Source organism: Leptonotus elevatus, chromosome 7, assembly GCF_054856555.1.
Source record: "Leptonotus elevatus isolate MCC_2025b chromosome 7, RoL_Lele_1.0, whole genome shotgun sequence".
NCBI lineage: Eukaryota > Metazoa > Chordata > Actinopteri > Syngnathiformes > Syngnathidae > Leptonotus > Leptonotus elevatus.
Genome location: NC_141245.1, coordinates 20,366,831 through 20,486,125, shown reverse-complemented (window position 1 = coordinate 20,486,125; position 119,295 = coordinate 20,366,831). Strand labels below are relative to the sequence as shown.

The following is a 119,295-nucleotide window of genomic DNA, read 5'->3' as shown; positions in this document are numbered from 1 at the left end:
CTTTTTTATGGATTTATTTAGATTTCCACTTTACTTTATAAAATATGATGCTGACAATGGGAACTCCCAAAACTTTATTTTTTTTTTAAATAATTTTGGGAGGTTAAAATTAAGAAATTATGTTGAAATTTAAAAAGAACTTTGCACTAGAAAAATTCAGGGAGTTATTTACTTATTTACTAATTTTTAAACAAAGCTGCTATTCTTTATATTTACAATTAAAAGAAAAACCTTCAGTGTTGAAAATTAAAAAGAAGTGTCAAACATGCTTAAAATGGCAACGTAATTTTTTTTAATTTCAATTTTAAATACCATAGCACTCTATAGTTTTCTACAGTAAATATTTTTTTCAGAAAATACCTGAAATATTTCAATTTTTTTTTGTTTTAATGTCGAACAAAAACAAATGGTACCGAAGGTTCCCAAGGTAGTACTGAAAATTTAAATAAATAGCTCCCTGAGATTAAAATTGTTTTAGATTTACCTTATATTGGCCGTCAGATTTTAAAAAGACAGATACCGATATTTGTCAAAATGCCCGATATCCGATCATCGTCCAGACCGATTATCGGTCTATCCCTAAAAATCCTGCAAGGCAGAGAATGTTCTCAGTTAACCAGCACACAACTGCAGTTTTGTGCTGCTGAGACCCACAGAGAGAAAAATGCTTCCTCTGTCTTCAAACGTTGCTCGACAATAAGTAGCATTTTGGCTAATGGTGAACAATTCTTCAAGAAAGAAAAGTTGTTTTTGCCATTCCCAAGTCGAGCAAACAAGAACATCAGTGTGAATACTTTCCAAAGAGAAACAACGAAAGCCGAATTTTTCATGTGCACTTAATGGAGTGTGTGTCGAGTGTTGGGGATGCGGCAGGTGCTTCTTTTCACAGATCACACAGACTTGAGCGCCACAACCCGCCGCCGTCATGTCACAGGGTTCGGCTCCACCCACAGCCCTTGTACATGATGGACGGAAGGACGGACGGACGCGCGTCACGTAGCAACCTTCTTCAGATGACTCAGCAGCGCCAACCAGTTAAGGTCAGTTTACGTAAAGTATGATTCACCAGAGCAACGAGTTTATCGGCCAGGCAACAAATGGTGCGAGTTCCTTCGGAGGGGAAGAAATTGCGCAACCTTCAATGTGGGCGCAGCGTTAAAGAATGTAAGTGAATAATTGCACATTGCATCACAAGGTACTGGCAAGAGGACGGAATTCATTTTGGAGAATGGATCGTCTGCTTAAGCGGCTTCATAACTTGCCCGACAGTAAAAGCGGACTTTACCGAGTGTAAGTGTTCAAAAGGGATTGGAGACGTGCTGGAAAAATATGTCATTTAATATTATATATTTATTTTATATTTTATATTTCTTTTATTGTCATTCATTATTGAGCAAAAGTTGTCCCGCCCGCCTCAGCATTTTTGAAAGAATTGAAGTCAGGATTTGAACCGGGCACATTCAGAACATGAATCGTGTTGTTCTTCAGCCATTCCTTGGTTGCATACGCTTTGGATTATTGTCGTGTACAGTTCCATATGAAAGGAGGGAGATACCTGAATAACGAAATCAGGGATTGCGGTTATTGTCAATCATACCCGGCCCGTAGATTTTGGACATGCCCGTTAAAATGAATGTCCACTGTATTTATTGGGAGTTTAACTTCCTTGGGTTGGTTCCTGAATCTTTGCCTGACAATGACGCATACCTTTTTTGAATAACAGCAGCACAAGGGATCTCATTTTTTGAGGAAATGGGACTGTTTTGTCAAATCTGAATATGGAAAACTATTTGATAATTTTGATAATGACGCTTTGTAATTCTCTGTACATACTGTATCTGTGACCTGCCCCCTTTTTTTTCCCCTCCCCTTCTCTCTCTCCCCTCTTATGTTTGTACTTATTAGTATTTTTAAGTATTTAAAAGAAAAAAGAATGGAGCCCCGTGGAACATAAAAGAAATGGGATTTAGCGTTAAAGGGCATCATGCATAAATCATGTTTTGCCACAATTTCAATCATTTTTGCTTCAGTACTGTATTCATCAGTTAATTTTTTTTACAAGTTTAAAAAAATGCTAAATATTGACAACAATGAAATGCTCTGGTTTTAATTCATATTGTTGTGTTATAAAAGCAAAAAAAAAAAATAATGGATTGGAAAATAATCGGTTATTGGAATTTTTTTACTGCCAAAAATTGGAATCAGCATCAGCCTAAATTTTTTTAATAAAAAACAGTTGGGTCCTATTTATAATTTTTTTTAATTATTTGTCCGTATGAACTTATTTTTACTATTACAAAAATGATTTCAGAATAGAAAGTACAGATGTATCCCACATTTCAGTGCCACCTTGTCGTCGTCGTCGTCGTCGTCGTCGTCCCCACCCCCCGGCGTTTTTTTGCCCCCTAGCGACCATGGCTGTAGACTGTTACCACCGGTGCCGTTGCTACAGTAACAATCTAATGCCACGGTCGCCATGGAGACAGAGTAGAGACGTGAGTTGCTGCCATTGGTCGCTCCGGCAGCTGACGTGGCGCCGGTGGTGTCGACAAAAAAAAAAAAAGACTTGACAGGCGTCATCCTCCCCGCTGAGCTCTCGCCAGGCGTCAGTAGCCATGACTGTAGACTGTTACTGTACTGGGGACGACTTTTAGCAGTAAGCAGTCTAGAGCCAAGGTGTTGATGCACTGACCACACTTTTGACTGCAGGCTGAGAAAGAGAGGGAGAGAGAGAGAGAGAGAGAGAGAGAGAGAGAGGGCAATGATGAGAACTTGACTGGCAGCTCACTTGGCTGGTAAGCAACGAGCTGGCAGCCAGCCGGACGACAACAACAACAACAACAACAACAACAACAACAACACAGCATTCGGCTGAGTTTTATTTTTTTTCATGTCCTATCTATTTGGATGCCAATAATCCATGAGTCACACACATAATAAGGACGTCCGGGAGCGGCGCGGCTTATGCAAGCCCAACTGACGTCAGCCAGCGCTCTCGTCTGATGTGTTTTTGTCCTCCTCTTTTTTCTTTTTCTTGTGTGTGGAGGGAGCAACAGCTGGGGCCGCCATTTAGTTGGCAAGCCTTGTTCTTTGTGGTTCTCATCATGGGTAAACTGATAGAAAATAACAAAGGCGGGGTCACTGCCCAATGACACTGAAAAAGGTTTCCGTTTTGAGTCGTTCAGGACTCAAATTGATATTTTGACGGATGAATACATAGATGTGGGGATGTTAAGACTAAATGGAAGGATGTCAGGGCAAATTCACTGGTCTGTGTTTGTATATAAAATGACCCCATTCGATGCTCACTGCTCACCATGCATACCACCACTCTCAATTCCATCAGTTTTTATGAGCCTCTACTTTGCCAAAGTCTGATTACGTTTTCAATTTTCTGCCCAAAACGCTCAACAAATGATAAAACTCACTTATTTATCCCGGTGTCATCGTTTCAAAAGTTTGCAAGGAACTTATTACAATCCTTGTATTCACTATGCGCTTAAATTGTACACTTTGTTGTCCATGTATTTGCTGAGTTACAGCAAAGAATGAGCAGTGTGAAGGATTAAAGGATTATAATTTTTAAAACATGGAAGATGGATGAATGTATTTTTGACAGTTGATACTGTAAATGAGTGAGAAGATGGACGACTACATTTGAAAAATGATGGCGGCCTGAGAGTCATCTTGTCAAACGATGCTCGTTCAGCACCATGGACAGCGCCGCTCGGTCATCCTCGTGTCTTCCCCCTTCTCGTAGTCCACGGCCGGATTGGGCTCCGTGCCCCCCCGCCTTCATTGTCATTCTGCTCAGCGCACTCTTCCCCAGGAGTTACCTCGGGGATTTTGCATCACACACACCCCCTCCACACCCACCCCCCTCCCCTTTCTGCTCCCGCCGCAGGGTGCCGGGCAGCGCGGACGTCAGCCGTGCGGCGGCCGCTGGTGCGCTGTCTCTTTAAGGCCCGCTGCCGCCGCCTGATTGGCTGTCGCGTGCGTGTGCGCAGGAGTGACGCAAACTTGACTTCATCGCTAAAGCGTCACGATGTCACCCCCCCCCCCCCCTCCAAAGATGAAAAAAGAAAAAGGGGGTGAGAGGGAATACAGAAGAGAGGGAGAGTCGAGGAATAATATTTATATAAATATGATTTTATTATAGGTTTGAGGGAGCAATGAGTTCAATCGTGCTGCCTTATTAACATGCAACACACACACACACAGCTGTGACGACCCATGTGCGCCAAAGTGACTCACACTGCAGTAACTTCCAGCCTCCTTCCGCTACCGTAAAGCTTCTACATGATGCGCATGCCAAAAATAAAATAGAAGAGACGGGAGAAAAGTGTATATAGAAAATAACAATATATATACATTTATATTTTTATTTTAACTTTTGGGCCACTTTTCACCAGCCACTTTGCTCCCCATTTAAAATTAAAATGATTTTTGAATCCGGAGTAACAAGAAGTCTTACCTTTTTGCGTCCACGTGTGATGGAACTGAGCAACCATATAATGTCCTTGCTTCCAAAAAAATAATAACATAAATGTCAGAGAACCTTCCTTCCATTGGCTGCATGCGTGTGCCATCCGCTGAAATGGAGCGCCCGGTTGTCTCGTGGCTGAGCTCTTATAGACATGCTGTAGTACTAGCGACCGGAGAGGGGAGGGGTTGCGGGGGGGGGGGGGCGTTCATTCATCAGAAGCATCACCTCCGCGAACGACCTACGTCGGCTCCTACGTCACCGAGGAAACTGGCAAAGGGACGAGGGAGGGGGTGAATGGGGGCTTTTGGAGAAAGGGCGGGCTATTTTCGCCCCAGGGGCCACAATGCACACGCACCCAAAGTTAAAACTCAAAACTATTTTTATCCAATCGCCTCACTGCTTTACAGCACTGCTGCACCTGCTTGTGAGAGACAACATACAGTAAGTAGATGTTACGTTTATGTATTGTATGTATTTTATTTTCTGAACAGCCATGTATTTTTAGTGTTGGTATGTTTTGTATGTGTTTTGTAATTTGCTCATTTACAATATGTTTGTATCGACACAATGTGTTTATGTATGCTTACTGTACATGTAATCTGTACATTTATATATCAGAGGTGGCAAAACCAGGTCCACAAAGTAAAATCCCTGCCACAGTTTGGCTTTAGCCCCTCGTGCTAGCTAGCTAACTAACTCCTTAGCTAACTGACTGGGTGCTTGTTTACCTGCTAGGGAGCTAGCTAGCTAGCACGAGCAGCTAAAGCCAAACTGCGGCAGGGTTTTTACTTTATGGATTTGCCATCTGTTATTTATATATTTATTGTCTGCATTGTAAGAGGTACAGTATGTATTTTGTATACCATTATTATACATTATTTATATATATAGATATATATGCCCTCCATAATGATTGGCACCCCTGGTTAAGATATTCAATAAATAAATACAAAATCGATAGTTGGTTTATCTTTTTTAATTGAGAAGAAAATTTAATTTATTAGAAGCTAAAGAACACATCGTCGTAACAGGTATATATATATATATATATATGTACAAACATACAAGTTTGCATTTTAATATGAAGTATTTTATTTGTAGTTGTGTCTAGCTGTCAGTAAACATATTATTATTATTATTGAATTAGCACACATTTTCATTTTCTAACATGGCTGTGGGCACTTCTTGCAATGACTTTCCGAAAACATGGAACAAAACACGACACTTTTGCATTCATTTGTGTTGTGAGTTTCACATTTGGGGCGGGTTCAAATCTCACATTCTTTATATAATCATTAAGTTATGATACACGAGTCAGTAAAATTCCCTTAAAAAAAAAAAGAAGAAGAAGAATTTGTGATTGAGGTCTGAGTCATACATTGAAATGTGCGTGAGCAGATTTCATATGTTTATGATGGCATCGGCAGATGCTTTGGCGTGTCAGGACAGGAAATAATAACAGCTAATAATAAGCAGGGATGACACCCACATTTTTATGCGCCACTTTAGTGGAAGCCAAGCAGGAAATAATAACATTGACATCCAAATCACATCACCAACAAAAACGGGAGACCAGAATTAAACCTTTTAAAAATAGATTCAAATTGGTTATGAGGTTTGTGACGTTTCGGCATGTCGTCACAAGATTGTCCGCTGGGGGACATGAATAATAAACGCCCACCTGAACACTCTCCAAAACAAAAACAATCTTTCGACTGTATTTTTCTACTTTACCTTCCATATTTGCTTCCGAAACACTCAATCGTCATTATTGCCTCACACACACTCTTTTGATTTCCTTTTCTGGCCATGCTTTCATGCAGCATCCCCACAATCCGTTCCACGGCAGACAGATCACAACTTTCAGTACATAAAACACTATCCATCAAGTATACATTTTTTTTTTTTAAATACAAAGTAAATAAGATAATGATGTTGAATTTTGATTGATGATTTGTTTTGAGTGTCGGAGAAGTACAAAGAAAACTCCAATTGAACATTTTGGTAGATAATAATATACAGTATGTCTAAAATCAAGCAAAAAAATTTACACTATGCAAAACAATCACTGCCTAAGTACACTTCAGTATTTAAAAAAAAAAAGAACTTTTTAGCACAATATATTTGTGTTAAATATTTAAGAACTTCTTTTTTTTAATGTTCCTATATTTCAGTGCAGTAAGTTCAAACTACATTAAGCTTGACCTATGTATAGAAATACACGAGGCATAAATACATATATACACACATATGTACACACATTTACACTTTAAAAAAAAAAGAACTTTTGTTGCACAAATTTAAAATCATGCTTCACCAAATCATTCTCAATTTTTTCATAATTACAATTATTTCACATTCATAGCGTATAATAGTTCATTTTACAATTGTTTAAATTAACAAGATCATTAACTACACAATGACAAAATACAATACATGCAATATGATAACATTTTAATTAACCACATTTTACGGTGAAACTGTCTAACAAATATTACAGGGCTTTTCAAAATGTGATCGGTCCGATTATTAAATAACTATACTGTACACATTTGCCCTCAAAATTAAATAACTATAAATCACAACGTCAAATGTCGCTAATCATTGACCATATAATTGACATTCAGTCACACAAAAAAATAATTTCTTACCTGTCAAATCACGTGTCCTCCACAGAGGTGGTGTTCTTTCGACGGCCGTTCCCGCGCCGGTGAACATTCAAGCAAGTGGCAGGATGTTAAAAGGATTGATGAGGCGCCCGCGTCACTGATGATTCACCTGGAGCGCCAGCAAGGCGAGCGACAAGGTAAGACAGACACTCAGTGTGGAGGAGTTGGACTCAACAAGGGCGGTCAAACGCTGACGCCGCGTCACAGGTCATCACATGATGCGATTGACAAGAAGCCTGGATGGGCAGATGTCCTTTCTGATGGTCACAACTTTAGGGACACTAAAATGATAAAACAATAAATAAAAAATTGAAAAGACCTGCAAGTAGGTTTCATATTTTTTAAATATGGTTTGTGCTTAAATACAGTGGGAAAACGTACTTAAATGATGACTATTGGATGGCTTGGCTCAGCGGTAGAGTGGTGGTCTCCCAAACGGGAGATTGTGGGTTCGATCCTCAGATCTTGTGATCGTACCCAAGTGTCCTTGAGCAAGCCACTGTGGCTCCTTTTTTTTTCTTTTTTTTTCTGAAGAAATAAAAATGAGGCTGATATGTTACAAAACCAGCGTCCGATTAATCGGTCTGCCCTACTTCTGATACAGTTCCGCGTTGCTCTTTTTAATCATAGCGTATTCCATGTGAGTGGCATGACTTTGATAGGATTTGATCAATATTTCATGAGCGCCTCTGGCCGCTCACCTGAGGGATTGCAAAGCCACAATGCTGTCAAACATTTCTATAAGCTTCAACTACTCATTGAATTGTTTGGCACGACTCCTCAATCCAAGCCTCCCTTTCACAAAAAAAAAGTGATGAGCGGGTTACACAAGCTAATGAGGCCAGAATGAGTAATTCGAACCCGTGTGAGGAATCAAAGACAGCGCTGGTCAGTTTTCGCAAACACACACACGCACGCACGCGCCGCATTCCACCATGCCTCTCCTCACGGGGCTTCATGAATAAATGATGTCATACGTCACTTTTCACCCTCAGGCGTTATTTCTCAACATCACACACACGCACACGCACACACGCATGTATCCTTGACTTCTAGCGCTTCAGATATATTCCCTCTTCTGGATTTGTGTTTTATTTGCATTATCGCTCACGCTGCTCCCACATTTTCAGAGGGAGTCAGCATTGGCACACTTTGCTCCACTCTTCAGTATTCCGCTTCATCGCTCGTCCTTCTTCACGCCTCGTGTCGCTCCGCGTCACCGTCGTACAAACGACACAGAGAAGATATATATATATATATATATATATATATATATATATATATATATATATATATATATATATATATATATAATAAAAGCGGGGGGGAAATGTTCAACTAATAGAAATGTGGCTGCATCTTATAGTCATTGATACATTAATTTCATAATAATTCATAAGATTGAGTTAAAATAAAAAAAGTAAAAAATGAGTGATATTGATTTGTGTTGAGGTCATTTTTCTGCCACTAGATGGCATATTTGCATTTGTAAGACGTTGGTGACAGCTCAGTGCATTTTTCTTTTCATATTAAGAGCTATCTAATCTTTAACATGAAGCAACTTGTGGATTACTGCACATTTTTTTAATTTGAAAAAACCGGACCCTCGTCTCCACAAATATATGCATTATTATGAAATTTATTACTGCTAAATTTTGACGTGGATGTGTCTGCTGTGTTGCGACTGGAAATATTCCTGTACAGGCTTTCTAAGTAAGGGATGGTCATTAATCGTGCGTAAAAAAAAGAAAATTGTGCCGTTAAAAGAACTTTAAATGAAGTCAAAATTAACACACTACACCAATAATACATCTTGTATAAATAGAGCAGTCAAGTGATTACATTTTTCAACTAATTAATCGCATAATTTCCTGTAATTAATCGCGATTAATTGCATTCTTCTACTTTTCTACAAAGCTTGAATCAGCCATTTACTTGAGTAAAATGTTGGAATTAATGTAAAATGACCAGATCGATCAGTTTTAATAGCGTCCTTTGATTTTTGAATAGAATTCTTCTCCTGTAAAATACAACTATTGAGCAAAACGCTCAAAATGGACTTCTGGCTTGCAGGGTTCATTTGTGAGGCCCCGAACAGGGAATGAGACGAAACCCTAATAAGTGCGCAAATTACTTGAAATTTCTCCAACAAGTGTCAAGCAAGTGAAGCGATCTGACATAATTAACATGAGCGGTCTAAGAGGTCAGAGGGTGCCTTGACATGAATGTAGATGCCTGAACATTAAAAAAAAAGAAAAGAAAAGAAAAATAGACGCTTAAAACAAAAACACTGAACCACTGATTCAGGATGAATCATCCATACATTCATGTCAGAATTCAAGAGAAGATTTAAAATTGACGTGCAACAACCAGTATGTAAGAGTTCAACAAGATCACTGTCGGCCATTTTGGAGCCAACCAGCTACCGTTGAATCCGCTTTGTATGAGAGTGTTCTCTTCATGTTAGCCCCCCCCCCCCCCCCCATGTGAAGCGGCACCGGCATGGAGACGGCGTGTTCGTCACAAGTTGGCCGGAGGTAGAATATTGAAGTGCACTCCTGTCTGACTCATGAGGAGGAAAATAAATCACAACAATTTGGACAATGTCGTCACTCTCATCACCAGCCAAACGAAATGGCGACTTAACTCGTAGCGTTGGCGTGCGCGCGTGCGTTAGACGTATGCAAAGTGAGAGCAGAGGCTGTGTGGCAATGCAGCAGGTGTTGAAATAAGTGACTTGTCAGGGAAGAGGAAGTGTGTGTTTGGCGAGGTGCGAGTGAGCCGGTGAATGCCGATGATGTGTTTTCTCCTCGGCGCATCACGACGTGATGCCTCGTCTTCAAAGCGACATACAGATCTGTAAAACCCGCACGGATTGCGCAATCAACATCCACTCATCTACAGTAACAATTAAGCCCCCCCCCCCCCCAAATGTTCAGCAGTGTAAAGACTATTATAGACAAATCATGCCAGTGATTTGCTATGATGACCCCTTGCACTCAACTCTTTGGGGTTTTTTTTTTGATCCAGTTTTAATTTAATTTAATTTTTTTTAAGTTAAATAAATAACCCAAAAAGCTGAGTCAAATGAATAACACACAAAACAAAAACAAAAAAACTGGGTTGTTTTGTACAAAATAACCTTAAGTTATTTATTTAAACCAGAAAGTTGAGTAAAGTTGGGTTAAATAAATAACACAAAGTTGGGTCGGTCTGTTTTTGACCCTATATTGGGTTATTTACGTTTTTTGTGTGCTTCTTCCACTCAGATAATATTGGTAATAAAATGGCTATTAACCAATTTCTTGGTAGCTTTAATCCATTAATTAGTATAGGTAATATTTACGACATATTGGATCAAAATCTTGACCCAACGTGCTGGGTCAAATCTTCAACCCAATGCACTGGGTGTAAATAATCCAGGATTGGCTTGTTCCTTTTTGGATCCTGTGCTGAATATAGCTTTTTCAACCAATTTGGGTTACTTTCATTCCTAGAGTGTGTATAAGTACAAATTGGGTTAAATAAATAACACCCCCCCCCCCAAATTTTTTTTTAAATTTAAGCCAGAAATTTGGGTAAAATAAATAGCCCGTTTTTTTTGTTTGGTTGTTTTTTCTTAGGGGAAAGTTACTTATTCCTTTTAGATAATTTTGGTAATCAATCAATCAATCACATTTATTTCATTCATTTTTAAAAGAAAAAAGACAATAAAAAGCAACATTTAAATTCAAAGTAAAGCAAAAGAATAATAATAATAAAATATGTAAAGTATTAGTTTTAACTACAGTTATCCTGCTAACCCATTGGTAGCTTTAACCCATCAATATGGGTTATTCTTAGACCTTATTGGATGAAAACGTTGACCCTGATGTCCAACATAAGCAAATCCTTTCATTGTGGATGTCTCACTTTTCAAGCAACGTTTGAGTTCCATCTTAATAATAATAATTCCACTTTGACTTTAGATGTTTCTGTGTATAATTTCTCCTCTACTGTGAAAGCATGCCTTGAATATGGATGAGACCCCCCCCCCCCCCCCCAACCGGTTCCAAGCGAAAGCTGCGGGAATAAAGCCCAATTGGAGCGTACTGCCATTAAAAATGTATCAGATGTAGCGTAGCCACAAATGTAACACATCTGCTTACTGTATGCAAGCGGACAGGTGGAGGGAGGGTTGGAAGGTGTAGCCACCCACCCCCTCACCCCCTCCATCCATCCATCTATCCCTGAGCTGTCCACACACAATGCACATGACTCACCCAGATGAGTCACACCCCCCCCCCCCTCACCCCCGCGCGCACACATCTTTGTATCATCTCCCCTGGATAACCTTGACAGCGGTAAGGAAGAGTGTGCGCGTGCGTGTGCTGAAAGGCGTCGCTGAGGATTTGCTCGATGCCAACTACATCTTATCTTCTATTTTTTTTTCACACCGGGATGGAATTTGGCCAAAAGGGATTAGAATTGGCTTCAAATGTCTTATCGACAGTCTAGCACTGAGATCTGAAGCATAACAGAACATTTAATTGAATGTACACTGCACGGATAACTTAGGTGGTTCGTTTACTGTTGTATTTTTTTCTGAAACATAAAAATGCATATACTGTATATTTTTCACAAATTTGTGAGGATTCAAAACAGAAACGGCATCAATAGGAAAAAAGGTACCCCACCACTGGGCTTCAGAATATCGAACGGGCACATATTTTGATAAAAAATATTGAGACAAACACACAGTATTGCAATTATTTTCATATATTTATACTTTCGTAAATTGTTTTTTTGTCAAATCAGTAGTGAAACAAAAACGTTACATTTATTTATTTATTTAAAAATATAATAAAGAAAACTACTGCAATTATAATGTAAACAAATACCGGTATAGAAAATGACAAGTTAAAATGTGCATGAATGATTTCATTTACAAAATAAACACATTTGAGTCATTTACTTGGCACGTTTTGCCTTAAAATAGTTCAGGGTCACACATGTTTGTGAAGACTGCAAGTCAAAGTGCTTTGGAAATTCAAGTCGATTTAGGAAAAATATTTAAAAAAATAATAAATTCTTGACTAAATTATTTCATTTTAGTTAAAGTATATATATATATATATATATAAAAATAAATAAATACAAATAAAAGATTGTTTTATTGCAATACAAATTCATTTATTGCTTGTGTTTAAAAATAATCTCAATCTCAACACCTGAATGAGATACTTTTTCAAAATTGTTCAGCCCTAAACTCAGTTAGCCGTGCTTGTATGAAAGTGCAGGTAAAAGAGATTAACAGCATCGTGATGTTGTGCTGTATTGTGAACTCTTCAATTTCCATCATTTAACTTTAAAAAAAAAAATTGAACAGACTGAATTCATCTTTTAAGACCCAAATTGGATTTACTGTAACGGTTACAATATTGTGACATCTTTATTAACATAGTCATGTTTTTAACTAATTTTTGCCGCCCTCAAAATTAGTAGCTACTTTTGAAAATTCATATTTTCGTAAGAAAACCAAGAATTGGGTTATATCGACCTTTGTGAGGAATAAGTAGTTCGGAAAATGGATGGATGTACATAATTGTGCATTGATCATTACAGAGACAGACATTTTTGTTGTTGTTTTTTAATTACCAATGGTTTTGATTTGCCATGAAAGCTGAACATGCTCAATTTTTTGTGAGTCTGTGATTATAGCTGTAAAATGTAATAATCTACTGTCCCGATACTTCTGTCCACTTGATTGCTTGAAAATGTTTTGTGCACAAAACTTCTTCTGACTTCTGCACACTTGTAGTGTGACATGTCCACCAGCAGATGTCAGTGTCGCTTTGGCCAACTTTGGCCTGAGCACGTCGTGCTTGCACGAGCTGCAGTCACACTAATAATTCGCAGGAAGTGCAACAAAAATGAGGGTGTAGACCCCTTTTGCCCAAAAAAATGTGGGTGTTGAACTATTTTTCTGGAAAAAGTGTGGATGTTGAGCGCTTTTTGATGAATCATTTTGCCAGGAAAACTGTGGGTGTTGAGCCCTTGTTTTAGAAAAATAAATAAAAGTGTGGGTGGTCGGACATGGGTGTTCAGCCCTTATTGTGGAAAAGTGTGGGTGTTAAGTTCTTTTTGTGGAAAAAGTGTGGGCACTGTACTCCTTTGCCATGAAAAATGTGGGTGTTAAACCCTTTTACTCAGAAAATGTGTGGGTGTTGCACCCTTTTAGTGGGTAAAGTTTGGGTTTTGGGCACTTTTTGTGGGAAAAGTGTAGGTATTTAACCCTTTTGCCAGGACAAAAGTGGATGTTCAACCCTTTCACTAAGAAAATGTGTTGCACCTTTTTAGTGGGTAAAGTTTGGGTTTTGAGCACTTTTTTTTGGGAAAGTGTGGGTGTTGAACCCTTTTGCCAAGACAAATGTGGATGTTCAACCCTTTTACTAAGAAAGTGTGTGGGTGTTGCACCCTTTTAGTGGGCAAAGTGTGGCTGTTGAGCCTGTTTAGTGAGAAATGTGTGTGTATTGAAACTTTTTACTGGGTGAAGCATGGATATTAAACCCTTTTGCTGGGTAACATGCGGGCATTGAGCGCTTTTTGCAGGTAAAGTGTGGTATTGTACCATTTCCTGAGTAAAGTGAGGGTGTTAAGCCCTTTTTTGTGGGGAAAAAGTGTGTGTATTGAAATTTTATACTGGTTAAAGTGTGGGTATTGGACCCTTTTGCTGGGTAAAGTGCGGATGCTGAGAACTTTTGAGAAAATGTGTGGGTGTTGCACCCTTTTAGTGGGTAAAGTTCAGGTACTGGGCACTTTTTGTGGGAGAAGTGTGGGTAATGGACCCTTTTGCCAAAAATATGTGGGTGTTAAGCCCTTTTAGTAAGAAAAGCATGTGTATTGAAACTTTTTACTGGGTAAAGCGTAGGTATTCAACTGTTTTTTGGGGTAAACTGTGGGTGTTGGGCGGAAAAGTGTGGGTGTTAAGCTTTTCTCGTGTGAACATTGTGCGTCTTGAGCCCCACTGATGGGAAAAGTGTGGGTGTTTCAACACCCTCTTCGCGGCCAAATTGTAATTCCACTTTTCTTTCACAGCCGCTGGCAAGTATTTCTAGTTCACTCGGGCCGATGTTCCACAAGTGCAGTGTGACGTATTCATGCAGAATGGAAAAAAAAAAAGAATGAAAAGGAAGGGCCAGCATGACTGATGTATATTTGATCGTGCTTAACATTGCAGGTGACTGTATGGTGCGAACGTCGGCACTTAACATTCCTGCAGTGAGCGAGCGCGGGTCACAACGTGGGGCGCGTCCGGAGTGATTTAGTGGCGGCACGTCACCCGGGGCGCCGCACACGCTGCCTGTGTAATCCAGCTTTGGTCAGCCTCTCCCACAATGTGCCAACACACACTCAAAAGCCGCCCAGTGGCGTCCTTTTCAATTTGGGGGCGGCCTGCTCCACAAGGAGACACGCACGGGGGGGTTCGGGGTATTTGCGGGTTGTGCTTTTTGGACCGGGGTCATTCTGCTCCAAGCCGGTGGCACTCGCCTTGCACGCAGCCTGTCATTAGGACAGTTTAGTGGGATTTCCAACGAAAGGTGATTGGTTTTGTCGAAAACTGCCGTATTTTTATGGCGGGGAAAAAGGCTTTGTTATGAAAATAATTTTGCCCGACCTAACCGCAAAACCATAATTGCTTAGAAAATATGGCAAAATACAGTGCGCTTGTGGTCAAATATTGCACTTTTGTGGCAAAATATAGCGTTCTAAACGCAGCGTGGGTGCCGTGTTTGTGGAGCGCTCTGCAGGAGTTATATAGTGAAGCTCATGTCGTCCGTTTGCAGCACGCTTGCCTAGTGGTTAGCCTCACAGTCAAAGGTTCCAGGTTCGGATCTCAGGGCCTCCTTTGTGCAGTTTGTGACGCAGATTTTTTGATAGCATTCAATGATATTCAACAAAAACTTGGCCGTGCTGAAAAACAGTTCTTCCTGTTTCATTCTTCTCCTTTCAAATAGACACCATCTCAAACTAAATACCATGGCCGCCATCTAGTGGTTGATAGTGGAATTGCACCCGATATTTACAACTAATTGTACAAAGCAGCATTGAGCCGGTGCCTCATTTTGTTTGCAACGGCTAATTGGCTAGGGATAGACCTTGGGCATTTTGACGAATATCGTATCGGCCTTTTTTTCTTTTTTTTTAATCAGGCAGCCGATAAAAGGTCAAATATAAAACCAATTTAATCTCAGGGAACTATTCATTTAAATTGTCCCGGGGAACCTTCTGAACCATTTTTTTCTTTGATATTAAAACAAAGAAATGTGATTTCAGGTATTTGGCAAAAAAAATATTTACTATAGAAAACTATCGAGAGCTATGGTATTTACTTGTTTACGTTTCCATTTAACTTTTTAAGACATACTGATAACCTTGGGAGCTCCCTGAACATTTTAATTTAAAAGGATGTCTATCGTCTAAGACAAAAAAAAAACATATACATTTTGAAAAGTCTGAAAATTTGTTCAATAAACATGCTTTAAGACATTACAACAAAGTAAAGATTTAGTATTTTAAAAATGTTTTATGCCAATATCCCCCCCCTTTTTTTTTTTTTTTTTTACTGAAAGTGAATATCAGCTCCAAATATCGGTTATCGGCCTCCTTGACTACTAATATTTGGCATCAGTATCGGCCCTGAAAAAAAAACATATCGGTCTATCTCTACAATTCGCTACTCAATTTGATTTGTCAACAATTGGTGCACAACCCTAAAATGTATCAATTTACCCGTGTCCTTAAAAAAATGCTCTGGAAGTGGAAATTGTCATTTTTTTATACTTTGTATTAAATATAGAACATGCACAGTGGACTCTTAAAAGCAGAAGTTTCATATAACAATTAGATGTTATGCCACCATGAAAACAAGATAATAGTGTACAATTATGTACAAAAAAGAAGAACTGAATCAGATGCCACCCATGAGTCATCCTCAAAAAGGAATGCGAGTTTACTGTTGTGTGCTCGAGTACGTATTAGTATGCAACACTGCCAAATTTGGGCGTTCCCTTTTATTATTTATTTATCATTTAATGCAATTCTATTTAGTAAGCAAAGATTTAATACAATGAAAGAAAATTTGCTCAATTTACTATACTACATATATTTTTATTAATATTTTTATATTAATATATATATATATATATATATATATATATATAGAGAGAGAGAATTTATATTAATATTATTATAATTTTATCATTTACTATTAAACCATTAACCACCCAAAAACTGTCCAGTGTATCTGAAACCATTTAGACTTAAGCGCAAATGTAGAGTATTTGCCGTGACGCACGGCGCGCGCTCTCTGTGGTCGGCCGCCATGTCGAGAGTCACGTCGGCCGTCGCCGAGCTTGTGGGAATGTGGCGAGTTTGGCCATAAAACACTTGACCTTGGCACCGGCCCACTTCCCTCGCAGACGGGGAAGTGGCGAGCGAAGGGGAAGCCACACGGGCCCGGCATATCGGGCGCTTCTCTACAAGTGACACTTTTTCTTGACTTTTTTGTCGTTTCACACTGGTTTGACCCGGGGTCACGACCTTTTGGCTGCTGCCTGTTGTGGTGTGGCGTCTTTTGACTAGTTTCACTTCATCTTACTCAAACGTCAATTTAGAAGGAAATTTGTCTTGTGGCATTCTGCTCATTCTGCATTATTTGTATTTTGGGGAAGTTAATACAGTTAGAGGTATATACTCCCCCCCCCACACCCCCACCCCCTCCAAGTTAGGATATTAAAATGACCACAAAAAATGTTGATGAGCACAACTTTATCCACACCGCTTCTGCGTAATCATGCTAACAAACGATGCTATGTTTATGAAAAAAAAAAAAAGATGCGGTGACAGGGCGCAAAATGGCGGCTGAGCTAAATGTAAATAAAGGTTACGCAGTTGACCTTTTGTTCTAGAAGTGACTTTTTAGTGCTTTGCGGCGCTGTTGCAGTGCGCAAGTAACTTTGCCCTGTGGGTGCACTCTGTGGGCCCCCCACGCACTCACACACACACACGCACTCACACACACTCACATTTAGAGGGCTAATTAAAAGCAAACGCAAATGAGCAGCCAGTGGATGATTTATGCCTCATGACATTCCATGGAGCAGTGGGCCACAAGTGTAACTTATCACTGACAGCGCTTCATTTTGGAGGAAGTGAAGATGCTAAATCGAGAGTTCACAAACATCAGCGTTACATTGAACGCGCTAACGCCACACAACATCTGTGTGTGTGTGTGTGTGCGTGTTAGGTCTTTTTATGTAATTTAATAAGTTGTCAAGAAGTTATTTATTAATTCATGTATTTATTGTTGCTGCTTGGTAACATTGTTTCCTAAATTTGAACAAACTTTTTTTTCTTTTCTTTTTAGATGGCAAACAAATCTACCTTTGAGATGTTAAAACCATCTGATTCTTTGGTTGAATTGTATTTTATTTAAATTGTTAATATGTATATTTTCCACCAGCTATTCTGTATGTAGAGATAGACTAAAATATGAGAGAGAGAAAACTGCAGTAAGCATTAAACTAAATTACCTTTTTAACTTTTTTTTTTTTTAATTGTTTGTTTGTTTGTTTTGCAACTACTTGAAATCACCTAAATTGTGGGCCCTAAATCTATCATCTATGAAAGTTTTATTTTTTTGGAATGGAATTACAGAAATGTTTTGAGGATATTCACATTTTTTGACGAGCACCTGTATATCAGCCACAAGAGACTTGCCGATATTGGTATCTGTCGCAAGTACTGATACCTTGAAATAAGGCCTGGTATTGGCTTAATATGATACTTGGTATCGGTACTCACTATTTATTTTTTTTATTACTTGTAGTTGACATTTTTCTTTTTCTTTAAAAAAAATAAAATAATTTGAACCTATTTATTATTATTATTATTATTTTCCAGGAAATACTGTAAGAATAATTTCCTAATAATTAGAAAGACATGATATGACATCATTCATTTGGAATTTTTGTGCCATAAAAAGAGGAACCCACAGATGTCCATGTAACTTAAAAAAACAAACAAATAAAAAATGATACTCTTTGCTGATTGGCTTGGGAGAAATAACAATATTATCTTTGACTTATAAAATAATACAAAGATGCCCAGCAAGAGGAGTCCTACTTTTTTTGTGTGCCTTATTATCATTTGATTTTATTGCTCTTGCATGCTCGGTCATGACTTCCATTGAATTTTGTGCGCCAACAAAACGTGCACTTCTGCTTGAAGTCACTCATTCGACAAACACGTCAGCCAAGATGCGTTTCTGTGTTGTTATATTTTTCCTATGCTGACTTTTACATGCTCGCGATTGTTCCAGAGAGGCTGATTGGACGTGGTTATGATGTGCTGTCAGGTTGTGGTTCCAGATCAAACAACACCAGCAGATGTTGTCGGCCTTGACCGAGGCTTGGCTGACCACCGCCGTCTCTCGTTGCCTTTCAAACGGACCTTATCTTCCTCGGCACGTCGGACGCCCGGGAGGCCCGGGGAGCGAGCGCATGGCTGGATAACACCTGTACGCTGGCGCACAGCTGCGCACGGGAAGGCGAAGGTAAGCTGTGGAATCATCTGGAAGATTCTCCACAAGATGGATTCAAGCTGCGCCTTTGCGCATGTTTGGATATTGCTTCCATGTGGCGTTAAGGCCGGCCTAGCAATTTGCTGCGTGTACGAGCAAGGTTTAGCTACAAGGTGGAGACGGCTGAGGTTTTCCATTGTCAAATCAATTTCGTGCACTTGCGGATAACAATTACAAATATGTCTCGAGGGCCTTTTAAACTCACGGACGATAGGCAGAGTCTCAGATCACGTGCGTGACACGAAAGGAACAGCAGGCAATGCAGTAATCAATCATTATCTATTATCATAAACCAGGGATGAGCAAGTCATTGAATTTAAATTGACATTGCAATGTAGTAGTAGGAACATTTTCATTTAAGTTTATTATTATTATTATTTATTAAGTTTAATTTTTATTTAAGTTTCATTTAAGTCAGTTGGTAAGCTTTTATATATATATATATATATATATATATATATATATATATATATATATATATATATATATATATTATTCATTTAATTAAGTGAATTTAAATTGTTGGGGGGAAATGTTAATTTAAGTTTATTTATTATTATTATTATTATTGCTATTATTATTAATTATTAAGTTTATTTTTTATTTAAGTTTCATTGAAGTCAGTTGGTAGTCTTTTATTTCTTTTAGGTATTTATTTATTATTATTTATTTATTTAGTAAGTTGACAAATCTTATAAAAGTAGTTTTTTTAAATGTCTTTGATATTACTTTATGGTTCAATTGCCTTTATTTTACCATAGACCTAACCTATAAGACCAAAACATTTATGTACTGTAAAATAAATCTGATATTGTTTGTTGTAATATACATTCATTTATTACTTGTTTGCAACAAAACACACACACAAGGGAAAAGGGCCTTAAAAAATGATCACAAATCAAAATCACAATATTAAGGCTGATAACAATTAGATTATTTTTCAAAATAATTCAGTTTTATGATAAACTGAGTATTTATTCGTCTTTTGCAAGCCAATTTGGACAATTTATGCTGCCTTTGGGTCATTCCTAGACATTTGGTGTAGTATGAATTTTTTTATTTATAAATTTAGCATAATTGTAAAAAAAATGTTTTGTTAATCTTTATTTGAAAAAATATATATATATATATATATTTTTTATCCATCCATTTGTGCATTACCCGGCAATAAAATAATGTGGCCATAGTGGGTCCGAAAATGTGAGTCAAATCTTTATGAAGCCTTACTCTAAAAATAAGCAACTATCGTTTATTAAATTTGTGCATCTCACTCTTGGGCCATTATGGGTAATCACTTTTGCTTATCATGACTCACTACAGTAGCGGCGTAACTGCAATGGCTATCAGTAGGTAGAGGGAGGTCGCAGCAGTGCCAAGGCAGCTGTTGCTATGGTAACTGCCTCTCGTCATTAACACACTCACCGCACACGTACACACACACGACGAGCGTGGCTCTTACGCAGACAAGGCCACTTCTAAGTACAACACCAGACAACTCTTCTCATTATTGTCAACACACAGTAGTCGTAGCGCATTCAAGTGTGCGTCACTGTGCTGTTTGTGCATTACGAATGTTCCGAGGGGTCTCATGTACCTTTTCTCCGACTCTTGTGAGATCTTCTTTGAGTCTATTTATCATAACGTTTTTTTACAATTATTTTCAAAACCTTTATATAACATAGCAACACAACGTAGATGTTTAGAGGTCGTCCTAAGCCCGTATTCCACTGAGGGATGAACGTTTGTGACGCTAGCGAATGTTGATTTCACGTCGGGGTTTATTCAAGGTCGCAGAGTTTCCTAAGCATTCTCCAAACCGTCTTACTAGCTCGCTGATGTACTGTGAAATCAACATTCATTAGCGCCGCAAATGTTCGCCCCTCAGTGGGATACAGGTTTTATGAATTAGCCTAACAATTGGCTTGTTGAAATTGTGTTGAAAGCAAACTATTCTGAAACTGAAGGAGATTAGCTCGCTACTTAGCACATTTACAAGCTTGCGACTGGTTGGCAGTTAGCATACTAGCATACTAGCTAGAAACAAGTACGTGAAGAAGGATTAAACTAGTTGGCTAATCAACTAATCAAAAATGTGATTACAACTAAGTGCTAAAAGCAAACTACTGATGCTGAAGCAGATTAGCTCGCTACTTAGCATAGACACTAGCCTGCTAACCATTGCTGACAATAGTGAAACATTTATAACTAGCGCAGCGGTTCATTATTCTCCCATGCTTAGGACAAGTTGCCAATTAACAAGCTAAAATTATTGCGTGAACTTTGTGTGCAAACAACAAATAATTTGGTCATAAATGTAGGCAGGTATAAGATCATTTCATAGTTAGTAATGGAATACGAATTAGCCCACTAGCTCATTAGCCTCTCTAGCTTGTATTGTAAGTGCCATGTACAATGTCTTGGGCATTAGGGAAAGGCAAAGAGGTTAGCTTGCTACAGTTTGTTGTCAAGTATCGTCCTAGGTTAGGTATAGTGGGTCACAAGTTAGCATAGTAACGAACTATCTTGCTATGGTTTGTTAAGCAGTTCCAAATAAGATAGCTAGCATGGAAAATAGCTTGCTACATTTTGATTACACATAAAAAGTTTGGCTTTACTTTGACCTTGCAAAGTAGCTTGTTAATTAGTCACTTTTCCAGGTTTTGCTGACGAGCAACAGAAATTATTATTATCACATTTCCGCTATTCATTGTATGTATTAACTAGCTTATTTGATTTGGTCAAAGTCCAAAGTAGTGTACATTGTCCTACTGTTTAAGTTTATATTTCAACTTTGACAAAGGACCAAAGTAAAAAGTTCAGCTGTCACCAAAGTCATAAAATGTCCTCGTTGAATGTTTACCAAACGTCACTGATCAATCCAACCATTTTTTCTACCGAAAGCCACAAATGTGAACCTCATGGCGCGGGGAAGGAAAATCCCCAATTGCCAAAGTGATTAGGGTGTCACCTCAGGGTGATAAATGTCTAACCAAAAAAATCTGTCTTATCAATTCTGATTTCTTGACCTTTTTTTAATCTGGGTGAAGTCACATTGTTAGCGAGTCTGTTAGCATTGTTAGCTCATTACATGTCTGGGTTTTTTTTAACAACAATGACTAGTTCAAATATAAATGATGTAGAATACATCTGGAAAATATTCATGGCGCTTCACTTTATAGTGTTATTTTAAAATGGAATATATTCTTTTATTATTTTATTTTCAAACTTCTACCTACAACATCCTCTAAGGACAACGACCCTTAGCACACTGTGATATCAAAAGAGTGGCTTGAGGACAGCTTTGAGAATGTCCTCGAGTGGCTCAGCCAGAGTCCAAACTCGAATCTGATTGAACATCACGAGAGAGGTCGGATAATGGCCGTGACCCCATCCAACCTGATGGAGCTTACTTAGTGTGTAAGTGGCGTTTGTCATACTCGGAATTGTATAGGGGTAAGTAAGCTGGATAATTAGAAAAACTTTTTTTTTAATACTAAATAATTTTCACTACCATTGACGGCTATAGACGTCAAAAATTCATTTGAACTATTTCTATTAGTTTAACATTTTTTTCCACTTTTGTTAACAAGAATATGAAAACCCAGAAAAAAATTATTGTACATTTAGATCAGATATAAAATTTGTGATTAATCACAAGTTAACTATTGAAGTCATGCGATTCATTACAATTAATCTTTTTTTTGGGGGGGGGGGGGTTCCTTTTCTTTACTTTTTTATTTTTGAAAAAAGATTATTTAAAAAAATTAAATAAAAGATAATTAAAAATTAGGTCGTCAGGCGATTACAATTTTTAATTGTAATTAATCGCATGACTTCAATAGTCATGATTTATCACACATTTTATATCTGGTCTAAATTTACAATAATTGTTTTCCATAGGTTTTCATACTCTTGTTAACAAAAGTGGAAAAAAATTTAAACTAATAGAAATAGTTCAAATGAATTTTTGACGTCTATAGCCGTCAATGCCAGTGAAATAGTTAATTAATTGTTTTTAAATTATTAAACAATGCCAAATGAACAATAATTGGTTAATAAACTTTTCCTTTTTCTTTTTTTGTCATAGGCAAAACCATTCGAGATTTGTCTTCTGCAAGATAAATGACCTCACCACTCGCCAAAGTGGCAGACCCCGTCCACTGTATACACACCTACAAGTGAGTGTGTATAATCTACGGAAACACTCTCAACGCTGTGTTGACACTGCAGGTGATTTGTGTGTCTGCACGGGCTACCGTATAAACTCGTCTTAATTCTCCCCGCTGCTGTTAATGCCCGTCGGCGTATTAAAGTCGCTGACTAATGGCCGCTGTTCTGGTGCCCGATGACGTCTTAAAACGAGCCCTGCTTGGCCTGCTTTGTCTCAACTGGCATGTGAAGTTACGAGAGTACGAATGCCATGTTTGCATATCAGTTAATGATGTCTGGGCTGACCAAAATGGCAATCAAATGAGAAAATATAGGATGAAAAGAAATTGATTTCATCCAGCATTTTTTTTTCGTATGTGAATTTTAGTTGCATTATTTAGTATATCATTTTTACATATCCATTCATCTTTTCAACATACTTACTACATCCTATAAAGTATATTTTCTTACATTTTCACCTGTCCCAATACTTTTGTCATGCTCAGTAGATGTAGACTTTTTTTTTTTTTTTTTTTGCTTTGAAATTGTTACCCCAAAAAATATATGTATTATAAAATGATTTATTGGCATACCAGTACTGGAAAATAATATGCTTTCAACATTGTGAAAATAGTGAGGTCAACAAAGTCCATATTTTATTTTTAGAATATAAAACCGGTAATAATTTAAATTATTTCCTTTCCTAAATGTCACGCAATTGTAAAAATAGATTAAAGATTTCTCCTTGGGAAACATCATAACACTCTAAACAGGTCCAATCTCCTCTTTATTATAAAGATGTTAACACCTGTTATTTAAAAAATTTAATTTAAAAAAAAATCATAAAACAGGTCGTAATTCATTGTTTTACATTCTAAATGTTCACGCAAATGTAAAACGAAATTACAGGTCCAAGCTCAATTTTGGTGCATTCTACATTGTTGTGCAAATGTAAAAAGACATTACCCCTGTTATTAGTAAATAAAAAAGAATAAAACTGGTCATAATTCAAAAGTATAAAGTTTGCAATCTTTTTTTTTTGACGTTCTTAATTGTCACACCAACGTAAAAATACGTTAACCATTAGCTCATGAGTAAAGCGCAAAATCAATAAAACAGCCTAGCTTAACTCTAGTAAGTTTTGCAACAAAAAGCCAAATAAAAAGCAAGGGCTCATCCGTTGATGCTCTCTGAACTCAAGTCTCATGCCGGGATCTCGTGTCGCGGCAGTTTGAAGCCTCCGTGGTTTTCATGCCACTTTTCAAGCGCGTTTTTCTCACTGTTAGCATCCCAATCTAACGTGATATTACGACAAAAAGACGCGGTTGTGTCACATTTGTACAGTACGTACGCGTGTATGAAGATGCAGTTCCAGTTGGTAAAACAAATCTTCTGTTAGCCAGATGTGTTTTGTGTTAAAAGTGGTGTCAGTTTTCTTGTTAAGGGCTTGCTGTTTACACAGGCAGCAATGCTAACGCTAATCACTCACAGCTACTTTGTAAAGCATCATAGAAGACTGTAAAAAAATTAATAAAATTGTAACTATACGAAATATGGACTGGGGGCAATGTATGGCCCAGTCAGTCGTTAAATCCGGTCCTCTGAACATTTACATGTTCAAGAGTCCTGTAATATTTGTGACATTAATTTAGCTATTTTTAACCCGCTGCTTAATTGTGATGTATCAATTTAATTGTATTCATGTTTTGCTCATTCATCTCATATAATTATTTGTTAATGCAACTTCAAAAAATCCTCACACATTCAAAAAAAAATTATTAAAAAAATTGGTTACAAGTATATTGGAATTTGAAACCATTAAAAATGAGCAAGAATTACTATTTCAATTATATCATGTGTTTTTAATTGATTTATTGTAAATATTTTTTCAATTTTTGAAAGAAACAATTTTACATACAAACTTATTTTTATCATGTTAAATAATTCATTAATTCACTGTAATCACATTCATTATAAATATTAACATTAAAAACTTCCATTAATTAGAAACTGGTCAATATAATTTTTTTAAATGTTAACTTTTTTTTTAAACATTGTTTTTTTTGGCCCATCTTTATTTGTTATACATCAAATTTGGTTTTAAGGATCCAAATATTCCCAGAAATCCACGTCAGACAAAATGTGATAATTATGTATTTTCAATCCAAAGTGTCCTTTTTCCTCACAGAAAGAAAATATTTTTTCTAAGCAAGGTTAACATTAAATAAGATAAAAAATTTAATAATGAAATCATTAATATATATTATTTTTTTATACAGTTGTGCTCAGTTTACATACATACCCTGTCAGAATTTGTAAGACGTGTGCCATACTTTAAATAACATGAGTGAACAGGAAAAACATGTACATTTTATTTTCAGTGTTTTTTTAAATAAAAGTTTAAGGCATTTCAAAATAGCACAATCAATAAAACATGGTGGGAGAAAAACTTAATAATATGGTGCCCAAAATTGACAGCATTTCAAAGCTTCTGCCAGGTTATGAACACAACTTATACAGTATATTTAAAATGCGTAAATATATCACAATAACATGAGCTCTAACAAAATTGCAGTATGAAAAACTACAATCACATGAGGCGTGTATTGGAGTCAGTTTAAAATTATTTTCTTCACTAAACATCTGCAGTCTTCCCTAAGTGTTAGTTTGTCCTCATCACAACCTCACATGGTAATTATTTTGGAATAAAAAAATCTGCAAAATTAGTAGTTTTCTGTCAGTGTATTTGACGACAACAACAACAACAAAAACAGCCATCTTTCCTCTTCCCTGCTGCCTTTTGCACATTCTACATGCAGTTACACGCTTGCGCCACTAAGGGGCAGGCTCCCCCTGTGACAGGCAGGCTTGCTGTCAAAGTTAGCCGCGCAACTGCCGGCACGGAGCTGACTGACACACTGACACGTTAACAACACCCACCGGCAGCGTGTGAATTACACTCCATTGTGTGTTGCTTTGCCGTGACGCGCTCTTCTCTCATACGTTATATGCATGTGCGCGTCCACATCCGTGTGCGCGTGTGTCACCCGCACGCCAGAGGCCTTCCGACGAGCGCGTGCGTGACGGCGTCAGTGAGCTTTCACTCCGTTCCCAGAGTCAAGTTCCCCATCCCATTTGAAGTGTGTGTCTCCTTCAAACGCATACGCACACATTCCCCACTCGTGTGTCTGCTTCTTCTTCTTTTTTCCCGCCCTGTGGCGACGCGGGCAAGTCTGAGCACTCTCACCAGCTCGGCCTCCCGTTAGCGACGCTGGCATTCCTACCACGCTTTTTTCATTGGATTTGCCCCTCGGGGTTCTTTTTCGGGAACATCTACCACCAAAGCATGCGTGTGTGTGCGTGTGTGTGTGCCCTGACCTGCACATGAACCTTCACCCCAGTGTGCCTGTGGTGTTTTGAGAGTGCTGCCACATTAGGCAGAAGTGAAACCTGTGTGTTGCTGACTTGTGTGCGTGTGTCTATGTACACGTTTGTGCCCACAGACGTACCTCCGTTGCATCTCTGACGCCGTCTTTCTCGTTTTCTCTTTTCAGTGCGGTCACAACTACGCACACTTTAGCAGTCCCGCGAGGTCGGAAGTGTCTCATGTTCACACACGCGCGCGCACACACACGGGTTCAGCATGGAGGCCTCTTGTGCCTTGCTGCAATAAAGAGAGCGGAGCACAAGTTGTCTTCTTTTTTTTTTTTACGTCAATGAGATAGTCGGGTGAGTTTGTTGCTAGGCGAAGGCAGAACGCGTTTTCACACGGCCAAAGGAGCGAACGGTCTCATTGTGAAACCGTGACAGGGACTTTCAATACACTCTCAACAGTTTTTTTTAAGGGGGGGGGGGAGAAGACGGTTTTAGATAGGGGTGGGAATCTTTGAATGTCTCACGATTCCGATTTTTGGGTCTGCGATTCGATACAGAATCGATTTTCGATTTGGTTATCTCAAATGGCACCTTTTCTTTATTTGAATTGAGGCATCATGATCAGGTTGAAAACCTTGAAAGAAAAACGATAAGAAGATTAGTTTCTTGGGGTTTTCTTGAATTAGTAACTCACACAGCAGATTGGCTGCTTCATTTCATTTCCTGGTTTGCCATTTCTGCTTCCTTTTCTTCCTTCCTGTCATTTCAAAATAAAAGCTAATACCTGTCGAGAAGATCACAGCGGCACAGCCTACATCTGTGTTCTGATATCCATTGCTTAAAAGGATACTTGATTAATTTAGCCAATTTTTAAAAGTTAACATTTTGTCTAGAATTAATTTGATAACGTGTATAATTAATACCTTTCAAATTGCATTTTGCCACTTGCTGTCGAGTGAAAATGGCATCACGGGTGCTCAGCGCTCATCTAAAGACCAATCGTGGCTCACGTGTTTCCTGGGTTTGGTCATGGGACACTTGCAAACTGAGCCATGATTGGTCGTTACCTAAGAGCCCTGAGCGCATGCGATGTCATTTTCAGTCGGCAACAAATGGCAAAATACATTTTTAATGGTGTTAACTGTACATGAAAAAAATTATGAAGTTGTCAAATTAACTTCTTATTTCTGAAAATGGCTAAATGAGTCAAGTATCCCTTTAGGGTAGCAATATCGGCACATTTATGCTAATTGTTAGCCTGTGAGCCTATGGAGTTTTCCATTGTATGTTAGCATTAAGCTAGCAGAGGCTATGCGGGTGCTTCAAATGCGCAACATGTATGCTTAATTTGACAGTAACCTTCAGCTGAGATAAGCAATAAACAGCTTGAACACTCTGCTAAAACAGTGCTTGGGAATTGATCACCTGTTACTAATCAAGGCTCGCAAGTCAAAGCAAAGACATCCACTGAATGGCTCGTATCTTGAAATAACAGTAAGTTGAGTTTTTGTATATTATTGTTGGTCTTTCACTTTTATTCAATGCAGACATAACTCTCAAAGGGTGTAAAACTAGCAACAAACACATAAAACACTTACAATCTGTCAAATCAAATACAACAAAATTGTGCCCCCCCCCTCACTTGTCTGCTAAGCTAGCAGGCTAACCAGCTAATCGCGCGCTAATCGCTTAAATGCTAATCGCTAGCTCAATGATAATCAAAAGTTAACATAGTTCTACGATTTTCCTGATACAATCTTACAGTTAACAACGCTTCTAATGTATAATGACTGCATTTCACACATAACATTTACAATATACATATACTCACAGTTGGAGGCTTTTTGTGTAGCTTCCTAGCAATAAACAGGAAGTTGGCTTTTCACAATAGTACGTAATCTCTATAATTGTGACGCAAAAAGTGGCAACATTAAGAGGTCGATTAAGTTGACGAAGTCCCCAAGGAAGGCAAAGTGCCGCTCATTAATTTTTTGGTGCTACATATCTTGAAACGTTTGTCCTTTTAGTTTAGTTTGTAAAAAAAAAAACGTGAGGTTACTTTTTCCAGATGTGACGCTGCGTTTTTAGTGCCGATTGTATTTTTGTACATGAACGCGATCATTTCCGTTAACGCAGGGACTAACTGTATTTTTCTCTCTGCACCATTTGTTCTGTCGAAGGGCTGAGAAACTATTAAAATGTGACAGAAAGACAAACACAGCGGGGGGGCTCCAAGTGCACTCGTCGCTCGCTACGGCGCAGCTGAGAGCCATCCAAGCCGCTGATGGACTTTCCAGCCAATCTCTTCTCGGCTTTCCGCCGGCCTGCCAACGAGCAAGAACAGCCCCCGTCTCTTTCCTGGCGCTGGCCGCTACCTGGGGGGGCAAGCAGAGTCGAACTCGGCAGGGGAGGTAAAGAGGGTGAGGAAGGGGGGGGTCAACGGGAAGTGGTATGTGGGTGGCAATGCCAAGGGAGTGCGGAGGGATGGGATGAGGAAGGTGGGCGGGCACTCGGGAGAGTTGACCAACAACAGTGGGAAGAGATTTGGAAATGTTTTTTTCCCATCTTAATGTTGCAATTGCGATTTAATATGTGATTTTTTTTTCTCAAAGTCCTCTTCTCATGTATGTTTTTTTTTTAACAAGCAAAATATCAGATTTTAACTTTGGGGGGGCTGAGAGTGAGGGAGCACGTCGGCCTGGTGGCTTGACAGATGCCAAAGTCCAGACCCGCAGAGCAGGAAGTCATTCATACTGAAAAGTGCTTGTTAGCAGCTGTCTACAGTCGCTGTGACACATCAGCTCTAAATCTGGAAGGTGGACAAATGTTTTGTTTTTGTTATCTCAAAGGAGACAAATTGAGTATTTTTTCACAATTTAGTACAATTTAAAATTGTTCATTGGTGTTTTAATAACATGTCTTTGGCATGTGCAGTGAACTTGAACCCACTTATTTGCGCTTTGGTGTATTTTTTTCTTTCTTTCTGCGATGCCCAAAGATGCCACAAGATGGCTCCAAAGCTACGGCTAATAGGAAATAATGTGTTAAAAGGGCGAGTCAACCCCAAAAATAATTATTTACAATAAGTTCTATGCAGCTCCACAAGTCTAAATATAGTATTCTGTTTAATATTTTGTTAGTGGAATATGAGCTAAGCGGCTAAATCCAACAGTTTTCATCAATATCAGAAGGCGGCCATTTTGCCACTTGCTGTCAAGTGAAAATGACATCACAGTTGCTCAGCTCTCAGGTAACAACCAATCACAGCTCAGCTTCAGAAAACAGGTGAGCTGTGATTGGTCATTGCCTGAGTCCTGAGCAACTCATCTTCAGTCGACAGCAAGTGGCAAAATGGCCGCCCCCTGAGATGGACAAAAACGACTGGATTTTGCTTCATAACTCATATTCCACAAATGTAATATTAATCAGAATGTCATGTTTAGACTAGTGAGGTCACATGAAAAATATGATTGTCAAGAAATGTTAAAGATTGACCTCCCCTTTAACTCATTCACTACCATTGACGGCTATAGACGTCAAAAATTAATTTGAACTATTTCTATTAGTTTAAATTTTTTTCGATTTTATTAACAAGAGTATGAAAACCTAGAAAATAATTATTGTACATTTAGAACAGATATAAAATTTGTGATTAATCATGAGTTAACTATTGAAGTCATGCGATTAATTACAATGAACAATTATCACCTGACGCGATTTGAAAAAAGAAGAAGAAAAGATTATTAAAAAATTAGGGCCGTTAGGCGATTACATTTTTTTTTTTATTAATCGCATGACTTCACTAGTTAACTCACGATTAATTGCAAATTTTATATCTGTTCTAAATGTACAATAAAAAAAATTCTAGGTTTTCATACTCAAAAAAAATGGTAAACTAATAGAAATAGTTCAAATGAATTTTTGACGTTAACAGCCGTCAATGGCAGTGAATGAATAAAAAAATAAAGATTATTAAAAATTAGGGGCGTCTGCTGATATTTTTTTTAATCGTTATTAATCACATGACTGCAATAGTTAACTCATGATTAATAAATATATATATATATCTCTTCTAAATGTACAATAACAAAATTCTAGGTTTTCATACTTTTGTAAACAAAAGTAGAAAAAAATGTTAAACAAATAGAAATAGTCAAAATAATTTTTGACGTCTATAACCGTCAATGGCAGTGAATGAGTTAGATAACGGAAACTACGTTATGTTTACAAAATTAAGTATAGCGGGGATCCACTCTAACAACTTTTCGTACAAAATGCTATTAAATCCATGTCGTTTAAGCCGCAGATATACCGTAACCCTTCACTACAAATGAGGATGCACTTTCCTTGTCAAAATCTCTCCGCGCAGCGAGCAGTCAAATGGGGGCCGACGCGGCCCACCCCTGCTATTAGTGGTGCGACACCCGCTCCAATCAACTTCATGTTCGGCCAGACGAGCGCATCAGCTCAGCAAACAGCCACTTAGCTGGCAGGCTTGCGGCTTGATGGAAGTCAGCAATGCGAGTGTGTGTGTGTGTGTGTGTGTGTGTGTGTGTGTGTGTGTGTGTGTGTGTGTGGTTGCTCACTTGAGTAATGAGAATGGATGGGGAGGGAAAAGTTTGGGAGGGTGGGAGGTGGGGGTCTCGTTGGCAAGGAAATGCCGCTGTGTGCCAGAGAGAGATCTGCTCATCTCATTGCCCTCTCAAACACTCGTACAGTGCGGACACATGCTCACTCTTAAAGCCACTTCCTGCGCACAGGGCATGGGAACTCCCCTGATTCCCCCACCACATTACCCCCCGCCTCCCCCTCCCCTTGTCCTCCGCCCACTCGTTGCTCTTCCTCCACATCATCCCTGTCCTTTCGCTCACCCCCTTCCCTTTTCACCCCCCCCCCCTCCCACCCCTCCGGTTGCATGCGTCGCCCTCCACCGACCACCGTTGACCGAGAAGAAACGATTTTGAAAAATAAGATAATTGTGATTTTTTTGCCCCACTCCCACCTCTTAACTTATTCACTGCCATTGACGGCTATAGACGTCAAAAATTCATTTGAACTATTTCTATTAGTATAAAATTATTTTCACTTTTGTTAACAAAAGTATGAAAACCTAGAAAAAAAAATTTTATTGTACATTTAGAACAGATATAAAATTTGTGATTAATCATGAGTTAACTAGTGAAGTCATGCGATTAATTAAAATTTAAAATTTTAATCGCCTGACGTAATAAAAAAAAGAAGATTATTAAAAATTAGGGATGTCAGGCAATGAAAATCTTTAATCGTAATTGATCGCATGACTTTAGTAGTTAACTCACAATTAATCACAAATTTTATACCTGTTTTAAATGTACAATAAAAAAAATTCTAGGTTTTCACACGCTTGTTAACAAAAGTGGAAAAAAAAGCTCAACTAATAGAAATAGTTCAAATGAATTGTTGACGTCTATAGCCGTCAATGGCAGTGAATGAGTTAATATTATGATTGCAATTTAATACGCAATTATTTTTTTCAAGGTCTTCTTCTCCTTATGCTACACCAAAGTCAAAGTTGTTAACTTCCCAAACACTGATTTGCATTCTTTTAAGCATTTACTACGACAATTTCACAAAATTCTACCAAACAATTAGCGTGACATAAACAAATCCATAAGAATGCAACGATAATGCAACCAATCTGCGGCTTATTCACTTCAACTATTCATGTTTCATGGAACGATGACATGCGGAGGTGCCAATCACGGCTCACCTGTTTTCCGAGTTTGGTCATGTGACGTTGGCAAGCTAAGCCATGATTGGTCGTTACTTGAGCCCTGAGCAACTGTGATGTCATTTTCAGTTGACAGCAAGTGACAAAATGGCCTCCCCCTGAGACCACAGACTTATACATGAATGTACTAACAGTGCCGCTTACTCGTCCTTGAGAGAAATGAAGCCACCTGCGGCCATCTTATGTTGCCATTCACTAAGGCCACCTAACTTGACTTGATTTAACGTTATTTTCTGTCTCTATGGTGAAATTATTCTATTTATTTGTGGGGATGGAGACCGGCCCGCAAAAATTAGCATATAATACTAATGAAATGAAATATAATTTAAAAAATTACACATTTTTAAACCAAAAAAAATCTTCAAAAAACGCTGATAAACCCCAAATATATGCCCCGAAAGGAAAAAACGAATCTGTGAATACTGACATACAATTGTGCAATGTCCACAATATATAAAAACTAAAGCCGGACCAACCGAAATGAATCATGCATTCTACCACATCTCGATGTCTCGATTGTCGATTTGAATTCGATTAATTGTTCAACCTTAACCGAGGAGTCTCCCCATACTGATTCCTTCCTCCATCTGTGTCCAATTTATCCGGCGCTAATTTGTTTTTGATTCCCCCTGAATTAGGAAAGCATCGCTCTCTCTGAGGTCCAGTGCGCATACATGCACATTTTTTATTGTTTTATTCCATAAAAGTTCCTATAAATCACTTGATATTAATCGGCCCCAGACGGCCTCTCCCTCCCTCCCGCCCCCTTCTCCCCCTCGCACAAACACAGACCAGATGCATAGGAAATGGGATGGCAAAAAAGGGCACCCAAGAGACAGCCTCTTCTTTTCTTTTTTTTGTCTCTCCTCCTCCCTCTTCATTCCTTCTTCTCTGAGAACGCTAGTTCACGCGGCAATGCCCGGACCCCGCCGGGTCTCGCTGAGAAAATAAAGCCCCCTCGACTAAATTAAAGTTTTGGAGAAATAAACGAAATAATTAGATACTTAGACCTGTGTGGGATGGAGGTGAAAACCTCAGCAGTGAATTCATGCACAGCTGTTGTGAGTCAGTACGCACACACTCACACTGGAGAAAGGTTACACTGCTCAGTTGTTGCACCTGCACAACCGAACCCAAGCCTTTTTTTTTCCTTATCTCACCACCACATCCAAACTGACGCTTGTCGCCTGCAACAAGCGTGCCCTGCATGGAGTTGTCAGATTACAAGCTGACGACGGTACTGACGCATTCTTGTCATGCCGTCCTCGACTCCTCGGCCCCGACCATCTGATGTTTCGAGGTCATGAATGCATTAGCGGCCGATAGATTGCCATGCATTGAATTGAACCGAATCAAATCGTTCCACTTAAAAAATATTGACATACGTGTCGAATTGTCTTTTTTTAGAGAGATACATCTTTGAAGGAAATTCTTACAACAACCTACCTACCTACTTAATACCTTATGTGTATAAATATATATATATATACACACATATATATATATATATATATATATACACACATATATATATATATATATATACTAGCCTACGATCTGTACATGTCTAATCTGTGTGTATACGTATCGTTTATATAGTAGTCTGCTCGCGAGATGGGAGGGGTAAAATGGCCGCCCTGTCGCTTCAATGGCTTGCACGGGGGTGTATGGCCTCATGGCTATCCAGTAGTATATACAGATCAGTGAGACGAACACTGGAGAAGTGACAATGGCGGGTGATTCCAGTACAACATCACGCAAAACATTTAGCTGTAAAAGCTAAGGAGGCTGCGCAAAACGACAACGACACGGCTACCTGCCATTTTTGACAGACTGGCGCGTTTTAAAATCTTTCCACTTTGAAGCCCGGTTCCAAAAGTGATCGGTTTCAAGCCGTGTGGACGAACTGCCCAAACGGTAAGAAACTTGTGCGGATACATTGAAACGTGCTTTCGTGTGGACGGGGCCTAAGGCCCACCTGTGCACTAATCATGGTGTCCAATCAGCATCTTGATATGGCACACCTGAGAGGTGGGATGGATTATCTCGGCAAAGGAGAAGGGCTCATATAAATAAATAATAATTCATTAATAAAATAAAAATATCTCATGACAACATTATCTCTTTGTGCTTGATGTTTTGTTATTCTTGGCATTCTCTGTTTTTATTACAAGAAGACATATAACATGGAAATCACGATTCTCTGTTGACCAATCAACAGACTGTGATGTGTGGAAATTTTCCAAGGTCCCCCTCATAAGAAGATTTAAACATACCATGCAGAGCCCCTAAATCCCATAGAAATTAATAATAATTATTTTAATGTTTAATTTGACAGTGAACAAAATCTGAGGGGAGCATTAAATGTCTTCACGGTCTAAGCTTGCATGTCAAGGCAAAACAGTCAGGTCACTACCTATCTCAAGGTTAAGATGAGCACAGAGGATGAATAACTGAGGACCGGTTCCCAAAAAAAATCTGCGGAAACCCGTGAGTTGCGCTTGAAAACTGCAGGGCGGAAAAAGAGGACGCAATCGCGCAGTCCAACACACCTGCACTCTGTTGGCTCGCTCCGTCAGAGCGAAAAGGGTAAGTAACCACCAGAGAGAAAAGATCTGGATGGAGGCAAAAGTGAATTATAGCCAGACATCGGAGAAAGGGAGACAGGTCAGGGAGGGGAGGGAGGAGTGTATATGGACGTAATGTTAGCGAGAGGATGACTTTGTCCCACCATGGGCTGGCAGAGGAGTGAGGAGGCTGCAGCTGAGAGTGAGAGAGCGAGAGCAAGAGAGAGAGAGTGTGTGCGTGTGTGAGAGAGAGTGTGAGAGAGCGCAAGTGAGTGTGAGAGAGACAGCATCGGTGAGAGAGAGTGTGTGTGTGTGAGAGAGAGTGAGAGAGTGTGTGTGTGTCAGGCAGAAAATGTGAGAAATGTGAACGTTGGCGGACGCGGACGAGGGGGAGAACGTTGGTTTTCAGGCACGCAGGGACGGCCTGCGGAGTTCTGCCAAGAGAAACACGGAGCTGCGGTGCATATGCAGGAGCTGTGAGGGATGAGAGGAGGGAAAGGGTCGAGAGAAAGACTGGTTGCGTGTGTGTTTTAACAAGACGTGGGCTTCCCTTGGGCGCTCGGCTGGCCAAAAGATGAGCACGATATGATGAGACTGATGAAACGGACTTTAATGATGAACATGACATACAGTGGATTTAAAAAGTCTACACACCCCTGTTCAAATGCCAAGTCTTGTGATATATAGGGACGGGCGAGTACTCATATCAGGTATCGGGCCGATATTGGCCTTGTTTAAGGTATTGAGATTGTCTTGGAGGCTGGCGATACTAGCCACCGATACTTAACTCTTTTACTGCAACGCGATATTCAAAAAACAACCCCCGCATTTGAGCATTTTAACTCATCTTTCAAGGCAAACAGAATATTGTGTACTTTGACTACATAAACATGGTGGGTACCAAATGAAAGATCGCGTTCCATTCTTTCATTAGAAAAAAAAAGTATGTTTCTACCTTATTCCATTCTTTAGCAATCGGCATTTGAAATTAGGTAATTTGAGTGACATTGAGCGAAAAATTGAAAACATAAAGAGAAAACAAGCTTTTTGTGAAAAGATACATTTTTTTCTACACAACAGTAACTTTGACACTAATATTTCTGGTTTAGTGGCGCTCTGTGAATTAGATTTAATGTAACAAAGGCTTTGATCATTCACGTCATCTTTGATAACGTTCTATTTAATCAGATTTGTCATGTTTCATTGTAATTTCATACGACCGGGAGCCCATTGAGAAGAGATACAATGCTGCCATCTGCTGACCATAGTTAGTGGGTGTTTGTGATTTCACACAAAAACGTAGTAAACGTCAATTAACGTTTTTGGCAGCATTCATTTGTATTTTAGTAAACGTCATTAAACGTTTTTGGCGGTAAAAAAGTTAAGGCAAAAAAAATCTGACATTAAGTAAGTCCTCCTCTGCAGTAGTTGGCGCTATACAGCAGCAGTTTGACAAATTGGCAAATCATCTGCATCAGAAGGAAAACATCTTTGTACGTTTTCTTCTTCATGTAAATGATATTACAACTATTTCGAAATTGTTCAAATGTATTTTGATTGCAGATGACACCACTTTATTTTATCCCGGGAAAAATATGCTGTATATTATGTATTACAAGTAATAGAGAAATAGTTTCAGAATATGATGAAGTCATTGTGTTAAATTAAATTTTATATTATCAAAATCGAAAATTCCGAATCTATGTTTGGATAAAATGAAGTATTAATAAATAAAAATTACGTTGGAACGTAACTATTACGGTACACAACCTGTTCTGAACACAGCCACAACCCCAATTATAAAAGGGTGTGCACACTTGTGCAATCACCGTTCCCCAGTTCTTTACATTTACTTCCCCTATGAGACCACGAAATGTAAAGAGTAAAAGTAAAAGTTCATCTGTAAACTCGTCAGGAAAAAAACACACAAAAAAAAAAAACATCTCCAGTAAACGAAGTATTTGCCCTCGCTCACTCTCACGACTGCCTGCATGCACACCGCGACACTTTCCCAACATCTCCTTTGTCCAATAACGAGCGCTGCGGCGCTGTCAGCCGGATAATATTTCGTCTGCGTGGAACGATAAGGCGGCGAGGGAGCCAACGGCCTTTTGCCAAAATCCCGGGCCCAGATGTCCACTCTCAGCCGTCCCCGCTGACCAGCGCCTCGCCTGCCAGCGCTCGGCTGCATATCCCCACTTTGCTGAAAATATGTAAATATGTTGACTCGGGGAGATGTCCTCTCCTCTTTTTCGACCTTGTAGCACTTTTGGAGAGGAGGCGAGACGGCGGCCGGGAGACAAAACAGCTCCAGAGCGCCATATAAGGGCCGGCTTTGGGCTCCGGCACCGGCTTCTCATCACTTTCTACTCCGCTGGGCCATTACACGAGCAGGGGAACACATGCAGGAACCCTCAGCTTCAAAACTTGGACACGCGCATATGCGCGCACACACACACACACACACACACACACACACACGTGCGCGCGCAGGCGAGATGCGCCGTTCCGGGCGTGGCATGGAAACGCACACACAGGCCAATGTACACTGTGTTCCACACTCCAGTGAAATGTTGCTTTTTATTGTGGCTCAACCAGTTTCGCTTTGTAAACACGGTGGAGCGAGATGCAGAGTTATAAAGTTAGAGTCGGTGCTTTTACTCCAGTTTGGCTTTAAAACACTTTTACTGCACTGGCTAGCGGACCTATATTTAGATTTGCGGCTGATACGTTCCATGATCAAGCAAATGGTGAATTTACACAGAGGCTGATTTTTTTTTTTTTAACCCACATTAGATTGTGTTATGCTCACGAATGAAAATCCGCAATAATCGACCCGCAAAGTAGCGATGGAACCGCTTTCAAAATGAAATCTTGTGGATGTAAATGACAAAAAGTTGTTTTATTTCAAGAGGCCCCCACAACTCTATATACAGTATTCTGGTTATTATTGCGTTAGTGGAATATGAGTTAAGCTGCAAAGTACAGCCGTTTTTATCAATATCAGAAGGCGGCCATTTTGCCGCTTGCTGTCGAGTGAAAATGACATCACAGTTTCTCAAGTAACAACCAATCACAGGTGCGCTGTGATTGGTCTTTGAGCCCTGAGCATCTGTGATGTCATCTTCAGTCGACAGCAAGTGGCAAAATGTCCGCCCCTTGAGATGGATAAAAATAGCTGGATTTTGCTTTCTAACTCATATTCCAAAAATGTAATATTAATCAGAATGTCATGTTATTATTATTGTCAAGAAATGTTTAAAGCAACACTAATGAACTTTCAATTTACGTTGATTAAGGTAACACCATATGGAAAAAAGCGGTATTGTTATGTCTGAAGGAAGACCACATTTCCTATGAGGACAAGCGCAATGCGTTGTTGTTTAGCTCACTCCAGCGAGTGAAATCCAGGCCAGGCTTGACTTCATCCGGGCTAGCTTTTGACGTATGCCGTAAAGCAGTCAGCACATTTGTAGTTTTTTGTGTGGCAGTGTTCCTACCATCCTCCTCAGAGTTGCTTAGTGCCAGTAAAATTGAGACAGACCCCCTCAGGCCATGGCAAAGGTACCATTCAACTAGTTTTAAGTCGATGTTTCATCAGAAGAGTTGTGAAAATATTTTATTAAGTTTGAAAAGTTCCCTAGTGCTACTTTAAGGTTGATTTCCCCTTTAAGAAAAATGTGAGGTCAAAATACTAGATTGGAATTTATGTAAAAAAAAAAAAAAAAAAGGCAAGAAAAAGTCAGATCAGATCATTTTATAATAAAATGCATTGTTCTACTTTTTTTTTTTTCAAGAAAAAAATCCTAATGTTGCTTTTAAATTTGCAATGCTCCGAAACATTTTAATGAAAAAAAAGTTTCATTATGAGGAAAAAAAAGTATTTCAAAAATGGGGAAAAATATAATTTCCCAAGAAAAAAGTAATTACGATATATTCTTGGGAGGGCAGTGTGGTTGCAATTTCATAAAAATTTGTTATGAAGAGAATAAAAGTGCGACGTGTGAACAGAATAATTTTCTTGTTGAACATGTTTGCCATATTGTGACCGGCACAAAAGTTTCAGTGTAAAAAAGAAGAAGAAAAATCTTAACCCCACGTAGATATTGTGCCCCGTTGTGAGTGTGGCATCGCCTGCTTGGAACGCGAGCGCAGATGTATGCCATCATGACAATAAATCTCCGTTTTCCCCCGGCATGTAACTCCGCAGCGCCGCCATATTTCACAGCCGTCATCGCCTGTGTCGCTTACACAGCCGCTTACGTGTTGCGCGTCGCTCATGTGTGCAGCCGCTGAACTCTGCGTGCCCTTTCGGGCCCCCATCGTTCAGAGACGGAGAGAAGACAGAAACCTCACTCGCTCTCATTTTCCAGAACTGTACCTCTTGACTTGGTATTTGTGGTTGGCGCAGTGTGTGTGTGCGGTGGGTAGAGTCATCCAGGCCTCTCTGGCTTGTGGTTTGGGTCTGTTGGTGAAGAGCAAGGGTGAGGGTGGCGGAACACTATGGCTGCCACACTGCCACAGACATACTGGCACCACTGGCCCAGTTCGACTTCCCCTTTCCAAGATATAGAACCACCACTTTGTGTGTACGTGTACGTGTGAGAGCGTTTCAGCTTTCTCGCACACGTCGTGACTTTTCGAACACGTCCCTGTTTGTGAATCTTTTTAATTCGTGCGGGTGATTATATTCTCAGGACATTGAATCTATAGGTCGTGACAGGGCTTTTCCACAGCAGGACAACGAGGCGCTCTAAATCGGTTACACCAGCCCGAAACACACATCCACACATTGGATTGATTTCATGTCAGATGTTTTTTTTCTCTCGCTCCAACACTTTTTCTACACGCCGTGCACGCACTCACGGCAGACGACGAGGCACTCTAAAGCCGCTATGTTAGCTAGAAGCCCCAGTCCCCACACTGGCTGTCAAGTCAGATTTATTTATTTTTTATTTCTCTGCAAGTGAGGAGGTGCTCTAAGGCAGCCACAAGAGCGGACTATCCGCACGTCACGATAATCGCTAATGCAAATGTCACTTTTCATGTCCAATCAATGCCTTTAACTCATTCACTGCCATTCACGGCTATAGACGTCAAAAATTCATTTGAACTATTTCTATGAGTTTAACATTTTTTTTCCACTTTTGTTAACAAGAGTATGAAAACCTAGGGATTTTTTTTGTACATTTAGACCAGGTGATTAATCGTGACTTAACTATTGAAGTCATGCGATTAATTACAATTAAAAATTGTAATCCCCTGACGCCCTAATTTTTAATCATCTTTTCTTTTTTTTGACAAAAGATTATTTGTTATGAAGAGAAAAAAATAAAATTAAAAAAGATTATTTAAAAAATTAAAAGAAAAGATTATTGAAAATTCGGGCGTCAGGGGATTACAATTTTTAATTGTAATTAATCGCATGACTTCAATAGTTAACTCACGATTAAGCACAAATTTTATATCTGTTCTAAATGTACAATAAAAACTTTTTCTAGGTTTTCATACTCTTGTTAACAAAAGTGGAAAAAATGTCAAACTCATAGAAATTGTTCCAATTAATTTTTGACGTCTAAAGCCGTTAATGGCAATGAATGAGTTGACAACACATTTTGTTGACTGAAGATGACGTCAGGCATGCTCAAGCAACATGTCATGACCAATCATGGCTCAGTTTGCAAACGTCACATGACCAAACCCAGAAAACAGGTGAGCTTTGATTGGTCGTTACTGGTTTCTTGAGCAGTTTGTCCAATCATGAAAGACAGGAAACAAAAGAGTGGTGTTAAGTTCAGGAAGTAGTCGAGCTGTGCAAAGAGCTCAAAACTAACCGAATCTAAAAATAAAATTAAAAAAAGTCAACATAAAGTAAAAAATAACTATATGGAAAAATTAATCACATGACGAGTGTATACTGTTATTCCAGCGTTGTTCTCTGAAAAACAACTAAATATGTCTCATCTTGTTTTGGAGTTGTCCCAAAAAACTCATAGCACTTAACATGATAATTAACTCGTGGTCACTGCGCGATAAAAAAGCAAAACAGCACTTAAGCACACACACATGCATGTTCGTTGAACTAAAGAGTCGCAGTTCATACGTAGGCAACACGGTGCTATAGTGGTTTGCACATCTGCCTCGCAGTTCTGAGGTTCTGGGTGGAGTTTGTATGTTGTGGGGAAATAAAGTGGACTTACTTGTTGATCTGTAAGTAGAAATGGTTCTCGTGCTTTAAACTTCAACAGGGCCGCACAGTGAGCTTAGATTAGGTATATATATATATATATATATATATATATATATATATATATATATATTTATATATTTATATATGTTTTGTATTGTTGTAGTACAGATGGCAGTAGACCACTCTTGCCAACTTTGACTTTTTCAGTATTTTTCTGCGAGGGGAGTTTGTCTCCATCCCTCCCCAGGGGGCTGCCAGCACCGTCTGGGCACTCGTTTCACCACTTGGCCCTGAACCCGGCAGGATGTGGAGATCCAGTGTGTGTGTGTGCGTGTGCGCGCGCATACGCCTCAAATCGTTTTCCTTTTTTTCCTCTCCTTATTCTGATTTTGCGTCTTGGCTGACTTTTTTACCTCTCGAAGAATTTGGAACGGCTGAGAGACCCCCCCCCCCCTCTTCCCCCCTCCTTGACTTTGAGCAGCACTGCCTTTGTCTCTCTCTCTCTCTCTTTCTCTCCGCTGATTCCTCCCTCGCTCCCTCTCAGGCCCATGTCTGCTGCGGCTCCTCGCTAATAGATTTCATATGTTGCTGCAGTTGACATCAGTCTTAAACTATTCTACATGTGATCCCAGATATTTCCTCAGGAAATCTGTCAGATATTTATTGAAGGCTAATAAAACAAACTTGCATGTCCTTCTACCTTCGAACGATCTCCTCTCGCTATTCTCTGCGCTGTTCTCAAGTTGATTCTATTATTATGACTCCAGCTTTCTAACTTGGCTTTCTTGCTTCCTTTTTTTTTTTTTTTTTTTTAATGGAGACAATTTCCTTCCATTCATAAGAAGCCGGCTGGGTCAGACGAGCACATAGGTTGGGTCTGTGTGGGCTGCTGGGGGTCTTCCCCTTCCTCTGTTTCTTTATTCTTTATCTCCACCGTGCATGCCATAATCAGCGTTTAATACTCCTACATGTCTTATTCATATAAGTATGCACTGCTTACTTTGCATCCCATGTAAGTGATTGTTCGTTCATTACCAAGCCGCCTGTATGTGGTGCTTTTTGTTCTGAGACGTCTATTAAAGGGGGGGGGGGGGGGGGTATTTTTTTTCAAGTGGGCTACACATGGGGACTATTTAAGTAGGGGGCCTCTTTTTGAGGAAATAGAATAATTTTACAAGACACTTAAAAAACGTTTACATGATAAAAATGTAGAAATCTGTACATCAGTATTCTGGCATATTGGGGCATATTTATTATTATTGAGCCGTATGAAATTTTGCCTAGCAACAAGTGTCTACATTAGCCATCGGTAGAAAAAGAAGGGGGGGGGAAAAAGAGTAGTTGATCGACATGAAGTTTTCATTACAAATGCAAAGTTTTAAAAATGAATCGGAAGTTTTGTTGGGTTTCTATGTGATACGTGGCATTTGTTTAGGAGAGAAAATTGACAAATAATACAGCAAACTCCACCTCCATCGTAGGTTCCATATTTACAGTCCCACAGTTTCATGATTTTTTGTTTGTTTAGTTAAGATGAGTATGAAGAGCTCTGACTGTTTTACGCTGACTGCACCTGTCAGCTTTTCTCTTCCCTTTATAGTAGCGTGTGCGGACCCTCACACTCCACACTTTCTACGGGGAGGGGAGGGGCGGAGTTTTTCTTATCTCATTTGAAGTCATGTCTTTATTTGTCAACTGTGGCTGTCGCTTTAAGAGACCATGTTGCAGTTTACGCTTTGGGCCAGAGGTGGCAGTCATGAGTAAAAAAGTGACAAACTGCACAAAGATCCTTTGATAATTCCATTTTGGTCGAACTCACACTTATTTAGTTTGAGCTCGTCTAAATTTGAAAGAAGAACAGAGATAACGGAAGGACACAACATACTTTTTGTTGAACATTATATTTGCTGTAATCTTGCTTTTTATGCCTACAGAAAGCAAATGATGTAGGTTCATTTTATATTGTACAAGTTTGCGCATGATTTTTTATTTTTTATTATTTATTTATTTTTTCTGGAGAGCTCAGTATTATTCATTCGGTAATTTTACCGATTTTACATGTCATCATCATTGCGCTCTTTTTATATATATATATATATATATATATATTTTTTTTTTTTTTTTTTTTTTTTGTACGTGGGTGAGTATGTGTGTGTGAGTGTGTATTCATTAGTTCTCCTAAAACCTATTTAAAAACCCCATACCGTTCACCTAAACCGAACACTTCAGAACCCAGCCAGAGCCGTGAGGCCGTCAGGAGACCCGAGGAAGGACCAAAGAAAGGAAAGTGAAATCCAACACCGACCAGACACCACCCACCACCCACCGGGCCACCAACCAGAGTCCTTCACCAACCCCAGAAACATCCAAATTCCAACAAATCAGGGAGACCCCAAGCGCATGATTTTTTATGTAAATTGTGAGATGACAAGTTAAGTTTGTTAGTTTGGAAAAATTTAATTTGTTTCCTGTAAACACAGAGGCATCGACACATTGTTGCTGTTTTCTTAAGATGGAATCCTGGTGCAGCAACTACAATGAAAACAGCAGAGGCCCCAGAATTGAGCCCTGTGGAACACCATACGTTCCGTTATACATGTAAATCCATATTGCACATATTCCTCCAACCACTTTCTTTTTTTCTTTTTTTTTTGCTCGACATAGTATGAAGGGATCGTAATAATAAAGAAATCACATCAGTCGACTACTGAGCGCGCCACATTCTCTGCGGCAAATAAAGGCCAAGCAATGTAGCGTGACCACCGGCAGCCAAAGGATGGCCAATCATCATCATGAATCGTGTGTGTGTCTTGACAACCGCCGAATTCTCGAGACTGATTCACCGCACCCCTGGGTTTCAATCAAACCCAGGTTAAGAATCGCGGAAATAGGGTATTTCTATATTACAAATTTCACTTGTTACGTGTGGAATATAACCGTCGCAATAGAGAGGATTTTACTGTACATAAGAGAAAATTTTCCTAGTATGTACTCAACCTAAGTGGTTGATTTTTTCCATATCAAAACAACAGTGGCGGTAATCTGATGTTTAATGTCAAGTTAATAACAAGTGATGTTGCACAAATATTTGTAATGGTGCTGTTTTCCTTCCACCTTTCCAACTTCCAGCCGCATGGTGCGTGTCAGCCTTGTCAGGCAGGTGATGGAGGCAAGCCGCCATGACGCTCCACCGCCCTCCGACGTGTCCCGCATGTAACCTCGCCGTGACGGGCCTCCACGTTCGGCGCGCCTGGAGCTGCCGCTGCCTTATAAAGACAGGTATTCACACTTAGCGCAAAGTGCTGCACAGTGTTAAAAAGTCGACAGGACGCCACTGAAACCACGCAGTGAAAAGTCGCAGATTGAACACGCGCCATGAAAGGGAGACGTTTCAAAATGCTTTCAAGCTCGCTTCAAGTTACGAGTTAAACCGACCGTATGTGCTGCCTGCGTGTGTGCGCTCACCTGCTCCTGATTGTTGCCGTCCTCACCTGCCCCTCATCATCCCTAATTACCTGCTGTATTTAACCTCGTGTCTCATCATCAGTCCATTGCACCTTCTCGTCACGTTCGAGCATTCCTTGTTGTCACCCCTGACTCATAGTTAACTTCCAACCCGTTGGACTTTCGACCTTGTCATTTCGCCGCACGTTTTTGGATGTGGCTGACTAGTAGTTTGACCAGGATGGGGTAGATACCACGGACTTCCGGCTTGCGGGTTTCTCACATCAGAGCCGTTCCAACACTCGCACCCCCCCACCCCCTGCGCCGCCCATCGGCGGAGGCACGCGGGAGGGCGTCTCAGCTCTCTGAAATCGGACAGCTGAGAAAGACACACTCGCACCCGTCGACGGGAACACGCAACCGAGGGGCACAAAGGCGGAAGCGCAAGAACTGGGACGGAAACGAAGCTGAAACCCGGAAGTCGGAAGTCCCGCCTCCTCCGTGACATATATCCAATTGGTTAGCTTACTGTGAAGTTAGCGTAGAGTAAGGTTCAGAAATTAGTACGATTTAAGTCATTTGTTAAAATATATATTTACCTATACATTTATGTTTCCAGAATTATTATTTACACATGTACACATTTTGTTTTTTTAATACAAGTAGCCAAATTGATGCGTTGAATCTGCTGTTCTCATTCACTTGCATTTACCTAAAGGTCTTATTGCTGCTGGAAACGTAAATTTCCCTTTGGGACTCGTCCCAAAGGGATCAATAAAGTCAAGTCTAAGTCTAAGTTTGCTAGCTCATGAGTGGTTGGTGTTAGTCAGCTGATAAAGTTTTTTTTTTAACCAGCTTTATTGAAACCATAGAATAAGTACAAAACAGTATACCCGAAATAAACAAAATGAAACATTATATTAGTATACTAGTGTCAAATATAAAGGAAGCAAATCAAAACCACAACAACAAAAAACACACGATAATGCCAGGGGTTTCCTATATATCCAAATAACTTATTATTATTTTATTTTTATTTTTTTTACAAATTTTGACTGTTATGAGAATCATTTATAAGTCGAAAATAAGGTGTCAGGAAGTGTTGCCGCTGTAGCTGCGTGTGTGACGAGTAAACGGCGTTGTTCCACAACTTAGAAATCCGTCTCCGTCCTGCTTTCTCATCGTATAAAGAGTGTTCCATTAACCACCAACGAACCCTCGCGTACCTGTCTGTGATTTTTATAGTGACAGATGAAGCTCGATTTTTGTAGTTGTTATTTTTGGCTTGCTAACCTTGCGTGTTGCTATTTTCTTTCCCCCCCCCCAATGTTATCAAAATCGTTATCCTTGAACCCAAATATAAAATGGCTTCTGACTCCACACCATAGCATACTGGTGGGTGCCTTGGCAGCTTTGAGTGCATAACATAAAAATGACTTTTCTTTGATAATCAGGAAAGACGTGTCAAATCATGTCGTTTTTTGCTATTCGAATCCCAGGTGCTAAAATTGGCAAATGAAATCCAACACGGATCAGGTCATGTGACTCAAGTCCCCCAATTGAGTACAGTGAAACCTGCCCCGCCTGCAGAGTGATCCCCAGAGATGAGATAAGGACGTACAAGACCATTCCTTAGTGAAAGCATCATTTAAAAGAGTTGAAAGTCTGCATGTGATTTATCAGCGTTACCCTTTTTTTTGTTGCTCTGGCTCTTTGTCACTGCCCAAAAGAGTCGTGATGGAAAACAAACACATCAGCGTTTGGCATCGTGAACCCTGATCACTGCCCTCCCTTTCTCTCCCCCCCCCCCCTTTACTGGCTCACTCTTTCATCCTTCTCCCAAAAGTACGCTCGTTATGTTCTTTCTGGGTCCCCCTGGCTCCAGTGCCCATAACTCACCCCCGAGCATCAACAGCACACTCTGGCTAACCTTTATAGCGCTGCCAGAAAAGAGAAAGCGAATAGTTGCAAAACAAGAACATGACGACAGACGAGACGAGACACCCCCCCCCCCCTCCCCCATCCCGCTCGGGCATTGGGAGAAGCTGCGGGACAGCTTGATGGATGCTCGCGGCCTCAAAGGGTGCCACGGAAGCAAGGGTGAAGGTTGCGAGGCGGGGATGACGAGGACGAGGACGAGTCGGAGATAGCGCTGGCAGAAGAAGCGATCGTCTGCGTGGGTTTTTTTTTGTTTCCATTTGTGTCGCTTCCGTAATGCATCCCATACTCAGTGCCACTATCGGAGAGAGAGTTCAGCGACTCCCCGCTTGCAATGGGGCCTCTGTTTTTTTGCCTCCTCTATGAGCTTGTGACCCACTGGGACCTCAAATGCAACATTTTCTTGAACGTTAAGCTTTTTGTGAGGATTTGGATTAGGAGGAAATGAGGCTCGTAATCGTTCAGGTGCGCTCAGGAGTGGTGCAATAATGTTCTTGGATTTATTTTGGCCTTTTTCTTTGTATGAGTAATGACACACTAGTGAGCTTGGAGGTCTGTTGCAAGCAAGGATGGTGGAAATCATTTAGAATGAGACAGCACTCAAGATAATGAACTCATCTTCAAACTCCTTCAATTATTTTTTATTGAATATCTTGTTGGGACAACAGCCTTTTTTTTTGCCTCCGTTTTATAGCTTTTCTCCAATGTTAGACTGTTCCCAAATCAGGGTTATAAGAGTTTGGGATTTTTCATTGTAGTTTTGAGTTGATTTTAATCAATTTTTAGAGCATTTTTGTTGTTTTTTATTTTTTCAAAAATGCTTTGTTTTAGTTACATTTTTAATTATTAATTAAATTATATATATATTTTTTTAAATTCATTTTATTATTATTATTTTTTAATTATTATTATTTAATATTTATTGCACAATAAAGTCTCAACCAAAAAAACTATTGAGGGCTTCCAGGGTCACTGTCCCGCTAGTTCACGGATTTCTTTTGAGTTAATAACTTATTTTGGTGTAACCCTCATTTATAGTGGGTGTAATTCCACTGTTGACCAATAGATGGTGGTACCCTGATTAAGTTTGTGATTGTATTCATTTGAAAGGAGAAGAATTAAACAAGAAGTATTTTATTCCAGTCTAGTTTTGGTATCATTTATTATAATCCTGCTTTTTATGCCTACAGAAAGTGACGGCCGTAGCTCATTTTATAATGTGCATCTTTGGGTATGATTATTGATGTATATTGTGGGAAAATTTTCTAGTTTGGCAAATTTTTGCATTGGGTTTTTGCGCTCTCTCAATGTGTTAGTGTTCAAATGTGATTGTATAATTTTAAAAGTGTGCTAAAAGACCGTAAATGCCATTACAATATGCCTAGAGACGAGACTATACACAGGTTAGCTGTGTATCGCGAATTTCAGCTATTGCGGCGGTGGTCTGGTAACCTGTGTTTGCATTTCCCACCATTACTTGGACTATAAGACAGAAGTAAGCGCGGAAGAACTCGCAAAGTCCACACAGGAAGGAACTTGAACCTCGAAGCTCATAACTGTGAGGCGGACGTGCTCACCACCGGGCCATCAGGCCTTCACACACAGCTCGTGTCTGATATATTTATCCACTTCAGGGGTATGTTCTCCACTTGGATTCATTGCGCAGTGATGACAGTGATCACTGCTGGCACCTTCTTCCCCCGAGTGCAGCCATACTACGCAGCCCGGCGTCGCCCCGAATATGTTAAACAAACTACAGGCTTGACCTAAATGCTAAATAGAGTGTTTTTATAGATCGCTCATTGTCTGTCAGCCACTTAAGATACCAAAATTATGGCCTGTTTTTGAATGAAATGCGAGTGAAGTGCAGTGCGCGCGGCAACTCCGTTCTGGCTGCGGTTTCCGTCCGAGCGTCCCTGCGCATCGCCTTCGTCTCGGGGTGACTCGGGGGGCCCACATAACAAAGGGAGTGTTTGGAAAGCGGCTAATGCGCAGCATTGTTGTAAACGAGTGTGACCGAGAGGTTAGATAGCATATGGCAATGAAGTCATCTGGCTTGGCCCTTCTCTGGAAGCCCCGCCCGGGTCCGGGGGCCGAGCGAGCAGAGCAAACACTTTTTTATCGATTATGATAAGCACCGTTTTAAATCAAGCTCCCCCTCGCTTCCCCTCGCCTCGGCTCTCCTCATTTATTCCAGCCCACTCCAGGGTATTCTCTTTTCTTGGCAGAACAGTCCGGCAAGCCACCTGCAAAAACCAAAGCCTACCCCGCTTCACTCCCACCTCTTGATCGCACACACATGGATGCACAATACAACACTTGCTATCAATCAGACACGCACAGACATTGCAACGTGCGTGCGTGCGTGTGTATGTGGACATTCCCACTTGAGACACTTTTATAACTAACTTCCAAGACATGTATTATTTTCCCTTCTTAAATAAGTCCATGAATTCAAGCTGCGGCAAAAACAAAACAAAAGGGAAATTGTGTTCATTAGGGGTGTCAAAATGAGTGCACAATTTTTTCGGGATGCGATACAATTTTTAAAATGCGCAGACTTTCACAGGTTACTTCATGATAAAGATTAGATAGATCTTAATATGAGAGAAAAAAAAACGCCTTCTAGTGGCAGAAAAATGACCTCAACACAAATCAATATCACACTCGTTTTTTTACAGTACAGTGCATTTTTCGAATTTTAACTCAATTTTATAGATTATTATGAAATTACTGTATCAATGACTACAAAATGCAGCCATATTTTGATTAGTTTAACATTTATTTCTACTTCATATGTTAACAATGAAATGAAAACTTAAAATATATATATATATATATATTATTGTGCATTTTAAACAGATATAAAATTTGTGATTAATGGTGAGTTGACTATTGAAGTAAATTACGGTTAAAAAATGTAATCGACTAACACCCCTAGTGTTAACATCAGCATGTGTAGAAGGTCATCTAAAATGTGTTCGCCAGTGACGGCATCTACACGAGGTCAAAACACGTAGGGCGTGGCCAAAAGGCATAACTTCAGCTCTTCGCTGATTGGTTCTTTCTATTTAGTTACTCTTAAAACAGTTGGGTCAAAAATGACCCAACTATGGGACAAAAATGGATCGATCCTTGACTTGGGTCAATTTGACCCAACTTTATGGCTTGTTTGATACAAAATGACCCATTTCATTTTGACCCAAGTAAAGGATCTGACCAATATTTATGAGTTGACGAGAAGACCCATTTCTTGACTCAAAGTTGGGTCCAATTGACCTATAGAGTGGATCGGTCCATTTTTGATCCATAATTGGGTTACTTTTGATCCAACCCTTCGTGTGGGTTTGCCCCGCCTTAGCAATGCGCTTGATGGCGACTGTAAAACACCTCGCCTTGGCCTTGCCCGCCTGCCGACCAACTCTTGATTTCAGCAAAGCGTCCCCGTTGTTGCCGAAACGCGACTGGCAATTCATCGACCGCCACGACAGAGCAGAAGTCGATGCAATCGACGAATCCCCTGTTCCGTTCGACCACGAGCTTCGATAAATAACCTATTGGTGTGTTTCTATTCCTGCACATCATGTTCCTTGTAAAACTATTGACGTAAGTGTTGCTCTCCAGTCAGACATATTCCAACATTTTGTCCCCCTCAGTGATGAGTGCGCACGGTCCCATGAGCCTGTGCCGGTGTGAAAAATGAACGCTGTCCACGTTCCTCGCTTTGACATGTTTAAATTCCACCTCGTCATCTGTCATCGGAGGCCTGCGTCTGCTACCTGATGCGGCAAAAGAGGTTCGGCCGATGGGAGACGTAAGGAGGAGAAACCTTCCTTGGGCCGGCCTTTTGCCGTAGCAGCGGGTTGACGCGCCGCTGTTTGACTGATTATAAACCCGGTCGCCACTGGCCAGTCTCAGCGCTGGCTTTAACTGCTGGGGACAGACGGCGGGCTTTAGTGGATGAGCGCGCCGTAGCTCATCCTGGCTGAACTGGAGGACGTGTTTACACAGCGTTCGTTTAGTCCCTCTTGGTTCGTGTCAAGTGTGTGTCATGCACGCGCAGGTATGGCGGCGCGGTCATCAAGTGGAGGAGTTTACAAAGAGGTGTTTGAGCAGATGGCGCTTGACTTGTGCATGACGGTCTGACATTATCATTCGCACGAGCATACCTCACAGCGTCCGTGTTCCTGCCGGAGCCTTTGATGCAGGAAGTAATCGGCTTATACTTAAGCACACTGTAAAAGGGAATTCAGACATTAGTTTCTAAAAAAAAAAAATTGGGGGGGTAATTTTTGAAAACGCGTAAAGACGAAGAACAATGTAGTGCTGAATTGTGCACTCTAAAAACAGTTGGGTCAAAAGTGACCCAATTATGGATCAACTTAGACTGGAAGTGACGTCACATCTGTCAAGAGTTTGACGAAAGCGGGATAGGAATACCTTCTCTTTTACCCACTTTTCGAACCCGAATATTTGGTCCTATAAATGCATATCGGTGCACCTTAAGCTTCACTTGAATACGTTGATTTCTCTGCTGCGTTATTTTCTGTCTACACCGAAAATGGAACAATATATTTTGCCTGTTTAAAAATCTGCATGTCTGGTGGGCAATCCACCAGAAATACAGTAGCAGAGGTAAGCAAAAAAAAAATAATTTTTAAAAACGTGACAACGCAGGATATATTATATGAATATAATTTTGTTTATTGACCATACAGAGTTAAATTTATTATTTGTGTAATGACATCTGTGTGTCGCGGTTGGATCGTGATACGTGTACGGGAGTAACTCTGTCCACTTACACATGCAAATGGGTTATTCTGAATGTTACAATAAAGTCACTGATATTCACCTATCGTGCTTTGCTACTATTCTATACATTTTTCATATAACAGTAATTCCACAAAAATTACCCGACTTGTTTCTATGGTGCGGTTTTTACATTACTTTTAAACTTTTATTTCATTAAATAGTTTCCTTTAATCCGTCAGTGAAAATGCATAATCCAAAAATGTGTTAACTTCCCATGAAACCGAGGTTTGTGTGTGGCCCAAGGTTGTATTCATTCATGGATGATTAAATGTGGGACTCGTCACTTTTGCACTCCATTTGGACTTCTTCTTGTCGTGCGTGCGTGCGTGCGTGTGCGTGAGTGTCTGTTTGTGTGTGTGTGCAAACGGCATGTTGTAAGGATGGATCAGTGATCATGTTTTAGAAGCTACGCTCTCTCTGTCTCTCTCTTGCTCTGTGAATCGGAGCAGTTTTGCGACCGCAGCCAAAACCACATGAGACCAGCAGCCGTGACGCAAGACGCACGCCGGCGAGAAGCCTGGGAAAAAAAGTGTGTCACCGAGAGTGCAGCCGAGTCCACTTCCTCCTCACGTCTGTTACTGAGACGGGAAGGCCTTTAGGTGTCATTGTAGCAGATATTTTGAATGCATACAAATGACCTTCTACCTGGCTGTGTTTTTCTCCTCTATTTGTATTTTATTTCATACAGATTCCATAAAATCTTGTAGACCCATAAATATTTTTCACAATAAATTCTTATGTATGGAAACTGAGGCGCAAACAAAATAGGAGCGCTAGTAACGCTTAGCTGGCATTAGCACTGTAAACAAGTTGACGTTAGCCATGGATGCTACGTTGTTAGCATGGTTTATTATGTTGTGATAACACTCAAGGTTTAATGGTATGACGTTTAATTTTTTTCAAATCAAATTAAAAAGAGGTGATAAACATACCCGTTGATCAGAAATGTTGCTAATTCCACTCTTCTGAATCCTCTCAGCTGCCTGAAGTTTGCTCGTCTTGTGAGCAAATGAGGTTTCCAACTATTTCAGAAAAGCTCCTGAAGGCCAAGCTAACAATTTAGTGTTAAGCTGCTAGGTTACATAAATAAACCAACATCACTGTTTCACGACTTTTGAATTGGAGTGATATTAAACTGCTGGTTTGCTTCCACTGCTTCTGTGAGGTACACAGAGGAAATCGTTTTGCTGCGGAGGATGTGGAAAATATAAGAAGAAGAATGCTACTGTAGCAGTTCACTTATGAGGTGTTTTCTTTGGAATAGTGCAATTCCAGAACTGCGTTCCCTCCGCAAATCACAGGGGATCATAGCGTTGTAAAATCTGGTCATATGTGTGCTCTCGTGCTTGTCAAGTTGATGTTTTTACAGCTTAGTGGGCACACTCGTTCAGTTCCGCTGGTCTTTTCTGAAAATGGGCGGTACAACATCAATTTCATTTTTATTAACGTGAATGGAGGTGTGTGGTGGTGTTGGGCCTGTCGTCATGCTGGGGTTATTTCAAGCTAGTTGGATACATAAGGACATGCAGTAACCTTCTCCTCAAGGTGCTACATTATGCAACATTAGCATCAGTCACGATGACAAAAACTGCACAAAGCGCTCTGAGATCTGTTTGCTTATAAGAATATAACACTTTACCGAGTGAGGAAATATTATTCATTTACTGTATTGGTTTTTTTCAATTGTTTATTTATGAGATACTTTTATTGGGCTATTAAATTTAGCATGTATTCATTCATAATATATCCCCTTCATTGGCCAAGGGATTATACCTTTGTGTATGTATTAATTTTTTTTTCTTTGGTCATAATTTTGCCCATTACTGGCCATTGTGTTATTTATTTATTTATATTTTTGTTTGTTTGTTCATTCAATGATTTATACATTCATTCAAACCTATTAAGATGTAGCTCTTTGTGGGAAATAAACTATTCATTATTGTATTGGCACTTAATTTTTTTATTTATTAAGCCCTTTAATAAACAATTTATTTATTTATCGTTACGTGTTTGTTTGTTTGTGTGTATGTAAGTATGTATTTATTTATTTTTATCGACCCTTGTGAGGCATAAGCGGTTCAGAAAATTATACTATTTATTCATACATTCATCTTATTGGGGAAAAGTATTTTTTTCCATTTGTAAATGATCATAAATCCCTTTAATTGGAAAAACACCAATTGTATTTATTTGCATATTTATTGATGAAAATAGCCCTATGTACAAGATTTTTTTTTTATTTGCGAAATATTTTTTTTATTAAGTTTTAGTTTTATTTATTTGTGATATTATTAATCAGATGTTATAAAAAAAATTTAAGAAAAGAAAAAAGACTAAAATGCCATTTGGTAGAATTTGTTGATGCTATTCCACTCCAGTCCTGTAGTGGGTGCCAAATGGCTCTTGTGGGTCACTTAGCCCCAATGCAAGTGAACTGTAACTACAAAAAGTGATGACGACCTTCGTACAGTTTAATCCAGATGTGCACCGAAGTTTGATGGATTCTTTGTTTGGGCCTGTGCAGCCCCCCCCTACAAAGTTGTGTAGAAATCGATTTTGCTGTGTGTGCACGTGTACATGGTAAATGAAGTCGACTGAATTCTCAAGAGTTTCGTAATTCATGTTGTGTCGAAAGCGCTCACAGGGTCTGCCAAGCTGAATGCAAAACTTTGGCCAACTCGCATACATACAGTGAAAAGTACCGACAAGCGGATGAAGTGTTTCACCTTAAGTCCAAACGATGAAGTCATGAGAAGTTTGCCGTGAGGGCTGGCTGGTGAACTTGCAAAATGACCCCACCCCAAAAAAGCAATTTCACAGTTGAAAGGTTCACGTACAAAAAGAAAGAAAGAAAAATGTGCAGTTGATACACATTTCTTGTATTTAAGTGTTTACCATCCAGCATCATGAAGTACTTTAATGCGGACTCTTTCAAATTTGTCACATGCAACAGAATGATGTTAAAAAGTGAAAATCAGGGCGGGCCATCAGTGGACGGTGAACTAGCGGTTAGCAATTTCCGAGATTCTGGGTTTGAATCTTTTGTTCTCCCCATACGTGAATAAGAGTATGAATGACATTTCTATATATTCCGTGTGATTGGCTGGCGACCAATCCCCGAGTGTACCAGTGAGTGGGAGCGTCAGGCTCTGCTGGTACTCACAGCTGCTCCACGCTGGTCTTCCACAAAGAGTTTTCAGCGCGCCGGCGCTGGTCTGCTTACGCTGTCCTCCCTCTCAGCTGCCCCTCGTCGTTCGCAGCTGGGTTCCTTTGAAAATGTGCTCGAGACAGTGAGGAAGTCTGTGGCCTGATTCTATCAGAGCGTTTGGATTCCATTTGGGTGGCGAGTGGCCCCTCAGAAGCCAGCACAATTCAACTGGCCTCTAAGGTAGCCATTTTAGATTCTCTTCTACAAATACGCTCATTTGAACATTTCAAATCAAGAATATTTACTAAAAAAAAATGCACCATTTTGTGTACCTATCCTTGCATTTTTGTTCTGTAACGCCCTAAGGTGCCGCACAAATGCCCTGCTCCTTCTAAGGTACTATGTTAGCAGAGGTGTAGCTAGTAGTTAGCGTTGGCCACCGGCTGATAGCTCGCTGGAAGATTCCAGTGGCGGTCCAAATGGCGGGCGAGGCTCATTATGGGCGGCAAACTTCTCAAGATGATACCGACAGAGGTCCAGATCGCTAACTCCAGTGGAAACGTCGCACCCCTGTTTGTCAGTGGGAGGTCCCGTGTGTCCGAGGAGGGGCGTGCCAGTCTATTGGTGCTCCTGGAATGTTTCTCTTTGCTCACTGCGAGGGGTTTCATGTTCAAAGGAAATTCCCCCGAAAACCAGCGTGAAGTGTGTTGAGTGTGTGTGCACGTTTTTGTGTGTGATTGCCTGGAAGTTGAAGAATTGTGACTCAATGCAAAAGGGAACCAAATGTCCCAATCAAGAGAGAGCGAAAACGGAAAGCCAAAAATGACATTTGAGCATCTTGTGGCAGATGTGCTGCCAAATCAATCGAGTGCTTGTTTTGGCATTGGGACAAAACCACTAAACGTTTTAAGAATGGTAAGCATAATCATAATATTCATCCAAAAGGAATAGAGTTCTTGCTGTGGTAAAAAGACTAAACACTCCCTTGAAGTTGTTACAGATTGCAAGTGCAAATAAGGGTCTGCATTTGTTATCTTACCATTAGCATCCAGAACATAAAATATAAAATGCTAATATTAGTTTTTGGGCCGTAGCATCATAATGAAAAAAATAGAGTTCTTGCTTTGGTAAAGAGACTAAACAGTTCCCTAGCTAAACATGGTACCTGCAATTGTTAGCTTAGCATTAGCTTCAAAACCCACAAGGCAATAGTAAATAATATTAACATTAATCTAAAATGAATAGCGTTCTGGTGAAAAGAAAAAACAATCACTTGAAACTGCTACAGTCAGTGGTACAAATTGTTAGCTTAGCATTAGAATTAACAACATGTTATGAAAACTAATATTGCTTTTCTGGAGCAGCATTTTGAAAAGTAACAATATTGTGTAGGAGTGGAAGAGAGAAAAATGAATCCCTGGAAACTGCTCCAATTGATTCAAATTGTGGCGACTGCTATAGTTAGCATTAGCTTAAAGAATATGCTAAGCAGTGGTAATATATTGTTATGTAGAAACACAGGAAAGCTTATAATATCACAACAATGACTGAAAGAATATTAAGATCGAATATTGTTCACTTGGTTTAGCTTAGCATTAGCATTAAGATGCTAAGTAAGACTAATACTGTATTATTTTTAATGGCGCCAGCATAGTAAGGTTGCAACATTAGCACGTTTGAATTTTTTGTGACTAGTAAAAAGCTAAAAGCAAAAAAATGTTGACAGCATGACTGCCTTTAAATAGCTGCTATTACGCCATCTTCACCAATTATTAACATTGTTCTCAGTCACTTTGTATTCTCGCCTGTGACTCATCTTTTCCCCCCCCCCAAAAAAAAATGTTCCACTGCGTTCAAACTTAGTGTTGTCGTGTATTTTGGTATGAGTGGTACAGATCGAGATAAGAAGCGGCCAAAACGGCCTCGGGAGTCCGCCGTCACGGACGTCTTGCAGGCAGGCGGGAGAAAATGTTTCCAGAGAGGCCTCCGAGAGTCAGCTGTGTATATATTCAGTGGGGATCTGAAAGTGGCCGTGTACCCGTCCTCCCTCGCCTCCCACCATCCTCCTCTCCTCCGCTCCACTGTGTGCGTCTCAGGGCAGATTTCTCCCACAGTTGGGAGCGCTGGTTTGTGTGGCGGCCTGTTTATACTGGAGCGTGGACTTCCTAGTGGCAGCCTGCACCTATCTAAACATCCCCCCGGCCGCTGCTCTGTGTTCCCGGCCTCACACTGCACTCCCCCCTTCCCCACTCTGCCCGCCTTTGCTCCCCTCCGCAGCCTCCATGTGCGCTCTCACGCCCCTTTTCCGCCTTGTCCTCCTCTTCCTCTAAATGCGGTACAGTATTACTATTGCATTTGTGGAATATGAGTTAAGAAGCAAAATTCACTAATTTTTATTCATCTCAGTGGGCGGCCATTTTGACACTTGCTGTCGACTTAAAATGATGTCACAGTTGCTCAGAACTACTGTTAACTCATTCACTGCCATTGACGGCTATAAATGTCAGAAATTAATTTTAACTATTTCTATTACTTCAACTTTTTCCCCTTTTTTGTTAACAAGAGTATGAAAACCTAGACAATTAAAAATAAATTTATAATTTTTTTTAAAGAAAAGTTTATTAAAAATTAGGGGCGTCAGGCGGTTAAAATTTGTAATTGTGATTAATCGCATGACTTCAATAGTTAACTCACGATAAATCACAAATTTTATATATGTTCTAAATGTATAATAATTTTCTTTTAGGTTTTCATACTCTTGTTAACAAAAGTGAAAAAAAAATGTTGAACTAATAAAAATAGTAAAATTTTTGACTTCTATAGCCGTCAATGGCAGTGAATGAGTTAACTTTCGTCAACACACATTTGTCACCGGACGAAAACTAGACTCAAACGCACATTAATAAACTGGGATTAAATCAGTATGCGTTTTCGTCGACTAATGAAGACGATACGAAAATGTACTTCACTTAATAAAAACTGCACTAAAATCTATGGACATTTTTGTTCATGAACAAAGACGAGACGAAAATTATATGTTTTTTCTTGAACTAAAATAAAGACAAAAATGCTAGATTTATAGTTGACAAAAAAGTTGACTTAAATAAAAACGGGCAACGGTTGAATATGGTAAAAACAAACAAGCGTTATTGAAACTGGACTAAAACAGACTAAAGTGAAATGTTTCCGATAAAATGAACACTACTCAGGACTCGGGTCACGAACAATCACGGCTCACCTGCTTTCTCAAGCTCAGCTGTGATAGGTTGTTACCTGAGCCTACAAAGGCATAGGCCCCTTTCACACTGCCCATCACAGCCGTCTGGTTTGCTGTCCTGTGTGAAAGGCACTGATAGGGACTGGCGAGGTGGAAGTCAACCATCGATTTGTTAAAGGCAAATTCCGGATCTTCAATTACAAATCTGATGATTCAATTAAATTTTGCCTCGGAGTACATGTTTTTTTTATTATTATTTAAAATCAAATTAATTAAAAAAATATTTTATTAATTATTAATTTTTTATGTATTTAAGTAATTATTAATAAATAAATAAAAATAATACATTTAAAATTAATTAAATTAGTTAGAAATTTAAAAAAAGATTAAATTATAAATTTTTTTTTTAATTATTATTCAATTCTTTATTTTTTTAAAGAAAGGAAGGAAGGATATCCTCTAAATATGTACATACAGCAGTTGCCTTTCACTCTCTTATTAGTATGCGTTTTTATATACAAAGCAGTGATTAAATTGCTAAATGCATGTGTATAAAAAAACTTGTCTTCTCATTTTAGTACTGTAAATCCCTGAGTTTTCAATGCAAACATCCTACTGGATGTGACTGACTGATATGCCACACCTCCTCGCCCACCTTTGGCCAATGAGAACCCGACAAAGTGCCTAGCAACACAAACACCAAATCAAACAAAATGAATATTGCTGCAGCTGCTATTTATTATCTATTATTTTCTTTGTGAAATCTGATAATGAATCCCCATTAAACTTAATCTGTAACATTGCTGTCAGAAACCCCCTCGCATGTTCCTTTGTTACATTGTAATTGATTGCTGAGCAAACTGTTTTAAGAAACAACAAATATAAACAGTTGCAAGCTTACAAATTGTTCTTTTTTTTTTTTATTAGCATTGGAATCTTCCAAGCTGTCACTGCCCACGTCAAATGCAAATTTATGCTGATAACTTTCCAGGAAGAATATACGAGCCTATTCATGGTACGTTTTCACACCAATTGTCGTTCCTCTCTCTACAACTCTGGAATCAATAAATGCATTATTTTCTTTCAAACAGTAAACCATTAAGAAAATTATTTAAGTTATAAGGGGACAATGCTAATCTAGGATTTTGTGAAATGTGTGATTTTGCAATGAAACCTGTTGACTTGTCTTGATGGATGAGGGATGAATGTATTTTATTTAATGTGGGGGGGGGGGGGGGTCACCTCCCCGGTAGAGTCCCCACATTTCCCACCAAAATTGTGATGCTCCCGCACCGCTCACAATCGCAAATGAGCACCACCAAAAAAAAAAAAAATAAAAATGTTTTCAACACATGCTGATGTCAACCTCAGGGGATTTTGAGTAGCGGTATGAAGTATGATGGCAATCAGTCAAATGGTTTCTGGAGAAGTGTGCTTCATATTTCCTATTCAGGTCACATTTCAGTCAAAGCCGAAGAGCGGCTGACCTCAGCGGTCCCATGAGCCGCACCCTGTGAGCCGTTGGAACTGCTGACATGGATGACATCATCGTGGTGATAGCGCTCAGAGGCGCTTGTTCGCATGTAAGACACCTCCTTTTTGTTTTTGTTTTTATATGGGTCATTCCAGATTTGGAGGTCAGTAGGCACCAGCATTTTTGACAAACACACCATATTTGGGTTTGTTTTCAGGAAAAGCAGCTTATAAACAATGTCATTTGATTGGACCAGCTCAAACCATAAACCATACTTTTATATGAGGTATTTTATTTGTCATATGCTTTACTTTGCTGTGTTTGGACAAATATTGTTACGATTGCCTACAAACCCAATTCCAAAAAAGTTGGGACGCTATACAAATTGTGAATCAAAACGGAACGCAATTATGTGGAAGTGCCACATTTTTATATTTGATCCAGAATAGAACAGAATAGAGAACAGGTCAAAAGTTGAAACTGAGCATATGTATCATTTGACGGGAAAACGATGTTGATTTTAAATTCCATGGTGTCAACAAATCTCTACAAAGTTGGGACGAGGCCATTTTCACCACTGTGAGGCATCGCCTCTTCTTCTTACAACAGTCCGCAAACGTCTGGGGATGGAGGCGACAAGTCTCGAAATAGGAATGCTGTCCCATTGTTTATGATGCGCCAAATACGTGAAAGAAGTGGACTGCAGGCTGGCCATTTCAATACCCGGAGCCATGACGTTGTCATTGGTGCTGCATGTGGTCTGGCATTATCGTGTTGATAAAATGAAAAATCTCCTCTGAAAGTGATGATGCCCGAATGGGAACATATGTTGTTCTTCAGATGTGGAAGCTGCCCATGCCACACGCACTCATGCAACCCTATGTAACCCGAGTGCTGATAACAGCTTGGGTTGTCCTTAAAATGATACATGTTCTCAGTTTAAACTTTTGACCTGTCATCTATGTTCTATTCTGAACAAAATATTGAAATTCAGTTTTGATTCACAATTTGTATAGTGTCACAACTTTTTGGGAATTGGGTTTGTACATTATAAAAACATGAAGATAAATCACATTTGAATCCTAAGTTAAATTTTACCCTTGCTTAAAATACAGCAACAAGGTTGCAAATCAATGCTAATGTTAGCGTTTTAGCTTAGGTGTACTTGCTAGCTGTGTTAGCAGCTATGCTAACTGGTCAGAACAAACTTAGCTACATAATAAAAAAATGTATGTCTTTTTCTGATATGAGTAACTGTATCATTGATTTAAGTGATACACTTAACCAACTTTTTTTTTTTTAAACATCATTTATTTGGTATTTTGTTGTTTTGTTTTCAGGAAAAACAGCTTATAAACCATGTAATTTGAGTGGACCAGCTCAAACCATAAACCGTACTTTTATATGAGGCATTTTGTTTGTCATATCATATACTTTGCTGTGATTAGCCCAATATTGTTACGGATATTTGGCACCCAAAAAAAATACATATTTGCAAAATACATTATAAATACATGAAGATAAAGTCCATTTGAATACTAAGTTAAATTTCAGTCTTACTTAAAATTCAGTAACACACTTGCAAATCAATGCTAATGTTAGCTTTTTAGCTCAAGTGTACATGCTAGCTGTGTTAGCTGCTATACTAACTGGTCAAAACGAAGTTAGCTTCATAATATATATATTTATTTATTTTTTACTTAATTTTGTTTTCATTTGTTCGACCAGCAATCCGAGTGATTATCTTAGAGGTGTCATTTCTGCTGTCATTCTCCTTCTCTGCTCAAAAGGTTTTAGTTTAGTTTAGTTTTACGTGTGTGTTGAGAGACACAAATTCACAGTATAACTACTGCTGTTTAAAATGTCTGGGATAAAAGTAAATGTTTTGACAGTTACATGCAAGTCATATCAACAAAATCATGTGCGTATTTTATATCAAGTTGGTCATCAAAGAAAGGGACAAGAGTAAAAAAAAAAATATATATATATATATATATATATATATATATATATATAGCTGAATTTGCTCATTTTGGTATTTTTGTTTTAGTGTCTGTTAATTTTTGTGTTATTATTATTGTTAACATTAGTACTAGTAGAAGTAGTAGTCGGACGCTTTCTAGAATAGCAGAAGCAGGCTGTGGTGCAACACAATAGCACAGCCTGTTCCTTCGCCTCAGCGCCTCGGGTTGGTGTTCATGTTCACGGCACATTATGCGCATTTCTGCCTCCAGGCTAATGCTGCATTCCAGAAAACTGGGAAGTCTGAAATTTCTTTACTCCGTCTAGGAAAAGGCAATGGAATTCCACTGGAACTCAAGTCGGAGCCTATCCCTGCTGATTTTGGACGAGAGGCGGGGTACACCCTGGATAGGTCGCCAGCCAATCGTAAGGCACCTGTAGACACATTTGCAGTCACATGTGAAAATGGTTCGACTCGTGATTTAAGTTGCTAATCGCTTTTTTATATATATATATATATATATATATATATATAAATAATCACTAACTCGTTGGGAAAAGTCGACAACACTTAATCTGCTTTTGTCAAATGGATTCATGCTTTTTGTGAAAAATCATTATCAACATCAATTGATCGCCAAGATGTAGAATGCAGTATTGGTGTGCAGTGTTTACGTTGCGAAGAATGTCCGAATTGAGGCTCGTGACAGAGTGTGAAGCGCGGTGGCCGGAGAAAATGTATGAGTGAAAGCGCCGCCGTTGCGGCCGTTGACAGATGAATGACTCTAATTAGAAATCCATAACATCCTGCCACATGGCCGCCTTATCCCCGGCGCGCTTCCTGCTCTGGGCCGTCCTGACGACAGACACTTGCTCCTTCCGTCACTCAAAGCCAGTGAGTGTCTCCACCAGTGCCTTATCGACACGACCCCCCCCCCCACCGCAAGCCCCCTCCTCTATTTGTAGCCACATAAGACATGCGTGTTTGTGTGTGTCATTCGGCTCTTTTGTGTCTGGTTCACAGCTCAATTGTCTCTATTGTTTCCTCTGGGGGGGGGGGTTTCCACACTGATTTTCTCAAATTTATTGGATCAATAAACTTTGACACTTACTATGCCAATACTGGAAAATAACTTTTTTTTCTTTTCTTTTTCTTTTTTTTAACTTTGAATTGGGCTAATTTGACCCCGGCATGTTTAAATATCCAAAAGGTCCCAAAACGAAGAAGAGTTTCATACCTAAAAATGGCTTATTTTTGTTTATATTTCTTAAAATCTAAAATGCACCAATTTGACCCGCACCATAAGATGAGGTTTAAATAAAAATGGTACAAAATAAATATTTGTAAACAAATATATTGTACTGTATTTGACAATTGTACTGTACTTGATTAAAATAATAAATGGACTGCTTTTTTTATATAGCGCTTTATCAACACAATATGGTGCCCAAAGCGCTGTGTAAAAATCCTAACATTTATCTATTCACACACCAGAGGTTCACTAGGAGCAAATTAGGTTTCAGTGCCTTGCTCAAAGACACTTCGACATGATTACCAGGGCTGAGGATTGAACCCACAACCTCCCGGTTGGGAAACGTCCACTGCGGCCCCAGATTAAAAAAAAAAAAAAAAGGAAGAAGAAAATATTTTGCATCCCCCCCCCAACTGTCGCAACTATAAAAAGTATCATCTGTATATAAAATTGTTTTAAATACACAAGGTAGATTGGAGCAACAGGTTTATTATACATATTTTATAAGCGCAACCTTCCCCGTATTTAGGTATGCACTTTTTTAATGTGATTTATTTTGCGGCCCCGCAAGCTCCAGCTCGCAGACCCCAGGGTGTTCCCGGACCGCAGTTTGAGAACCACTGCTCTACCCCACCATCTAACACCTCCCCCTCCACCAGCCATTCCCCCCCCCTCCCCCCCACTGTCTGTACCGGCCCAGGGCACGAATTGAGCAAGTCCAGGGAGCAGCGCTGGGAATCCAGATGATAACACAAGTTGCAGGCCTGGAGGATTCTCCAGGTGCCAACTCGGAGGATACACAGCAGCAGCAGGCCAGGAGAGGATCTGCTGTTCCCATTAAACAAGACATAATGGACTTTCACGAGACATCATGAGCGCTTATACAAAAGCCTAATGGCCCTGCTGCAGCGCGTCGGCATGATTATGAGGTGAATAGTGTCGTGACGGGGGCCGCCGGTCCGATGTCTCTCACACTGCTGCCTTGGTTATTTCCCACAAGTTTGTATGTTTGTGTGGTGGAAACAACAGAAAGGTGTCACAACACTCTCAAATGCGCAGCAACTCACAATATGGTGAACTTCTGCTGATGGAAACAACATTTTTGAGGGCCGGGAAGCGCAAACTGCCTTTCAGCGAGCAACCACAAGCTTTATTGTCACAGCGTGAAGTGGAAGTATGCAATTCGTGCTCACGCATTGTGTTTCCCACGCACACAACAACAATGGTGGACGACTGCGCTGCAATTGTGGCTCGCACAATCGATAGTTTCCTTTCATTTTTAACTGTGTAGTTACAGTCCAAGGTCACTCGGAGGAAAATGTTGCCACTTTATTGACCGGAGACACAATGTAGGTCAATGTGTACTTGGAGGGTCTCATGGAAGATTCGCATTGCGCAATTTAGCGGGGCACAGTGATTGGATTTAATCTGCAAGTAATTTATCATGAAAATGTTCTTAGTGGTGAACAACAAGTCAGATGAAATTATTTTGTGTTTGCTGCAAATTGGCGGCATGGTGATGAAGCGCTGCCTCGCTGAGTGAAAATACAATTGACTCGTCGCCATGGTAGCAAAAGCCGTACTTGCCGTTGGTCCGGAGTACAAGGGGGGCGTGGTGAGTAGCGGTGAGCCTCATTTGCATGAGACAGGACCGCCCTTTCAAAACAGGCTAACTTCCCACCTTTAAGCCCTTTTCACACTGCACTCGCTAACGTGCTCTCATGCAGTTGTAATGTCACAAGATTTGAATATGAAAAAGTCTTCTAGGTAATCTATAACAATCAAACAAAAAACAGCTAACTAATGGAGGCTTCTTATACTGTATAGCCAAACTAGTTTATTGTGCATCTGTAACGTCAATATGTCACGCCGGGACCAGTATAAAACAAGAGCCCAGTTTTAAGTCATAATGCTAAGCTAATACGTTCAGAATGGTCCTTGAATAAACTCATGAAGGTGGTATCTCACTTAGAGGCAAATGCTTGAGAATGTTTGCAATTGTAGCAAATGTTTTTTCATCAGGGTTTGTAAAATGTTGCAAATATGTTTTCAAGACATCCACAAACAGTACAGAGCATGTTAAAAAATTCTTGAGGACAAGAAATACTGTTATTGCCAAGTAAAACTGTTTGCAACCTTTAACAAACCCTGATGAAATAACATCATTTTCTATGTTCACACGCATTCGCCGCTCAGTTTAAAAACTCATAACGTTATCAGGGTGACATCGGAATATTATGAAAAAATATATAATGTTATGAGAATCAAGCCAATAGCAGCATAAAAGTTGTAATTGAGTAAGTAAACGAAAACAAAATGCGATACTATGGAAAGAGTCATAATTTTAGATAAATTCTTAAAGTACTTGAATAAACATATACGGTTAAAAGAAAAGGTTGTCCTTTCATGAGCAAAAACATCATGGTACGAGAATAAAGTTGAAATCTTCAAATAAAAAAAGTGCAGTGTCATAATGATAAGTCTTACAACATTAAAGGAGATTTAAAACCAAAACTGAAGACATCAATGTTGCTCCGGTCTCACGTGACCAAACTGTGAGCTCTGATTGGTTGTTGCCCGAGCCCTGAGCAACTGTGATGTCATCTTCAGTCGACAGCAAGTGGCAAAATGGCCGCCCCCTGAGATGGATAAAAACGGCTGGGTTTTGCTGCATAACTCATATTCCACAAATGTCATGTTTAGACTAGCGAGGTCACATATTATTGTCAAGAAATGTTGAAGGTTGACTTTCACTTAAAAAAATATATATAACTACAACTTTATTTTTGTCAAATCCTGAATTTTCCCCCCTCAAATTTATATTCCAGTCAGTTCGTAATACCCCTCCGTCCCGTCCATTGACAAGGCAGTAAAAAGTCCATCAAATAGCACGTCAAGGGAGGATCACAGGGCTGCGGAGAGCGTGGCGTGAGGTTTTCACGTTGTTTTTAGCTTCATCAAAGTGTTCAATCAACTCCACTTCCCTGCGGCTAGAAACACTGTCTTCCGTCCAGAGAGTGTTGGGGGGGGGGGAAAAAGCTTGACTAGTGAGAAATGTTCCGAAGGATGGAAGCAATCAGCGGGAAATGGTGTTGCATTTGTTGGCATTTATTGTGTCATCCGAGGGGGGAGATTAGACCAAAACCAGAGCAGGAAAACTCACAACACCTGCTTTTAATCTGAGTTTCTTTTACCCTGCATTTGATCCTGGCAAGTGCTTTATTGCCTGGTACTCTAAGCTGGTATTTCATGGCTGGATTTCAAATGAAGTGTCACGACCTTTAACGGAAAAAAAAAAAAAAGCCCCCTGCACCTGAGCTTTTTAGGGTGTAATTTTGTGCAGACGCGCTGATGTGATGCACAGCAGTCGCCTGCGCCCAAGATGTGGAGGAAAAACATTCGGGTCCAAGGCAGCCTGGGCTGCGCTGGACGTGGCCGGCTTATTGTTTTCATCCCCTTTTTTTTGTCTTTTGGGTGACCTCGCGTACACATGCTCACACTCACAAACACATGCGAGCGCCCACACACAGGCACCTTGTGGATTTCTTATTTCACGTCTCAAGTATGCCGTGCGTGTGTGCGTGTGCGCGTGTGTGCGTGTGCGGCCAGGGGCAAAAGTGGGACAGGGGAGCGTCAGAAGGAAGAAGTCCACAGAACGACGCCGCCGAAAGCAGCTGTGGCACTCCCAGATTTCTCCCTCCACTACCTCACGTAGACCCCCCCCCCCCCCACCCACAACCCCCTCCTTGATTGCTTTCAGCTGGTACTTGAACCTTGGGCCTTTTGGGTTTTGGAGACCAGCCCAGATCCCCCGATTCCCCCCCCACCAGCACCCCATCCAGCTGCATGACCTCTCTCTGACCCCGAGCCGAGGATAGGAAAATAAGAGCCGTGCCAAGCCAGAGAGACTCTTTTATTTTGCCTGCTGGCATGCTGCCGGTGACCAGGGCTTACATAATGGGAAACATAGCGGGACCCAGGAGAAGGAAGGCAGCCCCCTGCCCCTCGACTCCCTTTTTCCTCCCTTTTTCTCCCCATCTTTCTTATCCTCTCTCTCTCTCTTTTGCTCTGTTTGTCATATATCTCCCTGGGCCCACTCGCCCAGGAACATTTATTACACGCAGACACAATCCTGAAGCCGAGCCACCAGCAACATCAGCACGCACACGCGCGCACACGCACACACAAATAAATGCAGTTGAACTCGCATGTGGGCGTGCATTTGCATACTGAAGAATGTACAGCTTATGTATCCTGGTGTGGAGAGCTTTTAATGGGATTTGCACACAAAAATGCTGGGTTGTTTTCCTAGCTGCAGATTTTGAGCAGATTGGGCTATGTTAGCCCAACGTTGGGTTCATTATTTTTGACCCATCTGATTGGGTTGAAGATTGGGCAGGCTGATGAGCTAAATCGCCAATCGAAATAAATTCCTACGAAGATGTTGGTGGCTGGAAGGCTCAGTGGCTGACTTTGGACATGCGGATCAGGGTTCAAATCCTGGTTAGGGTCCCCAGGCAAGACCCTTTATGCCATATGCTGGTTCCCAACTGCTGCCGGTCCCCAGCCTGGATAGAAATGGGTGGATTGCGTCAGGTTAGGCATCCATGGTAAAAACTGCGCCAACACCCTGACCAAGAGAAATTGAATCTTTTTCTTCTTCTTGTTTTTAACCACAGCTATACTGATTACCTAGTAACCCAACAATTCATCAATATTGGTAGCGTTACTCATTGTTGGGTCAAAATGTTTGACCCAATGAGCGGGGTCAAATCCTAAACCTGCTGGGTATAAATAATCCATCATTGACTTGGACCCTTTTAGACCCAGCACTGGGTTCGCTGTTTGACCCAATTTGGGTTACTTTCAACCCAGCAGTTTAAAAAGTGTAGGAATGTGCAGTGAAAGACCCACCGAACACTCTGAAAACAGTTGGGTCAAAGTAACCCAATTATGGGACAATTTGACCCAATTTTTTGACCCAAGTAAAGGAACTGACCAATATTTATGAGTTGTTTTATGCTGAAAGACCCATTTCTTGACTCAAAGTTGGGTCGAATTGACCCAAGTAGGGGATCGATCATTTTTCACCCATCGTTGGGTTATTTTTACTGTGTCGAGCGCCGAAAAGAAACTTGTGTTTACTCACGTGGCCTTAAACCTCAGCTAACATACTTGAAAATCAATCAAGTTCTTCTTTGTAACAAGAGAAAATACGCTCCTGTCATTCCTCAACGATTTGCTGACTCCATAAGTCTCAAGAAAGTCGTCCAAAGAAGTTCCAAGATTGTGATTGCTCAAGTTTCGAATAGAAATATGACATTTTTCATCTGACCATAAAACTCTGCGACTTCTAGCGTCTTCGATCAGACATCCTCCAAAATCTGCTGACTTCCTTCCAGCTGTGACGCCGCTGAAATTCCACCTGAGAGTAAAATATGGGGACTCCATCAAGTTTGACGCACAAAAGTTGAAGATTCCTAGAGCGCCCAAAAGGAAAATGTATTTACCCATCTGGCTTTAAGCCTTAACTGTTACTTTAAAATCAATTGAGTTCTTCTCTGTGACACAGAGAGAATTCAAATTCAGTGCGAAACAGAAATACGGTACGTAATTATTCATCTGACTTGACAAATCGGCTCCCACCGGAATCTTGGATCGGATATCCGTCAAAATCGGTAGACGTCCACCCAGACCCAGCCAGAGTAAAAATTTATGGACCAGACCCGATTTTGGTCATTTCACAGACAAGCGCAGGCCAGCGGATCTGCGAAAGCGGATCTGCGAAAGCGTCGCTGCGCCGCTGTGGGGGTGGTCATAGTCACTTCAGTCATGGCCAATCAAAGCGGTTGTTCATTCCCTTCAAATGCAGCCCGAGTAGAGTCTGGACGTGGAATGAAGTTTAAAGAAGGTTGGCTGACAGTTTGTGACTGCGAGAGCGCCGAAAAGAACATTTCATCTTTCACATTTATCTCATCCTGCTATCCCGTATAAATCTAATAATACGGCATTGCTTTGTCAGAGTGTAGTAATCACTCTGGTTCTGTTTTGTTGTGTGTGTGTTGCTTGGCGTCACATTTGTACGACTCGCAAGGATATCGGATGGCTCACTACTAATAACGCATTTGTCTATTTTCATTACATTCCGCTCTAGTTTGGCTTCTCTTGGCTCACACGTCTGTGGTCGTTGGTCAGGCTTCGTTTAACGGGCCCCTCAAAAGAAGTCGGCCGTTTGAGCAAAGCTGATATTTTAATGTTCCGTTTTTCATTTTGCCGCGGCAGAGCGGTGCTGCTTGTCAAAGCGCCGTGACTTTTCTTCCACCCCCGGTGGAAGCCAACGGGAGCCAATTAGGAGGCGATGGCAAGCCAATTAGCAGCACGAGTGGTTTTGAGGATGACCTCACCAGAGTGCCGTGCGGCAGTTTAGCATAGCGGTACCGGATGATGCGGAACCCACAGAAATAGGGAACGGAATAAGAAGTGCAAGATCCAATTCAAAGCTACGAAGACAAAATGTTATGTTGTAACCTCTAACAAGCTTTTTCTTTCCTGTCAGGTGAGCAGACTGTCCATCACAAGACACGTTTTAAAACGTGACTAGCCGCTAAGTGCCATTACAGCCGGAACAATTTTGAAATATGCTGGTGGAAAAAGTCAATCTCCCTAAATTTTCAGCTGCGGAGCAAGTTCGAAGGTCAACTGAAAATGTTGGACTTTTAGAAAAGCCTGCCGAAAAGAATCTTGCATTTCACCTTAGCTACGTCACACATTTTCTATGAATAGCCTTCGGATTATTATTTTTTGTCACACAGCAGAAATTCAACCTAAAAGTTACATTCCAGTAAATTCCATCTGAGAGTAAAATTGCACCTGAGACAAAAATGGTAACTGAGAGATAATGTCAACCTGAGACTAAAACTCCACCTGAGAGTAAAATTCCAACTGGGACTAAAATTTTTCTTGAGAGTAAATTTCCTCCTGAGAGTAAAGAATTCCACTTGAGAGTACAATTCCACCTGCGACTAAAATTATACCTGAAAATAATTCCCCTGAGAGTCAAATTTAACTTAAAAAGACCGTTCAAGTAGAAACCGAACAGAAATCTCCAACCTTCTGGATTTCAAAAAGTGAAAGTTCTCCAACGTACTTTAATTATTTAGTTTCAATACCTATGACATGCACGACCTTGAGCGAATCATTTTTTCATCCGCACCTACCAGCTGGCTCTTCGGCCCCCCCCCCCCCCCCCCCCCTCTCGCTCACGTGCTCCGCTCCTCTCACACTTCCTCCGCTCCTGGAAATCTCTCAGTGGAAGCGAGCGGAATAAAATGGATTCACTGGGCGAGCGTTGAGGGAAAACGCTGACCTCCTCTCGTCCCTTTTTGCACTCTTCCATTTTTCACAATTTGGCTCTTTTGTCTCCCTTTTGGCGCTCCTTTGGCGCTTCCTGCTCTCCCTCTTCGGGCCTTCTTCTTCCACATTGCAATAACAGTCATAATGATAATAACGGCGATGGGCCCAGCGACGGTGATGTAAAGAAACATAATATTAGAATAACAAACAGCCTCTCCAACCAGTGGACATCATTTGACCTCTGGCGCACATGTGTGCGAGTGTGTGTGTTTCTGAACGTCAGACTTTGCGTGCGTGCGCGTGAAGACGCAGAGAGGGAGTTTGCTGGCATGCTGTATATACGGTCACTTCCTCTCCAGTTTAAACAGAGCAGGCTGTGCTGGCAACCTCCGCTCCCCTTTCTCCAAATGGTTTGCATCATGTTTGAACCCCACCCCCACCCTCCTCCTCCCCCCTCCTCTCTTCCCCTGCCACCACCCACCCGTATCCCTCCCTCTGCTCCCTCTCTGCCTTCGTTTGTCTATAAATCATCAAAATCTCAAAGTTTATGTGCCTGAAAACAGAGACAATCCTTCTCCTTGGAGAGGGGCATGCATAAGAAAAAGCTATAAAACGGATTTCTTTCCACTTCAAACAGGGCCTCTCCGCTTACAGCCCCTCCGCATCTCTGGAGGCCCCGGCCAGCAGCTCGTCACCCCGGCATCCTGGTCGTGGGTACTTCCCTGCCCGAGCGCCACATCAGAGGAGCTTGCCGATCTCCCGATTACCCCCCCCCCCCCACTGAACCCCCACCCCCACCCCTACGAAAAGTTCTCCATGGCGAAGATTGTCGCTTGTGGTAAAACACGTCTCTGCCAAGACCGGGTGAAAATTGTCATCACTAGGCTAGTCCGCCAAGGAAGATGAATGCGCTATTCTGATCTTGGACCTCAGCTACATCAATCATCTCCAGTCGGATGTCCTTCAAAAAAAAAAAGTTCAATGTGGCACAGATCAGTCATCTGTGAAAGTCCGCCGGTTGAACTCTGATAGGCAGAGCTCTCAAAACAATTAACCTGACTTAAGTTACGGTCGTGTCTTGAGATACAAAATGGCCCAACTTTTCAAGATACGAGCCATCGTTCAACTCACTTGACAACAACTCGCAGTTTTCCAGATACTGTAGCTGTCAAATTAAATAATAATAATCATAATAATAATAGTCATAATATTGCACATTGCTTTCTTAAAGTTCGCTTCGCTCAATGCTAACAAACGGTGCAAAATGACGGGTTGGTTGAAAAGATGGGTTGTCAAACTCAAGGCCCGGGGGCCAGATGTGGCCCACTACATCATTTTATGTGGCCCTCGAAAGCAAATCATACTTCCATGATCTGTGGCAAAATCTGTATCAAAACGTCAAATTTGGCATGTGTAATAAATGATAACATTGAGTTTTGGCGGGATTTTTTTTGTCAGTTCAATTCAATTCAAAAATTATTATAAATTATTTCATTCTTTAAATAAAAGAGAGAGAAAGAAGTAAAAACTCTGCCCCTGATAAACACAAAAACACGAGCAGTTAAGACGCATTCAATGTAACAATTAAACAAAATAATTCAACGGCATGATGTACCATATGAATATTTTTCCAATAATTGTGCTTTTATACAGTTTTCGTTTTTTAAAATTTTCCTGTTTTCTTAATTTTATTTCGTCAACATTTTTTTTTTTTTTTTTTTTGTAGTTTCTTCGTTAGTTTTCATTAACTAAACTTGGTCGTGACACACTTATAGCATGACACCTCAGAAATAAAAGTCATTTCAGCTGCCAAGACTGCCTTTTTTTGTGACGAGGTGCGACAACAAAAGTGCATCAAATGTGCGCAAATGGAAGCTTACTTTGAGCCTTGAAACTAATAAATCAATTGTCACGCAACACATTTCACGTACAATAACAAAAACGGCATTTCGAATATGGGGAAAATAATTAGTTAGATGACTCCTATTAGTTTAACCCCAACACTGAACAGGGCTGAATTTGAACCCCAATCCGAGGTCATGACTTTTATTTGTCGCATCTCCACACGTCATCTGTGACACGTCATCTGTTTTCTTTCTTTAATTATCACTGGGGGAGTTTTTTTTTTCTTTCTAATATTTCGCCATCCATTCACATGCAGAATCTTGCTGCTCTCGCCACCGCAAGCCACAGTGGCCTCAAGAATCGGCATAAAATAGAGTTATTACCTTTGTGACACAACAAACGACAACATGTCAAAAAAAACATCCGCCGCTATGTACCGTCTCAGCCGCGTTCTCGGGATGCTTAGGATTCTCGCCAATTGAACGAGACGTGTGACTTATTTGTTCGTTATCAAAACAATACAAATGAGACTTTTTTTGAAGTGAGAAGCCGCCACAGCGAAGGCAGCCAATGCCGAATGCTTTCAACGCGGTGGCGCGCCAAAAGGGGGATTAAATGTTCCTCGGTGACACGGGTCACACTTACTGATTATCTGATCAGCATGTGTTTCCTCATCACAGTGTTGCAGGGTTTCTTTTTTTTTCTGGACGTTCCTGTGGGAGACGTCAAGCCGAAGGAATCGTCATGAATCAGACGGGATCGCCTTGAGAGTCGTCTCGGCCTGCTGGCGGTAACACAAACGCGCTTGCTAATCGATACGAAAACATGTTGAAGTTTTGTTTTAGATGCACCAATCCGATCAGATCGAGTTGGATTACGTCCGTGGGGCGTTTCCAGCAAATTCCACATGTTGAATCGGCGTCGGGCTATTTGATCATTGTGATTGGCTGTTAGCTAGCGAATCAAACGCACATACAAAAAAAAAAAAAAAAAGAGAGAGAGAGCAATGATGATAACATGTCGAATCGGTAAGATTACCAAACTGAGCTCTCTCTCTCAAAAAAAATTTGTTTTAATCTTCGTACGATCACAAGAGCGAGGGTTGACAATGACAGCATGATACGATACTGTGCAAAAAGCCGGAGGGTCTCATTCACGTGGGAGGACATCGTGAGAGAAAAAGTAACCGGTATGCAATGTTTACCTTTTTAGATCCCGCCCCCGTAAAGAGGTTTCCAGTTTCCTTTGAGAACAATGACTACCGCCACCGATGGTATGGAGGGGAATTACTTCTCGCGCATGCGCTTAAGGTACGTAATAGTTGGGGTCGGCGCGGTGTGTGTTTACGTCATTTTTCTCCGCGACGTGCCGACGTCTGGGCCAACGCCACAGGGGGTAGACGTCGGTCACATTTGGCCGACGTCGGATTGGTGTATCTCGGTCGTGATCGCCACATAAACCTTCCGCATTAAATGCGTGGACGCACTTAAGCCCGCCACACACCAAGCGATGTAGCTGAAAGCGACCGAACTGCCGTCATGATGGCCGACCACTGGTTTTGCTGTCATGTCCTTGCAGATTTAGCAGCCGATCAAAACTGCCGATGAGCTTTCACACACAAAATAAATTAATTTTAAGCTTAAAAGGGGGCACAGTCGACCGCCACAGTCCCACCAAGCCATGCAAATACAGGATATAAAGTAGGACCCGACCAATTTAATCAGCCGATATATGTTTTTAAAATCGTCAAAAAACAGCTGATTTTTCTTCCTGATTTTCAACACTGACCAATTTATTCAGCCGATGTTAAAGTTTTTAAAATGAGCGCAAGTTCTTTGCCTGATTTTTAAAAAAAAAACACTTTACAACATAAGACAAGCATAACAGCATTCAAAAATAAAAAATAAAATAAATAACAAATTACAAAAAACTTTGCCTTTTTTTTCCCTGTTGTAAAAATAACCAATTTACACAAACAATCAACATACTTATCTATCTTTATAATATTGAGGCACCAAAACCAAAGTTATTTTATTTGTTATTGCTAGTTGCTTGTTGACATGCCGCGTTTTTGTACCAGTGTTCATCAATGTGCATTGTCTCTTTCAAATACGCTAAAAAAATACATAAATACATACATAAAACTTAATTATTCAGACAGTTAATTGAGAAATTCTCCTGCAAATTTCCCAATCAGAACATTCGTCATGTTCCTACGTGACTGCACTAAAGCCCGAACGCGGAGCACTTCCCCCGCGCAGATGGCATCCCCGCTACCACGCAAGCATTCCGCTCACTCAGCAATTGATCGGCTGTGATAAATCAGCAGGGGAAATCACCACTGTGGGTTTCGCTGCTATCTGGAAGAGGAGATGAAGAGGAGCAGACGTTTCTATTCCAAACAAACAAAGTGTTACCCTGCAGCGCGTCTCAGCGAATTGGACCGGGATCAAAACGCCATCCACCGCCTCAGATAGTGAAGAAAAGCACACACCCCACAAGCGCACCAGGTGTGACCAGACGCATGTGAGTCTGACAGTCTTATTGAATATGTTACAGTATCTCACAAAAGTCAGTACACCCCTCACACTTATGCAGATGTTTAAACATATCTTTTCATAGGAGAACACTGGAAACATGACACTTTGATAGAATGAATAGTAGTCAGTGTAAACCTTATATAAAAGTGTCAATTTTTTGTTCAATTTTTGTGTGTGTACATATATATTAGGGGTGTCAGGCAATTAAAATTTTCGTAATTAATCGCATGACTTCAATAGTTAACTCGCGATTAATCGCAAATTATATCTGTTCTAAATGTACAATAATATATATTTTCCTAAGTTTTCATACTATTGTTAACACAAAAGTGGGGAAAAAATGTAAACTAATCGAAATATGGCATATTTTAGTCATTAATACAGTCATTTCATAATAATTCATAAAATTTAGTTAAAATTAAAAAAGATGTACTGTACTGTAAAAAAATAAATTAAAAAAACGAGCGCGATAGAGATTTGTGTTGAGGTCATTTTTCTGCCACTAGATGGCATAATTGCATTTGTAAGACATCAGTGCATTTTTCTTTTCATATTAAGAGCCATCTAATCTTTAACATGAAGTAACTTGTGAAATTCTACACATTTTTTAAATTTAAAACTTGACCCCAGTCTCCACAAATATATGCATTATTATTCAATTTATTACTGCTAAATTTTGACGTGGATGTGTTTGCTTCGTCGCGACTGAATTCCCCCAGTACAGGCTTTCCAAGTTATTCATTAATTGCATTAAAGGAACTTTATATTAACTCAAATTAACTAAGCCACTAAATTTGAGATCCCTAATACATATATATATATATATGTTATTTTAATCTTCTTCTTTTTTTTGTAGTACAAGTTGCGCTGTTTGAATTGAAATAAATAAATAATAAAAACCTGAAATAAATAAACATTTCCGCAACATTGTAATGTTCTTGAAATTAACCTTTATTTATTTCAGTTTTAATGAAACATTAGCTATGACTAGCACTCATTGATATTTTTAGCTGGGTGGCTGTGGGAGCTCGGTGCCATGTGTGAGCTCTTCCAACAGAGAATAGTGATTAACCGAGAGTGTGGAGGGGAAAAAGAGCATCCCTGCACTTTTGCAGCCCAGTCGTAAAGCATGCCCTGCTTAAGGAGCCTCTGCCAGGTGCGGTGCAACTGTGGTGGCAGGCCCTGCTTTAATTAGCCAAATTAAATAGCAGTCAGCGCTCACTTTTCCTCACGACTTCTCTCTCGTAATTAAAGTCATCCCGAAACCGCTCGCGCGCGGTCGTCTAAAAATAATGCCAGCATGTGCCATTATTTTACAGTGTGACATCGCGCCACCGCTCCATTTTGGGATGCGGGTCCAAAGGTTAGCTCGGTGCCAGGGTTCACTGGCGAGTGAGCCGGAAACAACGATGGGGAAAAAAACACATTTTAAAACATTGCGTTTTCATCCAAAATTAGTGAGTCAGACACCGCGAACAGAGTCCACGCTAGGTCTACGGCCTGCGCTAATAGAAAACAGATGACCCCAAAAGTGGAGGTTACTACGTGATGTTACATGTGGACACACATAACATAAACACGCCGTATAAGTAGCAGCTAGTTGATATACTGTACTCTACAACAGTAATCAGATTTTTGACTTTATGTGTCACTCATTAATAGTAAGTGATTATGTAACCTTAGCACCCCAAAGATGAACATTTCAAGGCAATCTGAGAAGTCCGAATTAAATTAAAGACACATTAAGTGTACAAACAGGAGGAAATACTTAGCCAACATGCTAACGCGGCTAACAAGTAAACAATTAGCTTCATTTTACATTTCTGGAGAACTTTAATATGTAACTTGCACTCGTGGTGGTGCGTTCACTAAATGACATGATAGTGTGACGCAACTTAACATGTGTGTGAAAGTAAAAGTAAAAAAAAAAAAAAGCTTTATTTGTTTCATTTTGGGTTGTTGTTGTTTTTTTTGTCAGTGATGCTTTAGTTAGCATGCTGTGCTAACAGCTAACTCCGTGGCTATAAAAACACTGTTTGCGGCACGATTTGTTATTGGTGGAGAAGAATAACTGATTGAATAAACACCCAAATCCCAAATTGGTCTAATTTATTACTGTTAAATATGAAACGAAGCTTGTAAAACTGTGGGCTCGCGCCTATGACTAAATCAAAGTTAAATTAACATGGATGCGTTAGATTTTTTTTTTTATATAAGAAATTCAATTTATTTATTTATTTATTTTACTTAAATAGTTTTTTTTTAACTTAAATTGGTAACAATTTTTTTTCTGTCATAATTTTTTCTCATCTAACCAATTAAATATAAGTTAATTGATTGAAGGTAAATGATGCGTATCCCATGCAAAACAACACTTCTGACCTTGATGAATTAAGCGCAATGTTACATAATGATTTAGGTCACATGCACAGCACATCACATCTTTTGAAGCAAAAGTGCTCATTTTAGCGCTCAGTTTGTTTTGACACCCGTTCCGAATAACTCCAGCATTTCACTCCCGGTTAAACCTTTATAACTGAATATGTGGCCAAATAAAACGTCAAACTGAAACCATACTTACATCAAACACAGTATGCCATCTTAAATATGAATTATTTTTTTTTTTTTAAATGAACATGCCAGATTCTCAACATTCACGCGAGGATAACGTCCCTTACAGTATGAATCAAAACCATCATTTTTGATACAGCGCTAGCATCGCATTTCATTGGATCTTTTTCTCACCTCATCCTTCACATTCCTGTAAATCTGATATTGATGCTTTACCAAGACCGTCCAACCGTCTGCGTCGAATGTCCTCCAAAAAATATCAGAATTTATCCTTGAGGAAACATTTATGTCTGCTCTTAAGTGTATGCCAATCCATCGAGAAGAAGGTGATAAGTCAGAGAGAGAGAGAAAAAAAGAAAAAAAAGAATTGTGAGTTTTTAAGAATGTGCCCCCTGGGGAGGACTGATAGCGATACCACATTGATGGCGAGTCATCTAAAGGGGGTGATTTCATCGAGGATTCCTGCACCTGCTGCTCGCTCACTTTGAACATGTTCAAAGTCTTCACGTTGGAAAATGCCAGCGAGCTTGTGAACGCCCATTGATTCCCTGACCCCCGTAACCCCACCGGTGCAAAGACAGTCGTCACATCAGGAAAGCGGGCCTTCGCTATTCAACGAGCTTCGGGACCCTCCGGGACGTCAGGTGTGTGCGTGCGTGTGTGATTTCTGGCCTCTCGTGTGGCTACAGGTGCTTCACATTACGCCTCGTAAAAACCCAGTGAGAGAGGAAAATTACAGCCACAATTTGTTCAGGGGGGGTGCGGGCGGGAGGCATGGGAAGCGAAGGGGGCTGCGGGGGTACTTGAGTCCAGCCTTATGGATAAAATATTGACATATGAATTTGTGACTGTGTTGCGTCTGCTAAACGCTTCAGCATTCCGATCCTGTGCCAGGAAAGGCCATATTGTTTTTGAATGGAATGATTTAGCGCCTGTGTGTGTGTGTGTGTGTGTGTGTGTGTGGGTGTGTGTGTGTGTGTGTGTCGTAGGGCCAGCTGGCACGCTCCTCGGCCCACGGCGTGTATGCCATACGCGGCGGGGGGGAGAGGAAGGTCACGGGGGTCGCGGGGAGTGCACGTAATCCCCGAGATGGCTGGCAGCTTCCTGCCTCGCCTCGGGTGTGGAATTCGATCCGGATTGGTCCGCTCACTTCGGTGGAAGGTGAGCCTGTAAATCATTTTCTGCTTGATTTGACTTCAAGCTCAAGAGTTGACCGTGTGTTTGTCTTTCTGATGCGCCATCCTGGCTCATAAAAAAAATAAATAATAATAATCATGTTCATCTATCGATGCTAGTGACGTATAGTGACAAGCCGAGTAATTAACTCATTCACTGCCATTGACGGCTATAGACGTCAAAAATTCATTTCAACTGTTTTCTATTAGGTTAACATTTTGTTTTCACTCTTGTTAACCAGAGTATGAAAACCTAGAATTTTTTTTATCGTACATTTAGAACAGATCTAAAATTTGTGAAGTCATTATGATAAAAAATGACACCCCTAATTTTTAATCATCTTTTCTTTTTTTTATCCTGTCAGGCGATTAAAATTTTTAATGGTAATTAACTGCATGACTTCAATAGTTAACTCACAATTGTGAATCACAAATTTGATATTTGTTCTAAATGTATAATAAAAAAATATTTTAGGTTTTCATACTCTTGTTAACAAAAGTGGAAAAAAATGTTAAACTAATAGAAATAGTTCAAATGAATGTTGAACGTCAATAGACGTCAATGGCAGTGAATGAGTTAAATGCCCCGCCACTAGATGGCACAATCTGTTTACCCACTTTAACGTTCGCACATTCATACAACAGAATAACAGTTTGCGTTCAAGTAAGCAGATCCAGATTCCACACTGATTAACAACAATGACAAATAGGGTGAGAGGGCAGAATATTTTCTTAATTGTCTTAATTTGAAGTGAAAATATTAAAAACACATTCCATCAAATGTCAAAGTGTGGTACGAGTACCGCTAGTGGTACCTTTCAGTTGTGTTTAACGTTGAAGTTCAGTATAGTTGCATTTAATCTTTAAAGCCTGCTCATTTTAGGTAAAAATAAATGATTTGGCTTTTTTGTGCCAAACCATTTTAATAGAATCAAAACTTGTACTTATACATACAGATTTGATATATTGTTTAATTTTATGTTTGTTTTTTTCTTGTTGTTTTCTACGGAAGAAGATTAGGGCCAGTGAAGAGGGGGAAAAAAGGTTCTGACTTTAATCTCAGAATTCTGATGAAGTGAGAATTTTCACTTCATTCTGACTTCAAAGTGAGAATTCTGACTTTGACTTTGACCCCCACAATTCATAGCTTTACATCACAAAGTCAGAATACTCACTTTAAAGGCCGAATTGTGAGATTAAAGTCCAAATCCCAAGATTACATTTTAAAGTCAGAATTCTGAGATTCAATTCAGAACCTTTTTTTCTCTCTTCACTGGCTCTAATCCTCTTCCGTAGTTTTCTGGGATAATTTGCTCTTTTTTTTTTCTCAGAATATTTAGACTTTCTGTAAGGCTCGCAACTTTATCATCAAATTTTTTTTTTCTTATATGACTTTATGTATGATTTGAAAAATCCCAATTTCCTTATAATATTACAATTTTAGGAATGCAATGTTTGGGACAGGGATAACCCGTCATTGAGCAAGTTGGAGTTCCCAATAAACGTACTTTGTGCACATCGGCATGAACTCCATTTTCAAGTGTTCACTCCCACAACGGCGTAAACCAAAATTTCTAACCGCGCCTGTCTTTGAAAATACCAAATGAAATCAAATTCCGCCCATGCGCACAGTTATACAGTGAGACGACAATAGGGGCCTTGTGTTGACCTGCTTGTTATCAGCAACGGGACATCGTGTGATTGATGAAAGCTGGAGCAGAACCGTTGAAAGAAAGATTCAGAAGCATCCCCCTCAGCACTAAAATGCGCGTTGTACATCCGCAGCTGTGATTGTGGATGGGAAAAAAAAACTGCGGTCTTGTCAACAAGTTTTCTTTGTTGATTCTTTTCCTCCCAATTTGCACGTCGGTGCCAAACGAAATCACTCGGTGGTCAAGTATGTTTTGGCTGAGCCGAGTTTTACGAAAGCCACCCTTGATTTGGAGCAAGAAGGCAACACGTCTGCGTTTTCTCCAAACTCGCCACCACAAACGCATCCAACGCAGGCGAGCAGCAACAGTCGTCAACATTTCAAAGTAATCTGTCACTTTTTTTTTATTCAGTTTGCTCGGCTTTGCAAATGACTCTTTTTTTTTTTAAGGTCGTTCACGCAACGCTGTGACCTTTTCGTTTGTCCCTGGGTGAGAAAAAAAAATCCCCCACGTTGTGAATGTCTTTTAAATGATGCCATTTTGATTCTTCACGCTTTCATGTCTTTCGATTTCTTATTGAAGTGGTTTGATCAGCAGCCAGTGGATGTATCGCAGGCAACAATTCACCACTTTGAGGGGATTTCCCAAAGCTCTAAAAATCCATCTCTGACATTCAGTACAATTATTAGCATGTCAATTGACAATCCAGCAAAAATAAATAAATCTTGACATGGCTTAGATGATTACGCTCAATTTTGAAATGATGCTGTTTTTGCACAGTGTGGGCTTTGTTCACCAGTGCTTTTTACAGCTTTTTACTTCATTTTATTTATTTATTTATTTATTTATTTATTTATTCTTTAATTCATTTATTTTTAATGGGTTAAGAAGGTTCTGGGGAATAGCGCTAGTAAACTTTCACTCATTCCCCAATACCTTGACAACATTTTTTAATAATAATAATAATAATAATAATAATAATAATAATAATAATACAAAACATATGAATTTTATTTTAATTCTAAATTTTATTATGCAGCTTTCTAAATTATTTATTTATTTGTTTGTTTGTGTATTTATTTAAAAAAAATTAATGGCTTAAGAAGGTTCTGGGGATTAGCGTTAGTAAACATTCTCTCATTCCACAATACCTTGACAAAAAGTGTTTTAATAAAAATAAAAATAATAATAATACAAAACATATTAATTTTATTTTAATAAAATTTCATCATGCAGCTTTATAATTGTAAAATGATAGTGAAATAGACAGTGATTATATGAGTCCAGTGTGTGGCGTTCCACAGGGATGTGTTCCCTCGACTCTCAATTTGAATTCTCTTCTTCTTCTTTTTTCTGAAATTGCACTCTTTTTTTTTTTTTACTTTAAGTCTGAATTTAGAAATGTATATGACCCTCGTGAGGATAAGTGGTTCAGATAATGGATGGATGGATATTGATTCCAATTGATCCTATATTTACAGTAGCATTAGCTTAGCATTAGCATTAAATAGGAAACACTCACCCATTCACAACAGGAGGATGTAAACTAGCTATTTAATACCAATGAAAAATAAGTTACAATGGATGCAAAATGCAATATTTTTTTCTATTTTTTAAATAATATCGTACAAATCAAATTTGAAACCCTGTGCGGAGTTCCTCTGGGGTATGTTCTTGAGCCTGCATTATTGAATTGTGATTAAATTTTTGTTGATACAAATATCATGACTTCAATCCACCTCAATAGATTTAATCATTCTTTTGACTCTTTGAAACTTCACACAACTGACTTTCAAATTTGTTATATTACTTTTATTTTGCGGGCTTTCAATATTTGTTTGCTTAATTTTGTTGTGCCGAAAGCTTTTTAAATGGAGTTGGTTGGTTTAACTGTATACTCGTGTGCGCCCGTAGACTATATCTGCACACTTTACGAACGTGCGCAGCTGCTTTATGAGCTCCAGTAGTTTACAAGTTGTTGTAATTACTGGGTCTACCCTTGTTAAAAAGTTTTTTACCAAAAGTCTTTATGGATTACAACTCAAATCATATGAAGCAGAACTTACATACTGTGACTCATTGCTTTTGATCGGCTTCACTTCAAACCAGATTAGAAGTAGCCCAGAGGCAACAATAAAAAAAAAAAAAGTACAAATCATGAAATGTCTTTGAAAAAGTAGCAATATTCCACAGCCTGAATGGTGGGCGTGTGAGATGTCACCTGCAGCACACACATGGCAGCAACGTGTTGGGTCATGTACTCACAAGTACTAAATCACTTCATAATAATCATAATCGAAAATACTTCTCCTTATGAATACTAATGTCTGTTTTTTGCAATTTTTCTCCCAATGGCAATGTTGTCAAAAACACCCAAAATTATTTCACAGCTGAAATAAAAGACATAAGTAATACGGTATGGTATGACCCGCAACATAACAGAAGGGTTTTTAAATATATCACTTCCATCTTGCCTTCTTTTTTTCTTGCTCTTGGTTCCTCCATCTTTGCCACAATAAAAACCCTCAACTCTTGATGGTTTAAAAAGAGTTCTCAGGAGTCTTAATAACATTTCTGTGGCATGCTTTCATCGAAATACCCCAAGGATCAAGAATTGTTGACATATTTTTACTGAATGTTTCTTCGCGCTCTAAAAATACTTGGGTCAAAAACCACCCAAACTTTTTGGGTTATTCAATTTAGCCGTAAATTGGGGCAAATGAATAACCCACAAAACAACCCCCAAAATTGGTTTGCTTTGTGGGTTATTCATTTAATTTGACCCAATTTTTTGGGTTCAATAACTCAAAAGGTTGAGGCAGTTCATTTTTACCCAATTCATTTGGATTATTAAATTAAGCCAAAAGGTGACATGAATAACCCACAAAACAAACCCCAAAAATTTGGTTGATCTGTGAGCCTTTAATTTCATTTGAGCCGCCATTTTGGGTGCAGTAACTCAAAATGTTTGGTCGGTTCATTTTTGACTGGATTCAATTGTGTTATTCAATTAACCCAAAAAGTTGGGTCAAGTGAATAACCCACAAAACAACCCCCAAAATTGGTTTGCTTTGTGGGTTATTCATTTAATTTGACCCAATTTTTTGGGTTCAATAACTCAAAAGGTTGAGGCAGTTCATTTTTACCCAATTCATTTGGATTATTAAATTAAGCCAAAAGGTCACATGAATAACCCACAAAACAAACCCCAAAAATTTGGTTGATCTGTGAGCCTTTAATTTCATTTGAGCCGCCATTTTGGGTGCAGTAACTCAAAATGTTTGGTCGGTTCATTTTTGACTCGATTCAATTGTGTTATTCAATTAACCCAAAAAGTTGGGTCAAGTGAATAACCCACAAAACAACCCCCAAAATTGGTTTGCTTTGTGGGTTATTCATTTCATTTCAGCCAACCTTTGGAGTTATTTAACCCCAAATTGGGTCCATTCTTGACCCAATTTGGGTTCTTTTTTGACCCAACGGTTTTAAGAGTACACATTTTCAGAAATGAGCAAAAATTATTCAATTTCATGCTTGAAGGGTGGGCGAGCACTCCCGAGACTCAACGACTTCAATCCGAACATTTTATATGAAAAAAAATAATAATGTTTCCATCACGATATTCCACTTTCATCTCTCCTCCAGGAGGAATCATCTCCAGCACTTCTCCTCGTTCCTCTTTCGGGGCTGGAGAGCGCGTGCTTGCAGCCCCTCCTTCACCTCCTCCCTCCCAGCCTGGGAACGGAAGCACCGAGCCTGGCGGAGAAAAAAACAAAGCCGACAATCAGGTAGGCTGCAGAGCAGGAGAAGACAGACCGGGAGGGGCAGAGCGAATGCATTGGTCGACGGACGAGCGGGGACAACCGAGCTTTTAGGAAAAGTCAACACACGTGACCGGCTTTGTTTGTGCGAGCATTTCCGCCCCCCATCAAAGAAAGCGTAAGGATGTGTGTATTTGTGTGCTGAAACACGATCTGATATTAGAGCCAGAGATTGTCGAAGGCAGCGAGCAGCAGAGGGCGGACGGGGTGGGCTCGGGGCAGGGCGGCGGGACGTCCCGAAGGGAGGAGTGGATGTTTGTGGTGTCCGGACTCTACACGGGGGTTCCTGTGGGCCGGCACGTATTCAAACGCGCTTGTTTGAAACCGCGTCACGATGGAGGGAAGCAGATCTGCCATACAGTGAAATGCAATCCATTCCGGGACTAAACTCGATCCACTATTGGGTCGGATGTTCCCATAGGAAATAACATTGCCCTCATGAAACATTTGCTAACTCTACGGAAAATATTTGAAGAAACACGCGTGCACTCATGAGCGTCTGCGCTAGCATTGGTGTCAAAATCAGTTCATGGACAAGTCATCGGAATTCATCTGCAACTATTTTAATAACCAAGTAATTGTGGGAATGCTGGAAGCAACTCCCACATAATACTTCCCATTTACACCGTTCAAATTTTAACTTGCTTCAAAAATTCACGCCTTCCGGGGTATTTATCGTCTGATTCCACATTACTTTACAGTATTGGCACAATTTAAATATCAACTTTTCCGTATTCGTTTTCAATGGGACTGACATTGAATTTGAAATTGAAAGTCCTACTTTCCGCGCCCACTTCCATACATACTACTTCTCATCATTACCAGCTCGGTGGAACAATTGGTAAATTGCGTTGTCCAGTAACCAGGAAGTCACGGGTTCGAATCTTACCTGCCACTGTACATTGCAAATTATGCTAAGGGGTTATACATGTATACCAACTGACTATCATAGTTACACTTTTCCATCTAAATGAATGGAGGGTACTGCATGCCTAGGTGGCGCTATTGGGTGATTTTTTTTTTCTTTGCATTTTTCCATTGGATACCATTAGTTTCACTTTTCCATCTAAATGAATGGAGAGTTACTTTCAGATAACACTTATCTATATAAATTTCAACTTGCTTCAAAAATTCACGCCTCCCGGGTTCAAGTGTTTTTTAAATTGTATTTACAATAATACAATTAATACTTTGTAATTTTCACATAATGTATCTTTCAATTTACTCCATAAGAATTCCGCTTAGCATTAAGCTATTAGTATTCAGCTTTCAGCATTCCCGCGCAATTTCTGCAGAAATTTAAATTTCAACCTTAAGCATTTCTTGACAATGATATGCTATTAGTGAGTCTAAACATGACAAATAATTATTGATTAATATTACATTTGTGGAATATGAGTTATGCGGCAAAATCCAGCCGTTTTTATCCATCTCAGGGGGCGGCCATTTTGCCACTTGCTGTCGACTGAAGATGACATCACAGTTGCTCAGGGCTCAGGCGATAACCAATCACAGTTCACCCATTTTCTGGAGCTGAGCTGTGATTGGTTGTTACCTGAGACCTGAGCACCTTTGATGTCATTTTCACTCGACAGCAAGCGGCAAAATGGCCGCCTTCTGATATTGATAAAAATAGCTGGATTTTGCTGCATAACTCATATTCCACTAATCAATATCGTATTTAGACTCGTGGGGCTGCATTGAACAAATGATTGTCAAAAACTTTTTGTGGGTTGACTTCTCCTTTAATATTGTCCAATTCCAATTGTCCGATTTTAGCTTTCCGACAGTAAGTATTTTGATTTCTGTTATCCTTCATGGAAGCAGACTGACTATCTTTAATCACAATAAGACATTCGCAAACATCTGTTTTTACTTGTCACGATGTCCAAACAATCCCTTTCAAAAAAGTCCCTCTCGTGTGATATTGCTTCATTCTCCTTTAGTTGTTGTTGTTTTTTTTAATGACTAAACAATATCCAATAAACAAGATGAATGACTTATTAAACAGTCATCTGGAGAAAATGGTTTTGTAATACACTTTGTGGAATAAAATGTAATCTAATTATTGGATGAAATAATCGATTCTAAATATATTCGATAGTGACAGCCTTATCTAAGTGTGTTGTAAATGTGAGAAGTGCACCGTGGCTCCCCTTACCCACATGCCAGGGCATACTTTAAAAACCCATTTCCAAACAGATGCTTAAAAAATGGTGGCGCAAACGCTGAATTTATTAGAACACTGTACATGAAAAATGTTGACCTCGATGGCAATGTGAAGGTGATCTTGTGAACGGCGAAGCAGATGTGCTAACCACTTGTCCATCACGCTGCCTCTACGAAGAACCAATCTAGTTTTGATTGTGTTTTGGTTGCATCAACTGCGCAAAACGCAGCCGCTCTACTCGCAAATTTAAATCTGACAGCCGTCCAAGTTGGCTTTGGTTTGGTTTGTTTGAATAACATCTGCTGAAAGTCGGGCTAAAAATCTAATGTTTGCTCTTCTGGAACATGAAGGTTTTGTTTTTTCCCCTCATTTCCCGCCCACATTAAACTACTCAACAACTTAATCATCGTCATAAATCACCTTGTCTGCAAACAACTGCGGATCAAAAAAATATAATAATAAAAAGCTTCTGGCTTAAGTTCAGTTGTTTAGATGCCGATTCTCATTTTCGGGGGGGGGGGGGGGTCTCATCCCCTTTAGTCTGTGCCTGTGTGCACCCCCACCTCCACCAAGTAGCTCGTAATAAGCAATTGCATCATTGCCAGGACTCATGCTGACTTTTAGTATTGATGTGACGATCTAGAGTGGTAGTATATTACGAATATTAATTAATATAATTGCTAAGTAATGTGGAAAAACTGCCCCCCCCCCACCCAAGAAAAACACGCAACAAGCTATCAATCTTCAAAATTAAACTTTTTATTTTATATTTTTTGCAGTGTCTGGCGCAACTGTTACAGGTACTCAAGCACGTGAAAAACATACTTTTTAAAAAATATTGATAAAAAATAATAATTTACTATTCAATAAAGAAAATTACATTTTAATTGAATACTAATTTAATCTGAATATTACGTGAATTACAGTAACTGGGTAGCAAATCAATGCTAATTCAGTGCTACATGCTAGCGCCGTTAGCTGCTATGCTAAGTTGTCGGGAAAAGACGCCTATATGCTGCTAAATATTTTTCGGTGTTTGGCAGATCTATTGCACCTGAAAAACATACTTTTCATAAATCCTTTGCACTTTAATAAAGAAAGTTAAGAGTCATTACAGGGTAGCAAATCAATGTGTTAGCAACAACCCCCAAATGACACGAAATGAAACTTGTCAGTTTCAATTCTAAATGCACAAAATGGACGTCATTTTTTTTTTTTTTAGTAACGTGGCACTTTTTACCGGCCTTTTTGTCCAGAATAGAAAAGTCTTGTTGAAGCTGCCGTTTCATTAAATAGGTTGAACATGTTTTAAGAGCTCTTTGCGGTCGCATTAAACCATAAAGCTGTCACGTCGCTCGCTCCCTGCTGGATTTTTTTTAAGGAGCTCATTGAATGATCTGGTCTGAATTTAAAGAAAAACTTCTAAAAGAATGTCGAGGTGGTTGATATTTTTACAGCAATTTACCTTTTACAGTTGACATTTAAATTATTTTTTTTACAATAGTTTTGCAGCGGTTATTTTTCCCTACTTTGATTATGTATTGTCGTGAAGTTTTAAGTGATTTTTTTAAAATGGATTTTTACAGTATTCATACATGTCAAGTCTAAATTTAGAGTTGTGTTGGGTATTGATGTGGATGAAGCTATAATTAAGATCAAGAAGAAGAGGCAGAGATGGTCCCCTACTAAGCTGCAGTAATACTCTTTCCCACAGAGTTGAGAGATATTTTTTGTATGCTCGCTTAACAGTTGTTTAAAGGTTTATAATTACAGTAAGATCAATGCTAATTTACATTAGCCAGTCTATGGCGTTTTACATTACATGTTAGCATAAAGCTAGCAAACTCCCGTTATGAAATCTATTGCTTTATAGCTTGGATGAACATTTTGATGTTTGAATATAAAAATAGAAGGAATCTATTTTTTTTCTACTTTTTTGGTTTGTTTTCAGGTGTTGACTCACATTTATCTATTCTCTCAATGATTTGCATGAGTTGCGGCTAATGGCTACAACATGTGCTAGTGCGATTGTGAACTCTCTTAAGTACGTGCACTATTGACTGTCCCAATTCACAGCGGGATCGCGGCGATTGAAGTGTGTGTGGGGGGGGGGGATTAGACAGCGGAGGGTAAAGGGAGGGTGGCGATGTGTGTGGACGTGACATCCCCAGCTGGCCCGTGACATCACTGCGGCCGGGGGCAGGAAGTGAGGGAGTTGGGAGGGTTCGGGTACAGTAGGTGACATCAGAAGAGTCCGTCTGGGTCTCTTCGGCTCTCCAGCTGGGTAAACTCGAGACAAAAGGGCCGGGGAATGCACACACACACGCACACACACACGCCCTCGAGCCCGGCCGGCCCGCGCGCCATCCACCCCGCCATCCCTGCCTTTGTCTCCGTCTCGGCACCCGCTCTTATCCGCCTCCTTGTTTGTAGACACGGGCTGCCCTCTCGCACCGAGCATGCCATGTGTTTCCTCGCACTGTCTCCCTTTAGCTCACTCTCCCTTTTATGTGTGTTTATGTTTGTGTGTGTCTGCTCCCCATCCGCTCGCCCCGCCACCCTCCCGTCCGTGTTATACAAAGAAACATATTCACGCAAGCAAATTTTGACGAGGATGCATTGAAATCTTGCGTTCCGCTTTGGTTGTTTACAACTTTTAATATTCGAAATAATCAGTCACGGGTCGAGCTTTTGCAGCATTTGAGAAATCTGGGAAGTAGGATATTTTGTTGTAGTCAAAAGTAAACATGGCTGTTTCCTCGATAAGCTAGCCGCCTAGCGTCCGAGGTACTTTGTCATGGTAATGCTGAAAGCTCGTAGGTATGCTCCAACAATTTAATTTGAGTTGAGTAATATGTGAATTACAGTAACTGGGTAGCAAATCAATGCTAATTCAGTGCTACATGCTAGCTCCGTTAGCTGCTATGCTAACTTGTCGGGAAAAGACGCCTATATACTGAGGAATATTTTTCGGTGTTTGGCGGATGTATTGCACCTGAAAAACATACTTTTCATAAATTCATTAATAAAGAAATTTACATTTTATTTGAAGAGTAATTTAATTTGAGTCATTACAGGGTAGCAAATCAATGTGTTAGCTGCTATGCTAACTGGTCAGGAACAAACTTAGCTTTGAACTTAAAAAAAGATAAATGTTTGATATTAACATGTCTTCTGATAATATGAGAAACATACAAAACAAAACATTCCTGCTGAGTCATTGAATTATTATTTTTTCTCTTTTTCTAAATTGCTGAAAATGTTTTAAGTAAATCTTAGTGAACTCCCGCTATTTTCAGGGCTTAGGGACCAAGATTGATTGATGAAGGGGCGTTGCGCTTGATGGGTGTACAGTTCGAAAAACTGCCAATCCACAAAGAAGCGCCACGATATTGATGGATATGAAAGGTTGTGGAATATGTTTATGAAAGGTGTTGAATGATATAAAATATTTCAACATATCGAATCATGTGGAATGATAATGTTGAAAATGTATCATGTGATGGGGACATTGAATGATATGCAAAAGATATGGATTGATTTGAAATGGTATTGATTGAACGATATGGAATGACGTGAAATTGTACTAGTGGAAAATGTGCAATATATTGCCGAAAATTGTGGAATGATATGGAATAATATTGAAAGATATGGAGTGATGGGAAATGATATGGAATGCTTTTGAATGTGGAATATGATACGGAATTGAAAGATTGAAAAATGTGGTTTGTGGATGCTGAATAATGTGATTGACATTGAATGATATGTACTGCTATCGAAAGATGTGGATTGATGTGAAATGATTTGTTATTGCTAGAAATATGCATTATGATGGTGAAAAATGTGTAATATCATATGACAATGAGAATGTGCATTGCTAGTGAATGTTATGGAATGCTATTAAAAGATATGAAATTATTTGAAAAGGCATGTGTACATTGAAAGACATGGAATGATATAAATGAAAAATATGCCATATGTTGGTTAATGTTAATATTGAATGATATGGAATTCTATTGATTGACGTGGAATGATGTGGAATTTTTTTGGTGAAAATATGCAAATTGTGGAATTTACGGCATTCGAAATTCCGGGAATAAGAGTTTTGAGTGGGAATTTGGGGGAAATTTGTATTCATTGGATTGAGGAAAAATATCACCCCACTTGGCGTAAACTTTTAAAACATGTTGAAATTGTCAGCCAGGAAACCTGGAAGTGGAAGTTTGATGGTGATTTCTGTCAAAAATGTGTTTCAATCAAATGACGGGATGATGACAAAACAATGGACACAGAAAACTGTCTCTGCAAACTTAACCTAACCCCGAAGCTGGAACAAATCCTGCTCCTTTTGTCCACATCGTGTACGCAGTTGAATGCATAATCAACATGGCCGGAGCATTCTCCCCTGCGCGCACGTAAACACCCCCCCCCCCCCCCAAAAAAAAGTTGCATTCTGCTGCTTCTTTCCGAGAGCGGGTGCGCCTCGATGGAGCGAGCTGCCACTCAAATGCGGCGCTCGGCCCGTCAGGTTTGCGCACATCTCCGTTTTTGAATGTGAAACACATGTTAACGTGTGGGTGGGAGTCATGAGAATAGAGGAGAGGGTATCCATGTCTGGATATGAAAACAGCCAGTCTGTCCATCTGCGGGAACATTTAATAGCACACCAGCAGACCTTTTTCCCATTCTTCCCACCCCTCCCCATCTTTTATCACACACATTTTTCGATTCCATTCGTTTGCTGACCTTATACTGTATAAATGAAACACGCATCTTTATTCAGTGAAGCAGTTCTGCATGACTGTGCGCTTCCGTTGACATTTTCCCCACATGTGTATGGGAGATTTTGTTATGGTCGGATGAAGCACGTTTGACCTTTTTGACCCTAACTCCAAAAGGTATGTTTCACCACTGAAGTGTCATGCGTTAGGGCTGTTTTTCTTCAGCTGGACAAGGTTTGAATGTGATCATCCACAGTTATAAGAGGGTGTGCACACTTGTGCAACCACACCATGGCTTTGTTTTTTGTTGAGTCATACAGGTTAAAGGTCATATTAATGGAGGTGGAAAAAAAGTTTAATTGATGTACAGTATCACAACAACTTGGCATATGAAGAAGGGGTGTGTAGACTTTTTATATTCACTATTACACTGGACCTCGCATTTACCTATTTACAGACTTTTTTTTATTTTTATTTTTTTACTGTTTTGGAAGGGAGCCAACCACTGTTTTCTTGGAAAATGCCTAATGATATATAGTTTTTTTTCTCCACATGATACACTCTAAAAAAAAAGTTGGGTCAAAAGTAACCCAATTATGGATCAAAAATGGACCGATCCACTTTATGGGTCAATTTGACCCAACTTTTTGGGTTGTTTTATACAAAATGACATCTTTTTTTTTTTACCCAAGTAAAGAATCCGACCAATATTTATGAGTTTTTTTAAACTAAAAGATACATTTTTTGACTCAAAGTTGGGGTCAAATTGACCCAAGTACAGGATCGGTCCATTTGTGACCCATAGTTGGGTTATTTTTGACCTAACTGTTTTTAGAGTGTAGGGTATAGGAGGGTCTGAAAATAGCTGCCGCTTAATTTTTATCCCAACTATGCTTTTAAAATGGACATCAATCATAGATGTTTTTTAATACATTTAATGTAAATAAATTAAAAAAAAAATATATATATATATATATATATATGCTTTATAGAAATTAACAGACATTAATATAAACATTTAAAAATAATAATAAAAAGACAAATTTTGATATGATAATTCATTGTCAAAAAAGCATTTAGTCTCTAGTACAGTATAACAGTACACCAAAAATAATGTATGATTAATATATTTAAAAAAAAATCATTTAATATCCGGATTTTCATGATTTGTTATTGATCTATGACTTAGCTTTTTTTGTTGTTGTTTTTTAAGCATAAAATGGTCAAATCGTGTCCTTTTAATGATTTAAACCATTTATAGGGAACCATTAGTATATTTACATTTATATATTTATTATTACAAAATACAACCTCAGAAAGTTAGAGTACACTTTGTGGTTACATTATTGACCAAAACTTTTGTATTATTATCATGACCTCTCGCTGCTGATTGGCCGAGGAAGAATCCATAAGCGTACGTTTTCTCACCAAACTTTCTCACCAAATCCCTTGGCGCAGTATTTCATTCCATCAAATTTGTGACAGCGTACGGCCATCGTGAAGTGTGAGGGAGTGGGCGACAGCCAAGTGTGTGCGTGCATTAATACGCTCTGCTCTTGTCGTTAAGAGTTAATCAAGAGCTTCCTGCGCCCAGGCTGGATGACCCGGGGTCGATTTACGGGCAAATTGAGACAGTGAAGGGACAAACACCTGCAGACAATCGCAAAAATTGTCTCTATACCCCGAAATGTAGCCTCTCTATGGCGTTTTGCATTGTTTTTAGCATTAAGCTAAATAGACATCGAAATCAAAACTGGTTCCGTTTCAATCGGTTTACAACGTTTGCAACTATCAACCATCTAACGTCAGATCCTCTCATTTGTGTTTTGTTAACATTTCAAAAAAAAAACGAGCAGGAGTGAGCGCACCTGGCCCAACGTGAACCCGCAAAGGTGGCAGGTTGGGGGGGGGGGGCTGGTTGGGGGGGACTGGAGGAGCTGGCACAAGAGACGCACAAGACGCACATCCTGGAATGTGGAAAACAATGACGCACGTGCGGAGCGCTAAATCATGCGCGGGACGTTTGGCATGTCGCGTACCTACAAAAGGCGGACATCTGCACGCGTGTAATGCGAGTGTGTCATGTCATCTGGGAGCGTTTAGCAGCCGGGAGTGCATATGGCCACCACGCCATTTTAGACATATAGCTATGGATTCTTTGGGCAGTGAATAAAAAATAAAAAATAAACACAATAGGAAGGAGAATTAATTCCACAATGCAAATGTCATAAGTGGCCCCGGGGGCTTTTTTCCTCGACTTTGTTTCATCGCTTGCTCACCACTTCAAGATGAATGAAAGCACACGGTGGGCCAAAAGTAGCCGGACGCCGAGTGAGTTAAAAAAAATAATAATTACCTTTACTTGACTATGTTTATGAATCCAGACTGATTCTTATTTGCAGGCAGTCAAGCGAAGCAAAAAGAAAAAGAAAAGGAGACCCAAAAAGGTGCCAGCAAATGCTTTCCTTCCTTCCTTCCTTCCTTCCTTCCTTGCTTGCCTCAAATCTTCCTTCATTTCATCTTTGATTCGTTCATTCCTTCCCACACTCCCTCTATTTCCTTGCAGCATCCCTCCTTTCCTCCGACTTCCTATCAACTTTCCTTCCTTCGTCCCTTCCTTCCTTTCATACATCCTTGTTTCTTTTCTTCCCACCTGTCATACAGTGTTCGTTCCCTTTGCTTGATCCCTTCCTTCCATTCATCTTCCCTCCTTCCTCACTCTACTTCCTCCCTCCTTGCCTCGTTGCTTCCTTCCTTCCTTCCTTCCTTCCTTCCTTCCTTCCTTCTTTCCTTCCTTCTTTCCTCTTTCTTTCTTTCATTCTTTCTAACAGTCATCCCTTATTTTCTTCATCCATCTCTTTTTTCCTTCTTTTCTTTCTTTCTTTTTTCTTTCTTTTTTTCTTTCTTTCACTTCCCTTCCTTCCAACATAGTCATCTCTTATTTTCTTTCATCTGGTTCCTTCCTTCCTTCATTCACATATCCTTGTGTTTGTCCATGAACCTCGTTCCTACCTTTCGTACATCCTTCTTTCCTTCCTTCCTTTTATACTATGTTTTTCCCTTCTTTCTTTCCATCCATCCTTCCTCCCTCCTTTCGTTCCTTCCTACTTTCCTCCCTTTCTTTGATTTTTTAATCCTTCCTACCTTCCTTCATGCATTCTTTCATTCCTTCCTTTCATAAAGCCTTGTTTCCTTCCTTCATTCCAACATACCTTCCTCCCTTCCTCCCTCCTATCCTTCCTTTCTCTATCTCTTATTTTCTTCATCAATCTCATTCCTTCCTTCCTTCCTTCCTCCCATCCTTCTTACCTTCCACGCATCCTTCCTTCTTTCCTTCAGTCCTTCTTTCCTTCCTACTTTGCTCCCTTTCTTTGATTCTTTAATCCTCCCTACTTTCCTTCTTGCATTCTTTCATTCCTTCCTTTCATAAAGCCTTGTTTCCTTCCTTCATTCCATCATACCTTCCTCCCTTCCTCCCTCCTATCCTTCCTTTCTCTATCTCTTATTTTCTTCATCCATCTCATTCCTTCCTTTCTTACTTCCTTCCTCCCTCCCATCCTTCTTACCTTCCACGCATCCTTCTTTCTTTCAGTCCTTCTTTCCTTCCTTTGTATAGTATTTTTTCATCCTTCCATCCCTCTTCCTTCCTTCCTTAATGAAGTTGATGAAGGCAAGTGTACATGTCTATCGTCTACTGTTGGGCCCCCGTGAATTGAAGATGTGGGAATCAGCTTGTGAAATGTTTGCCCTCTCATGCACCTTCCCTCCCGGCTGCTTCAAACTTTTTAGCAGTTCCCGTTTTGCATCATTTTTTTTCATCCGTGCCCTGGGCTTTGCAATTGATAGCCGCCGCCCCCTCCCCTCCGCGCCCCACTGAACCCCAGCCAGCCCCAGCTGCCTGTCCAGATGTGGACGCGGAGGCAACAGGGAGGCGAAGGAACGCTGGAGGACGGGGCTCGGCCACCTCCGACGGGAAGACGAGAGGAGGACAAATCAGAATGGCAACAAATTGACAATGTGGATTGTTAAACGCAAAGGGAGGCGAGCGTGACTTATTCCCATACCTGGCCTCCTCATTAGAGACCACCTACCCGGCCAGAACACCCGCCCCCACTTTGCAACTCCCTCGAGAGTCAGCAGGGGATAATTCAATGTTTCACCAGCTTCACAGCACTTTTCACACTTTTAATCACTACACGAGCGCACAATGGCCCTGTTGCAAAAAAACAAAAACATTCCAGAACATGCGTTTGCACTCGGTGGGCAGCAGGCTTGATTTATGTGCAGGGCCCACGCTCGCACCGTTCTCCCGGGGGCCTGTCTGATTAGAGATAGGGGAGCGAAACCATGCGGTCACACACCCCGCCATTTGGTTCTCATTACACACATGTAAATGCACACCGCACGCACACACACGCACACACACACATGCTTGTGCAATGCTGAACTTGCAGGGCAACTCCTCGTTAGTGTTGTGAAAGTGCAGGGCACCGCCGTGGCGGTTGTGCTGCGGATGAATGCTTCATGATGAGCAACAATTGTGTGCAATAAGACACGTTACGCAATTTGGATGATGGACAGTATTCAGTGGAACCACCAAAGTGGAACAATTTGGAGTTTAAACCATCACTATGTGTGGCGTCGGTGAATTTTGCCGGACTTAAGCTCAGTTAGTCACCACCCAAAAAAACTCTTCAGGTACCAAAATCATGTCATCACCCTCTGAAAATATTGTAATATTTTGACAAAAAAAATAATAATTATACTGGTCACCTCTGCTAAAATCAGCTTCATCCTTATCAATTGTACTCCCGGAATGAAATGTTTAATACATTTAATCAGTATTTGGTTCAGTTTTTCAAGTTTTATGGAAAAACTGCATTTTTTTTTTACCAAGGAGTATTTTAGTAGGGCGAAAATGTCCAACATTAGAATAAAGTCTTAAAGCGAGAAATGGGTTGCATTCCTAAAAGGTAAGTTTTAAAAAAAGCAATCTTAATAATAAAGTTATTCTTTGTTGTAAATTGAGTTATATTTATTTCTTGTTTGTTTTCTTTCATGTTAATAAAGATACAATGTCATGCGGAGATGTTCTCATAACAGTTGTATAGATAATTGATACTATTTATAGTTGCGTCGGAGAGATGGGGGGTGCACAAAATGTTCTCCTTTTATTAATTTTATAATTATAATTATTTTATTATTGATCTTTTTAATTTCAGTAGACTACATTTTAGGAAGTACAGTTCAGTTGTATTTAACTTTGAGGTACAGTGGACACCTGCTATTCGTGAGGTATAGGGACTTGGCTGACAAAAATTGATGGCGTAGAAAATTTGTTTAAAAAACAGAAGACAACAATTATTCCAAGAAACAGAAAAAAAATATTAAGAAAAGCTGAAAAAAAACTAGGTAGAAAACAAAAAAAAAGCATAATAAATTAGTCAGGGAAAAAATACATTCAGAAAAAATAGAAGAAGAAAAAAACTGAAAAATTGACAAATATTATTCCATATAAAAACAGAAACTTAAAATATATATATTTATAAAAAATGTACTCTTCAATATAAACGGATCCACACCTGTCCTTTATTACATTGATTTCGGCACCACTTTGAATGTGTTTTTGTGCATTTGTATTTGTTATTTTAAATGAAATGAAAGCACCACCACCACTTACTGTAAAAAAACAACAACAACAACAAAACAGTCCATTCCCTGCCGCTGCCTTGCCCACTATTTGAGGGAGCCTGCATTGAAACGGAAGTCCAATAAATTGTGTTCAACTTCAGAGGTTCGGCTTCAAAAATCTCATTCCTCCTTTTTAACGCTCTGCCCAATAAAAGCAATACGTGTTAATGACCTCCCTCCTCGGGGTTATTCTTTACCACATCCCGCTTTTAAAAAGGGAGATGGATGTCGATCTTTTTAGTGCCATCAGGCCCACTTTCGTTTTTATACCTGCCTGCACGACGAAGCCCCATGCTGTTTAACACCAGTGTTAATAAGACTCGACTGTAAACACTCCACCGCAGCGTGCACTGAGGCCGCGCGAGGAAGCCCGGGGGTGGGGGGGGGGGGCTACGTGGTTAATTTATTTCCAACAACAAAAAAAAAAAGGCTGATTTGAAAAGCTAACCTAATCTATTTGCAGCCCCTCATCCCCTGACCCAGACGCCTCAACCCCTGAGTGACATCAGCCTCAGGCAAGTGAAGCAATGGCTGGAAGCGCGTCACAGCCCCTGGAGAGGTCGCGCGGACCAAACTGTAGCGCTGATAGGTAAACCAGATGGATGCGCACACATGCCACATACATGCAGCACGCACGGGGAGAGGAAAAAGTCAAGAGAGACCCTCAAGAGGAGTTCAAGCCATTATTAAATTAACTTTTGCACTGCTTGTAATTCAGCAACATATCTAATAAGATTTGTATTTATCGCTTATGGGTGAGGAAGTGTGTGTGCGTATGCGTGAATCTTTCCAAGCTGCCCCGTTGCTGTTGTTTTCAATGGAATTCATCACCAAAAGGTCGTAAATAAAGCTCATATGAACGCCGCTGTGTTATTTTGGAACTGCTTTCATGTTTTTTGTTTTTTTTAATGAATGGTTTATGATCAACGAGGGTGTAAATAATACAAATAATGCAACGTTCCCTGAGTAGGTCACTTGGGTTCACTCAGGACAAGGGATATCTTCTTAGGGGTTATGCAGAGCTCAGCAGAGATAGATGAATCATACTGGGAAATTCCCTGGGGCAAATTAAAGCTCACTAGGGGCCCTAAAGCATGTTAGGGCCCAATCTAGGTGCAAGGAATACCAACATGGGGCCATCAATGCCCCCCTTGGGGCTGGCAAATCTCACATGAGGGTGAAGAAATCTTCCTGAGGAACTTCCTGGTGCTAAACAAAGCCACAGAGGGGCCCTACGGTTCGCTAGGGCCCAATCTAGGAGCCCGCAAAACCAACATGGGACCGTAAATGCTCACTGGAGATTGGTAAAGCTTTCATCTGGGCTCGGAGAACCCTAGTAAAGATGAATGATTCTCACTGGGGAACCTCCTAGGGCTAATCAAGGCCTACTTGGAGTCCCAAAGTTTGTTGGGGTCCAATATAAGAGCCAGAAACCCCAGATGGCACTAACAAGGCTCATCAGGGGCTGGCAAATCTCAAATGGGGGCTCAGAGAATCTCAGCAGGGGTGAAGAAATCTTCCTGAGGAACTTTCTGGTGCTAATGAAAGCCAATGAGGGGCCCCTAAGGTTTGTTGGGGCCCAATCTAGGAGCCTGAAAAACCAACGTGGGACCGTCAAAGCTCACCGGGTGCTGGCTAAACTCTCATGGGTGCTCAGAGAACTCCATCAGGGGCAAACAAATCTCACTGTGGAACTTCCCGGGGCTAATTGAGGCCTACTAAGGGCCCTAAAGTTTGTTGAGGCCCAACCTGGACACAAGGAATACAACATGGGACCATCAGTGCAGGCTGGCAAAACTCACATGGGTGCTCAAATAACCCAAGCAGGAGTGATCAAATGTCACTGGAAAACTTCCTGGGGCCAATCTCGGAGCAATCAATTCCAACATGGGGCCACTCGGGCTGGTCAAGTCCAACAAATCTCTTTAATCTACTAATAAACCCCAACGAGAGACTAGTGAATCTTTCTGAGGGACAGCAAAAATCCCCAGGGGGCAATTTTATATGTTCTCTGAGGGCCTCTAAGGGTATGTTTACAACCTAGTAAAAGTTATTGGTGTTCGGGGGCCCCATATATGCTGTAACCCCCCCAATAGCAAAATCATTTAAATGTACATTACATGGAAAAAAAAAACTTCAGCTGAGAGGCCTGAAAGCTAAAAACTATTGACACGCACTGAAACTCACCATGGGACCACTACAAGAGGTGATCGGGGGGTGTAGCGCTGAAGCCCATCAGGGGCCAGTAAAGATGACAGAGAAAGGCGGGGGGGGGGGGGGGGGGGGGGGTTTGTCCCCCTAAGCTGTGTTGTACATTAGGGATGTTGAGGAGACAGATCACACTCTGCTGAGAGGCTGTTGATGTCTGACAGGAAGTGCTGCGCAGCGTTTCAACGTGCGCTCGTGTTGCATGTGTGTGCGCGTGTGTGTCCATGGCGGCGGGTCACGGCTGTACAGTCAGCAGGAAGTGACCCGAAACACAAATTGCACATGGAGATTGAACTCCGTTTGAGTCGCTCTCCGTGCCGTTGTGTGGCGTCATAGCACGTGCATACAAGTACAGAATCATGTCGTATTATTATTTTTCGGTTTTGTTGGCACGATGACATCATTCTTGCTTGTGAAGTAACAAAGGAGCGTACGTGAGCTTGTAAGAATATTTCAAATACTTGAGCGGGAGATGCTAAATTTAGCCTCCCCTTGACTTTCCCTCACTCAACCTCCTCCTCCCGACACGTCTATTCTGAAACAATAGACCCCAAACCCCCACCACAGGTCCCTCCCCCATCACACACACACATACACCCACGCACACACATTGGACGTTCCCGGTGAAGGTGTGTGTGTGTCCATGTGGCCCCTGGAGTGCCATAAGGAAGAGCACAATGTTTCAGAGCTCCTGTACTGTACTCACTTTGCAAATGTCGTCTCCATGGCGATAGTGACACAGGAAGTGACCCCGTGGAGGGCTTAGAGGCTGTGTGTGTGTGTGGGGGGGGGGGGGTGTTAGCGAAAAAATTCTTCGATGGCCAGCCTTGATTGACATTATGAGCCCTATGAATCCGATTGACTTTAATGGCAATGGATGGTAAATTTTGCCACGTTATGCAACAGAAGGGCTCATTTATGTGCCAAAAAATTGATTCTCATAAGATTCGTGATTCTCATTTAGTACGATTCAGAATCGATTTTATTGAAATTATTTTATACTGTCTTGCCTTTGTCTGTGTGTGCCTTTATTTGGAGCGCTGTTCATGTTGTACCCGGTTTGGCCACTGAGGGGCAGTGTGGTTCCACGCGGTCTAATACACTGTTGAGTTGTAGCCACATTAGAGAGTAGAAGGAAAAAGTCACGATCACGTTATTCCAATAAAAGGAGCCGTTCTTCTGAGTGCTAAAAGTGCGAGTAGCGTGCTAATTAGCATTAGCGTGTCAGACGAGTAGTTAATTACAATTCCTTGCACATCTATAGATTGAAGCAAAAATCATTGTCAATCAAATCATTTTGAATCAAAAACCGTTCTCGATCGAAAATCAATTCTGAATTGAATCGCAGACCCAAAAATCGGAATCGAATCGAATTGTGAGACATTCAAAGATTCCCACCCCTACTAATTTACATAATAACCACCCCCACACTGATTTTCTACACCCAGCAAGGGTGAAGATGGAAAGCCATTTTCATGTGATAACTGTAGTCTGGTTGCCATACTACGCTGTCTGAAATAGTATCTTGCAGATGCACCGCCATGTACCCAAAAGGTAAGCAGAGCTGCATTGATTTTGTTGTGACTTTTGAGGACCCCAAAATACGAGTTTTTTTTCATTCGATTTTTTGCTTTTTGTTGCCAGACAAATTTTCTTCTTCTTGTTAGAAAATATTGGTAGTAAAACCAGTGTTATTTTTAAGCACATCTATACTGATAACCACCCACACATACTTCCGCAATGTGTCTCCTTTCGGTGGCGATCAGAACCCATCAGAGGCGTCGTGCCTATCTGTCCGTCCGCCCTCTTGCCCCCGGGCACGCCGGCCCACGGTAGCGCACAAACAAGCGCTGACAGGGTGAGCCGAGGTTCTTCCTGTTTTGGCCGATGGCTGCGGCCTTGACACTCGCGTCACCTCGCTAAAAAAAAAGACGGCCGTTATCATCGTCGTTTGTGAGGAAGCGTCATGGCGGCTTGTTAGTTCCTCGTCTTTTGCCTTCACTTCCTCCTTCACCCTTACGCACACGACCCACATTCAAGGTACTGGATGTAAACAAAGCAACAACTCCGCTGGTACTGTTATCTGGAAAATGTGTATTATTTTTAACCACACATTCCAAAAACATTTGGGTCAAAAATAGCCCCAGGTTCTGCTACTGGTCTGTAAATCACTTAAAAGTTTAGCTCATAAATATGTAAATAAATGCTAATTGTATACAAGCCTAAAAATCTGTACGCCCAGAGTTCAAAGCAAACATGGTGAAGCAGCATCTAGCTGTTAAGCTGCACGCAAATGGAATAAGCTGCCAACAAAAGTGAAGTGAAACCCAAGTGTGAATGCTAAATGCTAGTTAAAGCTAGTAGGTCCGTGATATTAAAAGTTTGTTTGCACATTATTCGATTTTAATGAGCACATCAGCAGACGGCTCGCAGATAAAGATTGCCTTCCGCTCAACGCACGCCCCCAGCATCTTTTCCTAACCAGCCGCTTCCTTTCTGGTGGTGTTCCGCTCTCACTGCACAAATCTGTGTGTAAGTGTGTGTGTGTGTGTGTGTGTTTGTGTGTGTCGGTGACCATCTTTCATGTGGCAGCATTCCAGTAACAGTGAGCCAGCGAGGGGTCTTCGTCTCACATCCCTCTTCAATCAAACACAAACACTCGCGTCCGGCCAGCCTGGCCCACGCTATCTTTCTCCTGCCTCCTTATGCCAGATGCACACACCCTGTTGCTCCTTACTCCCCCCCCCCCCCTCTTCCTCCCTCCTCCAATCCCATCAGGGCTCCTCTGCTTGCCCCCCCACCCCCCTTCCCATTCCTCCTCCCACACTGGTTCAGCACCCCAGTGCATCACATTGTCTCCTGGCTCTTCATCTGTCCCCACTTCCTGTGCTCTCCTCTTTGTGCCCCCCCCCCCGCCCCCCCCCCCCCAGCCTACTCCTTCCTAATCGCATCCTCCCCTCTCACCCCTGCCTACGAACCCCAGTCGCTCTCTCTCTCTCACTTTGCGACGTGACTTTCGGCACGGAAAGTCGGGCGGCTGCCAATAAACTGGGGCAGAGCGGGTTGAAGATGTCCACTGTTGTCCGTGCTCGAGCTGGACTCAAGTAGGATGTAGTGATTTTTGATATCACTGTATGCAATACGTACCTCAATACATGGGGTGGGATACAATTCAAGGACGGTACATTTTAAAAGGTAATGATTCCGTTTGGTTAAATCAAAAACAATTCAAATTGGTTTTCGTATGTTCTTTCTTTTCTTTTTCCTTTTTTTTTCCTAAGAAAAAAATAATAATAAAAAAAAAGGAAAACAAAAACAGTTTAAACTCGAAATCGGTTTTGACTTAAAAATGTGCATTGAATCGAACCAAATCATTGAAATATATCAATAACTTAAATATTTACAATAACCTACTGGCAAAATGAGCCGTATCATATCTCGGATGGAATCGTAATCCCACTGAATCAAGTGGAATGGAATCGTTAACCCTTGAAAATAATCCTTCCTTGATATTTAGGGGTGTCAAAATGAGTGCGTTAATTCAAAGTTCCTTTAACCCAGTCATTTTTTTTTAACATGTGATTAATGGCCGCCCCTTACTTGGAAAGCCTGTAGTGGGAGAATTCCAGTCATAACGCAGCAGACGTGCCCACATCAAAATTTTGCAGTAATACATTTAATAATAATGCCTATATTTGTGGAGAATGGTCTTACAAAATCAACTATGCCATCTAGTGGCAGAAAAATGACCTCAACACAAATCATTATCACACTCGTTTTTTTACAGACATCTTTTTAATTTGAACTCAATTTTAGGAATTATTATGAAACTATTGTATCATCGACTAAAAGATGCAGTCCTATTTCTATTAGTTTCACATTTTTCCTCACTTTTACGTTAACAAGAGTGTGAGTACGGCACATCTGCGCAATTTGCCCAAATGTTGCTTGTTTTCCACGTCCTCTCGATAGCAGTCAGAATATTTACAGCAGATGGGGGCACCGCGCTCGTGACTCAGCACAGAAACACTTCGCAGTGAGATCGTGGGAACGCCAGAGAAGCGCAAGAGGGGGGAGATTTTGCAGCTGGTACACTCAGGAAACAGATCATATGATGCCAGTGGAGGGCACACACACAAACGCACACAGCGGCCTGGCCGCCGCGGCCTGTGTTGTGAGTTATCAGGAGGGAGAACATACAGGACCATCGCTGTCTTTATGTTTACACTTCATCCAAACAGCAGAGCATCCACTGAGGCTAATGGGCTCCTAATCTACAAATGGATTACGCAATCGTCCTTTTCTATTAGTATTATGAAAAAACCCCACAAGTGCTTAAATTCCATATGTGCAATGACTTTTCAAAACGGAGGCTTGGGTTTGGAGTCGGGAATCTAATCAGATTTAAGAAAACTCTGTGTTTATGAGATTGAGCTCACCTCATTGCAACAACGTATGAATACAGACAAACAAAAATAAACTACATTGAAGGTATACAAAAAAAGCATTTTAAGAATATATATCTAAAATGATTGAGATAGCTTGGATTTAAAATTAGTTAATGAGGTTGGCTGAGGTGAGATTTGAACATGAATATATATATATATATATATATATATATAGTACCTGGCGATTCGATTCGTATCACGATTCATAGGTCACGATTCGATACCGATTAAACCCAATACGAATCTATAAATTGATTATTGCGATTTTCATATTTAGAAAATACTAATCAGTAAACTTGTACATGTAAGATTTGTATGAAAATGTATTTATCTGAAAATTCCGGCTTTTAACTGAGCCACCGCATTTACCAAACAGGTTGCAGTCTGTTTCATGTTTGAACAGCGCTGAAATCAAATATTAAGGCTTAATGTTCCATTAATATAACATTTTTCCACGCTTAATGTGTGAATCCTAACTCAAAGTAAGACATTTTGTTGAATATTCCCATAAAAAATTGATGTTTAAAAATCGATTCGGCCGCATATTGAATTGATTCGAGAATTGCGTGCTGTAATATCGCGATATATTGCCGAATTGATTTTTTCTAACACCCCTAATAAATATATATATATATATATATATATATATAATTATGCCTCCCAATTTTCAACGATGGTGGCCAACTAGCTGGCTCCATGTTAGTATTGAATATTCAACCAGCTTTGCGTGATAATCTAAACACCTCAGTCATGAATATAGCCATTTACAGTGAGTTGTAATTCCAAGTCATCCATTTTAAGTAGCAGAGATCATGCGCTGGAGATAAAGACCCATGAGCCATGACTGAACGACGGTGAATAAATTCAATTGGAGCTCAAAAGTTATGACTCGCTTTAGGCTTGGACTTGAGTATGAATCATGACGTGCCACTGATATGGCATGACTCCTTCTTGTGACTGTCTCCAAGTCAGCCCTTTCATCACTCAGAGGCTCCAAAATGTAATTTCTCAGTCCTGGATATGTTTTGTTTCTTGTCATGTGTCTACCAGTGATGACAAAGAGGGAAATGTTTAACCCTAACCAAAAAGCCAGTAATGGAACACCTCCCTTCTCCTTCTCCGTTACTGTCCGTCAGGCGGCTTGAAAGTATTTTACTTTTATTTTTGCTGTTCCGGGAACAAAAGTGCTTCAGTCTCACCTTCACGTGTTGTGAATCACACATTTTTCATTCGCATGAAGTCTTGCTCAGTGTGATCAACTTCCACAAGGTTGACACCCACGAACAAACACACACACGCACACACACACTTGTGTTTGAACTGACAGACGCACAAAGGTCGTCAATTGGCCTCTGAACTTCGCTTCCTTGCATACTTGCTAATTACAGTTAAAGGTTTTCTATCCACACATTATTCATAAATACAAAGGATTATTCGCAAACATAGAAAAACGACAGAATTTATTCTTGTAAAGCAACATTTTTTTTAAATAATATTATGACTTTATCCTTGTAAAAATTCTGACTTTTTTCGTAAAATTGCGGTATTTTGTTTACATTATTTACTTATACCTCAGATTTGCATACAATTACACCTTATTTCGTAAAATGTTTAGTCATTATAACCTCATGAATTTTGACGCTTTATAAAAATTTGAACTTTTTTCTTCTTTTACAATTTATGTACATGAAATAGAACTATAGTGAAGTCGATTTTTTTTTTGTTCATTGACAAAATGATTTTTGAACACACTACAACTTGAATCAATTAATTTGTGTTGTAATGCTCTGAAACAAAAAAAAATGCAAAAATATGCTGTAATTATATTTTCTCTTATATTACAAGTTAATTTGCATCAAATTTGATTTGTTTGTGAGATTACTTGACATGAATAACATTAAATACTTTTTGATAGCACTTTTTTCACTACAAGAAACCAATGTGAGGTAAAACAAACAATTTGAATTGAATTATGCAAGTTGTATGACATCATAATGAGGCTGGAATTCATTATATATATATATATATATATATATATATATATATATATATATATATATATATATATATATATATATATATATATACATTTATAGTCTTCCCATTAAAAACACACACACACACAAGGGATAAGATCCAGTAAAACGTTTGTTTTGGCTTTGTTGAAGTATGTCTCCCTTCTCGCTTCCAGTATCTGCTCATGACTAATTGGCGATGTCCAAAAAAAGAAGTCTGTTTGTCAACGTGCGGGCTTCTGGATGCACCCCATTACTGGAAGAGACTTTGTGAGTTGAGCTTGTGCACTGGTGCGCTTGTAAGCAGGGGCGACTTCCCAATAGAACGTACAAATACGGATATGTTGTCAAAGGTAAGAAGTAGAAACGGCAATAGTTAAGGAAAGTCGAAAAGTAATGAAGTACTGTTCCTTTTTTTTTTTCTTTTTTAAACTGATAACAGAAACTACATCTTGTGGTTATAAAACTGAAACTAATTATAATAATAACAACAACAACAAAAAAAGTCCTTCATTTTTGTCTCTGTTGATATCAGATATGAGCTTTCGAGTTTGATTTTAAAAGTATTTATTTGTGGTGGTATTGCTGTACAGAAGAAATACGGTCAAACTGCTTTTGAGAATTCTAGTTTATTTTTTACTTTATTACACAATTCTTGGTGTCGTTCGTTATCTCACACTCAACAAATACTCCATATATTTAAAAAAAAAAAAAAAACTAAATGTTGTGTTTATCGTGTAGTGTTAACATAAGCAGTGCTTGAGAAGTCTATGAAACAGGAAACATATCATTGAAATATAAAAAGTTGAAGTGATAAAACCACAAATTTCTTAGATTATTTTTGTCATCTGATTTATGATTTACTGATTATGTTTATGCCACACTTCTTTGGTAGAGTTTTGTGAACTTGTAGTGAACGCTTAAAAGACTGCAAGTCCAAATGTTTAGTAAGTTAACCACTCTTTCATATTACATGTTTCATTTTGTTTATTTTAGCGTAAGCATAACCCAAAGCAGAAGTGGCAAATCCAGGTCCAGAAAGTAAAAACCCTGCCACAGTTTGGCTTTCACCATTGATGATAGCTAGCTAGCTAGCTAGCTCCCTATCAGGTAAACGAGCACCATGGGAGATAGCATCCCACAGTTTGGCTTTAGCCCCAGGTGCTAACTAGCTAGCTCCATAGCAGGTAAATGAGCACCATGGGAGCTAACTAGCTAGCTAGCACATGGGGATATAGTCAAACTGTGGCAGGGTTTTTACTTTTATTCTGGTCCTGGATTTGCCACCTCTGCCTATAAAACCAAAACATGTATGTTAGATACATCTGTTTGTTGAAACATACTTGGGCTTGAAAACCATAAACAGATATGAAATCGCAATCTCAATATTTAACACAAAAACAAATCTCAGATAATTTTTCCAAAACAGCAGCGACGTTTTCTCAGACAAGCGAGACGGGCAAGTGTGTGAAGTGAGTGAGGCGAAAGACAGGATGGGTGGACTGGAGGTGCCCGCATGTTGGTCAACGTGCAGGCAGGAAGTTGCAACTGGCACACACACACACACGCACACAAGTAGTGGCCACAGTGTACGCCCACACTATTTGTAACGGCGCCCCCTCGGCTCATGAAGCAATACTTCCTCTGTGTACGTGTCTTATTGCTGTACGCCGTACCCACTTACAAGTCTGATGTCACCATCGCCTGATCGCTCACACCTACGCTCGACCCGTGACACTTCAACTCCTCTTCTGGTAAAAATAATAGTTTTCGAGTCTTACTTCCACTGAAAAGGTTTTGTGAATTTCGACAGCTGTTATGACCTCCCTGAAGGAGGTTACTGGAAGTGTTCATCAGAGTTGGTTGGTTGGTTGTGACACCAGGATTTAATAGCACTAGCAAGGGATGTTTAGAATTGCCCGTTTTCGTTGTTTTTCTTTACGGTGGATTAGGGTTAGTATTAGGGTTGAGTTACAGTTAGGGTTGTCAAACTTGACACGAATTGCTACGGCTAAGCTAGCTCACAAAGGTCAACATTCGGTCAGTGAACATTCAATTCAGTGTGCGCCCTTAGTGTTGCAGGGGAAGTCAACACCCCCCCCCCCCCCCCCGCCCAAATATATATATATATTTATGTTTTTTGACAATAATATGTTCTATTCAGCCCCACTGGTCTAAATATGGTATTGTGGTTTATATTGTCTTAGTGGAATATGAGTTAAGCAGCAAAATACAACCGTTTCTATCCATCTCAGTGGGCGGCCATTTTGCCACTTGCTGTTGAGTGAAAATGACAACACCGTTGCTCCAACCAATCACAGCTCAGTTTCAGAAAACAGGTGAGCTGGGATTGGTCGTTGCCTGGCCCTGAGCTACATTGATGTCATCTTCAGTCGACAGCAAGTGGCAAAATGGCCGCCCCCTGAGATGGATTAAAACGGCTGGATTTTGCTTCATTACCCTTATTCCACAAATGTAATATTTATCAGAATGTCACATATAACATATTATTGTCAAGAAATGTTTACGGTTAACTTGCATTTTAACATCTGGGTTGGGGGGGGGGGGGGTAAATAGGCCAGGTGATGGACGAGGTTGAGTTTGGGTGTTAAATAGGCTTCAGGATTTAGGTAAAATGTTTAGGTTAAATGATGTTTAGAGTAGGTTAGCATTAGCTAAGGTTGAGGTTTAGGGTTTGGTTAAAATTGGCTTATATGGATAGAGGCTAGGGTTAAATTAGGATTGGAGATTCAGGTTTGACGATAGGAGTCCAGATAAGATCGGTTAGGATTCCAGATTTGATTTGGTTCGGGATCCACAGTTATCGCGATGGTTTGACAACACCGTTTTCAAACCTGTGAGTGATGTCACTACATTGCCAAAATTATTATAGTTGTATAGCTCCTAGGTTTTTCCAGTTTGCCGCTTTTTTTTTGGCAAAGCTGACGAGTGGACGCGAGAGAAAAGGGGAAGCCTTCCACATGTGGCTGAGAACACGTTCTCATGCGCTTCTTCTCTGTTTTCAGCTGCAGGCCGGCCCCACCTTTTAAAAAAACGAGGCCGGGGCGCGAGGGAGCGCTCTGGACGCTGGAGGAGATGGGAGCGGTAGATGGGAAGCGACTGCACTGAACTGGATTGAACTGAACTGGGCACACTGAGCTCGCAGGCAGATGTTTTCCATTGACTTGTAGGGAGTGTAGGCAGGGGTGGAAGAGACGCCTTAGACATGCCAGGACGCACAACATGGAAAGGTCACCGCCACGGCTTCCTTTCCCCCCTCACTCGCAAACAACTTTAACTCTCAATGAAAAAAAAAGAAGCAAAAAAAGAGCAAAAAGTTAGCGCATCAGTGATTCTCAAACCGAGGTTCCTGAACCCCCCAGGGATCATGCGAGCCAAATATTTGGGGCCGCAAATTGACTTGACTTTTATTTTTTTCTTATTGGAGGGAAACCAGCGCATCATGCTTTAACGGCTAGTAAATTAACCTCATCTTGATCTATGGGCTGACTAGACCATGAAAAAAAAAAGGTGTGGCGACATGGCTTCACTAGAGAGGATCTTTTTAAATAAAAACACACATAAGAGGGCGAGGAAGTCATGAAAGCATCCTTTTCAGGGATCGCCAGTCTTTGGAGAATGTGCCAGACTGGAAACTCTGAAAAGGTTGTGAACTCTTGCAGACGTTGTGCAGAAGCTCCTTTTTCAAAGTGGTCACACTGCGAGCACTAATTGACACGATGAAGTGATGTCAAGTTTCCCTTCTGTTTTATGGACGATTCTTCTTCTTCTTATCATCAATTCCTTAAGTTCTTATTCAGAACTATTATGAATGAGTGGAATCCGGGCCAAAAAAAGAAATATAAAATTTGTTGCGCAAACGGACAAAAGTCATTTTTCCTTTTAATTTCCGATTAAATAATGCATGATTCTAATTGGGGGAAAAAATCCAGTTGAAGTGCTTCTTAGATTTATTAGCACCCAATAGAAGGTGTATGCCACAGCTGCCCTAAATAATTTTTAAGGTTTCTGTAATAGTTTATACACCAGCAATTGGAAATTCTATTGTATTCAGAGATTTGCTTTGAAGTTCTGTACATTATACACGTTTGACGATAACTGAAAACGTGCCACAACAATTTAGTTCTAAATGATGGAGATATAGCATTAAACAGTTTTCTACCACTTCAAATGTCCTGATTTTAACTCATTCACTGCCATTGACGGCTATAGACGTCATAAATTAATTTGAACTATTTCTATTAGTTAAACATTTTTTCCACTTTTTTTAACAAGCGTATGAAAACCTATAATTTTTTTGGGGTACATTTAGAACAGATATATAATTTGTGATTAATCGTGAGTTAACTAGTGAAGTCCTGCGATTAATTACGATTAAAAAAAATTATCACCTGACACCCCTAATTTTTTAATAATCTTTTGTTTAAAAAATAAATAAAAATAAATAAATAATAGTAATTATTTTTTTCCAATTTTTAATAATCTTTTTTTAAATCATACTTAATCGCATGACTTCACTAGTTAACTCACAATTAATCAAAAATTCTAGATTTTCATACTCTCGTCAACAAAAGTGGGAAAAATGTTAAACTAATAGGAATAGTTCAAATGAATTTTTGACGTCTATAGCCGTCAATGGCAGTGAATGAGTTAATATCTTCATCTAGATCAGTGGCTATCCGGCAAATTACTTAATTACGTATAACTACCAGGCCCATTTCTACCACTAGAGCATGCCGTTAGCTAGCTAGCTAACAAGCTATGCCTACAACTGGAATTTTCCCAAGATGCCACAATTTACAAAACAGCTTAGTGTTTTTATTTATATTCCCAAGCGTTATGTATTTTGTGTTATTCAGGCTACTCTGATATGTTGGAATGCAAAGCATTGTAGATATAAAACTCCTGTATCAGGAAGTATGCGCTAAAATGTTGGCCACAGGGTGTATAGCGCATGCCACCATGTTTAACAAACAGTTGACACAACACCAAGAGAGGAGTTATCGCAGCGGACGTCCCTGCCGACGAAACCAAAGAGTCTCTGGTGCCTGCTAGCTTGTGAGCTAGCTTGTAAGCTAGCTGGTGGCTAGCGCCTTTCGTCAGGGTGTGAAAAGCCCAGCGCCAACTTGGTAAGATACATTTCAGCCTTGGGAGGTTTTAAACAGATGTCTTTTCGTGGCTCAAGCATGTAGGGATGTGTCGGCGTAAGAAAGATTTGTCATATTTGATTGACAGTTGACAAATGAGCAGGGCGTGGTTTCAGTGCCTTTTTGCGGAAACACGCTAACAGCTTGATGGTCATATTTGTGAAGCCTAAAGGGTGAATTTAGTTTGAAATTTCTCATTTTTGTTCAAAATGGCTTACTGTCAGTATAGTATGAGAGCTGCGCTTTCACATTTGCTCAGTACTGTTTATGTAGCAAGCGGGTATCCATGAAGGTTTGGTGCTCATTCAAAGGGATGTTTGGCCTTGGCGGAGGTCTGCGCTTTACTTTCTAGCGTTGGTCTCTCTGTCTCTCTCACTCACACACGCACACACACTTCCTAATGGCTTCCTCCCGGCGTTGACAGCTGACCAAAATGAAATGACTCGGCAGTCAACACCTTTGCCCTTCTCAGGTCCCATCGTCCACTCGATGGGATTGAAACGACACTGTTTCAGTCAGTGGGGCGAAAAGGATGAAACACACACGGAGAATGTGTCACCACTCCGACTCGGACTATCACACTCTCTCGCGTTTCCCTCCTGTCCGCATTTTGACTTGCACGTCCTGCGGGAGGAAACATACACGGCATTTAAAGAGCACAAGCACAGACACAGTCGCGCATTCAGGTTCGTGAAAAAAAAAAGAAGAGTTGAACAGAAAAGCGCAGTATTGAGACCCTTTGTCGCCTCTTGACATTAGCAGGCAGGAGCAAGTCTGGCTGACACCAGACACCCTTTTGACATTTGACATTTCATGTGTGGAGTCTTAAATTTAGAGGTGCTGGCAAGTGGATCGACACCCACCCCTGCCACAATTTTAAGTACGCCCCCACAGGTCGCAAGTAAGGAATTACTTATTTTAAAAGGTATCATTACTTGAGTATTCTGTTGTGTTTCATTTCAAAACATATCCGTACTTTCTACACCTTACTATGGAATTTGTATGACGTTCCACCGTTGTCATCAAAATGTGCGACTGAATTCCCACATCTTCACCTTTTTCCAAATCCTTACCAAAAGTGGAATGGCTTCTTTATAGGCACAGAAGTGTTTATTTTACGGTTTTATTTGTCCTGCTCTAAGCGATATACAAAATGGATGGTGAAATTATTGAGGCCAGAATAAGATACTTAACTTGAGTGTTACTTTGATGCCATTAAGATATGTGACTAAATTCACGCATCGGCACTTTTTTTTTTACAAATCCTCACCCAAAGTGGAATAGCTTCTTCGTAGGCCCACATTTTTTTTCCTGTCCTGCTACAAGTGATTCACAAAATAGATGTATTGTAAAAATGATTGGGGCCAGAATAAGATACTTAACTTGAGTGTTACATTGATGCCATTAAAATGTGCGACTAAATTCATGCATCTGCTACTTATCCCAAATCCTCACCAAAATTGGAATGGCTTTTCTGTAGGCCAATTAAAAAAAAGAAGAAGATCTGTCCTGCTACAAGTGATATACAAAATAGATGGATGGTAAAATGATACTGTTTGACCAGAATAAAATACTTAACTTGAGTGCTACATTGATGCCATCAAAATGTGCGACTAAACTCCCGCATCTTCACCTTTTTCAAAATCCTCACCAAAATTGGAATGGCTTTTTTATAGGCACAGTGTTTATTTATTGTTGTATTTTGTCCTGCTATAAGCGATATACAAAATGGATGGCTCGAGTGTTACATTGATGCCATCAAAATGTGCGACTAAATTCCCGCATCTGCCCCTTTTCCCAAATCCTCACCAAAATTGGAATGGCTTTTTCGTAGGCCCAGATATATAAAAATAAAAATAAAAATAAAAAAAACTGTCCTGCTACAAGTGATATACAAAATAGATGGATGGTAAAATGACACTGTTTGACCAGAATAAGATACTTAACTTGAGTGTTACATTGATGCCATCAAAATGTGCGACTAAACTCCCGCATCTTCACCTTTTTCCATATCTTCACCCAATCTGTAAAAGCCTCTTCCTTGGCCCAGAAAAAAAGTTTTTTTGTCTTATCTGCCCTTCTATTTAACGTCCATAGCGTCGGACTCCGAGGAAGTGAGTAAGTGTAACTTCAAGTCAAGCGTGAGTGTTAATCACTTGCTGCACCTGCTAATTTTCCCCTGTAACGTCATCTGTCGATGTGTTTGATTCATGTTTAGCATCTGGATGATTACTTACGCACCGCTGACAATGATAATAGTAATAACAATAGTAATGGGAATTTTTAACACCATGGAAAAGGACATATGTGTGTGTGTGTGTATTTGTGCAAGATTGTTGGCCGGTTATGCCGCGGCTGACAGAGTAATGGCTCGCCTCATTGAGGCGGGCGGACGCAACATGATGTATGAGATTCATTTAAAATTCTCCCCACTTTAATGAGGCGCTCACGTGCGAGAGAATGCGCTCGTAGGCAAAACTTCGATTTGGTTGTATTTTACAATTTTAAAAATGTGCAAGAGTTTGCAAGTTACTTCATGTTAAAAATGAGAAAGCTCTTAACATGAAAAGAACACACCGATCTCTTCTGGTTCGTATGCAGTAAAGTTGCGTCATTTTACAATGTGCATCCGTATTAAATTTAACAAAATAAAAGCATTTAAAGTTGTTTTTTACAATTTAAAAATTTTTCAGAAAGTTACTTCATTTAAAAAATTTGTCAGTTCTTAATATAAAAAGAAAAATGCACTGAGCTGTCACCATTGTCTTACAAACGCCATTAAGCCTATTTTAATTTTTTTTATGAATTGTTATGAAATTACTGATTCAATGAATAAAAAATGCAGCCATATTAATATTAGGTTAAAATTTCTTCCCACTTTTATGTTGAGAAAAATATTGTACACTTTATTATACATTTTGATATAAATTGAGATGTAAAATGTGTGATTAATTTGTGATTAATTGTGAGTTAATGATTGAAGTCATGTGATTAATTACGATTAAAAAAATGAATCTCCTGACACCTCTAATTAAAAAAAAAATGTTTCCTTCTTTCACAGGCTGAAGTTTGGAGTATTTTGAAATGTTTTAATTAAACAAGGTCTCTAAACAATTATCATACAAAAAAATCATTAGATATCAATTAACCATTGCACCGCTAATATATTGGTTTATCATTTTTTCAATTTTTTAATGCAATTCATAAAAGCAAAATGACACAAAGTCATTTCTCCCACCCTGTGCAGCTAAGCTTTTCATAGGGGAAATATTTGACAACTGACAAAAATCGAATCATAATTGTAAATAATGTAATTATAAGTAATTAAAGTAATTGTAGTTAATATTTAAATGTATAGCGTATACATTCAGTATTCAGTGAATTAATTTACCTTTACATGAACAGTGGACAAAATACACATGAAATGCGTTATGCAATTGGACTTTATTGCGAGAAAGATTTGGATTATAGTGATAAAACAAACTGCAACATTTTCACATTGCCTTTTAAAAAATAAAAACCTTATCAACATCACTTTTTATCATAATAAAACAAATTTTATATTTATATATATATTGTATATAAAAAAAATCCACAGTTGTAATGTACACAAAAAATACCTATAAAACATTTAGACATGCAATAAATACATTCATTTCATTAAAAGCATATTGACATTTTTTTTTTTTTAAGAAGGCAGAAATACTGTTTGGTTGTATTGCTTCGAAGGTGCCTGCAAGACAACAAGACGACTTCATGCCATCTGAAATGAAGACATTTCCATGGCAAACGTGTGTCTTTGTGTTTCCATGTGTACTGCGCTGTCAGCGTGTCCGACAGCTGAACTTTCTTCTCCCTCAACCGCAACGCAGTTGGGCACAAGACATGGCAGTCATCCTCATTAAATCATAATCCAACCTGTCGCCCAATCCATCAACCCTACACGTAATCTCTGATGCATGCATTTGTGTGTGTGTGTTTGTGTGCGTGTGTGTAGGAGGAGGACCCCGAGGCTGTGTACGATCTTGTGTTCGTTCGTGTGTTCCCTCCGATCTCCCGCTCCTCAATAATGACTTTTTCTACAAGAAGCGACACTCCAAACGCGGCAGGGCAACTTCATTAAAGATGATCTAATCTGGAAGTCTGCAGGCAAAGCCTTGTAAGTGTGTGTGTGTGCGTGTGTGTGTGTGTGCGCTCTGGTCTTTATCACAAAATGGGGACAAAAGTCTGTTAAGATAAATTATCTTCCAGCGTAGGACCAAAAGTCAAGTAAAGCCAAAAACACAGCTGTGTCTGTTAACTTTTAGCATTGATGTATGTGTGCGCACTGGTTTTCACCGTTACGTAGGGACAAAAGTGGTGACCTTGTGAGGACAAAGCTCGGCGTAGGCAACAAAAATCAAGGAGAGCTCCAAATATTTGTTAGTTCTTACTGTCTGTGAGAGTGTTTCAATTAAAGCGAGTTTAAACTGTAACCTATTCCTGTATGCGTGTGTGTGGTCTTGTTTTTCTTTCACAGTGGGGCCAACATTTCGAGATTTCACGGAGTTGTTGTGGGGCCCACCCGTCCATGTAAGGCCATTTTGCTGGGCCCCAGAAGTTTAGACCTCTTTTTAAGGGTCAAGACTTGGTTTTAGAGTTTAGGTTTGGATTGGGTTATGGTTGAGGTTAGGGTAAGGAATAGGGGTAGGCAATCATTTTTGATGGTTGGGGTTAGGGGAAGGGGCTAGGAAATGCATTATGTCAATGAGATGGCCCCACAAAGCTAGTAAAACAAACTTGTGCATGCGTGTGTGTGTGTTCTGGTCAGCATCACTTTATGGGACCAAAAGTCAGTTTACACTGTTTACACGTCAGAGTGGGGATACAAATAAAAATAAAAAAAGAGCTCCAAATATGAATGCATTAACTGTTCTAGATGTTTCTGTAATTTTTTATTTTTTTAATTGTCATATTAACAAATATGCATGAATGTTTGTGTATTCATGAGTATGTGGGGACCAAAATCTAGTAAATGCAAAATATGATTTATTATTATTATTTTACATTTGAATTGGCCCCTTTTGTCAATCAAACTCAATCTTACGAGAATTTAGTCGAAAAATGTTACGCGCCACAGTCACAAATATGTATGAATGTACCGGTACGTGTATTCAACAATATGTGGGGACCAAAATCGAGTAAATGCAAAATATGATTTTTTTTTTTAATGATTTACATTTGAATTAGCCCCTTTCGTGTATGCCAATCAAACTCAATCTTATGAGAATTTAGTAGAAAATTGTGCAAACATTTTACGCATGCATTATAATATAGTATCTAGAAAAAGTAAAATATTGCCACAAAGATGCTACATTTTATCTGCTACATTCCCCATCCAAAACAAATCGTACAAAAAAAAAAAACATATTTTCAAGTACTACAGAAATGTTCCCTATTAATTGCATTGCATTTTTGTCCAGAATCCTACTAAATTCAAGGCTTTATTTTCATACATGTAAAAAAAAAATTTGATTTACATAGTGTATATTTATATATTGTCTCGATAATTTTTAATGCAGTCCGCATGTTTACTTTATTTCATGGAACAAGTATCAAAGCCATACATTTGATTTACGACTTACAGTATATTTATGCCACTTGTTTGGTGGAATTTGTGACATCATCATAGTGAAAAGTCTTAAAAGACTTAGTAAGTTGACAACTAATTGAAATAGGCTAGAAAATGGTTTGTTATTGTTCATTGTAATACTCTCTAATGCTTGTGTTTAAATACATGGAAAGAGAACTTTGAAAAAAATGAAAAAAAATATTTTTCTAAATCATTCGGCCGTAATAAAAAGTACAAAATGACTGCTCTCCCTTTTAATAGACGCTATCAGCCAGAAGCTGCACTTTTTACCACTCGTCAGGGGGTTTGGAGCTTCACTGACTGTGAGGGCGAGCTGACATGACGGATGAGCGCCAGAGAAGCTGACAATGAGCTGCATCATTTCCTGAAGGCAAGCACACTTTGGAGTTCACCAAATAGGAAAAGAAAAAGCAGGCCAGGCAAGACGCTATATTTTTTCTCTCCTCCCCTCTATGCTTCTCTTTCTTATGTTTTTCTTTCTGGCTTGGATTCTTTTTCCTCATGTTGCCTTCATCGGGGCGCATGACTTGGCTGCTGCGCAGCGCCCGGGGGCCCCGGAGCAATTGTGCAATTTCATACACGTTTACTTTGCTGGCATCTTTCTGAGCAGTGTTCCTCTGGTTTTAATCTCCTTCTTTTCTTGGCGGGGGAGGGGGAGTGCACGGGCAGGGGCTACCATCATACACCGGAGGTCAACGCATACGGCGGCGGGGTTCGTTTTGGAAATCGATCAGGGTTAGCGAAAAAGAAAGTAGCCCTCGGTGTAAACATTTAGACAAGTGTCTTCTTCAGCATGAGAAACAGCTGGGAGTAAGTGGATCGGGGCGTGGGAGGTGGGGGGGGGGGGCAGCGGAAGGTGAGGAAGATTTAGGGAGGGAGAGTCGGGGAAGGCAAACGTGGGACTTTTAGGGGATAGCATGAAACATTTTTTAACATTGGCCTGAAAATTGTGAGCTATTTTAGAGTAAGTGTTAATTTCATCAATGAAAACTCAGCAAAAATAATTTCGTCAACACACCATTTTTCATCGGCCTGAAACTATATTAGACTAAAAACCTTCATTATGTACAATAACTGCGACTAAATCAGTATGCATTTTCGTCGACTAATGAAGACGAGACGAAAACGTACTTCACTTAACTCATTCACTGCCATTGACGGCTATAAACGTCAAAAATTATTTTGAACTATTTCTATTGGTTTAAAAAAAAAATAACCCACTTTTGTTAACAAGAGTATGAAAACCTAGAATTTTTTTTACATTTGTACATTTAGAACAGATATGAAATTTGTGATTTATCGCTAGTTAACTAGTGAAGTTATGCGATTAATTGCGAAGCCCTAAATTTTTTATATTTTCTTTTTTTTTTATTCATTCACTGCCATAGACGTCAAAAAATTAATTTGAACTATTTCTATTAATTTGAATTTTTTCCCCTACTTTTGTTAACAAGAGTATGAAAACCTAGAATTTTTTATTGTACATTTAGAACCGATATAAAATGTGTGATTAATCGTGAGTTAACTAGTGAAGTCATGCATAATTTTAAAATTACAATTAAAAAAAATTTATCGCCTCTTGCCTCAAATTTTTTATAATCTTTTTTAAAAATGAATTTATGGCATTGAATGAGTTAATAAAAACTGGACTAAAAACTATGGACATTTTAGTTCATGAACAAATATGAGACGATAATTATATGATTTTGTCAAATCTTGTCTCTGCTAATCTGTCATGTGACACACAGTGACACGCCCCCTTTCAAAACAGACAGGAGGTGGACTCACGGTGAAGTTAAAAAAAAAAAAGAGTAAATTATAGTTATAACGTAACATTAATCATAACGTTCCAACAAAAATGTTAATCCGACCGCTAACTAATGCTGGCTAACTTACTAGCTCGTAGCATGGCGCCATCGTAGCCACTTGTTAATATACTGTAATTGTGTGTCAAGTTGTTTTTCATCAATAAGATGAGAGAAAATTTCATTTTTAATTTGTCCTGACTACAACTAGACGAATAAAATGATGTCCTCTTGGACTAAAATGCTAAATTTATAGTCGACTAAAAAAGGACTGAATAAAAACGGGATGAGGTTGACTTACTATGATAAAAACTAACAAGCATGATTGAAACTGGGCTAAAATAAACTAAGACTAAAACTGAGACTACATTTAAAAATGACGAATAAAATGAACACTATTCCGGAGGAATCTGTTAAGTTTCTCAAATGTATCCATTTAGGACAAAATGTCAGGTTGCATGATCACATCATGGGGACCAAAAATCAGGGAAAGCGCAAAAGGTGCACAAAGACATTAGCTACAATGCTCACTTCTAGCGACCTTGGAAAAAGTCAATTTGTAGCTCCCAGAATGAAAATGTGCATTTTTTTCCTATGTAATTGGCACTTCATAAAAAAAAGCAAATGGACAATAGTGGCTTTTGGCTCCTATGATTATCCACACTAAAAGGCAACGTTGCACAGCCGGCGCGTGAATCCATAAAACTGCGGACACTGTCATAGATTTTCCTTTTTTAAGTAATGTCGGGTTAGCGCTTCTCTCCTTTGGATGCGGCTAAAATGTTTTTTCTCTCTTTTTCCTTTTTGTGACGTTGGCAGGAAGCTTTAAAAGACAACGTCTATCTTAGACTTCCTAGAATTCATCCAAACTTCTTTTTTTTTCATGATTTCTGTACTGTTAGTGTTATAAGAGTTATGAGTCTTGCAATGACGTTTAAAAAGGAAAGGAATGTCATAAGAAATCAAGCATGAGCAAATAAAAATCGAATCGCCCACATCGCAAGCGTTTTTATTTGGATTTGTGTAATTAATGGAACTTGATAAAAGCCTTATTTGTCACTTTCAAAACGGCTTCATTTAAAACTATGCTGAGGCCAATGGAGCTTTTCTGTGCCAAATAAATGCAGTTGTACAAATTTCCCTTTGGTCGTTGGGGCAAGATTGGTTGAGCCCTATGAACTCTACCTAGCAACAACTAGACATGCAGTGAAAATTTGAACAATATTTTTAAACTATGTCTCTGGCAAACTTTTATCTTCACATTTTTACTGTTTGTGCGATTTATTACAATGCTGATAAGTTGAGGTTTTGGTATTTTTTAACGTGTATAAACATCCCTAAGTAAGGGACAGTGGTTGAGTCTTATGAAATCTGCCTAGCAACACGCAGAGCAATGCTACATAGCTAATTAAAATCATTCTGAATTATTTTCTTAGTCAAGTTTCAGACAGATTTTAAAAAAGTTTTAAACATGTCTCATAATTGTAAAAGAACAGGGTTTTTTTGGTTTTTTTTTTGCTGGGTGTTGGTCTGTGGGGCAGGATTGGTTGAGCCCTATGAACCCTGCTTAGCAACAAGTGACAAAAGTGAAGGAAAGTCATTTGTGCACTTCAAGTTGATCCATGTTGCTATTTCTTCACAAATGTTATTACAGTTGTGAAGTGTAAAATGATTTGTGTAGTCTGTGCGGTTTATAACATTGCCTTTGGAAGAGAAATTACTTTTTTTTAAGTATACTGCAGTTTTCTTGGTATGTAGCCTACCTAAATGCTTGGTATCCCACCAATATTTTTCCCCCCATAACGATGAATCCACAACATCCTCGCCACAAAGCGCTTGAACGCCTTCCAGTGCGTGCGGCCGTATCACCGTGACACTGAGCACGGGTTTAATCCCAAACGGAGCGACGAGGGGGAAGGAAAAGCAAAGATAATGTCGACGTGTTTTGTGAATGGAGCGTTTTAGAAGTTCGTGACGCTTTCTCATAGGCGGACAATGGCTCGGGCTCCACCCCGCTTGCGCTCGCCCCGGGCTCCTCTCCCTCTCTATCTGCCTCGATACATCCTGCGCCACGGCCAAAAGTTCACTTCCTGCTTCTCGGCTCGTCTCCTTCGCACCCGCCTTAATTCCCAGGACGTGTATTAGGGCCTGCTTCGCATGCTCCGATGGCATAAACAGACAAGCAAACGCTTCCGGCCCGCTGACTCCTTTAGGTGATCGACGTCAGAATGTCAATCACTCGTGTGTTTGCAGACAATCCTTTAAAAGTAACTTTGGAAATACTTTTTAGGTAGCCTTTCAAGATGATACAATATATATATATATATATATATATATATATTAGGGATACACCGATGATCGGGGCCGATATTTAGCATTTTGATTAATATCGGCATCCGCCAT

At 39.9% G+C, this 119,295-nt stretch overlaps 1 protein-coding gene across 3 annotated transcripts; it reads left to right on the top strand.

Annotated features, from left to right (window-relative positions):
- Positions 1–3,891: 3,891 nt before the first annotated feature.
- On the top strand, positions 3,892–96,410 carry LOC147171439 (uncharacterized). Of its 3 annotated transcripts, XR_015095585.1 has the most exons (14): positions 3,892–4,927; positions 7,163–7,292; positions 18,554–18,751; positions 22,866–22,956; positions 28,483–28,713; positions 43,959–44,108; positions 58,316–58,403; positions 58,842–58,971; positions 61,152–61,250; positions 72,488–72,585; positions 73,473–73,801; positions 77,376–77,547; positions 82,859–83,001; positions 96,080–96,410. XR_015095585.1 is itself a non-coding variant. In XM_086080772.1 (6 exons), the coding sequence occupies exons 4-6, from the start codon at positions 22,901–22,903 to the stop codon at positions 44,044–44,046; spliced, it is 375 nt and encodes a 124-aa protein (XP_085936898.1). In that variant the 5' UTR covers positions 3,892–4,927; positions 7,163–7,292; positions 18,554–18,751; positions 22,866–22,900; the 3' UTR covers positions 44,047–44,912. The 3 variants fall into 3 exon arrangements, 1 of the variants encoding a protein (XP_085936898.1); XR_015095586.1 differs by lacking the exons at positions 28,483–28,713; positions 58,842–58,971; positions 61,152–61,250; ... (3 more) ...; positions 82,859–83,001; positions 96,080–96,410 and having other exon boundaries at positions 58,316–58,405; XM_086080772.1 differs by lacking the exons at positions 58,316–58,403; positions 58,842–58,971; positions 61,152–61,250; ... (3 more) ...; positions 82,859–83,001; positions 96,080–96,410 and having other exon boundaries at positions 43,959–44,912.
- Positions 96,411–119,295: the final 22,885 nt, after the last annotated feature.

Excerpts from the sequence above, each read along its gene's own strand:
- LOC147171439 (XM_086080772.1), top strand. The coding sequence starts at position 22,901 with ATGACCTCACCACTCGCCAAAGTGGCAGACCCCGTCCACTGTATACAC. Across the intron at positions 22,957-28,482 it reads CACTGTATACACACCTACAA|GGCTGAGAAACTATTAAAAT; the intron begins GTGAGTGTGTAT and ends GTTCTGTCGAAG. Across the intron at positions 28,714-43,958 it reads AGTCGAACTCGGCAGGGGAG|CCGCATGGTGCGTGTCAGCC; the intron begins GTAAAGAGGGTG and ends TCCAACTTCCAG.